Genomic DNA, 121,896 nt, shown 5'->3' with positions numbered 1-121,896 from the left:
ATTGGCGACAATTTCCCAGCGACATGACCATACACACTGGAAGCAAGAGGCAATGTGACACGTTTGAAAACTGCCAGATCTATACAACTGTTCAAAATTGCTATTGACAAAACTATGCTCAAGACTGGTACAAATTCGTCAACATGATGTGGAAATTATGAGTGTCCTCTCTGATGGTATTTCAACATATATGGCAATATATCATACACACCAGGCTTATCCAGTGCCTTCCAATGGACTCCCATATATTATATTTCAAATCTGTATCTATAATTGTGATGCTCTTTGTCATAAAGCTCTGGGTATTTTTTCAAAGACAATTATTGTTTCCTCAGTCATTTTGGATGCTGCATCACCCTGCTGGATCATGTGCATTAAAGCTGTTCTCTGATTACTCAATGTCTTAGTTGGTACGCGTCAAATCACAAATAATAGGATTACATTTTATTTATTTTGCGTTGCTCCAGTGCTGCTCCTACGTCGCCTGTGGTGTGGAAGATACTTATCAAAAAGTATAGGTTCTATTCATTTTGATGCATTGCGTCTGGTGGGTAGCAACCTTAATGAATAATTAGACACACAAACTAAATCCAGATGTTCTTTTAGAAAAAAAAGGTCTGACAAAGAACAGGGACAATGAAATAGCTTTTAGGTTAAAGCAAAAGACCTGTTTCAGCGCCAGTGTTCAGGGAGCATTGTAAAAGTAATTTTTTGCAACTCTGAATACCTTAGAATTTGTCATGTATCTTAGCGGTCTCCAATATTGATTTCAACACAATCTCATTTGTTTTCATTAAGTTTTTTCACATCATTAATGAACTGAGTTATGCTGCAAACAGCACTGACCTATGTTCAAAAAAATCAAAGCACAACTGGCAGTCTCTTGAAAAAACCCAGGATTACATTTACAAGGGGTTCTGGTCAGGGCTGAGGTGCACTGTATCCAGTGCCATTATCTTCTCCTTTATGAGCTTAACATCCCAAGAAACAAAATATAACGGAGGAAAAAATACAAACCTGTGTCTAAAGCATCAAAAAATTTATTATGTTGAAAGATGGGGTATTGTGACAGGGAGGACTTTGTCACTGGTTCTTGCGTGGATGTGTGGAGCTAGGATGCGTAACAGAAGACGAGTTGATAGGCAACCGATCTGAAGTGATCAGGTCTGGATTGGCTGGGGGGGCATTCCTGGTGAGGCTGCACACAGCCCGAGGTGATTGCACCGCCATGCTATATCAAAGAGGAGGACTACTACAGTACCCCTCAACTGCAACACGGTGCCTGGGAAAATTTTGGGGATGTTGGATGTCGTGTGTGGTAAACTTTTAGTTTTAGCTTTGTTTTGTTTTCTTTATTAAATATGACACTAACTCTACCATTGCTGGTTCCCTAGTGGCAGCACGTGTGTGTGTGTCTTAAATAAATCTGCACAATGTGTGGCGTGTTAAATCCAATGTTCTGTGTCTGACTCATGATTATTCAGTGGTGACCCACACACATAACACATCCCTGTTATAGGTATGCAGAGTACAATGCAGGAGACAACAATGTTAAGTAAGGTTTCTTTTCTAAAAGCAATAGGTCATTTTTAAGTGACTTCTTGCCCAGAGCAAAACACCTGTCTATGAATGTGTTGTCCATACAAGTTTCAGGTAAAAAAGAAGATCCAATTCTTTTGATTATTAACTTTGAGAATGAATACATAATTACAAAATGCATTACATTTTGTGTAAACGTACTTATAAATGTGACTTAAATGTGCACAAAACAGGACTTGTATTAGAAGTTCAAAGCATACTTTTAGTTTAAAAATAATAACAATTAGTACATTTTATTTACTACCCTTACTCATTACTTACCCCTTACAGAACTTTTTGAAAAGCAGGCCCTCAATGTCATGAGCCAGTCAAAAGAATAGGGAAAATATTTAATTTCTGCAACTTCTGTCATAAATCTATACATTTTTTCAGCCATTCATATATTTAAAATAATGAAGTAGGTTTTATTTAATAAGCTATTCTTCACACAAATATTATAACAGAAATATACTCCAGTAGTAGTAGCCAGCCAGAGAAAAGAAAAAAAAAAGGAAAAAGAAAAAACATAAATAAAGAAGCAGCCCTTTAAAAGTAGCCCAGGAATTTTAAAAGGCCAGAAATTGATAGTGTATCTATCCTGGGCACAAACAACCCAAAAATCCACACCACAAGAGGGAAGTCACTCAGTTTATACTGGCCAAAGGGAAATAGGCTTGTCTATGGCTCTCATGTAGAGCATAGAGTACTGCAGCCCGCCCTGGATTGCCACTTTAGAAGAAGCTTGTTTTGAGTTTGATGGTAGGTGCTGCTTGCACAGTGGTCTGGGCCAGTGTTGCAGCTGCCTTGGCCTTGCTGCTGGCTTGGCTGGCTCGGATTGCAGTCTCCAGCCGGGACTTCAGCTCCGGGGCAGCCCCTATCACTGTCTTGAAGGCGCTGGGGTAGAGTGGCCCGATGCGCATCAGGTCCTGCAGTGCAAACTCGTGGAGGCCCTTGGAAGCAGGTGGGGCTGAAGTGAAAGCGTTCTCATCCAGAAGATAGGATATAAGTGTTGTAACCAGGAGAGCAAGGAGCTGGACTCCTATTGAAAGGACAAAGAAAGCAATGTTACTTTAACTAAGAAGTTACAATTTTTTAACAAACAAACCTAGCGAGACACAAAAACAACAATTTACCAGTATTTTTTCCCCCTTTCATAAAAAAACAATGGGCGAAATTCTCCAAACAATTTACTACCTTATCAGAAGGGAAGTACACACCCAATAAAGTTACAAAAACAAAACAATCACACAAGTAGTTTGAAGTTGTTTATTAGTTTTAGAATTGTCTTATTTTTCATTTTTGAAGAAAATGAGCACACAATTTGGAGTAAACCACTTGAATCTAGCCCAATCTCTTATCCTATACATCATGTGGATGAAACAGATTCTACCTTTTGTTTCATCCTTGCTGTGTGGCTTTGTCGAAAAAGCTTCAGACAAGCGGCTATTCTCTGCACTGTTGTCCGACAGAGTGGACAGCATGTACCTGGAGTCCAGACGCACTCCCAAACAGAAGGCTGTTTGAGAGGGTGTGATCTGGCTCTTTGCATGATTCACCGACAGGCCCAACTGACAAAGGTAGTCGGTGACGAGTTCCGTGTGGGCCTCTGCCTGCACTGAAGAAAGAGCACAAACGAGCCAGTGGTCCAGGTAATTGAGTACTCCGAGACTGCTGAGTCTCAATGGGGCCAGAATAGCCTCCTGCACTTCGAAAAGGCACAGGGAGCTAGAGAGAGGCCGAATGGCATTACCCGGAACTAGTACGCAGACCCTTCGAAAGCGAACCCCAGGTACCTCCTGTGCTCTGGTCTTATGGGGTTATGAAAACAAGTGTCTTTCAAGTCCACTGTTGTGAACCAGTTGCCTGGCCTTATTGACTGCAACAGTTGCTGCATGGTCAACATCTTGAACCTCCGTCGACTCAGATACAGGGTGACCTGTCTGAGGTAGAGGATAGGTCCGAGGCCTCCATCCCGCTAGGGCACCAGAAAATACCTGGAATAGAATCTCCCACTCTTGTTGAGGGGGGGTGGGGGTGGGGTCTACTATGCAAATGGCCTGCTTTTGCATAGTAGAGACTCTGCATCATCAGAGGCGAAAATAGATAACGTATCGCCCTCTAGATCACATGCCATTACCTGCAAAGGACAGTGTCAGTGCACACAACAGACAGTATCAGGTACCCGTGCACACAGTAGACAGTGTCAGTGCCAGTGCCACTCGGTACCAATACTGGTCTCCTGGGGAATAAGTAGGCCAGGGAAAAAGAGGATCGCCGTCTAGAATTTAAAAGGGGATATTCCATTGTTTCTAAGGTTTACGCCTACTAGTACTATGTCTGGGCAATTAGTAGATTGAGCCCAGGGAATAAGTTGATCAGATATATTAACTAAAAATAAATAATTGAAAATGAACTTTGTAAGGGTCATTTATATGTCTGTTTGTTTAACAAATGTTCTAACAACTCGAGATGTTTTTGTTACATATTTAACGTGTAAGCAGTACTGTAAGGATAAGTATGCGAGTGATTATCAAAAAGCACGATTTTCAGTCATGGACAAAACTGAGCTCCATGCTGCGGTTACTAACTTAGCCCACGATGCACAGCAATCATTGATGCACTTGTATTATTATTATTATTATTATTATGATGCTCTTTGTGCTTTCATTTATTTTTACAGACAGCTCTCATTTTTATTTTCCAACCTAGGTACACAGGCTACAAGACAAAACTACTGTTCCTTTTCAAACAAAAAAAAACAAACTCCTGTTCCTATTCAAACAAAAACTTCATCTGATTAACAACGACATTTTTACAGGCAGAAAAAAGCCGATGAGCGTTTAACACTAGGCTTAGTATAAAGAGAGACATAAGTTACAGTATAACTGAACACTTTGCATCGCACATATATTTTAAGCCGGGTCCACACCTGAGCGATCAGTTGCACAACCCAATTGCTCCTGAAAACTCAGTTGCGAGCAATTACTTGGGCAACAAGGTTCCTGCATCTACAAGTTTAATTTTTTATGATAACTGAGGTGACAGTTTTTTTTTGGTTTTGACAACAGAGTTGACACTTTTTTTTTTTTTAAATAATTTTTTTGTCCCGTGTAAAATTAGTGCTTCTTTATGACAGGATATGCAAGCAGTGCAGTCAGCATTATAAGAACCAATCACAGTCTGCAAAATGCCATGTGATCGTCTATGTCTACAGAAGTCGCTCAGGTGGTTGCTTGGAAAGTAGAGCCCGGCTCTACTTCAAGCAACTGGTTGCGCAACTGCTCACAGCTGGTTGCAGGAACGTCCACATATAAGGGACTTGGTTGCATGCAACTAAGTTGTGCAACTGATCGCTCACGTGTGGATCCAGCTTTACAAACCGAAAATCAATAAATAAAAAAGAAAGTGGTGTGTGAACACAATACCATACAATCTGGCAAATAAGATGACCAGATAGAAAATGTTGATTCATGTAGTTAATCTCCCCTTTAATCAAACTGCTGCCGGGCCATAATTACACACAAACGGAGAACGCAAAGCGAACTCTGGCGGAGTAGAAAAACAAAGAGAGCAAACAAACTTGCTAAAGTCCCAGGAAGGACGGCACTTGAGCCGCAGGCTTCCCGCAGAGCAATAGGCCGCGATGGGGCTTTAGCAGCACTTGGCTGTAATACAAGAAAAGTTAGAAATGAACAATTTTTACTTCAGCAATTAAATATATTAATTTAGCATTTCAAAGCAAAGCTAAATAATGCCAAAAAGGTAATTAGAAAGGCGATACATTTTGATCAATGCAGGCTCAGATGAAAAGGAAAATGGCATCGTTGTCAGTGTGTGCCGCTCTATATTGCTCTCAGGGGCGGAGCAGCAGCTGCATCACACTACTCTGACGACAGTCTTTGCATAACGTTTTCAGGTTCGGGTGTCAAAGGGGAAACACAAATTTTGTAATGGTTAATATTCCCTACTTGAAAGGGAACCATACATTTTCTGTGTCAGACAGCAATACTGCTTATGTAACAGGCAATAACACTGTAATAAAGTTAAATAGGACAAGTTACCCTGACCAAATCTGCTGGTACTGGACCAGATGGTACTGTTTAACGTTGCTCACTCTTAAGTACCTGCACAGTGCCTGAGCACTAGTACATTACTGTACGTTGAGGTATAATCTCTGTGGTACACACAGCACTAAACACAGCATGGTGCGGTGCACACATCAGTGTCAACAGTGCAGTACACTTTGTACTGAGCACATGGCACGGTACCCACGGTCCGGTGCACATGGTATGATACGCACTGTATGGTACCACGGGATGGTGCACATGACACAATAACCTTGTTCGCTGTACGGTATGTATACTGGCGACCTACAGCTACAGAAGAAGCAATATATAAGGATACCCACCTATATAGCTTCTGGCTAGCTAACAGAGCTCTAAGACTGGAGGAAGCCTGCCGTTAGAGCCCTAACAGTCTTCACAATCGCTATGCAAGAGAACTAATGTGGCAACGAGACACTGAGGGAGAAGCTGCAAGCAGCTTAGCCCGAAGCATGCGTCTCCGTCCAACGCAAGACTGCTGAGCCCAGCAGCTGCGTTCGTATTTTTGTGAAAAAAACTGAAAAATACACACGAGAAGCTTTGCTCAGCGGCACAAGTCTGCTGTGGGAGTAACAAAAATCATCACTGTTGGCCAACGACGAACCTAGCATATACTTGAGTAGTTTTCTACAATTAATACAATGAATCTCTATTTTAAAACAGAGCATTTGTTTCAGTGTGTAAAACTAAACAAGAATACAAACACCAGAACTGTAGTCGCACATATACACACACCGCAAGGGATCAGTGTATTTGTTGAAACCTCACGAAGACATAACTGTAGTAAGCTTCAGAAACAAAACAAAAAAAATGAAGAAAGTAACCCTTTAACAAAGTGTATATCTGTGTGTGTATATATATATATATATATATATACACACACACACACACGTACGTACTTGCGCACATATATATATTAATTTTTTTATTTTTTTACCTGGTTATATATATATTAAACAACTGTATCTTTACAATCTACTCTCTCTTACTGGAAACCATTAATTTTATTTTTCATGCATTTATTTTAGCCACTTATTGTATTCTTTAATACATAACTGTTACTAACAACCGCTTGACAATCAATTAACAAACTATAACTCATAGCTCTTAACATGGATATATGCAGATATGTGCACTGGGCTACATGTACAGTACCTGTCTCTTTGGAGGCTGATTTGTTCTAAGAAAACCAATCAGACATAATCAATTACTGGCTCATTCCATGACATTTGTCTGCAACAATGTAATGCTGTGGCACTTAAAATAAAAAGATCACTGATGGGATAACAGACTTACAATACGCAATACATCATTTACATTGTCACAAAAAAAAAAATTTTGCCTGGGAAGAAAATTGTCACCACCCCTTCAACACCTTCTTTCTTGTCATTAATCGGTCAACTGTTTACCCTACCTACTGACATGCTCTGTGCTTGCTCTGTCAGACATCTCTTAGGATGTATTAGACAGCAAAGGGTGTTACAGGTGGAACCCTTATATCTGTTGCACAGGGAGTGAATCTGCAGTGTGTTAAAATGTTTTTAAGGACGATTAAGTCCTTAATAAGATATTACATTTTTGGTATATCTGAGGGATGCCTGGATTACATTTTCCATTGGGGTTTATCCACAGACTTCAACACACCTACTGTTGAAATGCTACAAGGCAGATGACTGACCAACTTCAATCTCTGCAAAACGTCAGACTGCACAGCAATTACTTTTGCTTGTAAAGACAATGTTGTCTATTTAATTGATATGAACAGTGGGGGATCCAATTTTTTACATTTAAAAGACAAAAATACACTTAAGAGACTCGCTTATGATTTAAACAAGAGTGATGTTTAAATTTGCCACAGTTCAGATAAATACTATAGACCCCAGTAACTCAAAGTGTGGGTTGGTATGGCAGAAGTCAAAACAAGTGAAAATGGTTAATTTTTAATTGAGAACACCAGTAATGGGACTTAATTGGGGAAATCATAGGATTAAAAGTCATAAATATACAATAAAATATTTAGTCTCCATAACCCAGAAACATTACTTTCATATGGCCTTAATATGACAGCATATCAGGAGGCCAAACTGAAGGGTACAAGAGGAGATTTTACACAAGTTTTCCCAACCCTGAAAAAATGAAGTCAGAATCTAAAACTTATGATATATAAGCACAGATTAAAATGACATATAAGTTCACATTTACAGTATTAATTACCAGAAAGAGGATAACAACAAACCTCTTATTGTATAAAAGAGATGCATATGCATAAGGAGATCTGCATCATTCGTTGTCTGGTACTTGCTTTTCCATTTCTTTTTTAATGTAGTCAATATTTTACAGATGCAAGCCTAACTTACTGTTTTGTTCCTCTCCCATGGCAACCAGGGTTTCGAGGACTTTGATTCCCTCCTGCACAGCTAGCAGCTCAGTATTGCTGTTGGGTTTGCTCCGCTCCACAGCTTTCAGCTTCTCCACTATTAGAGGGGCTAGCGAGTGGATGTACGGAGTCGACAGGGCCCGGTTGGAGTGTTGCAACACAGAAAGTAAAAGCTGGTAACATTTTGCCTGCACCTAACAAAAAGGATACAAAGATACACAGGGATTTTAGAAAAAACAAAGCAAAATATAATAGAAACACAACAGTCAGTGTCAATAGTGTGCAGAGCCACTATAGGCAGCCTTGATATGATATTTCTAAGTAGTCTGTTGGGGGGATACATGACCATTGCTCAGTGATTTACAGTGAAGTTTCATAGACAGAGACAGAGAGAGAGAGAGAGAACAAATGCCTTCTTATTAAACCTGTCAGCTGTCTCGCAAGCAGAGTCTCCAATAGAAATGTAGAATGTGCTGCCACTCAGTAGTTGGGGTGGGTTTAAAGTATTCAGAACGAATCAATGATAGATATGACTTAGGAAGGAGAGACAATGTCCAACTGCATGGAAAGGTTGTTTTTCTTGTTTTTTTTTAAATGGGGAAAGGGGGGAAGTCAATGTGAATTGTGTAACCATTTCCAGTGATTTTCCAGTGTTTACTGGCTTGTGATGGGCAGAGAAGGAATCGAAGCAGTAGTCCTACCTCCCAACCAGGAAGGACGCTTGGTAAGCTTGGTGGTGCACTTTTCCAGAGATGGCCCAACTAAATGGTGGGGCAAAACTGGAAGTTGGCCATCTTGGAGAAAGGGCGTAGCAGCAATGAGGCTAAATAAATCCATTGTGATCAGCTTGGAGCTGCATAGCAAATGGATTGAGTGTGGCATCGGGCTGATCATAGGGAGGAGTTTGGCTCTACAAAAGGGGGTGCAGCTAAGTAAGCATGACCCCTTATGCTGGCAGTAGCATAATGCTACGGAGTGCTGTGTGTTTGTTTACTTTAATTAGAGGACTGCCAGCGGAGCTGTAGCACCAGAGCCATCACAACGCCTGCACTTTCCTGACAGCACAGCACAGCACATCCAGCACCAGAGCCAGCACAACCCCTGAGCTTTCTCATGGGGAGTTTCAGTACAAGTTTTACGTGTAGGAAAAATTCCTTACCTTCAGACAAACGTCAAATAAAGACTAGATCGCCATTAAGACCCCTGTCTGTCAGTCCCTTTCCGTTAGGTTAGTTTACTATTGGTTTTCTGGAGCGGAACTGTCTTTCCAATACATATCTATGCAGTAAGGCCCGACAGGGTGTCCATATACAGATTAGGGATGGGATGGTATAAAATGTGCACGGTATGAGAGCCGTTAAAATAAAAAAAAATACTGTGGTAATCTTAATATCACGTTATACAGTACATTATGCAAGTTATCAAATAAAGGCTTAAAAAATGAAGAAAGGCTAATTAAATCACTTAAATTACTGTGATTCACAAAAATAAAACTAACAACTCACACTACCTTTCATGGAATGATTTAAACATTTGGTATTTAGTATTTTACAATGCCAAAATACTTGGTACGTTTCTTTTTTATAAAGACAATCAGAATAAAAAAAAAATAAAAACAAAAAACACTAGTTGTACACTCTCAATGTTATACTACAACAGCACTAAAATCTACTATTTGCTCAAAATGACATGGTGCTATAGTTTGTTAAAAAAATTACTGTATAAAATTAAATAAATACATAAATAAATAAATGATGTTTAGCTGATGGTAAATAGAACTGGGAAATGATCGGTTTATTAAAACACAAACATGCACCACAGGTTATTATTTAAGAGCAGAGATGAGTTGCTTATTTTTTCAACCGGATAAATAAAATATGTATAGCAAAAAAAATGTACTTTAATACTAAAACGTGTTATTGGATTTATAGCTACACGCCACGACATTGCACAAGTAAGCTTCCAATGATTATTACACATGTGGAGTTTGTTAAAAAAAAAAAAAAAAAAAAAAAAAAAATTTCTTCACTTACCTAAGAAAATTGGAATACTGTTATAACTTGTTTAAACAAAACCACACTGATATAAGTAGGCTATCCTGCTGCAGTTGCATGTGTGTGCTAGTCTTATTTGAGACTTTGGTCCTGTTCTTATAGCGCAGATTTCCGAAGTTCTGCACAGAATTGTGGAGATTCACTTTAGACGTCACTCAACACCCACAGAAATCTCTACAGATTCTGCAGAGCCCAGAGCAGCTTTGAAATGTTACTGTGGGAGGCTGGCTGCGGCTGTGAACCAAAGGGACGATGCAAAGATCACGAGTGACCTGCTAATCGTAATGCAAATAACCACTAAAACTACTGCTGCCACCTTATTAGTGGAGATGAACGACATTTTATCATTATATAATGAAGCTGGGAACAGCCTTGTCAACGCTATACTAAAGAAATAAATCAATTATTTAAACAAACATAATGTTCTAAATCCGTGATAAGTGATAAGTGTATAATTTTACAACAAAGTTAATATTATTCAATTACATTAATCTGACTGTTGATAAACCAGACCAATGTAAATATAGCACGTTGAAAATGTGTGATATGCTGCTACATTTACTCTTGGTTGTTGACATTTTCCTTCAAAATCATGATCAAAATACAGTGTAAGTTCTCCAAATAATCTTCCTCAGACACTTTGCTAAGGCTGCAAGTACCATCGCTTGATTAAGAAAAAGTGTGTTTGCAGTTGAAAAATGTGTTAACCGTTCTATAAAGGAATTCCGATAATTGCGGTGTAGAATAAAGGCCCTTACACACCAGACGCGACAAGCGACACGAGAAAATCAATAAAACCTATGCTTTTCAATAGCGCTCTTCACACCAAAGGTGACACGACAAGCGATGTCACCGCCACACAAAGTCCAACAAGAGTGATGAAAAAAAAAAAGAACCCGATTCTATTTTTGCGAATTCGTCGAGCAACAACTACACAACTGAGCAATCAGAGAACAGCATCACGTCATGTGGTTTGAAATCAAGCACTGTTTCACTTTGTGACGGAGTGCCCACCCCTTGTGTATTTTATTTTTTATGTAGGTATTCATTTGTTGTTGTTATTAGGCTTCCAAGCCAAAGGCTGGGAAGCCTATTGTTAAGATTTTTTTTTTTTATTATTATTATTTTCTTCCCAAAACTTTAAACTGCTGCTGCTTTGATGCTGTGTGACTGATCAGGGTCTGACTTGGCAGGTAACAAGCTAGATACATTGGCTGTCAGATGCTGAAAATTTTTTCCTGATGTGTCCTTGCAATTGGCGCTGTGACGCATTTTTCGATAAAACCTTTCGAAATCTTCTTCTTGGGAACCGGCGAAGAGATTGATCTGAAACTTGACATATATCAACAGCATCCAAACCCGTATCAAGTTTGCGAAGCAGAAGTTGCTGTGATAAATTTTAATATCGAAACCCTCCCCTAAAAACAAACTGCTGTTGTTTGAAAACCGTTTGTCCAATAAACTCCAAACTTGGTAGTTATCGTCCCAGTAACAATGGAATACAAATATGTAAAAATGGTTATTTTATAAAACAAAATGGCCACCACTTATACGTTTACATATGAAATTTAAACCTGCGTCAGTTGACAAACAATTTACTTGACTAACTCCAAACTTCACAAACTTCTTCTCTGATACTGTATCAATACAACTGACTTTTGTACAACAAAATTGTGTTGACCGGAAACGAAAATGGCCGTTTGACGCATTTTTTAGAAACCTTTCGAAATCTTCTTTTTGGGAACCGGTGGAGCAATTGATCTGACACTTGGCATATATCATCAGCATCCAAACCTGCATCAAGTTTGCGAAGCAGAAGTTTCTGCGACAAATTTTAATGTCAAAATTTTAATGTCAAAATGTTACAAATTTTTAAATATATACATATATATACACACACACAAAGTCTTAAGCTAGTGTGCTACATAATACCAATCTAAACTAAACCAGATTATTTTACTTTATCTGGTGAAAAAACAAAAACAAAAACAAAACAAAGCATCCCTGGGTGTATTATAAAAGAGGAAAGTAGTAGTCCCATTTATAACTTTGAACTACACATTAAGTTAAGCTGAGTAAATTAATTTAATTGAAAAACCATGCAAAATAAAGTACATCTTTATTTTTGATATTGTGTACATAACCAATGAAAAGATACACCAGGGGACGGAGTTGAGATGGCGATGAGTCTTTTTGCTCTCACTGCAAAACACTTTGAGCATAACAGACGAAAAGAGTAAAAATAAATTCAACGACGTCTCAGATTTCAGTAATTTTTCAAGGTCTGTTGGAGAGGAGTGGATAATGTGCAGATGTGTCTTTAGTTTTTCTGTAGCATTTACAAACTGCTAAAAATTATTTGAAATGACAAAGTGGTGAGTATTTTGTTCTGTTTTGCTATCTTACAGTTAATTTCATTGCTCTGCATCCAAATCGGCAGGTCTACTTTCTACTTTTGGGATATTTTTTGCTGGTAATTGGTCACTCAGTATTACAGATAGTGTGTTATCTGAATATTTGAACTAATATTTTTTTTTACATATATTCGGACACAAAATTCAGGTGTTCATATTCGCTAGTAAATGACAAAAATACCTTGCACTTATTTACTGCTTCACCAGAAGTTGCATGACAGTTTCAAAAACTGCAAATGAAAAAGATCTTCATGTGATATGTGAGCTTAATAGATATAAAATTAAAAAAAAACAGGAACACAGCAGCTCTTGAGCCTTTAGACAGCAAAAAGTAAACAAACCAGATCATGTGCGAGCACGCATAAAGTGATCTCTATGGAAGGTCATCTTTGCTTGTTTCACGTTCAATTGTCAGCCCTGGATTTTAGGTTGGTTGGACGACGCTTGTGGACCGCAATTTTCAAATAGTGCCACAGATTCTCAATGGGATTGAGATCAGGACTTTGACTGGGCCACTGTAAGACATTCACCTTTTTGTTCTTGAGCCACTGCAATGTTGCTTTGGCCTTGTGCTTGGGATCATTGTCCTGCTGAAAGGTGAATTTCCTCCCAAGCTTCAGTTTTTTAGTGGACTGAAGCAGACTCTCTTGCAGTATTTTCCTGTATTTTGCTCCATCCATTCTTCCTTCAATTGTAATAAGATGCCCAGTTCCTGCTGATGAGAAGCATCCCCACAGCATGATACTGCCACCACCATACTTCACTGTAGGGATGGTGTGTCTTGAGGCATGGGCAGTGTTAGGTTTGCGCCACACATAGCGCTTTGAGTTTTGGCCAAAAAGCTCTGTCTTGGTGTCATCTGATCACAAAACCTTTTCCCACATCGCAGCTGGGTCACTCTCATGCTTTCTGGCAAACTCCAGACGTGCTTTCACATGGTACTTTTGAGTAACGGCATCTTTCTTGCCACCCTCCCATACAGACAAGTCTTATGCAGAGCTCTTGATATGGTTGACTGGTGCACCATGACTCCACTCCCAGCCACTGAACTCTGTAGCTCCTTCAGTGATTGTTGGCCTCTCTGTGGCTTCTCTCAAGTCTCTTCCTTGTTTGAGCTCTGAGTTTTGAGGGACGGCCTTTTCTTGGCAATGCCTGGGTGGTGTGATGCAGCTTCCACTTCCTGATTATTGATCCAACTGTGCTCGCTGGGATATCCAAACACTTGGATATTATTTTGTACCCTTTCCCTAATCTATGCATTTGTATTACTTTATCTCTAACTTCTGTAGAATGCTCTTTGGTCTTCATTTTCCTTCAGATTCACAGCCTTACCAATGATCCTTCAACAGTGGGGTTTTTATCCAGAAACTTCAATGGTTCACAGGTGGAGGCCAATGGTAAGGTAATTGTGTCCTCGTTAGGGCAATTTCTTTCATCGGTGCAAAGTGGGAGCTTCCACAGCACATGGGTTGAATACTTATGCAAGCAAGATATTTCAGTTTTTTATTTTTCTTAAAAATATTTCCCAACATAAAACCAATGTCACCTTACAATAATTGATTCTGAGTTTCAGTGTTTAAAAATAAAATATCAAACAGAACGAAATTTCAATGTACTATTTGTAATTCAGTAATATGAGAGAATTGGTCAGGGGTCTGAATACTTTTGCAAGGCACTGTATATATATATATATATATATATATATATATATATATATATATATATATATATATATATATATATATATATATATATAGCTCTGGAAAAAATTAAGAGACCACTGCAATTTTTTCTTAAATCAGCATCTCTATATGTATGGCAGCCATTCCATTCCAGTGTCTGTTGAATTCCAACACAGGCACACCTCATTCTACTGAATGAGGTACTGATTAGGGGATCACCTGAACCAAATCTTATTTAACAAGAAAAAGTAGAAAAACCACCCCTGTGGTCATCACTATCCTCTTGTAATAGGACAGGCTGGATGGCAAAACAGTGCTAGTAGTACCTCAAAAGTAATTGGAATCAAAAAATAACTATTGACCATGCCCAAAGAGTTGAAAAGGAAAGTTGTGAGTGAGGAAAAGAAGGGTTCAATTCTGGCTTTACTGGCAGAGGGATACAGTGAGCGTCGGGTTGCTTCCATCCTTAAAATTTCAAAGACGGCGGTTCATAAGAACAAGGTCAAGCAGCACACATTGGGGACAACAAAGCTACAGACCGGCAGAGGGCAAAAACGACTCTCCACTGACCGGGATGACCGGCAACTCATTCGAATGTCACTCAGCAACCGTAGGATGACATCAAGTGACCTACAAAAAGAATGGCAAACGGTAGCTGGGGTGAAGTGCGCGGCGAGGATGGTTCGAAACAGGCTTCTAGGGGCAGGGCTAAAGTCGCGCAAAGCTAGAAGAAAGCCCTTCATCAATGAGGACCACCAGATCAAGACCCTGTCATGGCCAGCCCAATCTCCAGACCTGAACCCCATTGAAAACCTCTGGAATGTGATCAAGAGGAAGATGGATGGTCACAAGCCATCAAACAAAGCTGAGCTGCTTGAATTTTTGCACCAAGAGTGGCATAAAGTCACCCAACATCAATGTGAAAGACTGGTGGGGAGCATGCCAAGACACATGAAAGCTGTGCTTGAAAATCAGGGTTATTCCACCAAATATTGATTTCTGAACTCTTCCTAAAGTTAAAACATTAGTATTGTGTGGTTTAAAAATGAATCTGAACTTATTTTCTTTGCATTATTCGAGGTCTGACAACTCTGCATCTTTTTTGTTATTTTAACCAGTTGTCATTTTCTGTAAATAAATGCTGTAAATGACAATATTTTAATTTGGAATTTGGGAGACATGTTGTCAGTAGTTTGTAGAATAAAACAAAAATGTTAATTTTACCCAAGCACATACCTATAAATAGTAAAACCAGAGAAACTGATAATTTTGCAGTGGTCTCTTAATTTTTTCCAGAGCTGTATATGTGTGTGTGTGTATATATATATATATATATATATAGATAGATAGATAGATAGCTAGACAGACAGACAGACACACACAGTAAAGTCTTAACAGCAGTTAAGTCACAAAGAAATAGACACAGACACAAAGAAATAGTCTAGTGCCCTGAACATACCCATGGGTCACTGGAGTTCAAGGCATTTCTGAACCGTTTCATACAGCCATTCTGTAAGGAAGTAACACCAACAATCTCTGCACCAGCGGACAGCAAGAAGAGAGTGATCGCCGTCAGCATGCTCACTTCATCCATCTTGGGCTTGGATTCGTCTGGAGAGAAGAAACTGGTTATCAAACTCCTATTTAAGCTGAACATACAATTTAAAAATTATTTAAGGATACCAATTATCAACCTAGGTGGATTAATAAGACCTGGAACAAAAACATTTTGTTATAAAAGTCGGTAAAAACACGTTCACATGCATCTTAAAATCTAACCACAGCGAGAGAAAATTGTTTGCACTTTATTTTATTCAAATGCATTTACACAGCACAACTGATTGAGAACTCCCAGTTGGCAAAAGCAAATTACCGTATTCCTTTCGAATTTTTTGAACCATTTTTTGCTTCTCAAAAATAGCCTGCATCTTAAATTCGAGTACAGTATAGTGATGCGTGTATTAAAAAATCTGTAACAAAATACATGACTTTACTGCAGAGAAAGACAAACCAAAACGTTACTGCCCGATCTCGAATCATCCATGATACAGGCAGCCATTCAAAGAGCTTTTACAATTTCAGCGTTTCTAACAAACATCAGACCCCTGTATTTTGACATGCCAAGCAACACCACAGTTCACAAATTGGGAGAAAAACAGGTGTGAGTAATTACAACTGGAAATGAGAAGCCGCAAATAACTGTAATGCTCTGTGTAATAGCAGACGGCCACAAACTGCCTCCATATGCGTAACTGAGGTTGTACCTTTGTAAATGCATATTTTATGTTTTATTTTTTCCTCAAACTGAGGGTTGGAAATTTGGGCAGCGTCTTAAATATTTACACTGGAGAATGCCTCGGTCTCCTTTCATTTTTTTTTTTTTTTTTTTTTTTAGCTCTGGTGACAAGCTATGTATGACAGAGCCACTGACTGAGAAAATGTACTGACTGGCGAATGTATGTACTCAGGTTAATATCCAGAGGTTAATATTAAAAAAATTTGTTTAATATACTTTTTTGAAATTGATTTTCAGTTTTATTAAAATCTTCAGTTAGTGTGTGAATGTAATTATTATTATTGGTCCACATTATTAAAACAAGAGAAGCGGCATTTTACAGAAATACGAAACCAGTGTGTGGCGTTCCCCGTCACTTTGACTAAACCAGCTTTGTGGTGAATGAAAATGATCATTATCTGACCTAGGTAATTACTGTAGAAAAGAAACCACAAGGGTCCTTGCACCAATTCCTGTAGAACCCCACTGAGTGCATGGCCCAAACTAGACTTTTCTCCTCTTACAAATACTCTCTGATAACTACCTGGCTTTGAATACTCCAAGACAGAGGCCAGAGTGCTTCGTATGAGAGCCGTCCACTCCTTATGGGTTTTATCCACCTTGGCCATTGGGGAGGTTATTATGGTTTTGATGCCCTGCAGAGCAGCGGAGACGGGAGGGGGGACCTGATTGTCTGCTGTCTTTTCCGCGGTTTCTTTTAGCACACCAGTGATCAGGAAAAGAATTGTGGGTAGAATGGTCATGCTTCCTGCAAAAACAAATAAAATATTAGATTGAAATGTTCAAATTGAAAGCAATAGTAGATATAAAGTACCTACCGCTGTAATAGGCTTATAGGCTTTTGTTTTTTAAATATAAAAGCAATGCAATCTCGACACAGAAATCAAGGGAAATTAATCAGCACATGTTTCATATCAATAATGTCATTAGCTGAAGGAATGGCTAACAAATATTAAAAGGAGATATTACAATTGCAACAGTGTGGTATGGCTGCAGCTATTTAAAATTTCAACCACTGTATATGGTGCCTTTTGTTTATTGTATATCCCTTGGATAACACACACACACACACACACACACACACACACACACACACACACACACACACACACACACATTTTTTTTAAACACATTAAAGTTTAACTGATTTTTGGATAAAAGTTGGGAGAAAATCAAAAACAAAACAAAAAAATAATAAGTACATTTTAAGTATTGTAACAGAATGCAATCAATTCTTCCAACAAATCATTAATCTGAACTTATTTTAGTACTCAGACACTCGAATAAGCAAGCAGCTGCAGGTCTATTGAAGTGCTTCTGCAGGAAATCATGCCATCATGTGATGGAAATGTTTAATTGAAGCTACATTTTATAATCCAAAATAGTAATCCAGGTTTTAAAAGGGTTCATTATTACAAATTCAAAAAATCTCAACTCCTTGCTCTGACATGCAGGACTTAAGGCACTAGATTAGAGTACATTACCATCTGGGGAGCAGAGTGATGGCAGGTCGGCTAAGATGGTGACAGTGGCTGCCACCAGCCTGGCGCTCTCCTCTGGCAGTCTCTGTGGTTTGTAGGGCATGTGGCTGGGAGAGTCCATGACCTTGGTGTTAAGCTGTGGGAGGTGTCGTACCAGGATGAATACAAGCAGCTCCATGGCAGCGAATACCAGGGACTTCCCAGGAACAAGGCCTCCAGTATCCCCTCCCTCCCCCAGCATACAAGCAGCATCCTTCTCACTAGCATCCTCTTTACCTGGGAGAAAGGATGAGAAAAATAGAACATTTCTTCTTACCTTCATGTTACAAATACAAAAAAATACTGTGACGGTCACGGTCACAAATGTACAGTAGTACTGAACTACCCCTGCAGATTTTTGGTGCTTACGTGTCATCTTACACAAATGAATTGTGTTTAAACTATTTCGTCAATTAAGTACCCAGACTCTGCCTTTCAAATAAGCATCTCAAAGCCCATATGCATCAATTGGTGTAATTAGGCAATTGACCCCAGTTGTAATAATGAAAACAGCTTCAGGACATGTAAGCTGAGGGTCTGGAACACACCGTGGAAAAGCAGGAGTGCTGTAGGAGCAGCACCTATAAGTAGTGAGAGGGTCACAGTCATAAGGGCTGTGACCTGAGAAAAGAGCAAAGAAAAGAAAGGCTGTAAAAAGCCTTAAATATATATGTGCGTTCAGGATATTGGGCCAATTTCAAGTACTGACAAAAGTATATATAAAAAAAGAAAGGGACAGAGAAGCTTTGGTTGTCACTACTATGAAGCCAATATTTGGGTGAACTTTACTTATTTATTGTTTGAGAAATGAACAGCTAAACCCAAGATAATCTGGTATTAACAACAGGGAGTAAATCTTCTATTTGCACACATGCAGATTATTCTTTACTCACACTTGGCACGTCTTTGCTCTTGTAGTTGATCCTGTGCAGCTCGTATGGTCTCCCACACAACATCGGTTACCTGAAGCTGCACAGAGGGAGGATCGCGGGTAAGGAGCAAACGGTGAAGCACATTCAGGAGTTCCACACCAAGCAGCTGGAAAAAAATTCACATTTGCTGGTTTACTGCAAAGACATTACTGACTTTTACATTTAAAGCAATAGTCCATATCCTGTATGGTTGAGCATTCTTCTCTGGAGAGGCACTAGAAGGTTGCTTGTCACTACAGACAGAACAACAAATATGCATATCATTTATTTTATGAATTTAATACAAACAAAACCAGGATGTGTGATGTTCGTATGGATGCAAAAGACAGACAGGCACCTCTTTTGTACTTCAAATAACTTTTGATAAAGAATGGCTTCCCCAAGTTAACCAAGAGTTTCTCTAGACTCGGATAAGTTTCTTATCTGACATCGCCTCTCGGTCTTGTTAGCTTGATTCTGATCACTGTATTCTGAATTTACCATCAAGACTGTGGCCTGTACTAAGACCAGAATATAAATACAGTGTGGTCTTTCAGGGGGTTTTGGTCTTTAAAATGGGAAGGAAAGAAAACAAACACAAAACAAAGAAATGATTGAGTAATATATATGTACTGGTAGCTGGTAGAAAAATGTTTTTCAAATTTGCATCTCTTGCGAAACCAACCAAAAATACACTAAATGTTGCTTGTGTTATCGTCACTTGTATCACACATCTTTGCTTATTAAATTTAACTACATAAAACCACAATGTAAAGGATTAATTTGCAACATGTAACTAGTAGGCACGTTTTTGTATTACGGTATTACTGAAAAACTAACATACAAAAATATGTCACCATTAACAATCCAAAAAGTTTGTTTATCTTTTATATCATGCCGTAAGACATGAATTGGCCTACCAATTCTTCAGCTTTTGTATTTATTCCCTCGGTAGCCAAGTCATTTTTTCCTGCTCATATAATTGTAATGAATACAGTAGAACCTGTCATAACTGATCCTGTAAGATACAATACCCTTTATTAACCAATGGACCTTTGGCATGTGTCACTTACATTGGAGAATCATCAACAGCAGCACCACAGCTAACTCATTTAAAATATATTTGTAGCGACAATAATTAGCACTTGTTGGGAATAAAAATGGTAAATGACAGAACACTTGCTAAGCCTGACTGTTCTCTTCACTTCAAGACAAAACTGTTATTCCTGGTTGAGTTACATTTTATTGCCTCAGCTAATACACAAAACCATTACATCTCTCTCGTTGATGATAATCACCATGTCTCGAAGGCACACAGAATGCACACATCTCTGACTATTTGTTTGTGTATGTTTATTTCCATATATTATGATACTATTTTAACTGGTTGTTAGAATGCACCATTTCTGTTTTGCTGATTGATCAGCAGGTAGGGAAAGAAAAGGAGGAAACCAAGTCTGAAGGCAACAAGCACTAAAAATCTGTCACAAGATGGAAAAGTGCTTGCTGGTCTCAAGGGTTAGCCATCATTATTTTTCCAGAAGCAATTAGTGACCATTCAGGGATTGGAGAATTGAATTTCCCGCTCCCAAACCTTTCATAAAGTGTCCATTTACAGCCTTATTCCAAAGTTAAAAAAAAACAACAAAAAAAAACAAAGCTTAAAAGTAGTATTGTAGTACCCATAGGAATATTTCAATGTTTCCTATATATGAACCAGAAATCAAACAAACATCACATTACCACTGTTGCGGTCAAAGTCCCTGGCTACTTTCATCTGAGGATATTTAACCCTGCAAGTTAAACATGAAGGCTGAATCTCAAATGGGAGTCATAAAATATATAAATACCAAAAGAAGAAAGCCTATGCATGTTAAGTTGCCGTACCTGGTCCTCTGCGATGTGGGTTCTTACACAAGGGGAATCTAGTAAGGTACGAAGGGCCTGCAGACAGGCTGCAACATGTTCAATAGGTTCCTCTGGTCTAGGGAAACACAGGAACTCAATGCTGACACCTAAAGGGAAGACAGGTAAAATGTGTCAATTGCATAACATTTCTTTAATTATTTTACATGTATTTTGACCTGAACACAAATGATTAATACACCTGTGAAAACATCACATATCACACAATATTTTTTATACCAGTCATGTGGCTACATTTCTGTGAGTTACTGTATTTTTATGTTACAAATATTTGTAAAAAAATATATATATTTTCTCCAAAAATTGACCACAGTATGTTTGGAGAAAAAAGGGAAAGTCTTCAAATTAAACATGAAAGGGGTTGAACCATGATTTGGTGTCTTTTATAGGTTCAGATCAAACGATCGAATGAATGAAGCCATGTATTAAAACATACAATAAAATATTTCTAGGTGTTAGTTTGTTACAATGGGTGGCTATTCTTCAAGTTCTCTGCCAGTGACCTCTGGAGTTCCTCAGGGTTTGGTCCTAGCTCCCCTTCATTTCAGTATTTGCCGATGACACTCAGATTTATTAATCTTTTAATCTTTCTGACAAACATGCCTATTTTGATCTCTCCCTGTGTGTCAGTGATATTAAAAGAGCTGGACAAATAAAAACTTTCTCCAGCTAAATTCAGGCAAAACTGAAGACATCATTTGAAAAAATACTCTTCTTTTTCACTGTCCTTTGATGACAATCAACTTGAACTTAAATCTGCAGCAAGGAATTTGAGTTATGTTTTATTCTGAGCTCTATTTTGACTCACATCCGTGCGATTACAAAAACCTCCTACTTTCAGTTCAAGAATATTTCTAGAATTCGACCCATGCTCTCTCAAAAGGATGCAGAGATTCTGAGTCACGCTTTGTCTCTTCCAGGATTGATTATTGCAATTATGTCTTTTATAGGGCTTCCTGATTCTACCATTTCAAGACTTCAGCTTCTCCAAAACTCTGCTGCCTACCTCCTAACACAAACCAAACTGAGACAGCACATCAGCCCTGTTTAGGCATCCTTACACTGGCTGTCTGTTAAGCAGATAATAAAGTCCTACTTCTTTTTTTTTTTTATTTATTTTTTTATTTTAGCGTCTCCAATTTTTTACCCCAGTTTTCTCCCCAATTTAGTGTGCCCAATTATTATCTGTATCCTTGGCTCACCGCTCGCAACCCCACCACCGACTCGGGGAACGGAGGCTGGAGCGCGCGTCCCCCGAAACATGCTCCTGCCAATCCGGCATTTTTTTCGCCATGCGGATCTACCGAGTCCACCAGACCTATAGTGCCGGAGGACAACACAGATCTGGAGGCTCCACTGCAGAACCACCGGCGCCTTATCGGCCACAGGGGTCGCTGATGCGCAGCGAGCCGTGGATTCCCCTGCCGACCTAGGACCTCCCCACCCGGGCAGCGCTCGGCCAATTTTGTGGAACGCCTGGATGCACCACTTGGAAGCCCCTAAAGTCCTACTTCTGACCTATAAGACTTGTAGTCAACTTGGCCCAGATTACATCTGTGAGCTGGTGAAGCCATACACTCCGGGCCGTTCTCTTCGTTCCTCTAACTCAGGTATACATTCTGTTGTTTTTTTTTTCCCGTCTTGTCTCTATGGGTGGAAAAGCTTCTTCTAATCACACTCCCAAACTTTGGAATACACTCCTTGAGAGTATTCACTTGGCTGACTCACTTTTGATTTTTAAAATGTACCTTTTTGATTCGGCTTATTCTTAATTGTTCTGCGCTTTGTGATAACTCTGTTACGAAAGACTTTCTGATATATATATATATATATATATATATATATATATATACACACACACACACACACATATATATATATATAAATTATATATATAACTATTGTATTGCATTGCACAAAGTATAAGCATACTATTTGCTCAATTGCCAGACAATTCATTTTCCAATATGACGACCATCCAAAGAATAAGTCAACTCTGGGAATTCTTTAAGAAAACGACGATTAAAAATAAAAATTACTAGAACGGCCATTGTAAATCACCAGGACTCAATCCAATAGAACTTTGGACTAATCTGAAAAAAGCTGTAGCCAAACACTGTGTATCCAATCTGTCTGAGCTGAAGGAAATATGCAAGACAGAATAGGCCCAGATTTCAACTAAGCTTTCACTGCCTAAGAATTATCATAAATGCCTGAAAGCCGTAATAAAAGCAATATCAGGACACAGAAAATACTAAAACAGGGTGCCAACACTTTTGTCATGAATGAATATTTTAAATGAAAGAAGTTTTTTTTTTGTTTTCCGATAGACTATTTTGTAAATTATTAGAAATTATATTTTGCTTTGTGTTTTACTGAAGTGTTTAAAGTTGACTAAATTCTTATCCTTAGTCCTTAATGTTTCCTTGACTTGTGGTATAAGCGTAGGGTGCCAATACTTTTGTTTCCAACTTTAAAATGTACATTTTAAATCAAGTCCAGGAGGCAAACCATTCTGAAACTGCAAGGAAAACCCATTAAAACATCTTACATGAATTGCATTTTAAAAACATTTTCCTGTTGCCGATTGCCTTTATTAAGGTCACCCGTACCTAAGAGAAGATGTATTTTGTCCTTGACAACATCTTCCTGGGTTTTGGAAGCTGGAGACGTACTGCTGGAGGGTTGGCTGTGAACAGCGGCTGCCGGACCTCTCTGAAGATTGGTGGCCATGTCTTCGGACGGGTCTTTCAATGCGAAGCCTGTGCTGTTGAGCCAGACTGCCACAGCATGGAGTATGGGAGCCCACGAGTTGCGGTAGTGGAGTCTAGCTGTATCAATCGTCTCAGGGGTGTAAAATGCTCCTCCTGTCAAAGGATCGACAGTTAGCATGAAACAAATCGACTGGGTCAAGCCAGACTTTACTCTTTAACCTAGTATTACTGTCTATTTCTCATACTCCCATACCCAAGATGCAAGATCTTATGGACTTAATGTTTATACGTGTACATCAAGCAACTGTTTTTTTTTTTTTATTTTGTCGGTCGCCAATGGTTTTTTTTTACCCCAGTTTTCTCCCCAGTTTATAACGCCCAATTGTTATTTGTATCCCGGTTCACCGCTGCAACCCCCTGGCATCTTGGAAAACAGAGTCTGTAACACATGTCCTCCGAAACATGTACCTGCCAATCCAATCATTTTTTGCACTGTTGATCTGGAGTACAACACAGATCTGAATGACTCCATGGTTACTGTCATTTTAGTGCATGTAACAATGGATCAAACAGAAATTATCCTAAAATCAACTCATTACTATTGTCTGACAATTATGGGCTTAGAGTGCGATGTACACAAAGAAAAGCACATGACATTATAGTAATATTCAGTATACATTTAATTTACATATTGAAACAGATCTGGTGTGCAGACCTTAATTCCATCGCTATATCTATAATTAGAATTAGTAGCTGCTAATGGTTATTGGAACAATGTGGGGTTTTGGTCTGGACATTATTGTCTGTTCACCAGCTTCTGCAATACTATAGTGCAGTGTTTCTCAACCCTGGTCCTAGGGGCCCACTGTGTCTGATGGTTTTCATTCCAACAGAGCTCTCAATTACTTAACTAGATCCTTAACTGAACTGATAAATTACTTAATTAGACCTTTTTAATTGTTTTCTGCTCTTAACAGTTGCACATTTCAAGTTAGCTATAACATTTTACAAGTAACCTGAACTCTAAACTGTTTAACAGCTGAAAACAATTAAAAAGGTCTAATTAAGCCAATTAAGCTCTGCTGGAATGAAAACCAGCAGACACAGTGGGCCCACAGGACCAGGGTTGAGAAACACTGCTATAGTGGGCCAATTTAATTCAATTCAATAACAGAACTTTTAATTTTTCAAGTGTTGGCTACCTACTGTGTACTATATAAGAAGGTTTCCCAAATAATAAAAATGATCTGAAAATAGCCAGTAGGATGTACGTTTGTATACACTCCTTGGACATGCTGTGGCATGTTGCTTTCAACCATCTCTGTATAGTACAGTAAAAACGGACTGCACTTAGTGCTGTTATACTTACCTATGGAAAATAAAAATAAATGTTCCCTGGTGGACATAAAAGTTACCTACCATCAGAGGGCAGCTGGCTGGCAAACTCAGCTGGCAGGGTGAGAAGAGCGTAGTCCTTGAGCACAGCGAGCCAAAGGTGGTTGAGATTAGGCAGCTCGGGCTGCACCAGGGTGATGAGGCTATCAGGAGGAAGCACGTCTGCTGCCCCAAAATCATCCTCTTCCTCCTCACTGCTTTTCACCGCTCTCTGTGGTTTATTTTCAGCTTCCTTTTTAATCTTCATAGCCACTATATAAACCTGAGGCAAGAATTAGGTAAAATATTAGCTTCGCTTGTTTCCAATTTCTGCCTGAATACAATCTTTATTAGAGAAGTGGATGCTTCTTATATGTTTTTAGATACGTATACATTAAACTGATAGTCCCTAAGGTCACACCTGTATTTGGCAAATGATCTCAGCATGAGGCAACTATGAAACATGGCAATTATGCAAACAATAAGGATTAATACTTGATGGGCATTATGTATTTTTGGTGTTTTGCATTCCATACATTCCACAAATGTATGTGTGATGGGGTACACCCCACCCCTGTGCATATTTCATGTTTTTTTGTTGTTTTATGATTTAAATGTACGTATGTATTGGTGCACAGGGTGTGGTTTTATTGGTGTTTGAATGTACTGGTGTTTGAGTGCTGGTTTTGTTATTGTTGTTTTACAGCATGGATGGGGTTAAAATTCCACATCCAGCTAAACTCGTGTGTAGTGTGACCATCTCCCCAATTAATTAAGTAATTACCAATTGGGAGATGGCCATGTATATAAAAGCAAAGCAGCTGCTCATAAAGGGTTGATGAGCGTGTAGAAACGACAGGGCGGATAGAAAGTGACAAAGATAAAGATTTAAAACAATTTCTACGCATGCTGGGTCAAAACCAGCACGATACTTGTTTGGTTGTCTCTGTTTAATTATTGTCTGTTTATTTTGGTCACCGTGCTGTTTTGTGAAGTGTTTCTGTTTTGTTTAAATCATTTATTTTTTTAATAAATACGCTCACCACCACTTCACTCTTTCCTGGGTTGACATCACCCACAAGCCATCCGGGTGACAGTATGTTACAGAACTTACAATGTTAAAAATATTGTAATAACTGTATATGACACACAGTAGAATTCTGGAAGGGCATTAGACCTTCAAATGATAAGGCTTAGACTTTTGCACCTCAAAGCAGGATTTGGTGTTGGCTCTTAAAACCGGGATTTGTTAACCTTGAATGATAACCAACAGAAGGTGCTTTAAGAAAGACAGAAGTAAGTACTTGTGACAAAGACGGCTGTAGTGGGGACATCAGACCAGAAGAAACACACAGTACTGAGAGATGAAATGATAAATGGATGCGCTGCTGTGCGGTTTATTATTATAAAATAAAACAGTACAAAAACCAGTACATGGCACTTGACGCCAAAATAAATAGACAAACAAAACAGACTAACACTTAAACCAACAGTGCACTAACAAACACAGTGAATCAAAACAACGGTTATATATTTACGTTTAGTTATTGTTTTACTTTCTCCTTCTCCCCACCCGTTCTCCACTCACCGAACACACAACCCAGAGTGAGTGAAAACATGCTGCTTTTATGCAGCTGTACCGAGACTTGATTGCTAAAATCAATCATTCAATTGGAGTCGCGGTACAACTGCAAGTGAATTAAACAGGCGAAGCGGAGTAACTGACAGCCCCGGGCGATGCCAGGCAGGAATCCTTGGGCAAAGCAAGGCAGGCATCCTTGGGCGAAGATGTGGGGAGTCAGGACAAGCTGGGGTGCGGGTTTTAGCCCAATTCTCGGCCACTGCAGCCGGGCGGTTCTTCCTAGTGCTTCCCTCAGCAGCCTATGCACAGGCTGCTGAGGACCGCCAGCATCTAGTCCTGGTCCTTCTGGTGAAGGGAGAGGCAGCTCTTGCTCCTCTCCCCCTGATGGTGATGGAAGCAGAGGCAGCTCCAGCTCCTCTCCTCGTGATGGTGGGGGAAGTGATACCAGCAGGCATTCACCCTTTGCTGGTGGAATGGGACACAGCAGGCAATCACCCTCTGCTGGTGGAGGTGGCGGAGGAGGCAGAGGCAGCTCCTGCTGCTCTGCTCCTGCCAGTGGAGGTGGCGGAGGCAGAGGCAGCTTCTGCTGCTCTGCTCCTGCCGGTGGAGGTGGCGGAGGCAGAGGCTCTGGTGGTCTGAATAATTCTGTAATATTTATTTGCCTCAGTCTGCTGGTCCTTTTTTGGCAGCTAAATCTCGTAGCCGTTTTAGCAGCAGAAGCTGTGTGCGTACTACGCCACACGTCATTCATCACTTGATTACAGGTGCGTTCCGTTGATTAGACTTTGATTAGAATGCCTGTATGGTTGATTAAAGATCGGATAATCGACTCTCTACTGTATATATCACTGACACAAAGCTGGTGATTATGTTGGTATAGTGTTCTGCTTACCTCAGCCCAGGCTTTTAGGACAGCCAGCTTCTCCATGGTGGTGGCGCTCTCACTGTACAGTTGACTGGAGGAGCCCTTCCCAGCTTGCACCTTGTCAAGGGAGGACACCAGCAGGTTGTGAACTCTCCGCAGATCGTTCAGGTCGCTCACCACTCCACTGCCAATCCAAGTGCTGCACACCTGCAGCCATGTAGACACAGAACTTAATACTAGGGCTGTGCGGGAAAGGGAAGGGTTTAATGGGCAAAAGTAAAATATTCCCTATGGAATTTGTTCCAACTACCATTTTGCAGAAATTAACTTGTTTATTGCCACATTCTTATTTCTTCTATGTGAATTAAATCCTGTTCAAGACTGGTTTTGCCCTTTTTTTTTTTTTTTTTTAATATGAGCACCACCTAACCTTACCTCATTTTAATTTTGATTTTTTTTTTTTTTTTAATTGAATTATTATTATTGGATCATCTTGGAGTGAATAAAAGCTGTTTATAACTACTACTTGTATTCTTCTCAATTTACATTTTTTGGTGCCAGTACCAAATGCTTACTCATTTACAAAGTAAAATCATGCCAAATATCCATTGCTACGCAACAAGTAAAAATAATACACATTGGCTGCTGGCAAACTGAAATTTGTGCACTGCTACGGGGCTGTTTAAAAGTACAATCTGAAGCTGGAAAACCATGAGATTCCGGCTTGTGAATTTAGCAACAAGTTGGATTTTAAAGTGCTTATAAGGATGGGGTTGTATTTGGATTTGTGATTATAAAATACTACATATGCAAATTAATCTGTTCTGTATTTACCACTGTGGTAAAGTAATATTAACAAGAAAACACAGACAACAAATGAGATCCCATACGAGCATGTTTCAAAGCTTTATGGTAAACAAAATGGCTTTATTTTTTATTTGCACAGTTCAATATCGGATTATTTTAAATTAATTTTTATAAGTGGTCTGTGGATTTTGTCATTGAGGGTGAACAGATCAATTATTGCAGCAGTTAAAAAAGTGTTGGTTTGTGCTGCTGGGGTATTTTGCATGTGTTAATGAAACAGCAGCTACAATACCAGTCTTTTACATTAGTAGGGTTATTCAAAATACAACTGACCTCTTAGTATAAAATTGGAATTTTAACTGCACTGATGATTTTATTTAGACAAACACTAGGTGGTTAAAGGGTTTATGGTGCAATGTGTTCTGTGTGAAATATTTTCGCTATTTTTTTTTTAAAAATGTATTAGTGAAAAACCCTTTATCTGAAAATAACAAAAAATACTTATTTTGTAACACGCATTATTATGCTGAACTCTTAGCCTTTCAAGATACGTTTCTTTCTGTAACATTAAGCAAATTAATTTGAGTAAACTCTGATTTCGCCTCAGTTGCATTACTTGGACTGTTTTCCTTTGTAGCTACTATGTTTTAAGCTTAGACGCAAGATCGCTATATCAAATATCAAATTAAATGCCACAAAATTTCCTTTCATATGGTTAAGGTATCTGAAAAAAACTATCAGGGAGTTTTTCACTGTTAAGAAACTGAAAAACAAACACTCGGTCTGCCAACAGTAAAAATGAAAATAAATGGTTAAATGCATTCTTTTTTTTGTGGTATCCATTACTGTACAACCCAGTTGAGTATAGGTAAACGGGCCACTGTATGGTCAGTAACAAAACCTGTTTTGAAATATGCCAATGAATTGTTAATTCACTGAAATGGAGAAACAAAACACAAGGCAGAATCCGTGGCCCTTTAATGGTGATCATCACTGGAGCAAGTATGAGCACATTACTGTGCATCTCAATTTTGTATTTCTAATTGAAATGTTCTTTTCTTTTTACTTTAAGATTGCTAAGCACCTGTACAATGACTCTCATTAAATCAAACTGTCTTCAACTGTAAGAATTAATTACTCGAATTGACTCAAGTCAGACAAGTGACTCAACTCTACTCGAGCAAACCCTGTAACTTGACTTGAGCTTGGCATGTCAGACTCGACTCGAGTCTTTACCCCCTGTGACTCGACTCGAGTCCCAATTTTTGTGATTCGATTACAACACTGATAAAAAGTCAACCTTCAGTTAATTCGACAGACAGTCTTGGTCCCAGATTTTCTCCATATAAAATATATGCATCCTGCCTCTTAATTTTTTACTCGTAACTTGACACTTATTACCGATACAGAGGGATAAAAACTATTAAAAAGACTAGTGGATAACACGACACTCTCATTTCACGTGACTAACCTCTGACTGGAAACGTATCGTTCATTCATTCATTCATTCATTCATAACAACCAAGTGCAGTAGGTTACAGTGTTAGTTCATAACGAGTGAGAAGCAAAAAAAAAATAAAAAATAGTTCAAGTCATGAGTTGAACTAGTTGAGTTCAAGTCAAGTCATAGTCAACAGCTTGTGGTTGAATTGTTTTCGTAAAAATAACTCTATTTATTTATTCATTCTCATTTCAATTGAACTATGAGTTGTACAGAGTTTGTGCAGTACTGTAAATACTGTAAACATGCGAGTTCTGTTACTTATATGCATGTTAATGCCATGGCTAATGCCATGGTTAACTCGACACCTTTGATAAGTCAACACTAAATGGCATCCTCGTGGTGTCGAGTTAACCAAGGTTGACTGTATATATATGTGTGTGTGTGTGTGTGTGTGTGTGTGAGTAAACCGCTATAATGCTGGGATGTGCTATCCTCATCTTTTTTTATGTTTCACAAACTTCTCTGAAATTAAAAAAAAAAAAAAAAAAAAAATTCATCTTAAATCTTACCAGCAAAAACATAAACCTAGATTAATATGGACAAACAAAACAAAACAAAAAAAATAGGATAATCCAATTATCCAGGGAGATATACTACCTGGCAGGCCTTTGCTGTGATGTCAGATGGTGTATCCTGGGAAAAGGCTGGTCGCAGGGCTGCTCCAACCTACCAAAGTTAGAGAGAGACACATTATAGTAAACAACACTAAGATGCATATGTTCTGGTGAATAACACTAAGGACTGGATATTAGTGTTCCCTCATATCTTGTACAGGCTACAATTGATTATAATCATTCTTAGATCTGTCACTAGAGTTTGTCAAGCAAAAAAAGTACACTGTACATTTAAATACATATCAGCTAGAATGATAACATTAAAATACTGTGGTTTTGTTGCTGCATTATGAACATACACAGTTATGAAATGGAATAATAGAGCATTCATGTGGAAGCTAATACAATTCATTTCCTCTCTAATATCAACCTGGTTGCCAGTAATACACATCTGACTCCTATTAGTTCTGCTAATAACATTTCAAATGACCATATCGTGCAATCCGCATACGTCAGAATTTTCTAAACTGAAACTAAATGGTAAAAATCATATGTAACCAATTACTAATTTCCATCTATTTATTTCACAAAAACTCTCTCTTTGAGGTTTGCACGTCCGTAAGTTAAGGGCCTGGCATTTCAGAAAAACTGAGCAAACCAGTTAAATCTGCAAGTTCAACTCGGAGGCCAACTTGGAAAGCAGTGGCCCTCCTTGCTGTGGTGTGCTAATGTGAGGTTGGAAAGGAAGGAGGTTCTTACATTGGCCTGGTACTGCTCCAGTATCACATGCCCTGGGAACTCTGGCTCAGGGACGGCTGCAAACTTCTTGATGATGTCCTCCAGGGCCTGCAGGCCTGCCATCCTCAGCTGGTTGCTGTGATCGGTGGCAGCCATGAAAGCCATGCGGATTAGGTCCGGGAGGTGAAGCACAAGAAGATCATCTGCAGCAGAACCAAAACACACTGTCGATGGTTTCTCAGACCCTGGCTAGCACTAATTTTGGACTACCTGTTAGAACGTAATATGATGTAGTCCAAGATTAGTGCTAATCAGAGTAGTGTGTAACCTTACAAAATAGAAAAGCTCTTAAAATATTCACTTCAGTGTTTCAAGTTGGTAACAATTATTTTGTAAAAAGCATGTTTTTTCAACCCAAGCCAGTTTTAGTACAGAGAATATGAATAAATTATTGACTGGAAATGGAAATAAAATACAATTACTACTGTAAATAAGAATATTGTAATTTCTTGGAGAATTCATATATTACATGAAATATAAAAGGTTTTTCGCTGGTCCAAGTTTACAGTATTCCTAATCAAGTATTACACAAATACAACAATATATACCCTCTCAATATTAATTTCTTACTGCTTTTTCTCTTTAACTGTTTCATTATGTAAGAGAACATTGTTAGAAGAAACACATTTCTTGTTTATCTGTTTTTCTAGTATTACATTTCATTTACATAAGTTATATAAAGAATATTTTTCAACATCTGTTTTGATGCAAGTCAACAAAAGTCTAAAAGAGTTTCATGAATATCAGACACTACTTTATAAAAATATTAGGCTCTGAAAGAATTTTAATAATGCACACATTAAAAGCTTTACAAATATGGCCAAAATAACATATCAGCAGAAGGGATTTCAGACACAGATAACCCCTCAGTGCTGCCTAAATCTCCTAGTTAACACATTGTATCTCTCTCTCCGACACTAGGACACTTATGGTTTACTACAAAGTGCAAAGCCTATTTTCCTGTTTAAAATATGTTTGTAATATTACCCTTTTACAAAAGGAGGTTTCTAGAACTGACCTTTTGGGTTCTTGAGTTTGGCTGAACGGGCAGCTGCCAGGTCAAAGTGCACCTTGTCTGCGCTCTCACACAGCAGGATGATGCGGCACAGACAGTCAGCCGCAAACACTCGCGTCACCCAGCGAGGAGCAACAGAGGGCATGGACTTGTCGTCCTCTCCCAGTGCAGTAAACATGATGTCATCGTCCATTTCATCCTTCTTCTCCAAGTCTTCCTCCTTCCCAACTTGAAGAGGGACTGCAGCACCGGCCTCTAAAGGAAACAAAACCGTTTAAAAAAAAAAAAAAAAAAAAAAAGCAGCACCATAGAATTCAAGAAACAGACAACTTTTTTGTCCTTAAAAAACAAGCTTCAAGTAAAGTTTATGAAATGAATTATGTGAATGTAGAGCAATATTTATTTTGATTGAATTACCACAATATATAGCATTTTGTCTGTTATGGTGTAAGCTCTATGATGCTGTATGCCCTAAAGTTCCAAATAAGAAGCACAACCCCAATAATGGCAGAGTTTGGACTTGCATACTAAATGAGAGCCACTTCCCAAATTAACACTTGCTCTGTGTTTACTATACAGCGACAGTGAAGCAGGCATCAAATTATTGCTTATTTACAAACATGCGACAGGTGACAGGTTTTTGTATCGGTAGACTGTAAAGAAGGCTACAGTATAAATGTAATAAATAACTTGGACAAGCAGTTCAAGAAATATAGTATATAAAATGTGTTATAACATAACCACACTTCTATTAAATCCCAGTCCACAGGGATTTCCATCCACCATGAGGAATACCAGCTACAACATATCCAGGACAATATACAAAAGACATTTACTACTGTAATTTGTAAATAAGAAAAACGTACAACTGCACACGACAAGCAAATTAAAGTCTAAGGTAGCAGTGTTCTGTGCACTGCAGCCATGATTAATCTACTGTAAATCCACTCTCCCTGTAACTTCTCACCTGTAGAGGCAGCCAGGACATCCTTACAGAGTTTCAACCAGTGGGACAATTTTTCAACAGCCAGGGAGGATAGCATGTGTCCCAAAGTGTCATGAATGTCAGAGCAGAGTTTCTTGTCAGTCTCCCGATCCAGCATCCCAAAAAGGACTCCTTCAAGACCAGTCTCAGTGATATTCAAATCTGCATTTACAGGTGTTTTTAAAATACGTCACCTTTAGCCACCATATAAGTACATTGACTATACTAAAATCCTGTTTAATTAAACAGGTCAAAGGCTAGAGTCCTACGAAGGAATATCACATTTTAAAGTTGCAGGTTTATGGAGATTGTTTGTTTGTTATAGCTATGCAAACGGCGAGCCTGTTAGTTAGTTGACATGTCAATTGTACATACACAAATTGCATGCACGAGAGCTTGCAGTGCATATACTGTTATTATACGTTTTATGAAAGCTTGTGTTTCCTTACTTGTGAACGACTTGTTGGATTGATTTAAAAATGTTCATAATAGTTGTGGAACTAAACATGTACAACTGCAGAGTGTTATGTAAAAAGTTCCCCCAAAACACTGAAAACCGCCCACTGGCTATTCATGGATCAATGAGCATAATCATCTGCAAGCACACAGTACATTGATTCCCAGTTAGGCAAATGCCTTCTAGTTATAGTATTCATTTCTTTGTAATTATGCTGTTTATACTTTCATATTCAGATGAATTCCAGTAAGAAAACATAACTCTGAAGCACAAACTCCAACATAAGGGTCAAATAGCGCAGTACCTGCTTGAGAGATGTCTAAGACTCAGATATGCATACAGTTGCGATGGAGGCATCTAACTGTAGCCAGTGCCTTTGTCCCTCCCCTTTCATGTGTTCTAAAGCTGATGTGAGGAGATGGCCGTATAATTTTTTCTGATTTAGTTAAGCACTGGAAGAACATTAATAAATGCATTTCCTTCTCAGAATAAAAGAATCCTTACTGCTGTTGCAATAGTTAAAGACACTATGATTTACCTTTAATCTCATATAAAAGGTACATATGAAAGGAAAGGTATACCAGAAGAAATATAAAATATCAACTTTCAAGTCACTTACTGATTCCACTGCTGTCCTTGGGGTCGCCTGCTTTTTTCGCCAAGCTCATAGCGTACTCACAAACTTCTGCTGCCTCTCTCTGCGCCAGCTGTCGCAGGCATGCCACTGCAGCACGACGAAGAAGCAGGTGAGAGCTGCACAGGTGGACCTAAAGGGAGATGCATTCCAGATACATCAGTTAAACAAAAACAGACATTTTGATTTATAAAAATATCCTGTGTTGATGTCTGTTCATTTCAAACTTATTATTCATGTCTATGGGTACTTTCACATATGTATTAAGCCAAATAACAAATGGACTTATGCACAACTTTTCCTTTACATTTTCTAAATTGGTTATCAATTTTAGGCCTCCGATGGCTTATTACATAATCAAGTCATGCATGTGAAACATTCATCCCCATTCAACAAACAGGTTATACTGTAAATCACTGAACCAGATTGATTACTATGCATCTTTCCATCTTGATCCACCGAATGTATGTGACGAATATCTAAAATATAGTCCATAGTAATGATGTATTGACCCTTACATAAATATTGGCTAAAAACAGCACATACATATATATATATATATATATATATATATATATATATATATATATATATATATATATATATATATATATATATATATATATACACACACACACACACACACACATATATATATATATATACATACACACACACACACACACACACACACACATATATATATATATATATATATATATATATATATATATTATATATAATCTCCATAAACTTAACTTTTCAAAATAAATGCAATAGTCAATTTTAATTCTGAACCTTTTTGCATGCATAAAATCATAATTTGAAGGCAGATCATTTTATAGAATGACTAAAGCACATTTTCAAACAGACATGTGATAACCCTATTAAAAGCACCAAACTTACACAGAGGCAAGGGACCAGGCTGGACAAGTTAACATGGCGTGGGGCAAACATGTGAAGCTGCTGCAGGCAGGAGATGGCAGCAGCCTGAACAAGGGAATCTGAATGGTCCTGCATGATTGCACACCCTACCAGGCAAGAGGAGCGGATAGTAGAGATTGTAGCACTATTTCCTGAAAATGAAAATAAGTTTCTTTCAATTACATTGTCAGGTACTTTGAGTGGAGTTGACTGTACATTTGCAACAATTAAGGGACAGAGTCCCTTGTGATTCACAGAAGAGCTGTTTGGTTTTTTTTGGAGCAGTTTTCAGGTTGCCTCAACACAGCGAACCTCCAGAAAAGTACTTTTAGCTAATACTATAAAGAACGGGGCAATTCACTTACCGGGGTTTATTAAAAACATAAATACATAAAAAGTGTGTGTGTGTGTGTGTGGAAGATATATGGCACCACCCAGAATCTGCATAGATCAGGCCGTCCTCCCAAACTGAGCAGACAGGGAAAAAGGGCATTGGTCAGAGAAGCCACCAATGACAACTCTGAAAGAACTACAGCGTTCCATGGCTGAGATAGGAGAAACTGTCCATTTGCCAACAATAGCTGAGGTACTCTACAAATCTGGTCTGTATGGAAGAGTGGCAAGAAGGAAGCCATTTCTGAAAAAAAAGCCCATGTAAAATCTCGCTTGGAATTTGCAAAAAGGCATGTGGGAGAGAAAAGATGTGGCAAAAAATTCTGTTGTCTGATGAAACAAAAATTGAACTATTTGGCCTAAATGCAAAGCAGTATGTCTGGTGCAAACCCAATACAGCACATCACCCAGGTAACACCATCCCTACAGTGAAGCATGGTGGTGACAGCATCATGCTATGGGGATGCTTTTCATCTGCAGGGACTGGGAAGCTTGTCAGGTTAGATAGCAAAATGGATGGAGCTAAATACAGGCAAATCCTTGAGGAAAACCTGCTTCAGTCTGCAAAAGAGATTCACCTTTCAGCAGGACATTGACCCCAAGCACACAGCTAAAGCAACACTGGAGTGGCTTAAAAATACGGAAGTGAATGTCCTAGAGTGGCCCAGTCAGAGCCCGGACTTGAATCTGATTGAGAATCTGTGGCAAGACTTGAAGATTGCTGTCCACCAACAATCCCCATCCAACTTGACAGAGCTTGAACAATTTTGCCAAGAAGAATGGGCGAATAGTGCATAATTCAGATGTGCAAACCTGGTAGAATCTTACCTGTAATAGTAATATCATAGCTGCAATTGTTGCCAAAGGTGGTTCTACCAAGTATTGACTCAGGAGGGTGAATACTTATCAAACATTTCAGTTGAGTAGTTTGTGTAAATCAAAGGGAAAAAAATCCCAGGTTGTAACACAACAAACTGTGAAAACGTCCAAGGGGGGGGGGGGGGGGGGGGGGGGGGGGGGGGGGGGTTAATACTTCCTATATATATATATACACACACACACACACACACACACACACACACACATACATATATTTGTCATGAATTCCTAAAAGGTGAGTTGAACAGGTTTTTCTACTATTTCCCAAATGTCTGTTATTCAGATTTAATGTGTTGATTCGACTGCATGATATACAATCTGGAAGTAGATACAAACCTCTCCTATTGAACTTAAAGCTATTGTTTATGCTGTTCATTACTTAACCATCGACACTTCATTTTGTTTCAGGTGTCAATCAGCTACACTATGGGAGAAAGGCATATTTATACAATTATATTCATCATCTCTACAAGTTTCCACTTACAACACACACACACACACACATAAAAAAACACCACCACAGACAGGTTTGTTTAATTAGTAGGCAGATATTTCTGGTCTTTTTTTCATGGCCAAAAATAAATAAATAAAAAAAAACAGCGGTCGTGCCTTTCGCTACTTTAATCCCGTTGCCTTATGTTTCCATTTATTCTCCACTTTATTTATGCAGACCTTTCCATGCTTTTTTAAACACATTAGCCAGAATACAAAACTCATTGAATATCCACAGTTTGGTTTCATTTGTTTAGAATCACAAAACAAAACAGGGCTGTATTCTGAAACAATGTATTTAAAAAAAAAAACAAAAGTGTGCTCCCTGTATTAATAAAAAGTCATTATCTCAGTTTAGAAGCCCTGTACAACAATAATGTAAAATGTTTCCCTTAGGTTATACTGCCATCAACTGGACACACAGTTAATAATTTTGATATTGTTCAAAAGGTATTTTGAGCACCAGGTTAATTAATTACCTTGCAGCTCAGGCCCTACTGTTGTGATCAAAGCTCCCAGGCAGCGTCCGAGACACTGATGCACTTCTGTATGCGACGGAGGAACTGTCAACAGGAGGGTCAGTACTAAGGACAGAGTGGGCTCCACATAGCCCCGGTACATCGGCCCACTGGAGTCCACGATCAGGGCCAGGGAGTGAAGAGCCCAGGTCTGAAAAACAGCAAAAAATACAAAAATAGAAATGGGAGTTTTTTGTTTTTGTTTTTTAATCAAAACCGAAGCATCCCCAGGGCAAAATGTATGAGGGAAGGCATCTATGATCTAACAGATTATAAACATGAAGTAAAATGGACACATGAAAAAGATGTTAAAACAATCTGGCAGCGAAATGGAACATTTCTACTGGTCCTCATCTGTAATGTCACTTAAATCGTGAGAATCTTGGAATGCAGTTGTGCATCAAATTAAAAGTTGTCACAACAAATGACAATGTTGCCAAAATATGACCACTATATTCACTACATAATTCAAGACTTTTTCCTGGCATTACAGAAATATAATTATAGAATACCAGATTGCTGAAAGAACAAAAAGTGAATAAGTATTAATTAGTATTAATTAACTATACAGCTACGGCCAAAGGTTTTGCAGCACCATCTAATTTTGTTTCATACAGTCGAATGAAATCTGCTGAATAATATTACGCTAACATGTCAAATTACATACCACTTTGTAGATTTTTCCATATAAGTAATGAAAAACTGGCAAACTGAAAAAAATGTGACATTTTGAAATCGAACATGAAAACACAAGACTTACGAAGACTTCACAAATACCGACACGTTACTCAACTAGAAAATCAAAAGGTGGCAATTAGAAGTGGAAACGAGTAGGCTTCTGCTATACAAGATATAATTTTTACATAGATTTTGTAACTTCAGAGCAAGCCCTGGAGAAGACCCATACCTCAGAAACACGCCCAGCCAGCATTACACTTCATAAGCAAGGTTTTAGCAGTTGTCAGACAGCCAACAGAGGTTATGCCAGCCAAGCACAGTATCTAGGATTATCCAGAAATATAAGAAGACTGGAAGCTGTAAAGCTACCCCCAGTCTGGACGCCCAAGTCAGCACTGCTTGCCAGGATTGCCACCTATGCCGTCCAAGTTTGAGAGATAGGATGGCCAGCAGTGTCCACTTACTAAGGCAACGGAAGGAAGTTGGAGTGAAGACGTCTGCATGCACCGTGAGAAGGCATATTCCTTTGAATTTAAACCAATTTCTTCTAAAAAATGTCCTGTGTCTTAAATTTGAATATAGTGATGTGTGTATTAACCCTTAGCAGTCCATTTATTCAGCGCGTGTGAGACGCATTGGGTCCAGTTTATTTTCACACGCGCTGTTTATTTTACACAAGCTGTTTAAAAGTAATTTTATTCAAAGTAAAACAGGTTTAAAGGGCACTGCATATCAACAGGAAACTCAGTACTGCATCTCCAGCCCCGCCCCACCTCTTGTCGCTGTGTTTATCACATACCTCTTCATAGTCGCATATACTGATAAATCATCTTCACTGTGGTGCAGGGACTATGTGTATTGCTCAGATCCGCCCCCTTTTTTTCACCAGCTTCTCTTGGCTTCTATCAGTCTCACTCGGCCATTGAAAGGTTTTCTCAGCTTTTTCCAGAGAAAAAATGACTAGAGACCTGTGCTTGATGTCTTTTTGATGATGTTGGATAGGGTCTGACATTGTACCGGAAAGGGAAAATTGTAATGTTGGACCTGGTCTGACACAGGACCGCAAAGGGTTAAGTTCGTCAAAAAAATATGCGAATACCAGAGTACACAAAACAGACGAATATATATGTCACTGCCTGATCTCGAATCATCCATGACATACAGGCAGCCATTTTCAAAGAAGCATCACTAGCTTCCTGAGGAATTCGAAGAGAAGCTTTTACAATTTCAGCGTTTCGTTATTAGGCTCTGTTCTAACAAACAGTACCAGCTTGAACAGATCAGAAAGGCTGATCAGACACCTGTATTTTTTGACATGCCAAGCAATACCACAGTTCACAAAAAGGGAGAAAAACAGGTGTGAGTAATCACAACTGGAAATGAGAAGCAGCGCATAACTGTAATGCTCTGTGTGACAGGAGATGGCCGCAAACTGTATCTTTGCAAATACAGCTTGATTTGAGGTTTTATTTTTTCCTCGAATTGAGGGTGGGAAATTCGAGGGGGGCTTAAATTTGAAGGAATATGGTATAAGCCTTGTCATATAAGGTACACCGAGTGCATAGCACTCATAACAAAAACATATATTGTAGACAGGACGTCAAAGAACTTGGCCATCATTGCCATAAGTAATTTCCCTTTTTAAAATTTTAATTCAACTCAAGGTGTGCCTCGGTGCAGTGACTTGTATTTGCCCAACAAGCTGACCTGCGAGATTGGGTAGAGGAATTGCCGCCCATTTTTTATGAAATTTTATCTTTAGCAAGAAGGATCCAAATTTTACCTGGACTTCATGGGAGGTTCCGTCCTGCGCGAGAGCTAACAAAATGCTGACACTGGTCTTCAGATGCTGCCCTGAGCCTATACCCCCAACATACCGATGAAGACATCCTAGAGCAAGGGAGTGCCCAGTACGGGACACAACATCCCGAGCAGATTTTAATCTGAGAAAAGAGAACAAAGTAAGAACTTAGACCAGTTCAATTGATAGCCTTTCCATAAACATGATAAATATCTCTAGTCTGGAGAAATAAATATCATCAACCCTTTTTGCACTTACTTATCAAAGCTGTACTGAGCCATTCTAGCAATAAAACTGGCCTCTCCCACCACTTGGGCCATCCTGCCCAGAGCTTCCCCAGCAGCACATCTCAGGATAGGGTTAGAGTTGTCTAGAGCTCCCATAACCAGCGCCAGGGCAGACTTTCGAACCTCCTCTGGGCCCAGGCTGCTCTTATTCTCTGCTAGACCCTGAACACAAAAAGGAATGTTGTAAAATTAAGGTACATATAGCATACAGGTAATCCTACTACCATGTCTGCACTACCGTCATTTTGTAGGTCTCACATTTCACTATATAACAGGCACACACATTATTTTAGTGAAGGCAATTTATTGATTTTGCAAATATACTACACTTCCGGGTCACTGCACTCTACTTCAAAAGACTGCATGTCAATATTTAAAATAGAAGTTCAAGATCTTGTAAAGCACGCAATCCAGTGCTGTATGGAAAAAAAACCCCAAAAAAACAGAAACAAAATGTATTTAGTAGTAGAGCCTTAAGCTTGAAATGACATATTTGAAAGGAAAATATGAAACTTTTGAAATGTGCACGCATTTTGTACAATGCAGGGCAGGCAGTTGTAGCTACAGTGCTGCTGGGCGGGCATTAACGTTTCTGATCACTGTTAAGAGAAGCAGGATATACAAAAATATATTCCCCTTACTTCCTTCATGCTGTGCGCAAAGGGTTATGGGATACAGAAATTGGGTGAAATGTTTCTACTGAGTCAATGGAGTTGTGTCAAATTTTTGATTTGCTAAAAAAAAAAAAAAAAAAGTAAGATTTACTGGAATTAATGTGTTAGCTCTATTTACAATATAAAACCCATCTTGTATTGATTTATTTTTAAATGCAGTACATCTTATTTCATTGCCAAACAAGCTCATCCATATTATATAAGCAGTCTTGGCGCAACAGACTAAGGACACTCTGGGTACCAGATTAGTCACTCCATAGCAAAGTTTCAGGTGTGACACAAACTTTGTTTTAAGCAAACACATTTTTTTTCCTTTTTATGAATGTATCTCCTACCTTCAGTGCACTAAGAACTGCAGTAAAAATGTTTAGCTGGACAGCTTGCTGACGAACACCTTTGGCTTGTTTGATGCATTCAGCAAAGTGATCCAACATCTGCAGCCTGTCACAACGCACACAAAAGCCCCAGTTACCAAGATATTAAAGCGTTTGCTATGGTTGTAGTTTGCTAAATAATTTTCACCTCTGTGTTGCAAACAGAAAAATCAAGGTGAACACTTTTCATTCACGCTCACAGTCCTACCAACCAATGCAACTGACAACCAAGGCCAGTACAGGGTAAGATAACAGTATACAAAAACATGAATGCCTTAACTTAATCTGACATTTAGTTCTGAAATTGAGAAATAGCTAAATTTAAGTATTCTGTTGCATCTGCAGCTGACGTTGACTTTATCTTGTAAAAGTTTATGAAGACAGGATTGTGCTTTATTTTTCTTTGCTCCTTTCATAATCAAATGGTTCCAAGAGGACCACATTCAATTTACAGCCTCTCAATAAATAAACAGAATTAATGAATACAAAAAATAATATCTGTTTGGTTCTCACCGATGTTTAAAAGAAACATGAGGGAAGACCACACCAAACAAGGCCACAGAGGCATCGATGACTGAAACTCCCAAAGGCAATGGACCAGGTATAGCTTCACCCACTGGGACACGCAAGTAAATGGAGGAGGGGTCATGTTCCAAAGCTCCGCTACCTGATGCACTGTTCGGCTGCAGCTATGAAACAAGAAAATCATGCTGAATAAAGCTAGAGATTATAAACTGTATTGGTAGAAGCAATACTGCGTTGTACAAGAAAAAATAATCTCTTTGAATAAAAGCTCCCTAAAGATCGAGTGAACGAAGGCATACAAAACTTCAATAAATCAATATGCTTTTACTAAACACCACAAAAAGGAGTAACAGACAGAATTTTTTTTTTAAAGAAGTAAATAATCTCCAGCATAAAAATTGTCTGATTCTTATATACCTTATATGTATGGGTGCGCATGCAAGCAAGGAACTAAATATAAATCAGAGTACTGAGTTAACCACATTCCATTCCTAACAAGTATATATAAAGTTAATCAAGCTAATCTACTGTTGCCTTCATGCCGGAGGAAAAATAAGATAGAGAAGTTCACCTTCAACTGAATGACCTAATTCCAACCCTGAAGATAGCTTTGATACTGAATTAAATACTTCAGGAGTAAATAATTCTGAATTAGTGTGCAGCCCACTAGCTACATTACAAACGCATAAATCAAATAGGATTTAATGAGCTGTCAAAAACAATATTTAGTGTGTCAAGAATTATTTTTACTGTGCCGAGAGTTCAGGACTAGTTACCTATTATGACGGTAACAAGGAGTCATAGCAAATTAATTAGTCAAGAAGTAAATATCAAATTACAACTTCAAGAGTAAAAGGGTATGGTGTATTAAAACAAAGCATTTCACCTGATCTTCAATAGATTTGTGGTCCGTTTCCTGAAGCCAGGAGCCAAGCAGTACACTGTCGTCGTAGTGGCACAGGGACCTCAGCAGGGACGTGGTGGTGTTTGCAGAGTTATCAGTCAGAGTGAACTCTGTAACCAGCTCGCGAAGGAGTGCATTGAAACTTCCTATGACAACATTGTAAGACAAGAAGAAAAATAATACACTTAATTCAAATGTTAACTTAGGAATAATGGTATGACAGGCTGTTGTGATATGCTCAAATAAAACAACAGCTGTGGGCAAAGTGCCTCTAACTCCACATCGTTGTGATATTTCAGCATCTCACAACATCCTGGAGTACCACAATTCGATTATAAAATTACATTTGTCATCGTTACTAACTAACATACAAATTAGGCACTTATTAGGTAATGGCTTTCATTTCCGTGTTCTTCCATTGTTTTAAAAAAGAATGTTCAGGTGAACGGCATTGTGTGTGTGAGGTACTCCATTATTATTTTACAAATAGTAATAACAACTATTGATCCCATGTGTATTTGTAATATGATTTAATTTTACTGGAGAATATTAGATTGATTATTACTGTTATTGAAAGTGGACAGTGCAGATGTTTGTGTAGAGAAGGGGTGGCCAAGCCTCCCGAGCCGCATGCGGCTCTTTTGTGCTCAAGATGCGGCTCTTCGATCTTCCCATATATTTCATTACACAATGAATAAGTTAAGTTACTTGGTTTTTTTATTCTTTTTATAAGTGTTATACTATTACAATAAGTCACTGAGGTCTCGACCCCCCCCCCCCATCACAAGCCAATCCATTTCTGACCTTAGCCAATCAGCAACGCGACAGCAACATTTTTTTGTTACATAGCAACAAACTAGCAAATCATAGCCACCCTTAGTTTACTGTGCATTCGGGACTCCAGTTATATAAGCTTGGAAACCATTAACTTTACTTTGAACAGGATTGGCTTCTGTTTTATTCATAATGGCAGAAGAAAATAGCGAAAAAGAAAATCCGAAGATGAATATCGAACCTTCTTACCGGAGTGGGAGAGTAATGGATTTTTTTGTTGAACGCAATGGAAAACTCCTATGCCTTATTTGCCAATGCCCGGTTGCATAAAACTATTATTAAGTATATCATTTAAGTGTATTTTTCACTTAGCTAAGGGAAAAACTTAAGGGTGTTGCACAAAACATCTTAACTGCTCTACTTAACTAAGGGAAAACACTTAAGTATGCATGGACTATTTAAGATTTCAACCAATAGGCGAGTAGCTTACTATACTATGTAAATCCTGTCTCCATGGCAACATTTGGACAGTTAAGGAAAACTACAGTATGGCTGATAAAAAAAAAAAAGAAACTAAAACTGAAGAGAGGAGGAAAAACACAATACTTATGGAGGAATATAATAAAAGAAAGCAAATAACAGGCAAACTATGTCTGAATTTGAGAACTGCCATGAAGCAGAAGAAATTGGCAGAAATAACCAAATATGAATGCAAGAAAATTAATTGTAAATCGCAGCATTCACGAGATTAGACAACGATCATTTGAATTTGGTTGGTTTGCTGCCACACTGCTAGTAAGCATATGGACAAAGTATTTCTTTCTTCATGGCTTGCTTGCCAGTAGCTTCTGATGGGTGACTTATTTTTTTGAGACCCGTTATGAACATTATTTACTGTGTTTCAAGCACAGCTTTGGTGAGAATATGAACAGCAGTAACGTCAGATCTTACTGAGTGATTTGTAAATCTATTTGACAGTCCCGGTTTCCTCTGCTTCGACATCATTGAACCAAGGTAATTATACTTAACAGCTTTAGTGAGTAGGTGATGTTGTCGGAGGTGCCAAGGATGTAATTAAAAAGCAGGTAGTTTTCAGGTAATTTTTTATATTGATTTTTGCAGTGAAAGAGTGGATTATTAAAATCGTCATACACCATTCTACGATTTCTTTGTTTCAGTGTGGGGTTTATGATTTTAGTTTTTCGTCGAATGATAGTGTTGCATATGTTTTTCCAGAATCATCTGTTATTACTAAAAACTGGTCAGGTGTTGACATGCTTTATTGTACCGTCAGGGCTAAACAGCATCCCCGTTTTCTTCAATTTCTCCATTCTCTTTTGACCAATTGGAGAGCAGTATCTCTATCTACTATTTTATAATCTTCACTATAAAAAGTAAGTATTACTGTAGTATATTACAGTGGATTATTTACCTTCATATGTTTTTGGTGGTAACAAAGCCAGAATATCATAGAGTCTCAATCGAACCATTGCAGCACTGGCCTTCAAATGAACTCCATGCGCCTTAATGACAGAGGGGATGCTAGGGGACAGAAAGAGCCAAAATCAGAACAAGGACAAGACCATCAACTTCCCACAACCTTTTATATTCATCTTGTCTTTGCAAACATTTGGCAAACTATGCTTGCTTCAAAATCAGTCATTGTTCAGATCTTCTAGTTCTGTTAATCAGATTATCCACTCTGATCCAGACTAAACATTGTCCATTGTTACTTCTTTACATTTAAAGGTTCATGTTTCTGATTATTACAATCACTAAATCAGCATTGTATCTCAGCAAGTGATTAATTTTGACTATCCTTTTGTCAAAAATCTCAGTTTTCAGTACTACACTGTTTTCAGTAAAACCAAAAAAATGACAAATTAAAATGCTGGTACTCACTGAGACATCATAGTCATTGCACACTCGATTGGCGTCATCAGTCTGCGGATCACATCTTCTGTAAGCAGCTCAGAGCAATGAGCAACAAAACTCCTCATTGCTGTTGACAGAATAGGCAACAGTGTCACCATCTTCTCTGCAACAAAGTGTCTCCTTCTGAAGCAAAACTACACTATCATTCTTTATTATCCTTATGTAAAGTTGTTCAGGACACATAAACCTGTCAAACTAATAATTTATTTTGATTGGAAATGATGAAGAGATCATGTTTTAGAATCTGACTGTATTTTTAATCAGTTTCTGATATATTGCTTGTGTTTTCAATCATTTAATATATTTTTATTTAATTTTCATTAAGTGTCATGGAAACTAGTTATCTTAGGATAGTCCACTTAGTGCTGAAAGAGCTAATAGATAAACTTGTGTTAGTATATATATATGGGTATATCTAGAAGCTTATTCATCAAGCTAATTAATTACCACACAGTGCTCCAGCACGGCCTTCCAGAGTGACCTGCCAGGTGAAAGAGTCTCCTCTCGCCTTCTCAGCCTCCAGCTCCTTCTGTGAGCGGGGAAACACGTTTCGCCAGAGAAGCAACATCTTTGGAAGGTGGTAGCGAACAAGAGAAGGGCCTAACACAGAAAAGTAGCAGGATCACTTACAAACCGCCTCAACCAAGGACAATAGATCTCAATATATCACAATAAGGTAGGTAACCTTGATCTACATAGAACTGTATATCAAACAAAGTCTTCCTTGAATACCATGGAATATTTGTTGTTGAAGTTTCTATTATAACAGGACAAGCTGATTACCACTTTGCACATGAACGATAAAACATTTAACTGACAATAATTGAAAGAAACATGTTGCAAATTTGGTTCTATAAAATATGATGTGTATAAAAAAAATCTAAATGTCATGACAAACATCTGTTGAAAAGTATTGCATTGAAAACACAACAGACTAAGACAACATAATTGCCTTATCATGTATGCACCTAAAGTCATGAGTGCACCCAGGAGAAGCCACCCAGCCTGTGTGCGCTGTAGGGAAAGACGGCTGTTCTGAGCAGCAGTACGCAGAAGATCTTCTGCAATGTTGACCACCATCTAAGAAAAAAAAAAAGAAAAACAAAAATAGATCTCGTTCTCTTGCAGTGGTGGAGATAATACATTTGTTATTATTTGACAACTGACATTAGATCTGATAGAAACTCTACACCATGCTCAATACTGGCTGTGTTGGCAGACAAAGTACGTCTTTGCTTGCTCCAATCTGTATTTGAACCACTGCCATATCAAGAATACGAAGACTACCTGTAATATTTGTTATCCATCTGATGATGAACTCCACACACAGTGAACTCCTGGTTTCAATGTTGTTTGGGTCAGGAGAACAATTATTATGATATAATTATTTTTGGCGCTATAAGTCAGTGTCCCTCATCCATAAAACCACCTCATATCCAGACCATTGTCCAAATTTCAAAAATGGAAAAGGTGGATGGGATATAGGTGTGTGGAGCTCATCTTTTTACTTCATATGATAAACTCCACACACAAAGCGAACCATACGAAAGGTTGTAGACAAGATGGTGGTAGGTTAGATGTTAGTAGTGGAAGCCACAGGTAACACAGAGCGAGCAAAAGTAGTCTGAGAGCAAGACATATCCAAGTTATAATGCTAAATAGAGATGTCGAAGGAGGCCCGGGTAACAGCGTGGCAGATGTCCTGTATTGGGACAGTTTTCAGTTTTGCCCATGGAGTGGCTACTCCATGGGCAAAACTGAAAACTGTCCCAATACAGGACATCTGCCACGCTGTTGTCCGAATGGGACTGTGAAGATTTGGGGGCCTGTACTATGGTATAGGATAGGATCTCTTTTTGTAGGATGACTCCCTGTGGACCTGACCAGTCCATCAGCATGCAGATTATGCCTCTTGTTGGGAATAATGTTATATTCTGCCAGTTTGCCAGAAAATGAGATGCCATGCCCCTTAATGGCAGACGTGATTGAGTTGGAGGTACAGGCTGGTGGTAGGAATTGTCAGAAGGAAGTAGAGGGCCTCCATAATTCCTTCTTATGACCATGGGAGGATCTATATGGCCTGGATGCTTGGCCACGCTGAAAACGGGCCTGCCTTCCAAAAGGTGATTGAAATCAGCTGATCCCGCAAAGATATCTGCCTGTTTTAAAACCCTTTACTGGAGGATGCACTTTTGCCAGCTGTCAAGCAATATCGGAGAGCCTGTCTTGCCTCCTTCAGACCAGTGCCAAAGAGTGAAAGGGTAACTCCCCCAGCTTGGCTTGTGTGACGGCTGTGAGCATCGATATCTTCATCTGAGGGCACCTCCTCGCAGCAACAACATTCGTCACATCCGTGGCGTTAATGGTATCACATGCGGCTTGCAGCTGGATCTTGGTGACATTCTTGCCCTCCTCGGCTAGCTGCACAGTCGGTTCTATATTCTCCAGACTAGGTGTCTGTAAGGCGGCAGACAACTGGCACCACATCTTGCGTTGATATTTAGTGGCGTACACCTGATAGTTATTAATGCACATGCTGCAAGTGGAAACGGTATGGCCCTTTTCAGGAAGCATTCTCTTGTCTGCACGATCTGGTGTGGAGGTTCTGAAGGGTGAACCAGTAACTGGTGTAGCCAGCTTAAGCTGTTTAAAAGGGTAATCTTTGTGGGATCCTGTAGAACGTATCTACTCTAGGGAGTGCAGAGGAGGCAGATAGCCTCATGGAAGCGGAACCCTTCAAAGGCTTTTTTATTCAAAGACTCTGTGGCACAATGGCTTTTTGGTGACGTCAGACCATGAATTGAATTGACACACAAGACTGCGAGATAAGCGCTGCTAATAAATAAATAAATAAATAAATAGAAGGTTTGAACAAAACAGAAACAAATACTGCACTCAAAATAAAACAGCACAATGGCCAAAACAAACAACAATAAAAACGGTGTGTTTTTAAATACACCAAACAGTACATTTTAAATAATAATACTACAACAAATATGAAAACAAAATAACAAATACACACAGGGCCATCACATATGCTAAGGAAATCATCCTCATCTATTTTGGTCTGTGTATTGACACCGAGAGTGGATGAAATCCTTCTCAAAACAGCGTCAGCATTGGTTTATTGTCAGGGGTGGATTCGATGAAGTTATCGTCCACTAGGGGTCCTCGTCACGGCTGATGGAGTGTAATGGTGGGTGTTGCGGTACTAGGGACTGGCCCAGGGGCTACAGGCTGTGGAGGTCAAGCCCATTTTAGATATTAAAATTCCTTTAGCCACTGGAAGCACTGATCTTTAGTCATCAGAGGCATCATGACTTGGGAAGAAGGCGGCTGACCAGTGTAGGCTGGAGCCGGAATGTATAGAGGAATGTTCTCAAGGATGATGACTAGCAGGCTTTATCTGATCGTTGAGCTGGGGGTGACGGAGTTTCTTATTGTGTTGGCATGTCAAACATATCGACATAAACACAGATCCTTACTACAAGACAGTAAAAAAACGGGGCATGGGGAAGACAGACATACAAATATGAAAAGTAAAAAAGAAAAACCCATAAAGAATATACATATGTATAGTTTTTTTTTTTTTTATTTACTAAAAACAACAACAAACAAATACGCAAAACGTCTAGACTGCAAACACGGGAGAAATTTGGACAATGGTCTAGAAATTTGGACAATGATCTGGAAATTACATCTGGTTTTATAGCGCCAAAACAAACTATATCATAATGATCTCCGGGTAAGAGATCAGTTTGTTCTCTCGACCCAAGCAACATGGAAATCGGGAGTTCACTTTTTGTGTGGAGTTCATCATATGAGGTAAGAAACTAGAAATGCAGTCCAGTATTGCCTGTAAAACTCACATTTTGCTATTTCCTGAAATAAAAACCTAATTCCACTAGAAAAATAGTCTGTCATTTGGAAACCAAACAGTAGCATGACAGCCTTTTGAAACACTGTGTCTATCTAAAATGGTTTATGACATAAGGTACTAAATGTGCAGCAATGATGGCTTTGTTAAAACGTTACCCACCATTGCCAAAGAGAAAACCAAATAATATAGCTGTGAAACAAACCTGAACCCAATATTTCACAATCTTTTTTTTTTTTTTTAATATGAAGACCCTTACTGACCTTTCCTTTAGCATGAGGAATGCCTAGAGGACACTGGTGTACCCCTCCCAGCAGTGCTGCCATAGCAAAACTGTAACCGCTGACAGCTTCAGGCGAGGTTTTCAGGTTATTTATGCACTCAGCGCACCGGTCCAGTAAAGGTGTGAGCTGATAGGGCAGTGCTACCGCGACGCAGCGCAGGCACCACGCAGCTGCCAGTCGTGCAGCCATGCTTGGGTGCAAAAGCACTGAGGTCACTGTCTCCAGGAAGCCTGCAAACACAGCAAAGAGGCACAGTGAGCAAACAGGGAGGAACTTCAGTCATTTACAATAAACTAATTTATCCAACATATCATCAATGTGCTCATTTTCATTCCCCAGTTGACCCAGGATGTGTGAAAAAACATATCATAACAGTCATTATGTTGAAATAGTTATCATTGCAACACAGGATATAGCAATGGTAAAGTGATCCAGGTTGTTCTGCAAACCTTAAACACATGCTGTGTCACATCATTTCACTGGGGGACAGGCAAATATTTCCACTGGAAAGAGAAGCCCTGCACAGAATATCAGAATGGAAGCAATAGAACAAACACACTGCTCCTCAACACAGGTAAATTAAAATATGTAGTAGTCTGAAATCGAAAATGCAGAAATATTGGAAGCACCTTCATATATCTGTTGCACAGAAGCTTCTCTCACAGCTTTACCAAGCAGAGAGGAATGTGCTTTTACTCACCAATGGAGGGCTCCTGTATCAGCGGTGATGCAGTGGCACTCAGGCTCCGCACCAGGCTGCCCAATTCTTTGAGGGCACACACCATTACATGCTGGCTTGAGGAGACGTCTGCTGCACCTGCTTTGTTTTCATTGTTGGCATCATTCACAACAGCTTCTTAAAAAAAAAAATATATAAAAACTGATTTTTTTTAATATCCTTTAAAACCATTGTAATGTATTGTTTGAAACACTATCAAAAACAATAACGATGAAATCATCTATCATAGCAATAATGATACGTTTAACTCTATTAACAGCTACAAATGGCTTGAGAAGAAGAATAAAAAGACAGGGTTTCTGAGGCGAGGCTGAATGTTGCATTGTTTGGGAACACTTTAGTGGGCACAAAAAAAATACATTTAAGAGCAAGTAGTTTCAAATGTAATTTTAGTTTTTAACCTTTCTCTTGCCTTTTTATGATGTTTGCAATTATTTTCAACGTTTAAGGGTTCTGTTGATCCTGAATGGAGTTACCATGATTTTCTCTATACTGCATCTTTCTTTATCTGCGAGCATGTCTGGACTGAACAGACTTTCTCATTCCATTCAAATTATGTGACAAAATGGCCTCATCTTGGCCTGCCCCATCTACGCAACCTCATCATAAGTAGAGTAGGTAGGGCCAGCAGAGTTGAAAGGCACTATTGTCACATGGTTTGAAAGGAACGAGGTACTCTGTTTAATGTTAGTTGGTTATAATTCTCTCGACAAGCTCAAAGCAAGTTCAAAACCAGGTAAAGACAGATGTAGAGAAAAATGATTACTTAATATTGAGCATTGGAACCCAGGACCATTCTCAATGACTGTGAACATTATAAAAAGACAAGGGCAAGAAACAAAACATGAACAAGACCATTTGAAGCTATTGCACTTGCTCTTTTCTGATTAATTCATTTGCAAAATGTAATATTTTTAACAAGCTCCTAGAATTCATTGTTTTACATAGTATTTACGAATGAAGATCCTGAAGCAATTCTAGTGAGAAGGTCGATAGCGGTGTGTGCATAGACTCAGAATGAGTAAAAATGGATCTGTTTTAATCTTTCGATTACAGCAAATAAACTAAATCTGTGCTTAGTCTCCTGACCCCTGGCTTTTTATTACTTTCAAATTATACATCTGAAACATCAATATTCTAAAAGTAATTAAATATTGAAGTTAAATATCAGTATATATTATAAACAATTTTACTTGGAGTTTATTACAAATTAGCTATACAACCAAGGAATTATAGATGACATAAAAAACTCACAAGATCAAAGTTGTGAAAAATACTGTCAACTGAACGTCAAATGCACCTACTTTGTACTTTAGCTAGCTAGCTAATATCACATTTCTTTGCTGAAAGCCTTAGACAATATACAAATTAGATGTAATTTCTGATTATAAATGAGAAAAAACACAGAGATAGTTTAGGTCGTAATACAGTCAACCCTGTAATAGACAACTCTTCAGTGACCATTCTTGTTAATATTTGGGTTGATCTATGCCAGATCTTATATTTAACATTCACATGAGTGCACATTCAAACAGAAAGTATGGATTTATCAGCACAGAAGTTAACAGAAGTCTAATTAAAACAGCTAAAGATACACAAGCAGAGCAATATGTAAAAGAATAACGTTCTCATTAGGTTTAGGTTATCGATGAAAGTATTGCTGAAATTGAGATGTCTGTCGCATATAATTCTTTCACCATTGCAGTTATATACCAAATATTCCATTATTAATACTGTTATTAATATTTAGGTAGTGATATAAATGTTGTCTACCACCACCATGATTACTGCTTAAGCAAAAGGTAATGTTTTTGTGGCTCCCTTGTTTCAGTTCCACTGGTAATTACAAAAGATATCAATATGTTAAGTTGTAGCAGGTGTGTAGTCTTAAGAAAAACATTGTTTCTATAAATTCGCATACTGTAATAAGTCAAAACATACTTTAAAAATGGCTGATCTCGCACTTCTGGTAGACCTTGCTAAGGATGCTTTTCAGTGAAAGAGTGTTTCGGTATCGATATGACTTATTCGCAGCAAGTACAGATTAACTTTTCACAAGATTCCGCTTTCCAAAGGCAGTCCTAGTGGAATTGTGCATGCATCCTATTCCTGTCCATTGTCAAGTTTTGTCTGCTCTTGGCTTTTTGGAAACTGGTAGCTTTCAGAGGCAAATTAGAGACAAAACTGGCATTTCACTCTGTCCTCTGTACATTCTTTTTCCCTACAGGGAAGAACAGCAGATTGGAGTAAAATGGGATTTGGGTTCCCCAATACGATCTGGGCTATAAACCAGAGGTGGACAAACCGTGGCTCGGGAGCCGCATGCGGCAGTTGGGCAGTTCAAGTGCGGCTCGGTGACACACACTTTGCGGCTCGAACTAACTGAAGAAAGAATAATAAACAAAAACTAAAAGAGAGAAAGTAACACAAGTTTATTATTTGTGTTCACTACTCTTTCTTCTCTCTCATTCTCTCTCCTGTATCTTTGAGATGCTGCTTTCATGGTTCAGTAAAGAAGCTGATTTAACGACTCAGGGAGTTTGTACAGCAAGCATGGAATTTCGCTTGTGCCAAATGTCCTTATTCAGATGAATTAATCTTTTTATAAAATTGGAGTGCTGGTGCTAGACTAGAGAATGCATGTTTAAATGCAGATCTAAAATTAATATTATACTTACATATCTTACGTCTTGTCATGAGCAGGTCTCTTTCATCATCCACAAAGCTCTCAAAAGTATTTAATATACGCAGCAGTCACAGGTCTTTATGTATTAGTAAGTATGCTAATTAGTAAACAGCTTAAGAGAACTGTCCTGAGAAAGAAGACATTAGGATAATACATACCCTCAAACTGTACTGATTTAGTCGGTACAATACCTAATTTCAAACTCAGGTATCGAATCCCCACAAATTGATTGTTTTAACAAAGTTTGAGTTTCATCCAAAGCCTTTTTTTTTTTTGCTGCATGGCCTCGCCAGGCCACTATAGGCATGCGGTTACTATAGAATTTGTTACTATAGAATTTGTTTGCTTCATTTCCGAGCAGGAGCAGTAGCACTCAGAACCACGTTTATGGCTTGTTACATTACTGCTCGGAAGAATATGTAAGGCACGAATTCTTAACATTATTACATGCTGGGTTGGGTGCTGGAGATTAAAAACTAAACAGAAGAAAAATATTTTGTACGTGCTTTGTGAGGCTGAAACTTAAATTTCTTAATCTTAACCCTTATCCCTAAGGGAAGACATGATTGTAATAATACTAATTTGATTTAAATGTATTTATTTTAAGGCAGTTTAGCCATCACTCATTTAGATCCATAATTATCCCAGAGGTCTTTAGTTTTTAAAGTAATTACATTTAATTCCTACATCCTATTTTACGCCCACATATTTTCAATTTATGCAATACTTGAGGATTTAGAATATATTTAAAAAGTTGTTTTAGGCTTTTATTTGATGCATTATACATCACAGAACTGATTAAAAAAAATGCATACACTTACGTACTAAAAGTTCAGTTATTTTAACTATAGCCAAATGACAGTTATAGAAAACAAACATGCTTATTGGAAAATGTTACGGCAGCTGGCAAATCACTGCTGGTAATATAGAGGAACACAACATCAAAAACTTTGGTACCTGTTCTTTGGTTATACAAAGTGAAATTTACATCACATGCCAACTCTACAGATTACGGAGCTATCATACAAGTTGGTAACCTACTCAGTAAGCTACCAATTTTCAGTACTGCTGTAGTCGTAACACAATTCACTCTCATACTATGTATCCCAGCACAAACTAATGGTATCTGTCATTTCTTCGCTATTCAATATGTATTTTGATAAGACTACACAAATATTTATACAGTATACCATGTAGGTACATGTATATTTCTTATATACTACTTGAGTGCTTGGGTAAGAGATAAGTAAGATTCTTAAAATTAAAGAAAGCATACTTTTGGAGACTGTTTATACCACCTGCTTTGAAAACAAATCGTGTGGGACAGGGTAGCTGAACACAGGGATAAGAAGACAGGGAAGGCTCTTCAGCATGATGGGATTTGTTAGTGAGATTTTATGAGACACAATGAAACCTATACAGATATTAATGTATCAAAATGTAAAAATGTGCATTCTAGGTTACAGGAAATTGCACATTTTAAAGTTAACACTTCAAAAATTGAGAGGGGCATGTCGTGAGACCCCTGTGGATTATACTGTACTTGTATTTATTTATGGGTGCAGAAAAGACCAATTATTCCAGAGCAGTTAGGGAAGTATGACCGCATGCAGAAGGTAAAAAGCAAGTATATTTGTGTAAGCTGGTAAGAAAATTAGTAATTATTGAAGTTGCTAAGGAATTATTCAGGAAGTTAATGGAATAAAATCCAAAACAAACAAATGAATAAATAAGTAATAAAATAAACAAATACTTACTCTGTAATGCTTTGAACCTTGTCATTTCCCCCCCATCAACAATCTGTTCCTTACCAACTGCCCTCATCTGCTTGCTGATGGCCTGGCAGATCTCTTTGGCGGCTGCAATTTGAGCTTTCTCCCCCAGCAGGCTGCCCAGGGTGGCCCGGAGCAGAAAAGAGACGCAGCGGCGGGAGTACACGGCCTCCACGTGGGTCTGAGTGGCCCGGGGGTGGGACACCAAGTCCAGGACGTGGGACAGGAATGTGGCAAAGTTACGCTCTAGCCACTGGCCACCCAGCGTGGTGACAAAGACAACATAGGCCTGTTAGAATGTAATAAACAAAAAAGCCAGCAAGTTAAATCATTTCTTTTACTTTGCTTTTTTCAAACCCGAAAAGTAACAATTTTATATTTTACACAGATAGAACGCTTAGCACCATTCCCAAAGTGCTATTCATTTTCTAGGAATATATTACAAGAAAAGGTAAGATGTTTATGGCCCATTAACCCCACTGAGACCCTGTGTTTATTAAATACCTTTGAATAGATCATTATCACCTCTTTAAAAACAAAGAACAGATTTTAATAAGCAAGATGTCCGATAAGTTCAGGGGCACCCCGAATTGTATCCATTTACTACACAAGCAGGATATGTGGGTGTGAAGTTTCTGCAATTGTGCCTGCCATGTCAGGTATCGCACTAAATGTTGCATCAGTCTTGATAGTCGTACTTGCAGATTTATTAGGCTATGCTTAGTGCTGTCGAAAACCAAGTCACATATCGTTAAAGGCAATAATTCAGCACTCATCATAAAAAGTGTTCATAATAATTTGCCTGTAATCCATGTTTTTGGTTTTAACTGATAACCAAAAAAAAACCTTTTTTTGTAAACCGACAAACCTGGGTTATGGAAAAATATTTAATGTCAATCGTGCACTACTCTTTTTGCATGAAGAAAACAGCTTTCAGAAGACACTGCTAATCATCAATGTTTGTGGACCTACGGAATATATTACACTCATTAGAGTGACTTGTGCCTGGTGGGCTGAAAAGAAAAAAAAAAACTAGTGTTGCAAGACTTGTTATTGTTTAGGACCAAGAAATTTAGGACCAATAATTATTTTAAACTTTGGTTAACATTTATATTTACTAAATTAAGAATGTAAAATACTCAATTAATGAAACATAAGTATTACAATTAATTCTAATACATGAAAAATACTTACTGTTAAAAGTTAATAAGTCAATAGGTTAAAATCTAATTTTATTATTAAAGAATAAGGGTTCAGAAAAATATAGCATTATACATCCCCACGTGTTGCTACAACTGTTTAAATAACGTACCTGTCATTTTTCTTTTCATTGTTACCATCCTGACAACTTTTTACACTTACAACTTTAATGTCCGTTTCAAGGTCTTTTCAAAATGGCCGCTCTAGTGCACTGGGGTTTGAGATCCGTCCTCGAAATTGCAGCAGAAAAAAAATATAACAAGTGCTCTGGCTTTTCTTTTTTGTACCACATAATGGATCGTTATTGCCTACCTGTTTGACAATGTGGGCAATAATACTTACACTATCAGTGCACTAGAGCATCATTTTGAAAAGAGCCTTGAAACAGACTTTAAAGTTATAAGTGTAAAAAGCTGTCAGGATGCTAACCATGAAAATTACAGGTACATTACTTACAGTTGTACCGGCATGTGGGGATGTGTACCGCTATACTTTTCGGAACCAAGCTACTTGCTCTTTAAGCTTGCTTTGAACTATTGTATTAGTGCTTGCCTTCTAATTGTTTGTATAAAGTTATTTAAGGGCATTGTATTTAATAAGCTTTATTGATAAACTAGAAAATCAGTTAAGAAGTTGGAAAACAAAGCGAACAACGCATGAGCTGCAATAATAAAACCAAGACTGTAATCTGTCTGCATCCAGCTGAATTATTGAGTTATTTCTTCACCACATCCAAACCTCAATATTACAGTGTGAGAGCAGGCAGTAATGGGGCATAAAACAAAATCTGTTGTTTCTCATAATTCTCGATTCAAAATGCATCCGAAGTTCTACATTGCTCGAATCCACAATGTGGACATCCTCACTTCAACACAGTGAATTAACCTATATGCATTAGCGAAACATACATGCAATTTATTATACAAACTGAAAATGGATGCGTTTGAGTGGTATTTATTTTTAATAACCTATTTTGCTAAATAATAATAAAAACCGACTCTTCCCACCCCCAAACTAAAAAATAAATAAAAATTCAAGCCCTATGTATATATCAAAGTGTAGACCTTTATATACTGCTGAAAGCTTTTGTAGCATATGAAAGACAACAACTCAAACAGCAGATAAGTTATGAAAGTAAATCATTTTGTGGAGTCCTTAACTGGCTTACAACGCAAGTATTTAGAAAAATCACCCTTTTCGCAAGCGGGAAACGGTGTGACTTGTTCTGTGCGCACCTCAAAGAAAATAAAAGAAATAGACTACTTAGGGTCCGCAGCTACATTAGCTTACTCTTCCAAATATCTGCCGCACCTCACCCGCAAGGAGGTGAACAGATTTAGAGAGTCTTGTGTACTGACCTGTGTGACACCAACCCGCACCTCTCTGCTGACAGAGCCGCCTCCCTTCAACATCTCCCCCCCGCTCTTCAGGAAGCCCGACCCCCCACGCAAGAATCCAGTGGACATAAGCTCCAGCACTTCATCCAGCGTGGCCCGCTTCACATTCTGCCGCATTACTGTGTAGGAAAGGGGAGACAATTACATCATGTCTGTTATAGCAAAAGTAACACTGAAGCAATCAAAATTGCTAGCAATTCACTCACCTGTGTGACCCACCACTAGCTTTACTTACGGCTAAGGGATTCATGTTTATTAAAGCACAGCCTTCTGTATTGTGCTGTGTTGTCCCCCTAGATAACCCACAGTATCAAAATAAATTATGGGCAACTTACCAGCTGCTTGCTTTGGCATCAAAGCAGTGGCCATCACTGTTCCCAAAAGCTTGGATACTGCTACACGTACTCCATAGTTCGACCCTTCCAGAGCTTTGAAACACAAGGTAGCAACATTTTCCAGTTCCGTGGTCCACATGAACACAGCTTCATTCTGGAGTTCAAACAGGCACTGATTCGGGTAAAACAAGACAATCATTTTAAGCACGCTGTGTTTTACAACTCTTGGTTTGATTAATGGTCTAACCACCTTTCATCTATTAATCTGTTTTTAACAAGTTTGTAAAAACAGAATGGACCTTCAATCACTTAGACCAGATAAATACACCCCTGATATCCCCTGATAGCAAAATAGGTATCATGTATAATCAAGATTAGTAACTTGCCAAAGAAGTTAGAGTCTGAAAGTTTTTGCGTCTATCATCTGGAAACCCCCCAAAACAAGAATAAAAAAATCACACAACCATAAATGTCACAGGTCAATTTGAAGGGTCTTTATCTTTCCATACCTTTACTGCATAAATAAAGCAAGAATTTGTATACTTATCTAGTTTCTTATTGTTTTGCCTCAACTTATATACCCACCCTGGCTACTGCACATCGAACTGACATGGATCTGTCCGTGAGTAAAGAGCGAGCATTCTTGTAAATGTCCCGGTGGCAGGAAGAAGCAGCACCTCCCAGTCCATTTAACACTTTCTGCAAGCTGAGCAGAATCTCACCACGGCCCTGAGACTGTAGGATACAGCACAAATACAACAGTGATCCAGCAAAGCAAATTTTATTAATCTCTTACTTAATATGAAAAAGAGCTTCTAAAGTTAGAATCTAGAAATGCTGCTAAATCAAGACTTAGCACGAGTCTAGAAGCTTTTCTATCCGACTTCAATAAGGCTCTGGCGACTGTCCTACTAGCTAGTATATTCTAGGTCAGTGGTCCTCAAAGTAATTTTGGCATGGGTATAAATTGATCTTACTTAGCTGTTTGGGGGACACGTTGACTACTATATATGTGTGTGTGTATATATATATATATATATATATATATATATATATATATATATATATATATATATAGCGTGTGTGTATATATATATATATATATATATATATATATATATATATATATATGTGCGGGTTATTCTTGGCTCACTCTGATATGGTCTCAGGCACTAATTGTGCGTGCTGCGCTTATTCTTTAAATAATTTACATAAAATATGCAATGCAAATATTTTTAATCAGCATGTTTACACAGATAACCATGAATAAACTAAAAGTGTAGATAGCGTCTTGCTTTATTTCAATTTGACAAATTTGTCAACACTAATCCGTTTTAAAGATTGCTCAATTCCAGTACAATTATTCAAAGAAAGTGGACTCGTAAATAAATATACTACAGTATTTCCCTTGTCTGGTGAAATAAAAAAAAAATATAGAGATAGAAAATTAAATTCTATATACTGAAATGTATTTTCACTATTGTATATACACATTGTTGTGTATTGCAAGCTCATTATTTTTTACTAACTGGTCATTACACCATTGGATTATAAAACCATTAAAAACAAACCGTTTTACCCGTACTTTGTTGTCTGTTTGTTTCTAGGGATTACTGCACCAGCACCGCACCTGCCAGACCCCTGCTTGACTAATTACCACTTTGCCAGAGGATATATGAACTTTAACTTTAAGAACACTCTGTTTCTTTGAGTGTTTTTAAAGTTAATTTAAAGACTTCCTTTTTTAAAAAAGTGTTTTTATGATTTTTATGATTTTTTTATTTCCTTCTTTTTTTTTATGAATAATCTGTTTATTTACTGCTGTATTATTAACATTGAAGCGCTTTGAGATGACTGCTTTTAAGGGTGCTATACAAAATAAAGTTGTTTATTATTATTACATACAAGCATTCATTTATATTTCATTTTGACACAGCCTTTTAAATTTATTTCTGTCTCACTTTTACTTCGTGTTCTCCATCGAATAAAACAATCGTTTTCGTCTTCGACGTACGACCTAATATCATCATCATTAAAAGATATGTCAATAAAAAATATTATGCAGTAACTGCTATAGCAACAGCCAGCTCACAGACACACGCTGTAGGGAAAAACAAATGGCTCCTCCAAAACTTATTCAGGCATAGAAATCATTAGCCAAAAGATCTTTCAACTGTGCATAGCACCTTCTCGTGACTTCTATTATAAATTTTGTCCGTTGGTGTTACAGGACTAAAATTGGTCTCTTGACAAGGCTGCGGGAAACACAGGCAATAATTAAAAAAGCTGTTGCCTTACTAATGCAATGCAAATGCCATTTCAAATTCACTGGATACATGAAATGCCAACGCTACAGACATCTGTATTTCAGTTATTACAGCATGTTGTCTCTGTTTTATATTCAAGATCTGGTGTCAAAATGTCAGATGATTCTAGTGAGGTGTTTACGTTGTTTGAATTCATGATCGTTATATTTATGTAGTTTATTTGTGCTATTATTCTGCTTCTTTTTCTGTCAGCTAAAAATAGCAGCAAAGCCAGGATTAAAGGTTTGCTGTCATTGGTCAATGTAATGTGGTATTTATTCACATTTTTTAGGTAAACCTTTTTCAAGTAAAGGTAGTCATTAAAGGCCACTGCTTGATAGTTGGTGGGAAAATCTGACGTAGAGCTGTTAGGACAGTAACCACAACTGTAAACTGAACATTCGAGCTACAAGCAGGGCTGCAGAATGTTCGTGCCCACGCACACAATGTGCGGCAAAGGATTTGTTCGGGATCCAACGATTATCTCCCCGTCATGCCGAACTCTGCCCCTTGCTGAATTTTGCACTACTTTGATATATGCGTTATTTACGTTATTAATACATTATTAATGTATTCATTGACGTGGTTTACCATGATATTTTGCTATACCTAGCCTCATACGACTCTGTGTTTTAGGCTCTAAACACATATTTTCGAGTAAAATTAAAGGTTGACAAAGTTCAACGAAACACACACACATGCACATATTCTGTGACTGCAGTAATACAGTATATGGCATCTGTGAGAATACACGCTTTCTGCTATTTTGTTACATTTCTTTTTATTCATATTTGGGTAACATTTCCATTTTTATTTTTAAAATGCCACCTCCAAGTCATCAGAGGGTGAAATGTGATTATTGTAAAACAGAAATGAGATGAGCTGAGCTTGCCCACCATACATATATTAAGTAAACACTCCCAGCTTTTTTCTTTACAAAACATTACATTGAGGAGAGACTTAGGGCCAAATTTACTATTATACCATTCTATATATTCGTTCCATTAAAACTTCTCAATTATAAATACAGTATTTCAAATGTATAATTCCCACGAGCAGCTAGTTTATTTATTTGCTAGGTAATAATGGCCATTAATTAGATTCCTGTCTGAAATATATTCTCAGGTGTCATTTACACAGCACATTTCAGTTACAGTAACTTCCAAACAGTACACACTCGCGTGTGCTGAGATATCAGCTTTACAACCCACAATAATGATCCCATTGGGATAAATGCTAAATCATTTGCTAGACAGATGCTGCTCTGGAGCTACCTGTGTAAACAAAGCCACTACTATCGCTAAACAGTAAGAAGAGAATGAATCACCAGAAATGTTTTAAAAAAACATTTATTTCAATTAACTTTACAAGCAAACATTTTTCATCCACTTGTTTACAAAACTTGGAAACAAATGGATGAAAAATGCAAATCAGCGTGCTATTCATCACAACCTCGTGGGCCTTCTGCAAAGGTTAATTTCTGCAAGACCTTACCTCTGCACTTTTCAAAGCCTTCAGGAGATTATTAATCGTGTCTGGGAAGGAACTGCCAAGCATTCGGCCCATCTTCTCATAAAAGGCACCAACGCAAGCTACTGCAGCCCTGTAACAGCAACAGAAGAAGTGGTTATTTTACAGTATCATATTTGACCTTTTAATCCTGGACTGAAACAAAAACACGAATATAGTTGTTCTCATGACTGGTTCAAAACTGGTTTCTACAATTTAACAGTTGAATGTCTCACGTATTTTATTCATACGACACAGTGGACTTTCCATTCTATTTTATTCAAAACCATCACAAAATCATGTTTTATAATTCACTGATGACTATTTATTATTTCCTTCAATAGTTTATCCTTCTGGAGACCCTGCTTGAATCGGTCTGTTTAACTTTCAATAGCATAATTGTTTGTAATTATTATCTTCCACAAGGTGTTCTGTTGAAGGTTAAGAGCCCTCCTGTGACAGAAAGACAATGATTCTTGGTGGTAAATCTTCCTCCCGACCTGTAAGAGCGCTAAGTAATGGGAACAGAGTACTCTGGACTACTTGGCCTGACACTTTGTTCCGTGGGTTAAAAGGAAGTCGGTCATGTAGAAAAGAGACGGAGCTTCGGTACACCAACTCATTGACCCAGAAGGGAAATTATGTGGCAGCCGCGGATTACAGGAGAGGCTGCAATCGTTTACCAAGGGGTCATGAGTGACGGTATAAACAGGGGTCAAAGCGATGTATCCGTTTCTTCATTTTGGTTTAAAGCTTTTTGAACTGTAAGGACTGTGAGAAACCCCATGAGAAATAAAACGCTTGTGAGCGTTTTGGTTTTGTTTGTCTGCAATTGTCTTGTGTTATATATTACTAGACTGCTAAACACGATTCCGGAGCTGTCGCCAGAGGCCAGCACAAACCCGAAACTGCACTGCACTGTATCACAACAAACTGTATTTCCACCACTAGAACTAATTCACGCACTAACGGACTTGTGTATGTGTTTTGTGTGGGTGTATAATAAAACAGGGGATTATAACTGAAGTAATACACATTGCTGTATTACTTAACATCATTATTACTTACTGTTTGTTTCGACATTAGGCACTGGACAAAACAAATAAAACAAACCTGTCTGTTCTTTAATCACCTACACACTATTAACCACTTTGCCACACCTCCCCATACCAAACAGGACACTAATTGCAGAAGGTGCTTTTAAGTAACACTACCGAGCTCTTGTATCTTGTATTAAATTAGAATATGTGAACAACAGAGTATTCAAGTGATTACATACAACTATGGCCAAAAGTTTTGCATCACCCTATAGTTAACTGCCAAACAATGTTACGCTAACATACTGATTTACATACTGCTTAGTAGTTTTCCATATACTTAATGACAAACTGAAAAATTGAAAAATGTGACATTTTGAAATCTAACATGAAATACTGTATTAGTATTAAGGTTTCTGGTAGACTTGTGTGATATCACTTTGTAATTTCTTTTATTACATTATGTTAAATAAAATATCGAAATTATGCTCTTTTTTTCAGTCCTAAAATTGTAAGTGGTGCAATTTTTTTGCCCATATACAGTGTTACCTCATTACAAGACAGACCTTTATACCACGAAACTGGTTACACGGTGAGGTTATGGTTACCAACTTTTCCTAGTTTTTACTCACAGTTTGGTTGGCAGGTAAGCGGAAGTGTCATCCTTGCTTTTGATAATGTCATTACACTTGTCGAGTGTTTGGAAGACTGTGAAGGTGTCCCCGATGCTATAGAGAGTAGCCAGGTTTTTAGCCAACAGTTTCCTGGTGGGAGGTCCTGGAGCACTGCTGATCAACCCAGTCAACTGCTCCACCAGCTTCTTTTGCTTCTCTTTCACATCGACCTACAAACATACAACCACAACTAATATTATGAACCGACTTCCCAAATAAAAAGCCACAGATGGCCACAAGAGTCTATTTTGATCAGATCATCTCGAGAATCACATCAACACACCTTTATATGAAGGATCAGCAAGCTGTATTGGATATAAATACAAAAAATTACCTTATTAGCAGCAACAAGTACTTTATCCAGGAAGCGTAACCATTCGAATATAAAGACTGGTCTCTTAGCCTCTGTAATCTGAGCCAGGGCTTCTTCATTGAGCAACAGACTGTGGGCCAGCTCCATCCCACCACACTGTACAGTAAAACACTGTAGACTGCAAGTACACTGTTAATCCAGTCTCCCTTTGCTGAGTGCTCGATGAAATTAGCTTGCACTGTGAAACAGAACAAAAATAACTTTATAAACATGGATGTCTGATATGCACAGTTTTCTGGAGAACAAACATCACTGCAGATGGTTATGTATCAATTAAAACACCATGCTGAATTGCAGAATCAGTGCTTTTATCCAACCCTTATACTGAATTTCTGCAACATTAAAATTTTCTAGGATAATATTTAAAGCATGCAAGCTAGTTGTATTATATATTATATTCCTTGTGTATCTTCAAAATCAACTTCCATTAAAAAAGACATTTGTTTAATGACAAAGTAACTAGGAAATGCTATTTGTTGTATTAACTTCCATTGCTGAAGTTATTTGTACGTGGAGGAGTACATTAGTTCTAAAAAAAATAAAATAAAAATAAAAAAATTTGGGAAGTGTAATAGTCAAAATCCTGGGTCGAAGCAGACACCATGTAATAATACACACTATCTACAAAAACAAGATCCTACTGTTCAGTCCTTTGAGGATTTGAATCCTATTGAGCTTCATGAACATATCACTCTTATAGAGTACATGTATTGCAGCATGTAGTACCAGAGAAGCAACTCCTGGCCTACAATCAACCAGGAATGATGTGTGGATCTGTTGGTTTAGTCATCTACTGTAATGGTAAGATTGTATGTACCAACCTGAACTACTGTGCATGTCCTTTTAACAAGGGTCTCACATCAGAATGCAGTGGTAAAGTAATCTTTTTGATAACATCTCTGTAAAATACATAGTTTCCATCTACATGATGAAACTAAATCTATCTACAGTAGCACCAGTTTCGCTTGTAGTGACAATACAAGCTACAGCTAGAGGTTGCACAAAAGTAAAAAATGCATCACATTTTTACATAATTCTAATTTTCTACTCCTTCATGTACCTTCAAAATTTCCCTGACAGTATTTTTAAATGACAGCATTATGTTATCGCTACATTTTTTCAACAAAATTACATGTCTAACATAATTTAGACTGGAAGCTCATTATTGTCAATATCTTCCGCCAGCAAAGCATTTTCGAGAGACCATTGTCTGCCGCCGTGCCACAATCTTAACTGGAGTTGACAGTTATGACCTAATTTTGATGCAGATATGGGGGAGAGAAATAATAACTGCAACACTGTCCAACATAGAGCACTGTTAAGGGAAATGGCAGAAAAGGCTACAGGGGACATGTAAACCAAAAGGGGCACACTGCGAATGAATGAAAATTCCTGTACAAAGAACACAAACTGGTATGCCATAATTCATGGATAGCCAAAAAAAAAAATGATGTGTTTTTCATGAATGCACCAATTTGGCTCACTCATGTGGGCCTAATTGATTCACAGTGTAGTGTGCATTCTACCACGGTAATCTCATGTCCTTATAGTCTGTTCTATGGAATTTAAGGACATGGTTGTAACAAACCCCAGGACCTAAAGGGTCAATGATATACATCTGCCTAAATTATGCCATTGTGCCACAAATAAATAAAAAGACATCATGATTTTAAATCATGCTGTTTTGATTTTTGTTTTGTTTTTTCATGTTTGTTTGTTTGTTTGTTTTTTTAGGCAGATCATTCACATAAGTAAGGATTTGAATTGCCTCTGACATAAAATAATACAAATAAATAAATAAATACAAATAAAATAAATTATTAATAATAATAATAATAATAATAATAATAATAATAATAATAATAGAGACCACAATCAAATTGATCAGTATTCATTTTGTTGATCTGTTCTCCATTGTTAGGCATTGTAAGGCTAATTAACAGTGTCCAATTATAATCCACATGGTCAAATACGACGTTTACAGCTGCTATTTATACCGGTTCAGGGTTAACATTTGGAGGATTTAACACAAGCAAAAAAAAAAGGACCCATATGTGCAGAACGGCCTCTGCAGGGACCAGACCTAACTCCTCCTGACGTTATTGTATTTTGACAGACCTATGTAGTTCAACAGTGTTGTCTTGATATGCCCATTAATTACTGTATTGTGTAACCGAACAGCTTGCCTGCACTCAAATGAGCTGAGGACTGTAAGCAGTACTGTACCTGGCTTAACAAGAAGTTACTTCTTTAAAGAAAATAATTAGTCAACATTGAAGAAGGGGGGCGTATTTTAACTTCAAACGTTACTTGTTTTTAACATAAATGAAAACAAAAATACGTAATGAAATTCACTGTAAAAGTATCCGTGTCCGTGTCGATGTGGCAAGAGTGAATTCAGGGAAGGTAACCCGGCTAAAGCTAAGCACCACCCTCGACCTTCGTTTGTACGATGAATTGTATTTACAGAACAGATACAGAGGTTTGCTTATTATTTCAGCGGCTACAACTTAAGTACAACAGACAAGATTTGACAATACTTAATACTTCATTTGAACACAGACACTATTTCAAATTAAAAATAAAACATTTATTTTTTTATCAAGACGCCTCTTCTTGAACTAAGCAGCAAATAATGAAAGATGAAACGTCCACAATTTTAAATAAGTAGAAGCAACGGCAGTACAAACACCTCTGTTGTTAACTCACATAATACAATAGATAACAATCCATGTAATATTTTAATTTAAGTCCCAAGTAGTATATTAATACATCGTTTATTTCCTACCTGCTGTTTCACCAACAACTAGACCAGCACAGGCGACAGTGAAATGTTTCCGACCAGAAACCTTATCTTGTCTGTATTACAAAAAAAAAAATAATAACATTAACAATAATACAAAAATAAACACATATAATGGTAAAACTATTCTATTATTTCTGTCAAAATGAGGTTAATTTACATTGTAGCCATCATTTCAGTAATATATGAGAAATTGTCTGTCTTAAACCGGAACGCAATATTATTTTGTTCTTAGTCCTCGGACGGATTATGTAAAATGGAAACCAACACATCTGGTATTTCCTGCATAACTGTTTTTTTTTTGTTTGTTTTGTTTTGTTTTTTTTAAAGTATAACCTAAATACTGTTTTTGTTTAGTTTTTTTTGGCAATATTTTAATTACTGTGGCAGACGCTTTTATAACTCAACAGCAAGGCGTCATTTTTTTAAAATTTTATTTTAGTAAAAGAACATTTAAACCCAGATTTACTGTAAATTTCAATGTACCACCTGGTATGTGGAATTATGTATTAGATCAATTTTTTTAACTTGAAAAAATGTAAGCTGGGCCCGATTTTGTATATATAATATATTATATCTATATATATATAATATATATATATATATATATATATATATATATATACACGTGTGTGTGTGTGTGTGTGTGTATATATATATATATATATATATATATATATATATATATATATATATATATATATATATACACACACAGAGTGCCTTGCAAAAGTATTCAGACCCCTGACCAATTCTCTCATATTACTGAATTACAAATGGTACATTGAAATTTCGTTCCGTTTGATTTTTTTTTTTTTAATTGCATAAGTATTCAACCCCTGTGCTGTGGAAGGTCCCAGTTTGCACCGATGAAAGAAATTGCCCTAACGAGGACATATTTACCTTACCATTGGCCTCCACCTGTGAACCATTGAAGTTTCTGGATAAAAACACCACTGTTGAAGGATCATTGGTAAGGCTGTGAATCTGAAGGAAAATGAAGACCAAAGACCAAAGACCAAAGACCATAGACCATTCTACAGAAGTTAGAGATAAAGTAATACAAATTCATAGATTAGGGAAAGGGTACAAAATAATATCCAAGTGTTTGGATATCCCAGCGAGCACAGTTGGATCAATAATTAGGAAGTGGAAGCTGCATCACACCACCCAGGCACTGCCAAGAAACGGCCATCCCTCAAAACTCAGCGCTCAAACAAGGAAGAGACTTGAGAGAAGCCACAGAGAGGCCAACAATCACTTTGAAGGAGCTACAGAGTTCAGTGGCTGGGAGTGGAGTAATGGTGCACCAGTCAACCATATCAAGAGTTCTGCATAACACTGGCCTGTATGGGAGGGTAGCAAGAAAGAAGCCGTTACTCAAAAAGTACCATCTCAAAGCACTGAAAGCAAGTCTGGAGTTTGCCAGAAAGCATGAGAGAGACCCAGCTGCGATGTTGGAAAAGGTTTTGTGGTCAGATGAGATCAAGATAGAGCTTTTTGGCCAAAACTCAAAGCGTTATGTGTGGTGCAAACCTAACACTGCCCATGCCTCAAGACACACCATCCCTACAGTGAAATATGGTGGTGGCAGAATCATGCTGTGGGGATGCTTCTCATCAGCAGGGACTGGGCATCTTGTTACAATTGAAGGAAGAATGGATGGAGCAAAATACAGGAAAATACTGCAAGAGAATCTGCTTCAGTCCGCTAAAAAACTGAAGCTTGGGAGGAAATTTACCTTTCAGCAGGACAATGATCCCAAGCACAAGGCCAAAGCAACATTGGAGTGGCTCAAGAACAAAAAGGTGAATGTCCTACAAGTGGCCCAGTCAAAGTCCTGATTTCAATCCCACTGAGATTCTGTGGCAATATTTGAAAATTGCGGTCCACAAGCGTCGTCCAACCAACCTGAACAACCTGGAGCAAATCTGCCAAGAAGAATGGGCCAAAATCATTCCAACACTGTGTGCAAAGCTGGTACATACTGACCCCAAAAGACTTAAAGCTGTTATTGCAGCAAAAGGTGGCTCTACCAAATATTAATGTGTGGGGGTTGAATACTTATGCAAGCAAGATATTTCAGTTTTTATTTTTCTTAAAAATATTTCCCAACATAAAACCAATGTCACCTTACAATAATTGATTTTGAGTTTAAGTGTTTTAAAATAAAATATCGAACAGAACGAAATTTCAATGTACCATTTGTAATTCAGTAATATGAGAAAATTGGTCAGGGGTCTGAATACTTTTGCAAGGCACTATATCTATCTATCTATCTATCTATCTATCTATCTATCTATCTATCTATCTATATATATATATATATATATATATATATATATATATATATATATATATATATATATATATATGGAGTTTGCAACAAAGCACCTAAGTGATCCTGCAAAAAATTTGCCAAAAAGTGTTGTGGTCAGACAAGACCAAATTTGAACTTTTTGGTCTAAATGCCAAGCATTACGTTTGGCGCAGACCCAACACCATCCCTACAGACAAGCATGGTGGTGGCAGCTTGGGGATGCTTCTCCTCAGCAGGGACTGGAAAGCTTGTTAGGATTGAAGGAAAAATGGATGGAGCAAAGTGCAGGCAAATACTAGAGGAAACCCTGTTTTGTCTTAAAACTTAAGACTTAAAAGTAGAGCGAAAATTCGCCTTTCAGCTTTCAGCAGACAATGATCTAAAGCACAGGGCCAAAGCTACACTGGAGTGGCTTAAGAATAAGAAAGTGAATGTCCTGACTTGAATCCTATTGAGAATCTGTGGAAAGACTTGAAAACTGCTGTCCATAGGCGATCCCCAAGCAACTTGAGAGAGCTTGAGCAAATCTGCCAAGAAGAATGGGCACAAATTGCACCAAGCCCGTGTACAAAGTTGGTAGAGACTTACCCAGAAAGACTTACGGCTGTAATTGCTGCCAAAGGTGCTTCCACCAAATATTGAATTGATGGGTCTGAATACTTCAATCAACATATTTCAGTTTTTTCTCTTTAGTTTTTGCTGACATTTACTGTAACTTATCTTACCCTTAGAAGTCTTCAGTTTGAGCATTCAAGTTTTGAATAAAATATTAAGTTTAAAAAAATATGCATGCATCATTTTGTAATTTCACAAAATGAGACATCATAGGAATGGTCTGAATACTTTTGCAAGGCACTGTACATATGAATGGAAAATGTATGTAAACTTGTCCTGAAAGGCCTACTTAATAATACCTAGTCTAGTTCATACTGGCAAAATAATAAGTCATCCTATTTTCCTAGGTAATAGATTATAGCGATAGTGCCAATAGGTATGTATCCTAGGTCTATATAAATAATTATTTTTATAATAAAAATCCTGGATTTTGCAAATGGCTGCCATTTAGACCAGTCTGCTGAGCTTCTTTAAGGCATTTATCCACTTTTTCTTTGGAATTTTGTCCTTTGGAAAATGGTGAAATTAAGGCTTGTTTCCCTTCATCAAATTGTAGTTAGTACAACCATCTGCTTCACATTGTTTTGTTGCCCATGTTGCTGTGAGAGAAAGAAGTGTAAAAGATTAATATAAAGAACAAGCAAAAGAGCTTCAAGGAGGAAGAGCGGGAGAGAAGGGAGGCAGTGATGAAGAACTAATTAGGCAATGAAAACAAGAGCTTTGTTTTACTTCAAAAGATGGGGTATAAAGAAGGTCAAGGTCTTGGAAAAGCAGGTAGGGTTGCATGACATGCAATAACACATTAGGTTTTCAGAAGATGTGTATACATGCCTGATACACATACACATTTTATTTTGTAACAATTCATATCCTAATTCCAGCTCACTCATTGACTCACTGTGTGTCTTTGAGCAAGTCACTTAACATCCTTGTGCTCCCTCTTTAGGTGAGATGTTGAAAGTGACTCTGCTGGTGATGCATAGTTCATAGACCCTAGTTTCTGTAAGTCGCTTGGATAAAGGCATCTGCTAAATACACAAACAATAATAATATCACACACACACAAGTCCAGCTGCCACATTTATATCCAGCACATATCGCTAGGCGGCTGTATTTTGTGGAGCAGTCAGTGACTCTGAATAGTTATTAATGCAGTTCTTGAAATATACTGCATTTTTTGGGGTCTGTCATAAAATGCTTTCACAGAGTCCAGGAGCTGGTCTTAGGTGCAGGCAAGATCTTCCAGTGTCTTTATACTCGTAGCAAAAAAAGGTAATGTTTGGTTGCTGGCTCTTACGTCTTTAACACACTTTGGCTAATCTTTGGTAGACAACTAGAACTGAAGGGCTGGTCTTCAGCACAAGTGAAAGTACATTGACATGGACTTACTGTATAATTTAAAAAACACAGATAATTCAGAAAACGTTCTGAATGATTGTATAGCTGATATACAGCTAGTAATAAAAACATGTTTAATACATACAGTATATAGCCCTTCTAATATCATAGTTTTCCCCTTATATATAGTACTTGAAAATCATCAAAAGTAAACAAAACTAAATTGCCCTTAATTATTAAACATCCTCATAAATGGCGCTTATATTTCAATATGGCTACATATTTGGTACAGTTGTATTGTAAGATTCTCTCAGTAAAGTTCCATTGCAGTGTAAAATTAACTGATTCATTGCCACATTGTTTTCACCTCTGGCCATGTCAATGGTAAAGACCACACATTTGGTGCACAGCTGTATTTTGCCTTATCTCAGAAACCATCAACGATACCACCTTATTTCCTGGGAAATCAGGGATTCTTCGTTTTTGTTCATGCAGTGAGTAATTTATGATGCAACATGTACTGCAGTTGAGCAATGACTAACTGGAGCTGGCAGGGTTGAACCTATCCCACTGAACATTAAAACAGATAAGCACATTTTAAATTTATCCTCTAATAATTCACCTATATCTCTTTTGAAAGTGTTGTCATGTGACTATGTCAGGTGACACCAGTTGTTTGAATATCTGATACCTAATTTTTGTGTGCATTATGAGTTAATAGACATACTTAATTATGACTTCTGTGCATGTGCCCCTGACCCACATAAAATAAATACAGCAGACTGTTTGCTTTACTGATGATCTGCCTGTCACATTTAGGAACCTGGCAGTTTACTTTGCTTCCAATAAATGATTCAACACATTGCATAGAGCTGCACATTTTCTTTAAAATATCTTCAATGAGAAAGACACCAGCTGCATCAGTTGAGAACTATTTCTGCTAAAGTCCCTCTGTTCAGTACAAGAACGGGACATTACATGTGTCTTATTTTTATTTATATTTTTGTATTATTCTTTTGTTTGTAAATCACTAATGGTGAAAATAGAATGTCTTTAAAAGGTGGACATTAAATATATACAGGAACATTTGTTGTATAAGAACTAAAACAAAATGATGAATTTTTAATGTGACCACACTATTTTTTTCTGCTTCAGTGATGGAAATAAGACTCGTACTACATAGCAGTTTCACCCATTACAGTTTGTACCATAAAACTTGATTCGCCGCATTGTATAGGTAACAAACTCAGGTGTGTTTTATTAAATAGTAGGTGGGTCAAACTGCTATGCAATAGTAGTCTTATTTCCATCCCTGCGTTTTAATAAATACTATGTGTAATCATAAAATATCATAAAATATTTATTTTTAAACTATGTGCTGTGAAATAAGCCATTTTTTTACCATTTAAAAAATTAAAATACAGCCCAGTAATAGAACTTGACCTGACCACCATATAGCTTCCTATGTACAGTATAGGAAAGCATATGACTCGTAACATAGGAAGTGAACTTAGAGTCTCAATAAAGAAAAAAAAAAAAGAAACAATAAGGGACTTACAAGGAAGCTTATAAGAGGTACGAAAGTGTTTGATAAGCTATGGTTACACCTTTTGGATCAAGTTATTTTACAATGCACATTACATTACTAGGGCTTAGAACTACCATTTTGGCACGGCCAGCTATAATATGACCACACACAGACCATTTGAAACTACTTGCAACATGAATGAAAATGGAGGGGGGAGTTTGCCTCAGTTTTTCTTTGGCCCTTTTGTAGATAAATGTAAAATGTTGTGGAAGTGTCCTAGTTTCCCCATAAAGTTTAGTCCTGTATGTCACAATGGTTTATTCCAGCTAATTTGAATAAATGGTGGAGTTTGATGTCAGTAGTCACTGTATTTTGTTTTACTGAGTGTCACATAGTCCAGGGAACCTTGGTATTGTCCTGCCTGTAAAACTGAAGTAGAGTAAGAGGAGGAGGAGGATAAGGACAATGAAAAAACGATACCAACAAAATACCTATGATGAGAATTTATGGAAGTATTTTGTTAATGTACATACACTTTAAGGGACCTACAGTTTTGCAAGGGCAGGACCAAACGTTTTAAGAGGTTATGGTTAGGATGGGGTCATTATGATTAATCTGCATTGCCTTTTCCTTACATTTACATACCAGGTGTGGCTAATGGAATTTCATTGAAGCTCATATACTATTGGGAGTCTGATAAGCCCATTAACAAAATGGTGATTATAACATACTCATTATACAATAAAAGCATATTTAATGGATGGGTGTTAAGAAACACAAGCTAGATCATTTACAAGCTGCTGTTTGGTGCAAAATGGTTGTTTTTTTTTGGTGGACTTGAGCGGTTGCTCAATGAATCAAGCCCTTTGAAATTATTAAATGACACAACCTACTGTATATTCCTTTCAGTATTTTTTATTTTTTTTTTGTATTTTTTTCAAATGCAGAGAAAACCCATGACATGCTCACATTTTTGGCCCATGGGTTATTTGTAGAAGTTAGGGCGCCATCTGTAGGAAAGCTAGTAAAAAGAAAAACCTTACTGTGGGTTCCACCACACCCTCCAGTAATATTGAAAGTATTTAAAGCGGGATTGTTATTTTGCATTACAGCAGGTTTTGCAGCTGAGGCTTTCTAGCATGTCTAAAATGAACAGTGATGTTTTGTCATGATTTATTTGTTTTTCTGAAACGTTTTCCAATATGAACTGCTTACCAAACATCCTTCTTAATGATTTTGCACTATACTACGAAACATGCAGCAACTCAAAACTGTTTAACCCTTTAAGGACCGGGAATGTGCGTGTTAACACGATCATACTAAAGTGGGTTTCCGCGATCATGTAAATACCATAAAAAACGTACTTCGTTTTGATAACTTACAGGGCCACCGTACTTTGCAGTACAGGCTTGAAACATTGGATGAAGGAGGGATTAAATTCCACTTCCTGAGAGATCACTGAGAGGGGCATTTAAGGACTGTTTACACCGGACGCGTCGTGCATGCCGCCTCCTTGCACGTCGCCGCAGACCACTGTTCACACTGAACGTGGCAGGGGAAAGTCAGTGGCTGGTCTGTTGTTACATCATGGCTGCATGTATAAGCAACTGAAAGTAAATGTCAGCGGGAAGGGAAAATGTTAGGTTACTTAATGTAACCCTGGTTCCCTGAAAAAGAAATGTCAACCATTACGAGTTGGGAAATGACCCTTGTGTCACATGACTTGAGCACATATTCAGAAAGCTGCCTGATTGGCCTGGTGTGACCACGTGTCTGTTGCATTCTGGAACAAGACGCTACGCCACTCAGCAACCTTCCCTATTTGATTCCGTATGGCAATGAAGGAGAGCTAGCGCCCTTGCAAATTTAATGGTTGACATTTCTTTTTCAGGGAACCAGGGTTATGGTAAGTAACCTAACGTTCCCTTTCAATTTTGAAATTCCAACCATTACGAGTTGGGAAATGTATACCAAAGCTGTCGCAGTGAGCCAAAGCAGCCACAAGCCTTGCCCTTAAGCTAACCTAACTGGAAAGCTGCTGCGCAAGAGGGCAAGCTGCATCAAGGACTTTGGACCCCACAGAAGGTGCTGCTGAAGTAGCCACATTCAGCCGGTAAAACCTTATAAACGTGTGCGGTGTGGTCCATGCTGCAGTGTTACATATGTCAGGTAGGGATGGCCCATGAAACACTGCCCAAGATGTCATTGTCCCTCTAGTGGAGTGAACTGTAACACTACTTGGAGAGGGTTGGTTAGCCGGATCGTATCCACTATCCAATGCGACAAGCGCTACTTGGAAATTGCATGACCTTGAGTACGCGACCCAAGGTCATGATTGAGACCTATCAATGTAACACCTCAGCGCCCTGACAGGGCAGAGTGTATTAAGTCTCTGATCTGCTTCAGAGGAGAAGGGGGTCAGGTTCAAGTGAAACTGTGAAACAACCTTCGGTAATAAAACCGGGTTATTCCTTAAAGTTACGTTATCACCACTGCTGTCAAAGAGGAAACAGGAACCCTCCATAGAAAGGGCCTGTAACTCACTGACACGTTTGGCTGACTTGATGGCCAGGAGAAAGGTTGTCTTAAAAGACAAGTATTTAGGGTCCACTGAATGCAGAGGCTCAAAGGGAGCCTTTGTAAGAGCCTCTAGAACCAAGTCCAGATGCCAGGAAGGAAGCACTGGTCTAAGGAGACGGTGGAGCCGCCTAGCCCCTTTTAAAAACTGTACTGACGAAAATGAGCTCCAGGAGACACAATCAGTTTTGACGTGGCACACACAGCCATGGACACCTTCAACATAGAGGGGGTATCTCAATTAAACAGAAGAACCGTCTCCCAGAGTTCTATGCCATTTAACCCTTTCAGACCAAAATTTATTTTCAGTCATAAGAAAAATATTTTAAATCATTTTTCCTAGTCTTATTGCAACTAGAAATGAGGCTCAAACAAAATTTAGATTTTAGCCCAAATCTTTTATTGTTTTTTTTGTGGACATTGTGACTAAACAGCAGGCAAATCTGAAAAACATCAGAATGGCTGCTTGCACCTTGTAGCTTCCTGAAGTGCAGAAGGTCCAACACTTCTTTGTTAGAGATGCCAGAGTGTTGTGCATCTCTTCTGTACTCCAGCCAGCTGTTTACCACTGCCACATCAAAGCCATGAGTGAACATCAGTAGCGTCCATTTCCGGGATTTCTGTGCGGTAGAAGCTGATAAGCTGGTTCAGTTTGTCAACCCCACCCATGCCTTCATTATACTTCATAATTTGAGGTCAAGTATCCTTCCTCTTTCTTATCCCACCTCTCAACCTCAACCTCCTCTCCCATGCCAACAAAGTTGGAGGCCAGCAGGACAGAGCGGTTGTCAAGCCACTTGACCAGCACAAGTTTCCCATCGCGACTAGTCACCTGATCATGATTACTGACTTGAGAGGTGGATTGGCAAAGCGGCAGACTATTGCTGTTCGTGCTGCATGGATCCGCTTGTCTGTCAGCACTTCTAGCACATTATATGTGGTGAAGTAATTGTCAAAGTAGAGCTTGTGGTTTGAATCACTGATTCTTTGACTAAGGTGTAGAACCACTGCAGCTCCATGTCCCATTATTTTCTTGCTCTGCTCCGAGAGCTCAGTTGTGTCACCTTGGTAGGGCACGAAGTCATAGGCAAGGCCACTTTTGCCAAACAGGAAAAAAATTTTCACCCCCCATGGGTTTGGCTTGGCTTTGATATACTGCTTTACACTAAGTGTGCCCTTGACAGAGCTTCCGAATGCAGTCAAAGAGTGGACACACCTTGAAGTAGACATCTGTGTTTCCAGCTGGCCTCGATTTCTAGAAAAATCTTGTGTAAAAACTTATTTTGGAACTTAGCATATAACACTTGAACTAACAAATATCATGTTTAAATATCAGGTTAAATCAAGCAAATGAGGAAATAAACGTCTAGATATTCATATAAAACTGTTAAAAGTATGCCTAACTCAGGTGACTAAGGCACTGTGCTGCCTTGCTGAAGCTCAGCGTGGTGTTACTTGTTCAAATGTGAATTATAAGGCAATACTGCCTTCTGATTGGTCCTTTAGCATCCTTTAGAGTCCAATAATCATCATCATAACCCTGATGTAACATGCTATAAAAAAAAAAGCTCAAACATGTGATGTGCATTGTAATGGACACCAGGTCTGAAATCCCGATTTTATCAGTGTCCCAATTAAGTGTCGCCGACTGTGGTTAGGGAAATAGTGTGCTAAGAAGGGACAAGTCTGTGAGGGAAATTTATGTATTCTAATATAATTCTATATTTTTCTTGTATGTGCTGAGTTCTGCCTGCATTATTTCTCTAATCTCCCCTCACCCAACTTAAAATGCAAGCTTCAAAAGAAGCTAAGGAAGCAGTCTGCAGATCTGCTAGCCAGGGCCAGGAAGAAATTAACAAGATTGTGTTGATACCAGGCCAAGTGCCTTAAGAAAGTGTGTCTGTTTTTCTAAGTGGTCAGATTCTGATAAAATGGCTATCTCTAGCCCAGGTATTAAAATGTCAAGGTGTCTATTGAAATTCATGAGTAACTCTAAGTGGGTTAGAGAATGTCTTTGAATTAGCTTTGCCAGTCAGCAAACCTTTAAAATGTTTAGATGAGTATACATAGTTTTCCTAAAACTTTCTAAATACAAGATTGACACTAATATTTTGTTCATAAATTTCTTAAACTAAAAATACCAAACCCTATACACATTGTGATGATTGTTGTATGTCAAATTGTATTTTGATAACTGTCAGTGTGATATTAAGGATTGAAAATATTTGTTTTGTGCCTTACAATGACATTTGGCACATATATGGTTAAATCTGTAAAAAATAAGTTACAATTTAAAATGAACAAATAGTACTTTATAACCAAATATAATTGGTATTACTCAGGCTCTGAGTAGCCATATATAATAAGGTATGGAGTTATTCATCTTTTTGTGGGCAATATGAATATGAAGGTTTTATAGAGACAGTGGAGTTATTAATAAAAGAGACTTTTCTTAAGTTACCTTTTAAGAAGATATTTGATGGACAGCCTTATCCAAGACGTGGACAAGAATTCTTTGAAGATCAAGGACACACCTTTTAGTAAGGACAACTGCCAATGAGGCTACATTTTGGGTCAATCCCAAATGATTGGCTGGTGTCTCAGAACACCCATCTTATGCCAATTTTAAAAGACTGGAAATTGAATGATTTCGGGGCCTTGATTTTTCCATCCATTCAAGTTCTATTCTGGACCTATTCTTTGAGGAATCATCTACATATCTAAGCTACAGAAGATGCCTTGTTGGAGAAAACCTTCTTCAACTTAAGAACTTCAATCTGCCTTGGAACTAAACTTTGAATTGAACTGCAACAAAAAGACATTATCTTTGAAGAGGATTAACTGCAATTGACTTTCTACGTAGGATTTTAAAAGAAAATCTAACAATTTGCAACGAAACTCCAGGACTCTTAAATCAAGTTTTGCACATTAATGTACTCTTTTTACAACTGGACTTGCAACATTCCTGCTCTTAAAACCTTAATTCAAGCTCCACAAGGGTAAATATATCATTCTTAACCTATCAAGAGTTGTCTATAGTTATTAAATTTAGAATATCTATTATGTGTTGTCTTTGCTTATCCATGTGTGCTATATAATAAAATTAGTTACAAATCATTATTTCTTAAATTGTCTGTTTTTTTTTGTTTGAAACAAGGTGCACTTTTACAGAGAGTAAACATTCATGATTTAATCAATTAAAATTAAGCCAGAACTGCGAATTGCTATTGGAGTAATGTATTGCTGTAGTTTATAGCATAATTGGTAAACTATAGTGACTAAGTTCTTTAATAGTAATTTGTGAGGAAACCACATTGTGATAACACCTTAGATGTAAAAACGTAAATATACATGACAAGTCTTGATGGGCCGAGTGACCTTTTCTCGTTCGCAAACTTTTCTTTTTATTATCAGTAACATATACAGTGACTTGACCAGGACCAAGAAGCGCTCTTTTCTTATTTGATCATTTTCATTCTGTTCAAGCTCAGTGTCTATTATGATATGTTATATGAGCCAACAAGCTAATTGTTATGATCAATGTTTTTAATTATATTTTTTATAAATTGTGTTGTGACCAACACATTCTGATACTGCATCAGCCAACGTTCCATGAACCACAGAACCTGGGTACATGCTCCAGAGGCTCCTCACCTCTGTTTCCATGTTTTTAAATTACTCCAGTTGGCTCCCAATTCGGGCGGGAGCCCTAATTCTCCGGTCCACTTTTATTCCTCAGGCTGGCCTGAATTCAAAAGTCTGAATTCGGGCTGGGAGGAAATTACATCACTAAATGCCAATCAAAAATGTTGTAGGGGGTGTGAACATACAGAATAAGAACATTTTGGCTGGTATTAAATTTGGCAGATTTGCTACCTTGGGAGATTTTGATGATTTTTGTGTTAGGGTTTTTACACTTAGCATGTTCATAAAGAAAAATGCAACACAGTTTTGCATTTATACTTTTAATTAAAAAAAAAAAACAAAAAAAACCCATGTATTTTTAATTAACATGTTTATTTAATAAAATCTGTCTGCTAAAACAGTATCTCTATTCAGATACTAATTCTAATCAGTTACAGTATTTATCGTTCTTATATGGCCCTTAATTTTAAGGTACCGGTAAACTTAGAATAAGCATTTGCTAAAAAACTTAGCTATGGTTCACAACATAACACAATAATGATCAGCAACGTTAGTATCGTGTAATTTTAGGACAGTGTTGCCATGTGTGAAAACTTTAATATAAAGCCGAAACAAAAAAGCTTTAATTTGCTTCAAAATATTTTTAAACTGGTTAATAGACTAATAATAATATCTATGCCATATTAACAATAACGATCAACCATTTTGTTACAGACTTTCTAACAAGTCCGGCATAAACAATTTTGGCTGTTATTTAATTAAACCCTTGTAAAAACAAAATGCTTAACAGTCCTACTACAGTAGCAGGTGCATTTTACACTGCCGCTGGGTTTTAATCTCATCAGAACAATTCCAGATTTTTGAAATACTTGATTGGAAATGTTTACTTGTAATGTTTTCAAACTAATTGGCTTCATCACTGCCATTCTCATATCAACTTTGACATCTATGACATTAGTTCCGGGTAAATTATTTCCCTTCTTCAACCTGTTCTGCATACCAGTCTGCAGAAGGCGGGATCGCTACAAGCACTGTATGCAACCGTTTGATTGGTGGAAATATTGTTGGCGATCCAATCAAAACCACCAGTAAAGCCAAAACACATTTACTGTTATACTGTAATTATACACCTAGGGTCATGACCTCCATATCAAGCAAGGCGAGAGAGCCATTTGTAATGAATAAAAAGATTTCAAAACATATAAGCTTTTCTTTCTCAGAACTAATATCTGTATACCGGTGTCACGGCTAACTTATTTCCCGTGACACCGTCTATAGATACAGATGATTATGTAGTACTATAGAGCCATGTATGTGTATGTACTGCGTGAAACAAACGCAGAGATGACAGGGTTGGCTTTTCTTAAGAGTCAGATTTACAGGCCTAAAAAGTGAGATTCACCAAGGTCAAAGAGTGAGACTTTCCAGGTGTGGTGGTAGGTCATTGTTTAAGACAGGGACTCTCATCTTTGGTCCTCGGCGACATCCAGTAGTCCAGGTTTTTAATCCAACCGGCATTTAATAGTTTGTTTTAAAATATACACTGTTTAATCTTGCACTTAAATGTCCCAATTCATACTAATGTCTGGCATGTGAGAATTATATATGCAATGCAAACCAGTGGATTGTAATAAAAACAATTACTTGCTGTTTGGAACAAAAAGGCTCACAGTCAGTGGACAGAACAAGAGAAATATTAAAAAATAAACTGTTTTTATATAACCCAAACAACAACAAAAAACTGTTTTATAAATACAACATATTTATTTTGCATATTACCTTTGCCAATCCACCTCTCAAGTCATAGTGATAATTGTTTTGAAAAACACTTGAGTCCAAAAAATATTTGGTTTGTATATTATTGCTCATATTACCTGCTAACTTTTGATCAAGTCCTGCTCTTTTTTTGGGTGAACTCATACTGTTTTTGAGTCAAGTTTTCACACACACACAAACCCCTTAGCCTCCTCTCTCCTCTTGCAAAGTACAGAATGCCTTTAGTTTTCATAGTTACCATAGTACACAAGCTTGGAAAGTTGAAAGTCCCGTACCGGAGGCCCCGGTTTGTACTGATGTCTCTTGCAGCCCCCGAGAGAAAATATTTTAAATCTTTATATAATGTACTCAAAAGGTCTTATTCAACCTTGTTGTTAATCGTGGATTTAACTGTAATTAATTGACACTACTAACATTTACTCAAAACGCGTACGATAATCTTATATTGCCATGCGTGTGAGCGTGTGAAACCACGCTACTGCGTTAGACTTGACATATCTGCAAACGTGAAAGAATATCTAGATGGATTTATATTTTAAATCGTTGACAATTTTACTAAAATACCGTCTGCAGCGAATTGACATATTAACCTTTAACTCGCAAGTATTTCTGTGGACAATCGGTAGTAACTGATGCCCACTTAAAAGTCGGGCAACTCGGAAAAGCATAGAAACACCACCTTTTTCATCAATTCAACAAGTTCTGGGAACACCAGTGGCGGAGGAAGAGGAAGATGGGCCCCGGGGCAGGACCTTATTGTGGGCCCCCCCTCCCCAAACATTAAATTAACCCTTATTTATATACATCAAACACACCAAATCAAGTGTTCAATATTGAACTGTATTTAACTGTCAGAATGTTAGCATGTAAGAAACAGTACGTAATAAGAACGTTTTCTACTCAACATTTATTTAATCATAAATGAACTGGTTTAATCACTAACCATACCAGGATTCCCCAATTCTGCGATCACAGAAATTATTACAGAATTCACAATTCTGCACAGACATTTGCAGAAATTGTCTCACATAAGAAACACTTTATTATTATTATTATTATTATTATTATTATTATTATTAAATCAGAAATGCAGGTATGTTGATTTGCTGTAGTTTATTTTGGTGCCCGCAGCATCACCCAACAGCTTCAGTCTAAACTACAGGATGAATCGTGCATACAATATAACTGCAGATGTTTGTGCTGAATATTACCCCAAAACCTACCATGAAGACGTGCCTCGTACTAACCTATGGGGGTAGGGTAACAAAAACAGTTAGGATAATTAGACAATGGCTATACCTGTTGAAATGAGGGAGGATACAATCTGAATTACTGGCACCACACACCGGCAGCTACAGTGATACAAATGTGTAACATCTGTAAATATAAACCGTGAAAGATAATAAAATTTAAATTACAATCCAATATAAACAAAAGACAAACAAAAAACTAATATGCAAAAAGTAAACCACAAAAGCCAACCTTATTTTCTAAGGTTTTCTTTAAGAATGTCCCTTAACAAATTATTCCTTTCATTTAATATTTCCAATTGTTTTCCTATTTCTATTAATTTATTACATTTTTCTTCACTGTCCTCTTTTCTTTCATTAGCAATTTTTTTTTTTTAAACCATGATGGTGGGCTACTCTGTGATGTTCTCCTTTTAGATTTTGGAGGGGTATTGGGTGATGCTGAGGAAGGTGTAGATGTTGAAGGCCCTGCCTGCCGTTCAGGAGATGCTACTGCGGCTGAAGGGTGTGTTTTCTGCTGCAGCAGCATCGTCTCAAACACAGCAACTGGTGTTATTGCAGGGTCCCTACCAAGAATGCCATGCATAACATCAAAATATTCCCATGATTTTTTCCCTCTCCCAGTTTTATTATTATTGTCAGATACAGTTTTGTAAGTTATTTATAAATTCCGCCATTTCTTATGACAAATTAATGAATTTACAAAACTGTATCCAACCTCCTGTATACTAAATGCAATTTTGTACCAGACACGTTTCTTCTGGCCAGGTTTGTGTAAGTGCTCCTGATTAATCCGGACCTGTTCTATCAACAGCAACGTAGCAGCCTGTGTCCAACAGAGCTGTTCACTCTCTAGAAAAAACAAAACAAAAACAATTACAAATAGTTGCATAGGCCTAAATCCTTTTTTTTTTTTTTTTTTTTTTTTTAGTAGCTACCGGTAGTTATAATGGCGCACAGCAGACGAGGTAGTTAGCCTACTGAAAATAACTGCAACGGTAAGTTAGCCTTATATATTAAAATTATATACATTTTGTGACGGTATGTATATTTTTAAAAAGTCAACAAAAATTATACATCACAATCCACTGTAACACGATGCGTCACACGCTCCCATTCATTCTCTCACTCGCTATTCAAGGCTGCACACAGACAGGGAGAGAAAAACTAACAGATGAAAATGCCCATTCATTTAAACAGTAACTGTATGCTAATATAGTAAAATAGCTCAAAGTTAACGTCTTATTCTAGCGGTCTAAGAATGTTTCATTTTATTATTATTATTTTTTTTTTAAATAATGTTTAATTTTAAAGAACTCTTGTACTGGTATTTACTCCAACTGTCATTACCCTTGTATGTAACCACCGATACATTTTAAAAGACCTGCTAAAATGTTACACTGTAAAACATCAAAATCTCCACATATACATTTTAATTTTGGCATTTTCAATCATCCAAAACTCCATCCAGTATAGAGAGATAAACAAAAATGACCTTACCCTGTGTGAAGTTACTGTAGTTACTGTCCCTCGATGCCGGTACCTCGCTGAGCTCGGTGCTGTGTTTGCAGCGAGCTTCAAATCGGGCTGCGTTCAACATCGACGTTGCATAGAATTGATCTGAAAATGAAATATAATAGGCCTGATATGAATGCTATTTTAATATTAATACATTAGTATTAACCCTAACCCTAACCGTTAAGTTGATTATTTTACTGTGCCGCTCACTTACTTAACGCGCCCATTATCATTATTAAAAAAAAAAAAAAAAAATCAAAACTATCGAACACCTCTGGGTGCGCGGGTCAGTGTGCCGGTGCACTTGCTGGAGCCCACTGGAGCCCACCAACAGTCCTGCCATGTCTCAGCAGTCTGGTGATTGGCTAACGTCAGACCACGATGACGCTGTACACGGGAAATAGAAACCTATTCGTTTGTTGCTGTGCGACTCAGAAGGGAATGTAAAAGTAGTCACAGTAAAATACAGCAGTGACTGAGAGTACAACATCGTGAGTAAGTTAACTGATATATTTGTATCATTTTATGGACTTTTGAAAAATGTAATTATGCTGGGGGAACAAGAATAATTGTAACTGCGTCCTAATATGTTTTTCGAGTTATTAATACATGTACAGCAACGGTTAATTTGAAGCGTATAGCAAATCAACAGATACCGTCGTTTAGTTTGACAGCAGCGATTATGACTGGGGTAAGGTAAAGTAAGTAAGCATCACATACGGATTGGATTCCAGTTTGTTAATCCAAGCGTAGTGGCCTTTTTGACTGTCACTTAACCAACAAAGTTAAAACTTAAGTGACAAAACCAGGGCTTCTCTGTCCTGTGGTTTTCTTTCCAACCGAGCTCTCAATTACTTAACTGTACCCGTAATTGAACTGATAGTTTTCTTAATTAGACTTTAAAAAAAAAAAAAAAAAAAAAAAAAAAACTTTTTTTCAGCTCTTACAGTTGCATTTCATGTTACTTATAAAATGTTATAGCTAACTTGAAGAACTTGAACGAGCTTGAAAACCGAGTCAGGTCATTTCATGTTAGTTTAAAATGGTATATGCAACTTTTTAAGGTCTAATTAAGCAAATTATCAGTTCAATTAAGGGTGTAGTTAAGTAGTTGAGAGTTAGGTTGGAATAAAAACCAGGAGATAGGACGGAGAATACCTGGAATAGACCGTGGTTTACAGTGTGTTAGAAAACATATATATATATATATATATATATATTATATATATATATATATAGATAGGTATTTTTTTATACCACTGCTGTATCATTAGTTATCTGGTTAACCCCTCTCTGAAACCCAAGAAACCCAAGTAAACACAATAGGTGCAGCCTTGTTAGCACAGGTAGCCTGTGTTACAGCTAGTGTGGCCAACGTGGCCACATAATTCCGGGACATTAAGACAGGTCAGGTTTTTTTAAACTCGCCTCTCTAAACGGCAAATTAATAGATTTTATTTAACATTTAAAATGAGTATGAATTGCTTGAACTGTCGCTATTTGAATGTAATTGTTTTACTTGCTAGTTACCAAAAGCACGCAGGACCGTTTCCATCAATCAGACCATACAGCTTGCTGATTTACTGTATTTGTCTGATTGGGAGGGGCTGTGTGAAACAGGAATGAAATACTAAATAAATAGAACCCAGCTGAAGTTAGACACTTATTCGTTATTCGGATTGATTGAAACCTGAAGTTAGACGTATTCATTGCTTAGTGTTTATTGTTTAACTCATTATTTGGGAGAACAGCGCTTTCTGAAGCAACATGTATATATGATGTAATAAATCAAAAGCAATTGCGGTTATTATTGTGTTGCTCCCTTCACTAAAAAGGCTTTTTTTTTTTCATAAAATAATGATATTCAAATTCCTTTCTTAGACAAACAAGCTGCAGTGTCACATGAAAGTGCACACTGTACACAAAATATTGATACCACATTTATTGCCATTGCCCCAGGAAGAGGGCCCCAAAATCACAGCAAATAAGCTGCACAGGGCTCTAAACTAAATCGACAAGTTTGTTGCCGTTGAACCAGTGTTCTACATAAATGATCCACTTTGTTTTGCAGCTTTATTACCAAGATGTTAAGAACCAGCCAGTAAGCCCTGTCTTATTTGGACAAGAGTAGTCTTCAGTTCATTAGACAGTGCAAATCATCTATTATGGCAACCTATGAAGGCATGTTTGAAAATGAGATCAATAAGTACCTTTTACAAATCCATATACAGTGGTTATCCTTGATTTGTTAAGTGTTAATAATCACAAATAAATTAATAATCTATTCCTAATACATCATATTTAAAATAGTGTTACCAAATATGGATACCACCCATGAAGCCATGAGGACTGTCAATAAATACTGCACAGCTATGGCCAAATGTTTTGTTTCACGCAATGGAATTAACAAATGTTGCTTCATAAAGTCGACTGCAACTTACGTAGTTTCTCAAATCCTTACAGAAAAACTGACAACAATTAAAAAATGTGACATGTCGGAATCTAACAGTACTACAGTTATGGCTTCCGGTAGACTTTTGCAATCTACTTTGTCAAATAAAAGATAGAAATTATGTTGATAGTTTTTTTAAATTTTTTTTTTTATTGTCTCAATCCTAAAACTCTGATGCAAAACCTTTGATCACAGCTGTATATACAGCTTTCCTTATTTTCCTATATGAAAAAAAAAATCCAACAATATCTTATTTGCAGCCTAATATTAATAATATTATAGTCCAGGAAGTTACTACTCTCGATGTAATTAGATATACATTCACAAAGCCCCACTAGTATGAGGCTATGGTTTTTATAGTTGTTTTCTGTACATTTTCCTTTCTCAGTCTATTGTGCTCTCCCTTTTTAAGTCAACAGACACACTCCCAAAAATATTTTTAAAAAACTGTACCAATATTATGCAAATAGAGAAACAATAATATTGTTTCCCTTATTGATCGCCTTGCTATTGCTATGTAAAACAGTCCTATCTCCAAACACAGAATATAGTATGTATTATATAGATTTAGATTCCAAAGCTGTAGTTATAAGATAATTTAGGTTGAGGGGGACTAAGACGGCACCAATAAATCCTAAAGAACAACAGTCCAGTTGCTTATTCATCAGTCACAAACATGCATTGCAAGTTATTTGTTACTAATTTGTTACTAGTTATTAGTTTGTTTACTGCTTTGTTTTATTATTTCATAGATTGTGTGAATGACTGAAGTTGTGACTTAAATTACTGTGGTTTCTGAATAAAAACATGCACTTAAACGTCAGTTGCAAAGTTGTCTGTTTCCCCATCTACTGCTTTATATTACAAAGCCTGTTGCAAATGCACATGCCTTTCTAGGCTAGAAATATACTGTATTGGTGTCGTATCAATGCTTTACTTTTGTCAAAAGAAATATTAATTATCACATACTGTATATTGTGCTCCGAGTTTCAGATGTTGTTCCAAATAAGTGTTATTTTAAAATGTCTATCCATTTTGTACAATAATTAGATATCTACTGTAATAAACACATTTAGAATAAAACTATTTTTAGAATGTTGATAACATGGAATGTCAAGTAGTAAAAGAAGACAAGGACACCAGTCATGATACCCCTGGTCTACTTTAGGATATTTTGCAACTAAAAAGTGAAGGCATAATCAAACTCAAACTAATATACACTCAAAAAATAGTCCCTGTATTGCTAAGAAATATAACAGGATCCTAATTTGCACAATGTTTCATGCGTTTCATTTACCTGACGTTTTTGAAAATAAGTGACACAGCAGCTCATTCACATAAAAAAGGCATTTGAATGCCAATATTTTGTAAAAAATAAAAACTCTTCCAGGGGTAAGGATAATACATTTGATATCAGTTTTGTCTGTAGAGTGTGTACTTTCACATGGCATTAGTGGTTAAGGGGCACAGTAGCTTGTTTACCTAAGAAAAGGATTTTAATATCATTATTTTATGAAAAAAAATTACTGTCAGGGGGAGGGGGTTGTGGGGGGATGAGGGCAGCTTATTTGCCTGTGATTTTGGGTGCCTCTTCCTGGGCCAAAGGCAGTAAATGTGGTATCAGTATTTTGTGTTGAATGTGTACTTTCATGTGTCAGTAGTGGTTAAGTGACACAGCGGCTCGTTTGTCTAAGAAAGGAATTTGAATATCATTATTTTTGAGTAAGAGTGCAAAATTCTCTAATGACAATATTTCCCTATTTTGATAGATATTGTTTACCATATAATATTTCAAGCAATACAAGTTTAATACATGTTGTTATGATGCTCTCCAAAACAGCAAACACATTTATTGACACCAACTTTACGTGAGGTTTTAAAATAGATTAATTTTTGGTTTAGAGGTGAGTTGAAAAACATGACCTGTCTTAGTGTCCCGGAGTTATGGCACCAGTTGGCAACGCAAGTCACAGCTTAATTGGTCTATAAGTCCCTTTCACACTGGCACTTCTAGCCGGGTCACTATCCCACGTAGTGTGAAACCACTTACCTGGGTCGTACCTAGGTTAACCCGGGTCCCAGCAACCTACCTCAGGGTGTGGTTGACACGCTTTGACCCGGGTTCGGCGATACAAAACGCATGATGGCCAGCGAAATAACAAACAGCCACGCTTGTGTGAAGGTTTTACTTCCGCAAGGAATGTTTTTGTTTATTCTGGTTGGACATATGTTTGTTGCTTGAGACACACCATGAGCCAGGTTGGAACATGGATGAAGAAACATTTGCTCTTATCAGCATATGGGCCGACTGTTCAATCTCGAGAAGCTAGAATGCAAGCGCCTGTAACAAGCTGCTTCTGGGGCATTGAAACCTGTATTGTTTACTTGTGTTGTCACCCAGGTCAACTCTACTTTATTAAATGTAGTGTGAAATTGCGTACCGACCCGCATGTCACCGGGTCATGACTTGGGTAGAGCATGCCAGTGTGAAAGGGGCTAAAAGATGTAGTAGATGTTATGTCTTAGGTAGCTCATGAGAAAGATACCGTAAAAAACAGTGTATAAGTTGCATCAGTGTATAAGTCGCATCTGTATATATGTCCCCTCCCCCGCCTTTTTTTGAGACAACAGTTTCAGGAAAAAGCTATAGGTCACACCAATATATGTCGCGCCCCCCTTTTTAGGACCCCCTAAAAATACCTAGAAAATAGACATCTACAAAGGTTTTTACTTACTGTATGTTGCTGTTACAGCTATTTGTGCCTGAAAATTGCATTATTTCCTAAAATGTTTACTTATTTTAAAGGAAAAAAAAAATGTACATACCCCCAAACAATAAAGACTATTAATTAAGAATACTACTTAATAAAGCAGGACACAAATCAGGTTTCATGGTCTTATTTACTAAAATGTTGCCACAATTCAATTAGGACAAGTTCCAAATGTAATCAACAAGCTCAACTAGCTCAGTCAAATAAATGTCAGTACCATGGCCCATATCCACAGTATATAGAATTCAAAAGAGAAAGCCTTCATCAGCTCAACCAGTTAGTGGCCAATAGGTAGTTTCCTGTCGATATGGATAATTAGTGTGTTGTACATTAATTTTGCAATCACATATTGTATCTAATGACTGTTAAGAAAGTGTAGCTAAGCTGTCAGTCATACTTGGTTATGACATAGTGGTCCACAAAACTAAACTGAAAACCACAACAATATGTCTGGCTAGACAATCATACTTTAGAGTACATGTCATACATGTCTAGCTTGACAAATAGTAAGCTGTCTCATAACCCACCAGTGGTTGCAGAAGTTGTTATACTCCCATGAACACCTTTTTTTCTCAACCATACCTTGTATTTTCGATTAGCTGGACCTTACCCTTTGCACTTTTCTGTTCATCCACTCTTCTAGGCTTGTTGCTAAATTAGGTTTTCCTCAACCATAAAAGTTTGTTGGTATTACTGTAATATAAGCATTTTGTTTTGCAGATTCCCACAATGGCTGAACAGAATTATGTTAGTGAACTTAATGAATACAAACAGAAAAACAACGCAAAAGTAATATATGAGTTGGTTTCTGTAAATGGTCCAGACCACGATCGAACGTAAGTTAGCTGGGGGTTTTTTTTCTTTTTTTTTTTTTTTTTTTTTCCAATTGTTTAATCAGTTTTACCTAAGTGTTTGTTCTACCTAATTTGAAATGCTCAATTTGAATGTCATCACACCACTGTAACCCAACTACTGGTCAGATGGGTTGAAGATTAACGGGAAACCTCCCTTTCCACTGCCAAGTCAATCGCCCTTTTTACCCTCCAAACCAACGGATGTTACCAAACTCTTGGATCCTGGAGGCTCGAGTCCACCAGGATATCTCTGCCTCTATGGCTGACCCGTAGGGAACAGTAATGTGCGATGAGGTGAACTGTGACCAGTCAATCAGTCTTCCTCTTTGCAGTCTGTTGTATCATTCTCGTTTCCTCAAACATGAGCAATAAATCCCTTGTGATGATGGGGGTGGCGGGGGGCACCAGTAGGATCAATTAAAGAGTTAAAGAACAGTTGTATTAATATTGAATAAAGATATGCAAGGTTTACTGAATTTGAAAGTGTGATCTGTGCTAAGATATGATTTTATTATCTTTTTAGATTCACCTTTAAGGTTGTTGTTAATGATGTTGAATATCCTGAGGCCATTGGCAAAAGCAAGAAAGACGCAAAACACTATGCAGCTAGGGAAGCTCTTGAAATGATACGTGGCCAATCCAACACATCTAGTGACACGGTAAGGACTTCTATTTTCTAAAATAGCTGCTCAGAGAAAAGAGAGTAGATTTTAAAAGCAATGTCTTTATAATGCACCTTCTCTGTGATCCAGATTTCACTGTGAGCTTTCATTAGCCATACTGTATAGGTAACGCACATTGGTGTTCCTGCAGTGTTAGACGTCTCTGTTTGTTTTACAGATTATGCTAATGTTAGCCTAGCTTTGTGTCTATGTTATTAAAGTCCATATATCACATAGAAAATCATTTTTTGGCTTTGTTGTCGTACTTGGTTTACTTTCACAATGAGCAAGAAATTAAATCTCCATGATCAATTTTAGAGCACTGAGAGATGTAAAACTATCAGTAATTCTGGAAAACACCGAAAACGCACCAATGATGCATGAAGTTGGCGTGATGTCACTAGGGGAACACACGCCAGGAAGAGAGGAGAGATATACATGGCTTCAGACTGTGAAAGTGATCATTACAAATTTCTCTGACGTTTTGAGTAGTCGGTATTACAGTAAGGAAGCAGGAGTGTGGTGCGTAATGGAAGAATTTGTGGGGAGGAAGAATACTTTTTTTTTTTTGTTTGAGGCCCAATTCCAAACTGTTTTGAACCTCCAGCAAGAGAAAATAACCACGCTGGCATGAGGAATGTGAGCGACACGCTCTCTTGTCTGCAGTTCGGCAATTCTGAATGTAGTTCTTGTATACAGTTAACCCCGGCTAGCAGTTCGTTTACGGCAATAAAAAAAAGTGTATTTCTATATTTGGTTTGTTGTACCATTTGTATCTTGCAAATAGTGTTTACCGTTTCCCATCCACTTAAAAAATAAAGCATTGTTTATATTGCAGCAGGGCCGAGATGACTTACATGGTCACATATAGCTCTTCAACTTTATTCATGAAATAAACACTTATGCTTTCACCAATTTAGTGAAATTAAATAGGCCTAACCTCCTTGTGAACTGCACGGAATTATTACTATTTCTTGGCAGACCTCTTACCCAGTAATGTGCATATGAACATTACCTTAAAGATAACATTGAAAATTGGAAGCTTACCTAAAAAGTGGATTCATTCTTTTGATTTCTGCATCAAAAATCTTGAGCACGCAATGTGTTTGTAGTGGTTTATAGTACTCTGACGTTCTTGTTTTTTATTAAGTCAGCAATATGAAAGCCGTGCTCACATTTATTTTCTTTGGGTAGTTTTGGGCGATGGAGTTTATTTGATAACAGTATATTGTATAATACTAATTATGATAATAATAATAATATCTGACATCTGAAAAAACAAATGCAGTGCTTGCAGAGAACTGATTATGTGCAGTGGATAGCCTAGTAGTATTGAGCACTAGTGCACAGGGTAAGAAAAAAAATCTCTGGCAATCATTTTTATATCTGTATAAAGTGTATTATAGAATACAATATAATCAAATTGTAATGTGAATTAGGTGACATATGGACTTTAAACATTCACAGCTTTGCTGTGGGCTCACGAGTACTTTTTATTTTATGTATCAAATAATTAAAGTTTGCTTTCAAAATCCTGCCAATAATTGCCTGTTTAACTATATTTTGTAGACAAGTGACAGAAGAGAATCATGCACATCACCATCTGTACCTTCGAACCAGGTCAACTGCATAAGCTGGCTTAATGAATATTGCCAAAAAAAACAACTGTCAATCCGACTAGTTAAGAACAGTCATATGGGACCTGCTGGTTTACCTCAGTAAGAGATTTTGAATAACTACTAGAAATAGGTTTCTGATGATATTATGCAGTATTACACAGTTCTTTTTTAACAGGGTTCCTTTTATTGGTGTGCTTTTCCATCCATTTAGTTTTTCCTGCCAGTATAACATAGGGAACAGAGAATTTCCTGAGGGAAAAAGCAACAGTAAGAAAGAGGCCAAAAAAGAAGCAGCAAGGCTTGCTTATGAACAGTTGCAGCTTGAGGAAACCAGCTTTACCAATGCACAGGTAAAGGAAACCAGCTTTGGTGACCGGGATGTGGTGGATGTGTATAATGTAATATAACCCATATAATGAAGGTAGTGCTGCACCGCTATGATATTTGTGAGACACAACACTAGGAACATTTGACTGTATTGTAACTGAGTGGCTGCGATGAAGTCTAACTTGCTATCCCTGCAGTCTGAGGCATGAAATTCATCAATTTTTTTTTTTTTTTCCAGACTCCAAACAAAAGCCAGGACAGTAATTCAGGACTTGATTCTAGCTTGGATATTTCATCATCAGGGTATGTTAAATTTGAACTAACTTATTTTCCTATATATATATATATATATATATATATATATATATTATATATATATATATATATATATTATATATATATATATATATAGTTAATTTAAATGTGTTATAACTTATAAAACATCATTAATACTGCAGTGGGTTCTTCATACTGATGGGCTTCAGCTGGGTCCAAGTCAGTATAAGGTTTGTAAAAAAAAAAAAAATCTAAAGCAAAATGGAATTTGTATGAATATTATACTAATGAGACATATTGCTTCTTAAAGCACATACCAGCATGTTTTGCAACTCTGAAGCAAATTGTGTTAGATATACAAATGCTGCAATTAATAATAAAATAATACAGTATAGTATTCGATTTTTCAATTTTCAACACAGTTACAGTCGCAGACAAAAATATACCCAACACTTAATATAAAATCAATAAAAAAAACAAAAACATGTTAAATACAAGCATTTAGTGAACACTTCAGCATGTCAAATATTTGTTCATGACATGATGCAGTAACACTAAGTACTTGAAAGTGCATATTTATTACAGTTATTAATGCATAAAACATACCACATCTAAAAAAAATGAAATAGGATTTGGGTACTTTTTTTGTAGATTATACTTACATCAGGGTTTCCCAGTCCTGGACCTGGGGACCCACTGTGTCTTCTGGTTTTCATTCCAATTGAGTTCTCAGTTACTTAATTGAACCCTTAATTGAACTATTTATTAGCTTAATTAGACCTTAATTATTTTCAGCTTTTAAACAGTTGGAGATTACAAGTTATTTAATTTTATAAGAACTTGAAATCTGCTCATTTGTAGGAGCTGAGAACAATTAAAAAGGTCTAATCAAGAACAGTATTAGTTTTAAGGGTTTAATTAAGTAATTGAGAACTCAATTGGAATGAAAACCAGAAGACACAGTGGGTCGGTCCCCAGGACCAAGGTTAGGAAACCCTGGTCTACATTAGAGTATATGCGCATCAAAAGAAACTTATCACTTATATTTGGTTAAAATTCACTACATGTGATCGAAAAATGACAAACTCTGTTTTAGAGCAGGTGCAACGACTTTTTGTTGTGCTGATTAACAATTCATATCACGAAGATGCTGCATAATGATCTGTCGGTCTTGGGCAGGTGTTGTGACTCTTGGTGTCCCAGTTTGTGGTCTGCCACTGACAGAGTGTATCTGGTTATACCATCTCGCCAGTTTTGAAATTGCTGGCTGTGAGCACGCAAGACAGCGAGCCACAGTATGCTGCACTAGTCCAGCCTCCAACATGCCGATTGCACGAAGGCACTGCTCTCTTGACAGACCTGGCATATTGTTTTTTTTAATGTGATTTTCTTAATTGCTTTTATTCAAGCTTGCAATTCAACAGCTGAAATCACTCCATATCCAGTGTCCAATCAACTATCTCACTAATTAGGTGATTAAGTGCATGTGCTTCAGTCATAGTCACTCAAGATGTCATGGATGAATGACCGAGTGATTAAAAAGAAACCAAAAACATTTTGTCAGTGTCCATCATTTATATACTTTTTTTTTCGAAAGTAAATGTCTTATAATAGTGATAAGTTTCTTTTGATGCTCGGTAGGTTTATCATGAAAATAAAAACTGAGTTTTATCAGGCATGTATCAGAGTTACAGCCATTTCCTCTATAGGCATCACAATAGAGAAATTCTGTATAAAGTATCAGATGACCTAAGGGTAAAAACTGCTCATCTTAGCAGCTAAACGTAAAAGTAATAATAACAAATCAAGTCCTTTGTTTATTTTATAAACATCGCTGAAGACTTGCTGTCCTCGTTGTAAAGATCGTTTTCAGGTGTGCTATATTATTATTGACAGTTCCAGACAAAAGTATTGGCACCCTACACTTAATATAAGATAATTCAAGAAAACATGTTAAATACAAGCATTTAGTGAACATTGGCCACTAAGCAATATCACAAGGACCAAAATACACAATTTTGTATGGTTTAACAAACAATCTTTATAAAAAAATCATACAAAAAAACACTTAAGCAATTACAAATATTTGTTCATGACAAAATTATTGTTTACATTAAAAGGCTGTAGAAATATAGTAGAACTAATTTTAAAACATTCATTAATTAAACCATAACACAGTAACTAAGCTGCATTATAAAAGAGGTACAGTCAAAGTTCTTAATATTACTTCAGAGGGTCCGAGCGTGAATTGTGACAGTAAGTGGAGTGACATTATCAGGAGTTCATCAATAGCCTTACTAACCAAATTACCAGGTACAAATGTAAACCATTTTTAAGTTCTCATACTTTCCTGCATGTATTCTTTTAGTAGTAGAATCCACTTGAGAGTTGTGATAGGCACTAAAGATTGCATTTCTGGTTTTAAGAATCTTTGAGATTGTTGATGGGTGCGAAGAAAATGTGTAAGCCAGAGTTGTTGTTTTTTTTTTCTCCTTTCTCGGATGGAGCAGTTATTTCAGCCTTCGTGGCTATGTTTAAATCTTTTCATTTTTTGAGACTTTTTCATATACAATGCCCCCAAAAAAACTGCACACAAACTGAACACAAATCTCCACTAGGCTTTTGAGTAGTGTATACAGAATGTGTTGAAGTGGTATTTTGACTCAATTGTAAGACTGTTACATTTCCTTGATATTAAGCAGTGTGACATTAACCAAAGTGATATTATCAGGAGCTTGTTTCCATTTACAATTGTGGTCAGGACATTACAATTTGATGATAATAAGCGGGTATGGTATTAACCGGAGTGACGTTAAGCATCAGGCATTATGGTGCATGAAAGAACAGTACAAAGGATACAGAATACATAAGAGTTGTTACACGTAGTCTTCACTGCAAACCACTTTAAAAGACAATTAATAAAACAAATTGTCTTAAATAAGCCAAGAAATATGAACAGAAATCTGATGCATTTTTAACAAAATTTTCTGATCTGATGTCTAAAGTACAATTTTTTCTCCAAAATGGACCATAATGTGTTTGGAACTTTCATAAGCAGGTTTCTCTGTCTTATGTATTTCGATGTGCAATAAGATGTTTAACACCCGGTATTCCCCTGCATTCAGCCATACTTTTAGCTAGACTCCCCACGAAAAAATGTGTTTTTAAAACCAAGACTAGACTACAGATTCATGGTACAAAAAAAAGGTCTTAGTTAAAGAAAATTTCAAATGGTTTCGTCTGAATTTTCCCTCTGTTCAGGAAAGTACAATTTTAGACTACGTACAAAATTGTTTTAAACCATAGAATGTGTAATGGGAGGGAAAATTTACCTGGATTTTGTGAAATTCGAATTGATTTCTGAGCAGGGGACCAATGAAATGAAATGAATGCAGCCATGTATCAAAACATTCTACAAAGTACAATCCAAGAGAAATGTTTCAGACTGATCTGTATCCAAGTACTGTGTGTCCATTTTATCAGAGCTGGAGGAACTATGCAAGCTTTCAATCATAGACAAATCATACTGTTGCAAACCTAATTAACAACCATGTAATCAGCTTCATGTTATGATGCATATCATTTTTTTTTTGTTTGTTTTTTTCTAGAGTTTTTGAAAGTCAAACAAATGGTACAAGTACACCAAAACAGGTAATTACATAACTATTTAAGAAATTAAGCCTTCAGCTTTACTTAAAGCAACCCTGTGGCCTAATTTCAGCCCCTAAATTTAATTAATCTCCAAGTAAAGCTGGTACACCAGAGTTTTAACGCTTAACCTGCAGTACACCCATAAGAAATATTGCAAAGATAATGTGTCATTTCTTACATCCATCAGGGGAAGAGTGTTGCTCTCTGGAGTACCAGCTGTACTTGGAGATCTGACATGTTTGAAACTGTATTGAGTTCTGAGTCACTGGGATTAAATATAATACGAAAGTGAATCTAATCAACAAGAAAAAAAAAAATAGTTAAGATTGTGTATTTATCTCAATTTCTCGATACGAAAGTGAATCTAATCAACAAGAAAAAAAAAAATAGTTAAGATTGTGTATTTATCTCAATTTCTCGAAAACAAATAATTATAGGAAAAATCTTTTGTAGCAAAAGTTTTGCTTTTGTGGATGAGGAAAAAAGTTACAAGAAATAGATGTCTACAATTATTTATTTTAGCATTTTTGCAAAACTCCACATAGTAACAATAATAAAAAAATACTATATTTTAACAGAAGTAATTTCTATCTGAACCATGGTTGTTCATTACTGTTAACATTTTATGTCCAAAAGCAAAGCAAAACATTTTAATTAACCTCACAAATCCTGAGTAATTTAACTACCATACTAAATTCAGCCTCTTTTTATATAATATTGCCATATAATCCAAACACAAAATGCTTTGAAACAAAATAAGGTAATAAGTAGATTTAAAACAGGAACAAAATTTTCCTTAATTCTTAAGTTAAGAAAACGTGAATACAATCGGCCTACTTCTGATTTGGCTTGTCCAACACCAATGGGGCCTAAAGTGTGTATCCTAGCAACGGGCTAATATACCGTACTAGCACTAAAAGAAGTGCACTCCAAAACACTCAAGGTTTTAATGCAAACCGACAACATGAGACTTCAAACTGGGTTCTAATTTGATGCATCGGTTCACCAATATGTAATCGAAGCCTGGGAAATTTAAGGACAGACCATCACTCTGATGGTAAGGGCCAAAGTTAGTCAGATTTATATTGGGCAGGGCTGGCCTGATTGTTAACCAAAGTATTCAAACAGCTGACCCTAATTATCCCTTTAATTCGGTTGAGTTAATTAGGGGAGGGCAATAACTTTTTCACACCTGAAGACTGCATGTTTGATTACCGTGCACACCAAACAAATGAAAGAAGCACCAAACTTTGGTGACATTTTTTTCCCTTAGACACCTTCTATGTACTACTACAACCTACAACAACTTACAAAAAGATCTGACCAAATTCAACGTGAAAAATGTGATTTTTACTATTGTCTGTATGTTGTTCTACAGTACTTGACTTAAATATGTTTGTTTTACTAAACAGGCCCAGTATGAAAGTTCCAGCATACAGTCTTCAATTAAAAGGTAATAGGAATACGCAGTTGATAAACATGGCCATTAATATCGTGTCCCACTGAGGTTATTGTAGAGGAGACCATACACTGCTGATTTTTAACTAGTATTGCCAAAGATTGATTCATTATGCCAAACTAGTCCATAATTCTGTAAAAGTTTACTTAACATTTGTGATCATTATGTGTTAAGCAGATTACTATTGATTACTCACCTGTGCATGGTAAATCACATTTTGAGACAAATTGTGAGGCAAGAGCAAGCCTCAGCATTTCCTCCAGTCTTTAAAAAAGAACGTTTGAAAGGAGAAAAACACTAGAACGAAACAAGAAACAAACAACTAATACAATTCAGGGACTCGGTATTCTCAAGTTGTTTTGTTTTTCATGTAGTAAGATTAGTGTGGATTTTGTTTCCTTCTGTAAAAAGGCTTTGAAATTGTAGCCCTTAGTTTTATTTTAAAATGAAACTCAGTAGAGCAACTAACAGATCAGTCAATCGCTTACTTCGATGTGAATTCTACATGTGTTCTTCTTCAGGATTTTTTTTCAGAGTGCTATTTTAGCGTTAATGCCCACGTCAAATTTTGTGTGTATTTTGATATATGCACGAACAGTATTTGCACTTTTTACATGGATTGCATTCTGTCTCTTACAGTTTGTGTAAAACCTGTAACAGACTAAACCAAACACTGTAAATTAAACCAGTAAAAAAACAAAGGTATAGAATGATCAGGTGTGTATGACGAATTTCAATTTGATCCATTTTCATGAAAGGAAAATTGAACTGTTAATGTTCCAAAATCAACTTTAGTTAGTAGTTGTGCAACTACAAATGGTGCAGATTGCACATTGGAGTAAAGATGAAACTTGATAAATTAGTTTTGCAATTGGTTTGCAATTATGTTGGCTTGGCATATAGACTACATTATTAAAGAATTTTGAATGTCACAGAAGATTAGTCAAGAACAGAAGCCTGGATTTTGAAGGCCAATAACTAGTTTGTTGTGTGTGTGTGTGTTTTCTTGCAGTCACTGTGGAAACGGTGAATCTGATGATTATATTGTGTTCAAAGACAGTTCTTCCAGCAAGAAAGAAAACCCTGTTGCCGCATTAAAAGTGGTATGATACACCTACGAAATCCCACACATTTTCACACAGAACACGCTGTAGACTATGGAAACTGTTGAGCAGCTACAAGTTGCTGCATGGCATAGTGGGGAGGGTTCTCACTTAGTTTATTACGATTCGTTTCATATCGCGCCCTAACCCAGCTAAATAAATATTAGTTTTTTGTTTTTTTCTGGGGTGCAAAAAACTGATGTTATGACACATTAAGACATTTTAATGCCAAGACCCTGATTTTAAACTAAGTAAATAGACAAGACTGGTTTATGGCACAATACACAAATGAAACTATCGCAAACAGAAACAAAAAAGTAATCTGTTTTGCTGTAACACTAATGCTTGTGATCTTTGCATGCCAAACTGAAACCTTATAAAGTCACATTTCGTCTTTTTTTGGGGGGAAATTGTTGAACAGAGTCCTCGAGGTGCCAGATTAAAAAATAGGTAAGTGTCTGTTCATGTGTGTACACATTCAATTTAATAATGATTTAAACTTCTTAATAAGACACGTTAAATAAATACTTTTTTAAAATAGGATTTATTGGTATCCAAAGATTTTGCTTATTCACAAAATGTTAACTTGTAAGTTATTTTAAAAGTTTTGTTTAAATGAAGTTTTTTTGATTAGTCTAGTTTGATGTTCATGAAACTATTCTAGGCTGTTGAGTATCATACTTAATTTTAAACAGACCTTCTGAATGGCATTCACTGGTCTCTATTCTTGGTTTTAAAAAACAACTTTAGTTTGAGACGTATTTATTTTTTGTTTTCCAGAAAAATAAACTTGGCTCCTGATTTCAGAAATGACTTCAAGTCTACACCAAACAAGAATGATCAGGTATCAATCCTGTTCAAGTTTATACAGGGTTACAAAGTCCCACAGGGTATAGTCTAGATTTTTAGAGGGGCAACATGTATGTTGCATTTTTTGGAAATTTAACTATCACGTAAAAGAATATCACTCAGTGATTATGCATTTTAAATGTTAAAAGGTTATTTGTACTGTGCTTCGTCCATGCTTGGTATTAGTCAATTCTTGTTGAAACTAATTTCAGGTATTTCTATAAATCCAGGTATTTGGAGAAATGCTTGTTCATTCTTTAGCACAAGCAGCTAGTTCATAGTGATTTAGTTTTTCATCATATTGATGATGTATGCTACTGACATTCTTGTTTTACATTTTAACTTTAAGGGAAATATTGCAGCCAATTTAAATGCAGAGAGACACTCTGGCAAGGATGTCGTTGAGGAAACAAAATTTTATAGCCCACAGAACCCAAGGTGAGTTTATACAATGTGATCGCTTCATATTGATATATTAGTTTTAGATATGGGGGTTTTTCTGCTGCCAGGGTGTCCTAAAATAAATGTTAACATTTATTCAGAGACAAAAAAAAATATTGTATTTGACAGAAGTCAAAAATATAATTTGGGCATTAGTATAAACATGGGCTTTTAGCTTTTAATGAATTTTAGCTGGTGAGAAAAAAAAAAAAAAAACAGTAGTAAAATATAATTTCTTGAAATATACAGTTAATTTGCCATATATTGGCTGCGATATTAAGGTCATGTGACCGGTATGGTCGATGTATGTAAACAGCACCCTTTCAGTTGAATGGGCATTAGGTTAACTAGTTGAAATGGGCTACCTAGTATTTTAGTTGATGCTTTAAAACCCAGCTTGAGTCAAGTTTTGAGTCAAGTAGCACTGATACATTGTTTTGTCTTTGGCCATATAAATGCTACAGACCATTAATTAATTTGTTTTAAGCATGCATTTTTATTTTCCTAAAACTCTTTCCCCAGCTTAAAAAAAAAAAAAAAAAAAAAAACTGAAATGGGCCCTAGTAAAGGTATTTAGTGATTCCTAGCAATAGTAAAGTCATAATTTAACCCTTTAGAAGCACAAACTGTTTCTTCTGCGTAGTCAGACTAGTAAAAATTGATTGAGGAAAGATTTTTATTCATTGAAACTGGTTTGCATTTTTTGCTGAAAGTATTAATTCTATATAATTTTTTTTTTCTCTCATACCTCCTAACATTCAGGATGTTTTGTCAATTGTATTCTTGCCACCTAAAATGCATTTTCTTGGTTACTTGGTTGCAGGTACTAGATGCAGAATGTTGTTGATCCTGCTTTTCTGCTATCTCCTCTGAGCACCTCAGCCCCTGAAAGCAAGCTTTTCATAGAGAAATGTGCCTTTTCTTTTTCCTTATAAATTTACTTACTCTTGTTGCTAATGCTTCTCTCTAAAATTTATTTATTTATTTATTTATTTATGTTCAAATTATAATCGTAATACCTTGAAAAAAAACACCTCCTATTTCCTTAATAAATTAATTTTACAAAATCTAACAGGTTGTTATCTCCTATTAAAAACAAAGTGGGGGTCCCAGACTAGCTCACCTGAATATAACCATGTGATGTTCAGAGTGAGTCTGGGAAGCGCAGGTTCACATCCTGGCTGTGCGAAGTCGCCGGTCTTCCGGTCTGTGGATTCCGGTGGGTTAGGGAGGGAAAACCAGCATTAATTATTTCTCCTCATCACGCTACAGCAAACCCTACCAGCCAGGCACCTTAGTGAGCTAAGGCAGACACCTGTAGGCTGATCTTTGTTCTCCAGAGGATAGTAGCTCACTGGCATCCGCTTTTGAATTTGTGGAAGTAAAAGAGGAAGCTGACTTGATAGTGGGATCAGGGAATGCTCACTGAACCTTTAGATCTCCAGAGTGTGTGGGGAGTTTCTGCAATGATGGGTGAAATAATTGGATGTTCTAAATTGGGGAGAAAATCAGGGGTAAAATAATTGGGCACTCTATATAAAACATTAAACTAAGCAGTGCCTAACACAATGTATTACAGTCACCACCATTTACACCGTACAGGGTTATTTCAGGCAGCCTTTTATATAGACTGTAATGGGGGAGGTCTGTGCTGACTGTTTGGCGCATGCATGGTACAGCGGGAAGGGGGCAGCGGCCTCGTAGATCCGCCTGTCAGTCATGGCAGTGACACGGAGAGGTGGGGAAGAGGGTGTGTTGGATTTCCCTCTCTCTGAGTGGCTGAGAGGCAAGCCTTGCAGGTTTGCTGACCCTATAAGGTAACACTCTGTTGTTCCCTCAGCCTGCCCCTCTAAGACAAAACGAGCCAGCTGGTGGAAGCTCTGCTGCTGGACCGAGCACAGCTGGAGAAGAACGAGCACTAAGAAAAATTAATTTAGAATTGCCCACCACCCTTCCGTGTGTGGTTTTAGAAGTGGGATTCACTGGCATTGCAGTGCAAAACAAGGGAGCAGAATGGCTCCCCAGCAATTCACCACCCTAATGGATCTCCTGCGTGAAACCCTTACTGCGATGCTGCAAGGGAGTGCAAGAGCTGCGTGGCCAGACCCATGGCTACAGTGGTCCACGAAAGTAACGGCAGAGGATTGGCCAGAAGCAATCTTAGAGGTATTTGAGAGGTATTTGATCCAGGATCCAAGGATCCTGGATCCGGCGGCAGTGATGGAGTACCCCATGCTGAAAGCTGCCATCTTCAGCTGCATGGATGCAACTCCGGAGGGCTACCGCCACAAATTTTGGGAGGAGAGCTTGCAGGATTACTCCCCGGGATGGTTGAACCCGGAAGCAACCACCACTGCCAGGCTGGTGGAGGTAGTCGTAGTCGAGCGGTTCCTGCAGTGCTTGGCTCCGGGGCCGCGCTTGTGGGTGCAACGGCAGGCACCCTCCACCCTGGATTGGGAGATCCAACTGGCAGAGCAGTACCAGGCAGCAGAACCAATGCCCGCTAAGCTGCCTGGAAACTGCGCTACTCTGCATCATCCTCTCTGCTGGCCTCAGGGAGGGTGAAGCGACTGTGGGAGGGGTAGCCAGGTCATTGGACGGTACATGGCAGCGGGAGCTCCCGGCCCGAGAATTGGGGTGGAGTGGGGTCATCCATGGGCTGCTGCAAGGCCATGAGACTCTGCGCTACGGAGGTCTGGAAATTCAGGTGGAGGGAACTGGGGACTGCTGACTACTGCATGCGTTAACCAGGGTCAGGGTTCCAGCATTCACGCAAGAAGAAACTGCAACCGCCGGCGGTCATGTGTATACTGGTGCGGGGTAGGAATGGAGCTTAGTTTCAGGCAACAAAAGCCTGCAGTAGGGAGAGAAGTGTATTCCAGCTGGACCTCCTGTTTAGGGGAGTAGTGGTAGCCATTTTTACGGCCCCTTTTATTTGTAGTTTTTCGTACTGTGTTTTATTTTTCCTTTGTACAGCTTACTGTATGTGTCCTCTGTGCGTTACCATCGGTGGTAAGGTCACATGACCTGTTTGTTTACTTTAGTTTTCTTTTGTATTAATAAATCCTGCACGCCTGTAGGGCGTGACAAACTCATCAGTCCTGCGTGTCTCTCCACTCACTCATAGGCATACCTACGCAAGTGACAGATATCCTGTCACACAGTCAAATAGCGTTTACCGTTTGCCATTCCCATTGATTTCAGTAACAAAGGCATCGTTTATACCGTGTTAAGCACGCCGTATATTTCGGGAAAACTCTGCTATTTGGATCTCGTTATGTGCCATTCACATACATTTAAATAACAAATGCACTGCTTTATACTGTAGTAGTCGCTCTTACTAATCCACAAATCAGATGTTTTCACCTCATTACCTTGCCATTCACATATATTTCATAAAAAGGAAGCATTTTACTGTAGCAAGCTTGACAGATCGATCAGTCAGCTGTTTGCACCTCATTAATGAACGATTACCTCCATATTGTACCTTGGCTATTTAATCACTGTATGCATTGTCAGGTTTTATTTACAGTTTGAAAAAAACAGCACTGACTGCAACAGCAAGCAAGCATAGCTGGAAAGAGAAAAGTGATGAGCATCATCATGAAAATTTAGACTGTTAGATGCTGTGCACTTGCTAATGCATGCTTCGAACTTTCAGTCAGAAAACAATTGAACGTTGCTCCAAAAAGCTGGGGACAGTGTGGGATTGGACCTGATTATGGACTGGGGAAGTGGATGGGAGTACTCTGTAAATAATGTGTGTTTGTTAACTGTGCTATTCTTGTTCAGATCTGTTAGCGTTTTGTGTGTTTTGGTGCTTTTGTGACTACAGCTGAAAGACTACCTGTGTGTGAGTGTGTCACTGAGGGGGATGGGAGCAGGTTTGACACAACCAGTCAGATAGGGAGTTTTGGACCAATGAGTGAGGAAGGGGGAGGGACTTGAGTGTTTCCTACTGCTTTGAACTACACTGTTGTCTGTCTCATTATATCCTAAAAACCCCACAGCTCAGCGTTACAATATGTAGATAAATCCTGTTCGCCAGCACGCAGTGTTGCCAGGTCCGTGGTTTTCCCGCCGAATTGGGCTACTTTACAAACACAGCCGCAGGAAATATTAAGGAGTCGCTGGTTAATAATGTAATTAGATTGGTGGTATAACTTTAAAAGATTGAAACCGTTTTCATGTTTGCAATATTGTTTGGGGTAAGCATTACTATTTCAATAAAGGGATTGCGCTGTAAATCGGTTGCTGGTCTGGTATGATTTGTCCCTTCAGAGCTTCCGTACGAATTTGTTGATAGTGACGTGTGGATGAGCTGTACTGGGGCTTGTAGTTTTTATCAAATTTATACCAGGTATCTTTTCTCACAAAAACTTTTGATTGTGTTTTTATGCCCCGGCCTGCTTGTTAATAATAAGATTTCTTTCAGTTCAAACAAATAATTGGGATATTTATGAAGTGACTTTGGGCTATAAACTCTGCAGAAGTCTGGCAGTCCTGGCCAGCAGGGTGTATCAACTTCAACCTCTGTTTTTATCTCCTACCTGTCAGCGAGTGCATGCATCCACACAGCAGATGGCTGCCACAAGCATCAATACCCTGTATCTTTCTAAGAAAGGGATTTAGGGGAGCTCCCTAATAAAAGCTGAATCTCAAAACAATAATAATGTAGTACAATAATTGTTACAGCTGTGTATGATGGCTTTAAAGCAGGATTCATTTGTCCTCCTTTTTACATAACTGCCCTTACTATGGTCCCATCGCAGTCGGATCCCAGCTAACAACTTAACATTGCAGCAACGTTGTATTTAGGCTGTGAAAAGATTGTAATGTAATGTGACAACAAAAATGCGTATTTTTTTTTCTGTTGTCACAACGTTGTGATGTAACATAGCTACAATATACAACTTTCTCAGATACTTTATTTTTAATATAACATTGATTGTCCAATTTAAATAGCAATAACAAACAAGTAGGAAACAGTATGGGTTGTATCGTTCGGTGTCCCGTCCTATGTGTCAGTGTGTGTTGGTCCGTGGAGAAAACTGCAATAAGTACTACATCTGTGTACTGAGAAGGGGTTTCGCGGGTAGAAAGTTCAGTATGAGAAACTCAGAAGGCGAGCGTCGTGGAACGTTAAGTACCAGAGGTAAACACTGGCAGATGCCCTGTCTCTCATCACTAAAATGTAGTGATGTAGGGTTTTTTCTGAAACTACAAAATGTGTTAATTTAAAAAAAAATCAGTTAAGGAGGAATTAAAAATCTTGGCCGGACAACAATCTAGTGACCGGGTTATCTCCGTTTTCAAAAGCGGTCCTAGCGAGCGCATTCCCGTGGTACAAGAAGCACTATTTTTGGTCAGTTAAAAAATATAGCTCTGTGCTGCTGCTGACAGTTGGGCAACTGTATACAAGAACACAAATTACAAAATCCCATTGAGTTAAAAAGCCTGTCACTGATAATTGTTTTAATTTATGTTTAGGTTCAAATACATCATTTATTTATTAATTTTAGCAATACTTATAAGGGGTATACATAAATAAATACATAAATTAATTTGACGTATTATCCATTAGTCACAAAGCTTTTCTATTCATTTAGTATTCACACATAATTATTTAACTCTAAAATACAAACACAAACTGTTAATTTTCCGTTAGAGGCAATAACTTACACTGTTAGAAGAAAATGTTTTGAAACACTAAAAGTGGTGGCAACTGAGCTGCCAGCAGTTTTAGGGATTTGAAACACCCATGGAAAGGTGTTCCAGTACCCCTCAAGTGGTGTTTGGACATGCTTCCCCTAGGTGTTTTGAAACCCTGGAATTGGAGGCAGCTCAGTTGCCGTCACTTTGAGTGTTTCAAACATCCAGAAGTAGTTCTGTTGCCTTCAGTTGGTGTATCTATACTCTAACAGTAGTTTTGCAAACACAGGGAGTGATAGTGTGGATGAGCAGGATGTACATTAATGGAAATTCAGTCTATATTACTTAAGTTTATGTTATATTTTAAAACTTATACTACCACATAAACCCCAGAATATAAATACATAAACAGTACTAGTGCTTGTTCTTACAGTTTACCTTAACCCCTGTACTATAATATTTATAAACATTCATTAGTATTGTTCTTGTTCAAATAAAATACATACTGTACTAAGAATTTACCACTTTTTTTTTTTTCTTTTCGGTATTTGCAACAACAAAACTAGCTGAACTGTATTTACCATCTACATGTTCTTACAGAAATGATACAACACGGACACAGCATGGAAATTATATATTTTTTATTGTATGCTGAGGAGGTAACCTTCTAATTTACAAGTTCTATTAATAACTGTACAAACTATACACAGACCAAGCATATACAGTACTGTGCAAAAGTTTTTGGCAGGTGTGAAAAAATGCTGTAAAGTAAGAATGTTTTCAAAAATAGACATGTTCATAGATTATTTTTATCAATTAACTAAATGCAAAGTGAGTGAACAGAATAAAAATCTAAATCAAATCCATATTTGGTGTGACCACCCTTTGCCTTCAAAACAGCATCAATTCTTCTAGGTACACTTGCACAAAGTCAGGGATTTTGTAGGCATATAGCCAGGTGTATGATTCAACTTGTAGGTTGAAACACAATCATTAACTGAAACAGAAACAGCTGTGTAGGAGGAATAAAACTTGGTGAGGAACAGCCAAACTCGGCTAACAAGCTGAGGTTGCTGAAGACAGTTTACTGTCAAAAGTCATACACCATGGCAAGACTGAGCACAGCAACCAGACACAAGGTAGTTATACTGCATCAGCAAGGTCTCTCCCAGGCAGAAATTTCAAGGCAGACAGGGGTTTCCAGATGTGCTGTCCAAGCTCTTTTGAAGACGCACAAAGAAACGGGCAACGTTGAGGACCGTAGATGCAGTGGCCGGCCAAGGAAACTTACTGCAGCAGATGAAAGACACCTCATACTTCCTTTCACAATCTGAAGATGTCCAGCAGTGCCATCAGCTCAGAATTGGCAGAAAACAGTGGGACCCTCGTACACCCATCTACTGTCTGGAGAAGTCTGGTCAGAAGTGGCCTTCATGGAAGACTTGCAGCCAAAAAGCCATACCTCCGACATGGAAACAAGGCCAAGCGACTCAACTATGCACGAAAACACAGGAACTGGGGTGCAGAAAAATGGCAGCAGGTGCTCTGGACTGATGAGTCAAAATTTGAAATATTTGGCTGTAGCAGAAGGCAGTTTGTTCGCCGAAGGGCTGGAGAGCGGTACACGAATGAGTGTCTGCAGGCAACAGTGAAGCACGGTGGAGGGTCCTTGCAAGTTTGGGGCTGCATTTCTGCAAATGGAGTGGGATTTGGTCAGAATTAATGGTCTCCTCAATGCTGAGAAGTACAGGCAGATAGTTATCCATCATGCAATACCATCAGGGAGGCATCTGATTGGCCCCAAATTTATTCTGCAGCATGACAACGACCCCAAACATACAGTGAAAGTCATTAAAAACTATCTTCAGCGTAAAGAAGAGCAAGGAGTTCTGGAAGTGATGGTATGGCCCCCACAGAGCCCTGATCTCAAATTCATCGAGTTTGTCTGGGATTACATGAAGAGAGAGAAGCAACTGAGGCTGCCTAAATCCACAGAAGAACTGTGGTTAGTTCTCCAAAATGTTTGGGCCAACCTACCTGCTGAGTTCCTTCAAAAACTGTGTGCAAGTGTACCTAGAAGAATTGATGCTGTTTTGAAGGCAAAGAGTGGTCACACCAAATATTGATTTGATGTAGCTTTTTCTTCTGTTCACTCACTTTGCATTTTGTTAATTGATAAATACAAACTATTAACATATATTTTTTAAAGCATTCTTACTTTACAGCATTTTTTCACACCTGCCTAAAACTTTTGCACAGTACTGTAAGTGGTCCACTATGAAAGGCGCTATATAAAATAAATATTGCTTGATTGACTGATTTCCATTTGGACATACTTTTATGTACAGTTACAGTTTGACTACTGGAGCTAAAATATGTAGTACGAAATGACGAGTGCTGCAATGGCATCAACATATTCATAAAAGAACCAACACTGTCTTGTTTTCTACCAGGTACAATAATGTTGCTGAATGATTTTGCATGATATACGTTTTTGTCCTTACATAAACCACTCACCCTGTCGGAGCTTGTGAATTATCCTCCTGCTATGAATAAAACGTATAACATGAACAGTCAGTATGCTCTATTTATATATTCTTTATAATCTGAAAATGTTATTGATTATATCGACCTAATAATGACAAGTCTGGCAGGATTTTGTGTTTTAAAACATTAAACAATTGTAACATAACTGATATAAAAATATAAAAACATTTGCGTTTCAAAATTAAAATAAATTTTGTCTGTTAAAAAAATTGTAATGCAATGTAATGTTACATAGTATTTCAATTAACTGCCTCGCTAATTAAATAAATAAATATTAAAAGTAGGCTACTAGAGTAATGGCATTGCCATTAAATGCAGCTTCCGCGATGGAAACAGAAAGAAAGCTTTATAGCACCCAGCCTTTTGGTGCGTTCCCCTTTAAGAGAGGCGGGGCTGTGTGCGTGTGTTTAGTCAGCTGCGTGTAGCAGTGACGTTTCAATACACCAGTCCAGAACACTTTTTTTGTGCAATGTGTTTGTATGATGGAGCGCATGCTTGCAGATATTGGCAGCGTGTTTTTTTGTAGCTTTTAAATGCATTTGAATTAAACAAAGCAAGGTTCATAAACGCAATGCTTACCGGCCGTTTGTTTGAAATAGCTGAAGCAATATTCAAACTAAGCTGCTTATCGGCTGTTGGCAACATCAAGAAAGAGTGCCAAGTACCGTGGCAGATATTAAGAAAGCAGAACCAGGGAGGCAGGTGCTTCTAGAGTTAAGAAAGAAGCCAGCAGTTGCAGGTTACTGTACATAAACCATTTGTTTTGTATTTAAAAAAAACAAAACAAAAAAAGCTTTAGGTGGAGATGGCTTTTTTTAGCGAGAAATAATACTGTCACGCTAAATATATAGACATCAACAGCAATTCAGTTACTCTTCTAATGGAAATTAAACTTAATAATAAAAACAATAATTACAATATTAATCAAGCATAACAATTATATTGAGTCTGAAATACTATAAGTATAAATAAAGAACCCAAGAAGGGTGATTAGTTACTAGTGGCATACATGAGTGAGTCCTGGTAGACTGAGGGGCAGATGGTGGTCAGCCGATAGGTGAAGAATCCAGGAAGGTGAAGAAGCCAGGATGACAACCGGGAGAGTTCAAGAGTGTCTCACTTCTTGTACATTCTTGACATTATGGACAGTTTCATATAAATCACAATTCCTTTGAAGCCGAGCGCCTTGCCGAACGTTCTACTGCGCTCAAGCTTAAAAGCGTGTGCCTGTGAGATGCAAATTACAAAGTTTCGTTGTCACAACGTTATATCACAACGTTCTCACAAACATTGCTGCAATGTAAAATTGTTAGCTGGGTTTTGGCCGACATTCCTACTCAAATACAACCAGTAAGCAACGTTGTGTGCCCGTCTTCTAAAAACGTACAACGTAACTCCCTTATGTTGCTGCAACGTTTATGCAACTTTGTTTGACACGACCGGTTGTTGCACCTTCCAGCAACGTGTTGTATGTAAACATTGCTACAAAGTTATGTCTCACACAACCAAGTCACAACCACCCAGCAATGCTGTGAAATGTTGTAGAAATGTGTTTTAGTAGGGATACGCGACAGATTACTGTACTTTTTTTAATGCATCTTTTTTTATTAGTGTAATGCCTTAATAAATATTTTTAACTACATACACGTTTGTTTGTTTTGATTACTGTGCTGGTGATTGGGGGACATTTTGAATGTCAGGTTATTGTGTGGGAGTTTATACTGCACATCGCTTACTGCTTGTGCATGTAACCTTGCTGCTCATAATTGTACATGCAATGCTCACTAAAACCATGTTATCTGGATCCTCTCAAATCAGAGAAAGCAGAGGGGCTGGGTAACTGGGAAAACAAAAACTCAATTTAAAGTGCATACTTGCTCTGACTGGGTCATTTTAATGTTCATTGTTGACAGTTATGACCATGGTCTAGTTTTGCTCACTTGGAATATCTACTGTATTTTATTGTCCAAGAACTAAATAGCCTATCGCTTTGTTTCTTCATGTATATCAAGACGACGGTAAAATTGGTCAAACTAGATCCTGGACTGTTAGCATAGTGGTCCTGAACTCTTGTCTTCTACTACTAAGTTCTTCAGATACCATCCCTAAGTGGTTAGGTACAAGGACAATACAGTGTCACAGTGATATAATTTATTTTAACAGAATTCATTGATACAATTACAAATGAAAAGTAAAGGGATATCCTAGCACTGATGTAAATGGTATTGCAGCATATTCACACAAATCACCTCCAGCGGCCATACTACATTTTAGAAACTTGTACACTCAAAACTTGTGGGAAAACACATTCCTCACCATAGGTTTTATTCCATAGTAAAAGGTAAAAATGTTTTTTAATAAAGTTGTATTGAGAACAGTGGTTCGTTAAATTAGCCAGGAAGGCAGTGGAAGAGCACACAAATTCTTAAGCAGACATAACAATGAGCTAAAAGAAAAAGTAGAATCATAAACAAGATGTCTGGATGAGCAATGTGAGCAACATTGCCCAGACATTCCACTCAGAAGATTGAAATAACACTTGCTTATTGGGTTAAAACATGAGAAAAGAAAGAAATACACTAAAACAAAGCAGCTGACCTGCATATTTGTTTTCTTTGTTCCTAAACAACCTGCATTCTCAGACTTTTTCTGGAATTTGATGAAATAACCAGCATCGGTAAAGGTGGCTTTGGGAGCGTTTACAAGGCGAGAAATAAACTGGACAAAAACTTTTATGCTGTGAAGCGTGTGAAGTATGAAAAGTAAGTGTTTTTTTTTAAAGTATGTTTAATGATATACTTATGATATATAGACAATACGCCATACTGTAAAATACTGTAGTTATTCTGAATCTTATAAGGTTTAATATTTTTTTTTTTTTGTACTTTGTCTATGGTTTAGTCTATGTCTAGAAAGAGAAGAAAACGAATTGAATGACCTTGAGGTTTAGAGAAAGTGTGAAGGGAAACTTTTGTTTTCATTTTTTTTTTAAATGTACCAGTAGGACCAATTTTTATGAGACTCCGTATCTAGTGAGACACAACATTTATTGAAGAACAGCTGGTTGGTAACACTGGTTTTATTTATAAATTCCAATTAAATTCAGTTAAGTTTCGGTAAAATGAGGCTTAAATTCCCTATCCCTGTTAACAGGATCAGAGCATCTATGGAAACAAGATATTGCACCTCAGTGGGTTTGTATTTCTTCCGCTGTATATGTGTGGGACCTCTATTATCAGAACAGTACCAGGGTTTGTTAATAAAAACAATTTGTTCCAACAGTGAGTGTATGTTACACTTTTTTTTACATGTATTTAGATAACCGCTTATCCAATTGTCATTAAACTTTCTAAGGACATTCTTATTGAGAGTATCATAACCTGGGATTGTATGGAGTATGGCATACGGTGGCTTTTGATCATGGTGATTTACTTTTACGTGATTTTTAATTCTCTCTTTAGAAAGGCCGAGCGTGAAGTTGCAGTATTGGCACGTCTTGAGCATGAGAACATTGTACGCTATTGTACTGCATGGCGTGAAGAGTTACCAGGAAAACTGCTGGAAACATCTGAAAGCTTCAGCAGCTCAAGGTAAAAAAGTTTCTTCTTCACTCTCCAAGTATACACAAAGGGCTCTATTTTGAAACACATGTAAATTAAACTTTTCTTGAAAAGAATACAGTTTAACCATATAAACTAACAAGAAACTACTCTGAACAAAAAACAAGAAAATACGTTTTGACAGATCGCATGTCTCCATTGATTTGACAGCTAGGCGCCTGTTTTTTTTGTTTGTTTTTTTAATAACTTTTCCTAAACATATGTATTAAACATCTCAAAGCATCAGTAGACCCAGAGTTGCAGAAAGTCATGGAGATATAATACGTTATATCTAAAACCACCGGACCTGTCATTTTGACCATCGTTGTAAAAACAGTGGGTTCCCTTTCAATTAGAAGACGACCACTAACAACATTATGTATGGGATATGCTTGCCTATTGGTAGGTATTTTCTGAGCTCTCTATACCAGAGCTGCCGATAGGCCGTCTGTGTTGGTATCTGAGCGTTTGTGAAAAAGAGCTTCGGGTCTACTGCAGTTCCCTTGTCTTTCATGTATATGTATATGTCATATTATATATATATATATATATATATATATAATATTATATATATAATATTATATATTATACATGTATATATATATATATATATATATATATATATATATATATATATATATATATATATCATATATACCATACAGGGGACCACATGGTGCACTGACCTGTACGCTTAACACCTGCGTCTCCTCCGCAGTGCTTCGGCGAACCGGTACCTTCGGTGCTGCACATGCAGCCCTGGCGGTACCTCGGTGCACTCTCAGCCTGCGGTACTTCGGTGTCTCTGTGCACGCGGTGCCTAGTGCACTCGTTCCACACGGTGCTCTCTGTTAAACTTCTGGTGTTAAATGGTGAGGTTACTTTGCAGTATATACACTGCATGATTGCTCTCCTTCGCTGTACTGTGGACCATATGCCACGGACCCTTTATCGGTCTTCGGCTAGAATTCTAAAGGCAGTTTATCTTCCTTTTTAGCACATCTGCCGGTGCTGCAAGTCCATCCTTCACTTGTGACTGCTTGGGTATTGTATCCCATTCGGTAATGGTTATATTTCGTATTTGAAAGGGAATGTTAAGTTATTATCATAACACTGGTTCCCTGAAATTAGAATTGTACCATTACCCTTTAAGGTTGCTGTATTTAAAACTCATAATTTCACCATTCTACACCCAGATCTACACTACAAGCTGGGTCTGGGAAAAAGCGGGATCAAGCAGAACTCAGAACTCTTGCCGAAAGCACTGTTGTCTGAAGCCTCAAATTCACTACCCTTGCTTTTTAATAAAGTCTAATACAATCTATTATAAAATAATTTCCCCACATGTTATAGAATCATATATATTTGAATAAGCAAGTTTTTCATGGGATTGCTCTATAATTAATCTACATTTCAAGTTTCGAAATCTAAATTTCATGTTTTAAATGCGATATTTCTAGTTTCAAAGTCAAAATTTAGAGTTTAAAATATGACATTTTCAGTTTGAAAGTTGAATTTGTAGGGTTTATTTTTTTCTCGCATGGCCCTGGGGCTTTTTCTTCAAACACAGCTCTAACAAATGTATGTATTTTTTTACTTGCAGCTCGGACTCCAGTACGTTACAGAAATATCTCTTAATCCAGATGAAACTATATGAAAAAGGAACATTGAAAAACTGGATTGATGATAAAAATCACTTAAAGACAACAAGAAGCAAGACTGATGCTTTGAAAATATTTACGCAGATGGTCGATGGAGTTGAATATATACATTCAAATAATCTGATTCATCGAGATTTAAAGGTAACTTTTGGGCTTTATCTTGTGCAAACTTTTTCTATTAAAAGCATAAATTGCTGTTTTTATTCAGAGGAAGACAAAGTGGGTTGTTTCAGGATGTTGGACTGGGAAGTGCTAAATAAACGACAAATTGCCATTCCTTTTGCCAACGTCTTATAAAAAATATACATTTGCAAGATACATTATTGTTCAGGTTGTGTATAGAATAGAACTTCACTGGTGTTTAGAGAGAGAGAGAGAGAGAAGGTAATAAAAAAAGCAAACAGCTCTATATCCAAGGAGGATCGGGATCCAGCAGGCTACTCATCAATCGCTAGAAATAGTTAATGAAGAAGAAAAGTATTGTAACTAAAAACTCACTTTTTAATAATTCGCTGCAATGTTTCGGCTTCTGCCTTCTTCAGATACTGTACCTAGCTATTTCTACCAATTTCTCTAGCATCACTTCTTGAAACTTTGCCTTGAGAGAGTTGTCGGTGAGATGTCAATAAGCTCTTCTTATAAAAATGTTGGTACATAAGATGATGTCATTTCATTTTCAGTATTCTCCAGGAAAGATTCTTAATCCATAGGTGTATTGCTGTACATTCACTTGTGATTGAAAGGGGAAGTAGGTATTTAACTTGTCCAGTAGACCAGAGAGATGTGCCAATTACTGGGGTTTGATCATTTCTCCACTTATGAAAGGAATTTAACAGCCCAAACATGTCTGTCACCCCATTGTCCTGTTGGTATGAGTATGGTATCAGTTACTTTTCTTGCAAGCTAGAAACCAAATCAATTTGTTGTTGTTTTTATTCAACCCTGTTTTGAACATTGTCTCTTTTTGCATCCCGAAATACAGATAAAGGATACATTAGTTATCATTGCTGTTGCTGGTATTTTAAATAAACGCCCTGTGCAGTAACAATGAGTTTTTAAGGTTTAACAGATTTTAAAATGGTTTGATTTAAAGCTTCAGGTTGAACACAAGGACGATGATATAATGGCATTGATTATTTAAAGGCCTACATTATTTTCAGGAGGTGCAGCGTAGTCATGAAGAAAAGTGAGAAGCAATGTTAAGTTATCACCTGTGTGACATGTTAAGAATACATAAAACTACAATGTTACAATAATAAGTGTCATTTCGGAATGTGGCAATTTACTCATGTTTCATTTGTTTTCTTCTTTAGCCCAGAAATATCTTTTTAAATGAGGACGATAAAATAAAAATAGGGGATTTTGGACTTGCGACTGAAATAATCGATGAAAACAACGGCAACTCAATCCAAAGGACTAAGCGCACAGGAACCATGTCATACATGAGTCCTGAACAGGTAAAATGTCAATTTATTATTAGTGTCTTAACTGTAACCACGGTAGTGATTTGTGTATTTAAACAAGCTTATCAGCTTTCCTTTTTTTTTTTTTTTCTAAAGACAAAACAATTTTATTTTATGATTCCCTCACTGAAGTTTTGTACAGGTGTTTTCACACATATTTTTACTTCATGTTTATAAACCATTTTAGCAAAGATGTCATTCTACATTATGTCCACAAAGGATGCTTTTTGTTTACACAAATCCCATTCTTGTATTTTTTGAACAGGAAACCCAGAATACATATGAAAATGAAGTGGACATTTTTTCCCTAGGATTAATTTGGTTTGAACTACTTTGGCAGTTTGAAACAGAAAGTGAAAAGAGACATGTAAGTTTTCTTCCCTTGAGGTGAAAACGTAAGATACAACTCCAGAAATGGTTCTACATCTGTACCGTGAAAATGAAACACTGGGTTTATAATTATTATGATGAAATGGAGCATGGTGGAGCAAGGCCAAAAGCTGCACTGGCATCAAAGCGAAATTAATAACCAGGAGGATACTTTTAAAAGTATCTAAGCTGTTGGTTTGAGCAAAAACGCTAAACAGTAAACTACAGTAAATTATTTAACCTAAAACGCATACAATACTGTTAAAAGCATAGCGTAGTTAATTTGGTATAATTTGATTAACTACATTTTGTCAGTGTTTTTTTGGTATTAGAAAATGTCATTATCTTATTATAGACCTAGTAGAATTCTCAAAGCCACTAGTCTTTTTTGTCACATTATAGAGCCTGCAGTCTAATACACAGAAAGCATGTGAATGGGCATGGACAGCAGGATCCAAGGAAAGGAGTCCGGTAGTTGAAAAAAAGCACAGTAACAATGTTATTCTTTTATAGATTTGGAGCAAAATAAGGGGACGGGAGTTTCCTCAAGGGTTTCGCACTAAGTACAGTACTGAGGTAAGAAATTTGGTTTTCTCAGCAAAAAGAAAAACTTTTTGTGTGGAATATTTTCACTTCTCACACTGTACCTTTTTAATTTTTTTGCAGTCCAAATTAATAGAAAAGATGCTCTCTGAAACTCCAAAGGACAGACCAAAAGCTTCGAAGATTGCAGAATATTTGGATAGGTGTTTCAAAAAGGAGCCTGAACACAAAGAGACAAAGACAGTATAAGGACAATGCTGGAAATGTACCCTATAGCGATGTTAGCAGGGATACCACTAAAACAGTACACTAAGTAGCTGCAAGTGAATGCTGGTGGCTTTTTCACATTTTCCTTACTATGTTAGGGTGTTTGCAATCAAGGTGTTGTTCTAGTGTTGAGTTATTATAATGTTGAATGAGCTTGTGATCTTCTAACTCTGCTAATATGAACAGAACATTATAAAATAATAGAGATAATGTTTTAAGTAAAAACAAAAACAATTACAATTATATTGGAAGATATTTTTAAAAGACCATTCCAGTTTGAAACAATTAGTTTTAATTTAAATGCAGGGAAACAGTGCCCAACATTGAAATCTGGTGTTTATAAGCACAAATAAATACTGTCATAAGATCTGCAATAGTATGTATTATATGTAAACCACTGAAGACAGAAAGTCACCAGTATTGGGTGCATTTTCTCTTTAACCAGCACTATCTTAAAACAAGTCGACAGATGTTGCACCAAAGATTTAGTGGCAGAGTTTTGATGTGCTGACTCATTTTCCATCTTTGTGTTGCACGGGTGGTGGATGAGCACAGCTGTTGGTCTATGTAGAAAATGTAACTACTGCCCGATACATCAAAATTCTCCAAGATGAATTTTTTCCTGTCCATGCCAATGGTCATCTGTCTGGTATTTATATGTAAAATGGTGCCCTAGCTCACACCGGCTGTGCAATGCAAAGGGGAAAAGAGAGTCAAGGCATCAGAACTTTGCCTTGACCTGACCAATCACTGGACGTGAACACCATTGAACATGTGTGGGCAATCTGTGACCAATCCATGCAAAAGCATTCTAGTAAACCCACTTTCTGGGGCTCCCTAATACAGGTTATGTATCAGGAGTGGGCTACAATGCCACAGACCAGGATTACTGATGTCATCCACACAATGTGTTAAACAACATGCTCTTCAATTTGTTTAATGGTTAAAAAAGTGCCGATGTCTTTAATAATGCCTAAACAAAATGAAACAATTTTTGCTCAAATGGTTGATTTGGAAAATATTTCTCTCCCAGCAGCTCAAAAATAGTGGTCACTATATATTGCCCAACCATTAGCAACTCATAAAATAAAATAAACACACACACACACACACACACACATATATATATATATATATATATATATATATATATATATATATATATATATATATATATATATATATAAAACTAAAAACCACCTTTAGATGATCCCTAGAGTAGATGTTTCAAGAAGAAGCAACTCTGATACAAGTCTCAGATATAAATATTGTCATTTTTAAAAAAATCATTAACTTAATGTTGTTTGCTTGCGCACATATCCAGTGTAATCATGAAAATATAATTGTTTATTGGGTTGTTATGTCATGCTGTTAATTTTGATTTATAAATGTTAGTTTTACATGGCCGTTATCCCCATTAACCTCTTTTACAAATGGACCTGCATGTATTTTGAGAGCTATTACAATTAATTCAGTATCGACTGATAATGATAATGCTGCTTTGCATTTTTACTGATAGGATATTTTGTACAACACAGTATAAAGTAGATGCGTCTAGAATGTAAATTAACTGTATGTTTATGGTGCTTATTATATTGGTTACTCTAATAAATACTGTAGCTGAAGAGAAAACCCATCCTATCTTTTTATCTTCAGTAACCTAAACAGTGGTGGATCTAAATACTGCAGCTCTTTAATACAATTTGAATTAATCTGGAATTTTCTGCCAGGGGTTACTTACTGAAAAAGCTTTTTAACATTACTGTGTACAATAAAGTACAGTGAAACAAGATTTTTAAAAAATATTATTTAAAAAATTTAGGACAGCATTTCGAAATAACTGCCAGTGATTATGCAATTAAAGTAGACCACATTATCTTCTGACAGTGTTGTGACAATACATTAAAATGAAATTGTGTTGGTTGGTGTAAAATGTAATAAATGATTGCATGTTTTAAATAAAAAGTTTTTAATCCATCTCATTTTATATATTGCTTATTTACATGGAACAAAATGTGACACTCTTTATTACAGTGGCCCAAATGAATTCTAAAGTTGAGTCATACCCTGTTTACACTAGCCACTTTTTATGCCAGATTTGAGGTGTCTTAGGTCTTTTTTTCTCAAGTGTAAACGTAGCCTTCCTACGTGTAGCCCAGATCCAGATATCCCAAAAGTGGCCTGCTCCAGAGGGGGGGCTCGGCGGCGGCTTGAGTCTGTTTTCGGTGTACCGTGAATGCATCGGTCTCTAAGACGGCTCATATTTGCCACGTACACTTGTGGGCTACACCTCCATTGTCAAAGGCACAGACAACAGCAACAGCAAGTTTGGATTGTTACTCGGACAACAGAACCTAAAAATATATTTTATATTTGCGATTTATAATATGAAAAGACATTTAAGTATCATTTATGTGGGTAAATGTGAAACAAGCCTAGTTGCCATGAAACTATTGTCAGAAATATTACACATATCTACAAGCAATAACCTGTGATTGCATTTTTATATGTGTCATTATGAGGAAATGTTTCGTTTTGTGGGTACCTCTACCTAGAATTAAAAAGTATTACAGTAAAGTCGGTAATTCACAGTGAGAATACAGTTCATTGTTTTAAAGTAGCATGCTTATAGACCTGAACATAGTACTTGTTAATATAATCATCATGGCACTAACAATTCTACAATTTGAAAAATAAAGCTGCAAGCTAGTGGAAGTTTAACCAATTTAAACGTACAGGCTTTATTTTTCATCAAAAGTGCAGTGATGTGAATATGTAAGAAATAACCCATGACAAGTTGTGCGGTAAGACAATTCCTACCGCAAGCCCTGAAGTGGGTTATTTCGCTTATAAAATTAGAAAAAAAAATATTGAAAATAATTACACAAACTGCATTTTTTAAGGAAAAAAATAAGAAATATATTATGTATCCTTCCACTGAGAAAAAATAGTCCCTGAAGACTGTTTGATTGTAACATATATTTTGTACTTTTTTTTTTATTTGCATAAACATTACATTGAACATTGCCATTTATAGTAACATTTTTCTTCGAGATGAAGTGACATTTGTGAATTGAAAACAGACTGATTTCCCACTTTTGGGGGAGGATTCAAGGAACAGCCAAACATTGGCATTGGCACTGGAGGGAGGGGCTTTCAAGTGTTTTTTTTTTTTTTTTTTTAAGAAATGAACCTATTCAGGCCTTGCAGTCTTCAAGATGCTGGTAACTGGCATAGTTTCCCTAGTTTCCCTGCTGCAATCCTTCCCCCCCGCGGTGAGCACAATAGAATTCTATTCCGAACCTGACCTTGTTTAAAAGCCCCATGGTTGTGTCAACAGAGAGCAGGAGAGATTTTAATTTTGTTTTAAATCTGTTGTGTCGAGTTTAAATATTGCATACTCACTAGTCAGTTTTATAAGGCACTGTGGAAGGGTGGTGGGTAATTCACTGACACAGGACACAGACAGGTGAATTTGGCAACACCGCACAGGTGCCCAGTTTTATTTCAGGGTGCTGTTTTTTCTTTAATCCCGCAGATGGCGCTGTGGGTCCGTGGTCTGATTTACCAACGATGGTAAACAGAACCATGGGCATACCAAGCGATGGTACACAATACCGGCGCCCTTGCAGGTGCTTCGAAACAATAATTCAAAACAGAAGGCACAAAGAAACAGGGAAAATAAAACAGTAACAAAAACTACAAAGAAAAGGTGCTGCACTTTGCAGCGATATCCTGGTCGCCGCTGCCCGTACGACCCGGATCACCGCCCTACACTGCCGGCTAACTAGCCTGCTCTGATATACTAATCAGGGGTCTGCCCAAGGGTTCCCCGCCCTCAATGTCTTGCTCTGAACCTCCGTTTCTTTCTCTCCCACTGGTTCTCGGTCGTTGACCAGCGCTTCCGCACTCTCGGCGCGTTTAACAGGGCAGACCTGAGGAAACAGCAGAGCTTTATTTTATAGGACCAACAATCTCCCAAGACTCGCCTCCCAGCCATTCAGAGAGGGGGAAAGTCCACACACCCACTTTCCCACCTCCCCGTGTCACTGCCATGACTCACAGGCGGTTGTTGGGCGACTGCCGTCCTCTTCCTGCAGCCCATGAACACGCCAGCAGAGTCAGAACAGATCTCTCCCTGCTACAGGCACTATTTAGTTTAATAAGTAGATGCCGCTGCTGCATATACAGTATATTACATGCTGAGTGAAACTTGCGTGGTGCTTTCTCAGATGGCTTTTAAATAGTGCTACTGCTACTTCTTGCCTCAGAGTTTTCTTTGTTCTGTTCTCTGACTAAATAAATACCACAGTATATTTGCCAATTTTTCTGTAATTTTTATTGACAAAAAAAAAAAAAGATTGCGTGATTAAATGCTGTTTCAGTTGAATGGTGACATTTTTACCTACAGAAACACTGTTTCGATAATTGTTACTATTAAGGCATAGCAATATTAATAGATCAGGTAAGTAAGTTGGTCTATAATGTCATAGCTGTGCGGTAAGACAATTATTACCACATGGTCATGTGATCTTGTTCAACCAATAAAATTAGCACTTAATTTATTGAAAATAATTACACAAACTGCATTTTTTAAGGAAAAAAATAAGAAATATATTATATATCCTTCCACTGAGAAAAAATAGTCCCTGAAGACTGTTTGAGCAAAAACTATGATACAGTAACGTTAAGGTTAGGTTGCAAAACTCCATTTATAGTAACATTTTTCCAGATGCAACCTTAATTCTGCAGATTTACGAGAATGTTTCCCGTCACACTTGATATCACATATGGCATCATCAGTGACATCGGCAGTTGCCCCAGTTCCTGCCAATGAAAAACATCCCCATAACCTATGATGCTGCCACCACCATGCTTCACAGTAGGGATGGTGTTCTTTGGGTGATGCACTGTGTTGGGTTTGCTCCAAGCATAACGTTTTGCATTTAGGCCAAAAAGTTCCATTTTAGTTTTGTCAGACCACAAAACTTTTTGCCACATGGCTACAGAATATCCTAAGCGTGTTTTTTTTCAGTCAGCCTTCTTGCTCGGTCATCCAGTTTGGAGGGACAGCCTGATCTAGGCAGGGTTTTGGTGGTGCCATACACCTTCCACTTCTTAATAATTGTCTTGACCGTGCTCCAAGGGATAGGTCAAGGCCTTTGATATTTTTTTTTTCTTTATACCCAGATGGCGCTGATCTGTGCCTTTCAACAACTTTTAAACAGAACCTTTTGAAAGCAAGCCTTGGTGCTCATGGTTGAGTCTTTGCTTTGAAATGCACTACCCAGCAGAGGGAACCTACAAAGAAACTGCTAAATTAATCCTGAAATCAAAATCACTACAAAGAACACAGGTGGAGCACTTTGCAACTTGGTGTGTGATTTTGAACCCGATTGGTTACATCTGAGCTAATTTAGGATTGCTATTACACTAATCAGGGGTCTGGACACTTATCCAACCAAGCTATTTCAGTTTTTATTTTTAATTAATTTTCTACAAATTTCTAGAATATTTTTTTCACTGACCAGCGCTTCCGCACTCTCGGCGCGTTTAAAAGGGCAGACCTGAGGAAACAGCAGAGCTTTATTTTATAGGACCAACAATCCATGAAGACTCGCCTCCCAGCCATTCAGAGAGGGGGAAAGTCAACCTGGCCTTTCCCACCTCCCCGTGAGGCCATGACTCACAGGCATGTATTTAACAAAGTAATGTTGTTTTTGTTTGTTTGTTTTAATAAACATTATACTAGCCTTTTGAAGCAGATTATGTTTGCCTGATGCACTCTTTGTTAACAGAGACCCAGCTTTTGTAAATTTTCTGTAATTTTTATTGACAAAAAAAATTGCGTGATTTAAATGCTGTTTCAGTTGAATGGTGACATTTTTACCTACAGAAACACTGTTTAGATAATTGTTACTATTAAGGCGTAGTAATATTAATAGATCAGGTAAGTAAGTTGGTCTATGATGTCATAGCTGTGCGGTAAGACAATTATTACCACACGGTCATGTGATCTTGTTCAACCAATCACAGCACTATTATGTCGAGCCGTTTTAGCCATTTTATAAATGTATATATATATATATATATATATATATATATATATATATATATAATATATATATATATAATATATAACAGCAAAAACTTTGATACAGTAACGTTAAGGTTAGGTTGCAAAACTCCAAAAAGTTAGGAAATTCCACGCAACCTTAATTCTGCAGATTTACGAGAATGTTTCCCGTCACACTTGATATCACATATGGCATCATCAGTGACATCGGCAGTTGCCCCAGTTCCTGCCAATGAAAAACATCCCCATAACTTGATGCTGCTACCACCATGCTTCACAGCAGGGATGGCGTTCTTTGGGTGATGCACTGTGTTGGGTTTGCTCCAAGCATAACGTTCTCCATTTAGGCCAAAAAGTTCCATTCTAGTTTTGTCAGACCACAAAACTT

At 37.5% G+C, this 121,896-nt stretch overlaps 2 protein-coding genes across 7 annotated transcripts; one reads left to right on the top strand and one right to left on the bottom strand.

Moving 5' to 3' along the window:
• Positions 1–238: 238 nt before the first annotated feature.
• heatr5b (HEAT repeat containing 5B) lies at positions 239–66,354 on the bottom strand. Of its 5 annotated transcripts, none has more exons than XM_041250837.1 (36): positions 66,286–66,354; positions 63,459–63,675; positions 63,083–63,294; positions 61,399–61,507; positions 58,184–58,333; positions 57,599–57,770; positions 57,225–57,382; positions 54,652–54,955; positions 50,170–50,325; positions 49,449–49,699; positions 46,277–46,388; positions 45,756–45,908; positions 45,276–45,375; positions 44,806–44,915; positions 42,582–42,745; positions 41,684–41,859; positions 41,132–41,237; positions 40,094–40,284; positions 39,818–39,977; positions 37,318–37,507; positions 35,057–35,226; positions 34,136–34,283; positions 33,042–33,221; positions 32,078–32,329; positions 31,021–31,202; positions 30,305–30,373; positions 27,424–27,603; positions 24,995–25,232; positions 23,474–23,728; positions 20,823–20,950; positions 18,918–19,062; positions 17,989–18,261; positions 17,028–17,252; positions 15,668–15,819; positions 8,039–8,252; positions 239–2,617 (listed from the first exon to the last, which is right to left on the bottom strand). In XM_041250837.1, exons 2-36 carry the CDS (start codon positions 63,582–63,584, stop codon positions 2,310–2,312), a joined length of 6,219 nt encoding a protein of 2,072 aa, XP_041106771.1. In that variant the 5' UTR covers positions 63,585–63,675; positions 66,286–66,354; the 3' UTR covers positions 239–2,309. The 5 variants fall into 5 exon arrangements, with proteins under 5 accessions (XP_041106771.1, XP_041106772.1, XP_041106774.1 ...); XM_041250838.1 differs by having other exon boundaries at positions 41,684–41,853; XM_041250840.1 differs by having other exon boundaries at positions 54,706–54,955.
• A 16,910-nt stretch (positions 66,355–83,264) lies between these two features.
• On the top strand, positions 83,265–116,545 carry LOC121316085 (interferon-induced, double-stranded RNA-activated protein kinase-like). Of its 2 annotated transcripts, XM_041250835.1 has the most exons (19): positions 83,265–83,362; positions 88,811–88,926; positions 89,468–89,603; positions 91,176–91,324; positions 91,437–91,575; positions 91,791–91,855; positions 95,437–95,479; positions 96,892–96,932; positions 97,951–98,041; positions 98,463–98,491; positions 98,822–98,885; positions 99,240–99,328; positions 110,173–110,292; positions 110,992–111,120; positions 112,733–112,931; positions 114,104–114,247; positions 114,519–114,620; positions 115,136–115,198; positions 115,289–116,545. In XM_041250835.1, exons 2-19 carry the CDS (start codon positions 88,820–88,822, stop codon positions 115,412–115,414), a joined length of 1,836 nt encoding a protein of 611 aa, XP_041106769.1. In that variant the 5' UTR covers positions 83,265–83,362; positions 88,811–88,819; the 3' UTR covers positions 115,415–116,545. The 2 variants fall into 2 exon arrangements, with proteins under 2 accessions (XP_041106769.1, XP_041106770.1); XM_041250836.1 differs by lacking the exons at positions 91,176–91,324; positions 91,437–91,575.
• The last annotated feature ends 5,351 nt before the right edge of the window (positions 116,546–121,896 follow it).

This window comes from Polyodon spathula, chromosome 5, assembly GCF_017654505.1.
Source record: "Polyodon spathula isolate WHYD16114869_AA chromosome 5, ASM1765450v1, whole genome shotgun sequence".
Lineage (NCBI taxonomy): Eukaryota > Metazoa > Chordata > Actinopteri > Acipenseriformes > Polyodontidae > Polyodon > Polyodon spathula.
Note: the sequence above shows the minus strand (reverse complement) of the source record. Positions and strands in the feature narration are given on the sequence as shown.

Excerpts from the sequence above, each read along its gene's own strand:
- heatr5b (XM_041250837.1), bottom strand. The coding sequence starts at position 63,584 with ATGGAGCTGGCCCACAGTCTGTTGCTCAATGAAGAAGCCCTGGCTCAG. Across the intron at positions 63,295-63,458 it reads TACTTGTTGCTGCTAATAAG|GTCGATGTGAAAGAGAAGCA; the intron begins GTAATTTTTTGT and ends GTATGTTTGTAG. Across the intron at positions 17,253-17,988 it reads ATCACTCTGCTCCCCAGATG|GAAGCATGACCATTCTACCC; the intron begins GTAATGTACTCT and ends TTGTTTTTGCAG.
- LOC121316085 (XM_041250835.1), top strand. The coding sequence starts at position 88,820 with ATGGCTGAACAGAATTATGTTAGTGAACTTAATGAATACAAACAGAAA. Across the intron at positions 88,927-89,467 it reads GGTCCAGACCACGATCGAAC|ATTCACCTTTAAGGTTGTTG; the intron begins GTAAGTTAGCTG and ends TTATCTTTTTAG. Across the intron at positions 99,329-110,172 it reads TATAGCCCACAGAACCCAAG|ACTTTTTCTGGAATTTGATG; the intron begins GTGAGTTTATAC and ends CTGCATTCTCAG.